The following is a 144,179-nucleotide window of genomic DNA, read 5'->3' on the forward strand; positions in this document are numbered from 1 at the left end:
GAATACATCAAGCCCAAAAAAAGCTACTACAACATTAATTGTGTCAAATATTGAAAGTAAAAGAACTCAATCAATTTTTGCACATATTTAGCTTCATACTTCATTGACAGAAGTGATAAGGACTTCATCTACCGAGAAATCAGCACTTCATTCTTCATTAGTTTTGGTTACACAAGGTATTTCTTCAATAAGTGTAGTATCTACTTTTTCAGCTAGTCCTACTATTTCTACATTTGTTTCCATTCCTAGAATGCAAATAATAAGTAATAGGATAGTTGAGAGCAAGCCTCAATTGAGTATTAATTTTTTGAGTAAAGGTAAAGAGAAAGAAGAGGAAATTAATCTTGATGAGGAGATTTTTATTTTGAATTAGGACATCTCAAATCTTAGCCCTAATCAAATACATATATTTGGAGAACTTTTTCAGAAGGAAGCTAAGCAACATAGGCTTAGAAAAGAAAGAAATAAGGAATTTCAAGTGCTTGAAGGTGTTAAGAAAATTTTAGCAAAGGCATTTAGCATAGAGGTTGACTTTTCTTAGCCAATTTAGGTTCAGTTATCAAAGGTAGTCTAGAAATTCAATGAAGATATGATTCGATAGGAGAAATTTTTGTAGAGAGTGTAGAAAAAATTTGAGAATAAAGTTTTGGAGCTAATTGCACAAAATATTATGATTCATTAAGTAGATCTATCTACTATTCTAAGCTCATTAGAGACCTCCTACAGTAATGTGACTTCATTATTTGGTAAACTCTATGGTACTTCAATTTTCACCAAGGAAATAAGAGATAAACTTTCAAAGATTGATGAGGACTTGTAGGAAAGTGCACAATAGTTATAACTTGGCTTGAGTTATAGCTCTACCCACTATACATAAAATAGATTTTTGACTAATATGCAGGCATAATTTATAAAAGAAGATGCTAGAATAAGGTCTACACTGGTAGATATACAGGGCATGATTCTCCCAAATATGGATGCATTGCAAAAACATATTGCACATGCTAAAACACTCATCCATGATAACAATTTATCAATTGCAGATCAAATGATAGAACTTTCAGTAGAAGTTTAAGTTACATTGCACACATGCAAGGTGTGCAACAAAATTGGGACAAGACAATGGCATTGATTCTAAAGGTAAATTTAGATTTCTTGTCACATTTTGGTGTTACTATATAGTAATTAACATACATCTTTGGCATTAATGTCAAAAAGAGGTAGAAGATGTAATGCAAAGAGGAGAAGATATATTATAAGATGTAGTATACATAGAAGGGGAGAAAATGTATATATTAGATGAGAAAATACATAAAGTATATTGTATATATGTGTATGGGGGAGCATTATCATATTATGCAGATACAAATACTCAAAGAAACATCTCTTACAAAAAGAAATTTTGAAAAATCTCAAAAATAGAGTACTCTACCAACTTGGAGACACAAGGTGATGAATAAAAGGTGTTCTTTTTTAATTCAATTTTGATTGATAAATATTTTTGTCACTAATGCCAAAGGGAGAGATTGTTGAAATTACAGTCATGTTTGTTATTAGTGAAACACACTTATTTAGACAGATAGTATCTATTGAACTTATTGTATAGTTAATAGCTTTAACCAAGCATTTCAAGATTTACTAAGTTCTATAGCCTCTACCAAATTCAAGGAATAGTATTTAGTTTCTACCAAGTTGGTGATCAGTAGTGTAAATTGAGCATCTCAATGTATCTCGAGTTTCTTAGTGCAAACTAAGTTGTATAGAGCTCACTAAGCTCACACTTAAAGTAATGTAAATCCAGTGTTGGCTAAGCCACTCAGTGTTAACCAAGTGATTCAATATATACTGAGCTTTTTGTGATAGCATTGATTGAGCTATGTAGTTCAAATCAAGTGATTTAGTTTATATGCTGAATTTCATATTATTCATTGAGTCACCAATGTAGACTAAGTTCAGACTACCTAGAATTTATTAGTATGGACTGAGCTTCTATGTCAACTAAATGCATGATAATGTCGAGCATTGATAGTGGATGTCAAGTATCAAAACCTCACTGAGATAGTCTTCAGAAGTTGAGTTCCTACACTTGGGCCAACTTTGTGTATTTTGTGTAAACTTGTATTGTAGTTGACTTTGTTGATATGTAAATTGGATTGTTATATATTTAATAAATTTTATCACATCCAATCAGAAGAAATAAATTGCATGAAAGAAGAAGAAAAGAGTAGAAGAGAAAAATACAAAGGCCACAACAGTATAAGGAGGGTATGTGTAGGATCATGGTCAACCAAACTATGCTCTTAAATGACAATAAAAAAATAGAAAATCAGGGTTATGTCAACTTGATGTGCAACTTTCTACTTACTATTAAGTTTATATCAAAAATTTGAGAGAAAATAATCTCTATAAAATTGAATCTAGTTTCTAACTACTAGCACTTATCTCAAAAAAATAAAATTGATTGGTCAAAATTTTGAATTTTAATGGAATATTACAAAAATTTTAGAACAAAAATAAGAAGTAAACATATGTCTAACCACCTTAATCAAAATCAAATGATAATATTTTTTAATAATATTCTAGATATAAGTAGTAGACTCATGCCTAGATGTGCAACATATTTGTGGGTATTTTTATTCTAAATAAATAATAATTAATTAATTTTTGACTTTAGTATTTTGGAATAAAAAACTCTCATGTCTGACCACCTTAACTAATTCAAAACTCTACAAAATACATTTTTCTATTTTTTTTCCTTATAGTAGAAGAAACATAGAATGTGATGCATCTTTTAGATTTAAAAAATGTTGTACCATTTGAAAGTTATAGTTATTTTTCAAGTAGTGTGTTAGCCAACACTTTATACATGAATCCATTAGAAAATAAGTAATAATTACTTACTAAACTCATAATTTGACAAACCTTGCATTTATGAAAAGATAAGAACATTCTTAAGAAATTCTTTTCATTTCATCAAATTTTGGTGAAAAAAAAGTTTTCAGCTACATGTTTTAAGTAAAAATCACATAAAAAAGGCCAAAAGCACATTTTTAGGATGTTTTTAAAGTTGACCATATAGGTTTGGTATCAAAAGATATAGTAGACCTTATAAAGATATTAATTGTTTTCATTTAGTATCAGGGTGGGTGGGAAAAAAGTTGGAATATATTTTGAAATGGTTTGAGATATTTGAGAACTACAACTTTTTCAATTTGCCACTTCTTGGCACACCATGATCCTACACATACCTAGGAGCAACAAAGATTTGTTTATAATAAAAAGGTGATCATTACACTCAAAGGAATCTCACTTAGAAAACCTAGTTATAGATCAAAGATCAACTACTATTTCATCCTAATATGTGAATTAGTTAAATCCTTTCACAAGATAGACTTAAAAATCTTTTGTAAACCTCTTTTACTAAGTGCATACTTCATTGTATGTTTGTAAATCCTTTTTCAAGGTTTACCTAGCAGTCCTTATTACTCCTAATAGGGTATATCATCAAAAGTGATCATTGTAAGCCTTAATAGGCCAACTTTATAGTACAGTACTAAAGCTTGTCAGTATCAACCCCACCCTAATCTTACTTTCTATTAGGTTTTTGGGTCACCATATTGTGTGTCAAAATGTTATGAATGTTTTGATGCTTTCAATTATTCATGCATGCAATTAGATTAGAATACACATAAAAGATTAAGTTTTATTGGTTACTGATTCACCCTCCCCTCTTAGTAACTTTGCATATCAAATATATTTCTAACACATCCCTGGAAGATGAACTAAAAGATGAAACAATCCTTATATTTCCTACCATCAATGGTGATGCAAGTAGAAGAAAACCCAAAAAGAATCTCCATAGGTTGGAGGAAAACTAGTCAAAATCCTAGAAGCTTTAAGTATACAAAGAATGAAAGGCCATTCCTTATGATCATAAGAATTGGAAAAAGCAATTTTAAGACATTGATGCAGGAGCATCCAGAGGTATAAGGGCAATCCTGTGTCACCCAAAAAAAAAAGTACCTAGAATTAGTGTCTGTTTCATGTCTTTACATTTTTGGATACCCATTTGGCTCAAATAAAGGTTCCAACTCTCATAGTTCAACTATCAGTGCATTTGAAAATCCCAAAAAAATAGGAGCATGCAATTTGGCCATCATTTTGGTGACCTAGAAGGTGTGACTTGGCCAGATGAATGTAATTGAGATTTAGAGCATTCCAGAAAAAGAATCAGGTCAAAAGGCCCCACGGTTTGAAAGTTATTGCAGTTTTTCAGGTTTTGGAGACCTCCTAAGAATGCTTCAAAGTTAGGTTTGGGGCATTAAATGACTTTGAAAAAGGTTGAAAAATGGGGGACAAGAAAAGCTTGTCCATAGGGCTACAGAGCGCTTCAAGAGCTTTCCGAAAATGTAAACGGTTCGTCAATCGGAGCTACGGTTCAAAAGTTATGCCTCCTGGAAGTTCGACTACCGTTTCTGGATTCTTCTAGAATTGCACCAACTTCTAACACAGCTTTTGGAACCTTCTATTTTGTTGGTGGATGCCTACTAGCACTTTCTAGAATGTACTCCTAGTCCTTAACCCTCTAGGGTCTATTTAAGGAGATTTTTGGCATTGTAAAAGGCAGTTCAGGGTGGAGTTTGAGAGGAGGTGCTATAAGGAGAAATATTCTCCAGATTTATGCTATTGTAAGCCCGTAGGGCATGTTTTGAAGTTTATTTTCTCTGCACTATTTGTACTAGCTTATTTTCTCAGTTAATATAATTCCCCTTTTCTATTGTGTCCATTTTGTTGTTGGGTTGTGTTCCCATCAAGTGGTATCAGAGCGGGTTTTCCTGAGTGTGTAGACAGAGCGCCGACTATGAGGCAGTTTGCACCAGGACTGTGTGGTTGTGGGTTCGAGTTAGAAGATGCCTCCATGAAGAGAGCATGGTGGAAGGGCCAGAGCTATTGATCCTAAGGAGGTTAGAGCCCTCCAGAGATAGGTACAAGCATTGCAAGAGGAGCTTCGTAGAGGAGCAAATATTGCTGCAGATGACAATAGTGATGATGACAATGAAGAGGAAGTAATGGAAGTTGACGGGGAAGTTCTGAATCCTGTAGAGGAAAGGCTTTTTAGGGCCATTACTAGGTTTGGGAAAAGACCTACAATTTAAGTGGGTATATTCTTGGGAAATTTGAAACCAGATGAGTTGATCGATTGGATCAATGAACTGGAAGAATACTTTGAGTATGAGGATATAAGGGACCCAGACAGGGTTAAGTTTGCAAAGGCCAAACTGAAGGCCATGCCAAAATCTGGTGGCAAGAGATTCAACTGGAAAGACTTAGAAGATTAAAGGAGAAGATCACAAGATGGGATCGCATGGTGGACAAATTGAAGAAGCAGTTCATTCCTGTGGACTACGAGCTTGATCTGTTTAAGAAGATGCATGGGTTAAAACAAGCTGGAAGATCAGTCCAAGAATATACAGAGGAGTTTTACCGACTCCTGATTAGAGCGAGGCATGCAAAAGAAAATAAGGAGAAGGTTGCTCGTTATATCAGTGGGTTACGACCTAGCATCCAGGAGGAATTAAGTCTGGTAAGAATGACCAGCGTTGAAGAAGCATACCAGTTTGCCCTACGAGTTGAAGAGAAGCTGAGTAAAAGGTTTGAAGGAAGACAAAGAGGGCATGGTCAAGGAGGAAGGGGAAGCGGTAGATCATCTGGAGGCCGCAATGAAACTCAAAAGAAAAATGAAGATGAGGGTACTAGCAGGAACCAGAGGAATGAGGGTTTCAACCGCTCCCATGATCAAGACTTTGGAAACCAAAGAGGAAGAGGTAGAGGATGTGGGAAAGGAAGAGGAGGCTTCCGTGGTACCTGTTTCCATTGCAATGAAGAAGGTCATCGTGCCTTTGAATGCCCTCAATGACAAGGAAGGACAGATAGGAGAGCTGAGGGCCAAGCTAGGGTTGCTCATGTGGATGAGGATGCACAATCATCACATTCAGAGGATGCAGAAAGAGGAGAGACCTTGGTAAATGAAAGAGTCCTACTAAGTGGTGAGAATGAACCAGGACAACAGAGGAGTTTGTTCCATACCAGATGCAAGTGTGAGGATAAATGTTGTGATGTGATCATTGATGGTGGTAGCACTGATAACTTGGTATCAGAAGAGATGGTCTCTAAGTTGAAGCTCAAGAGGGAGAAACATCCCCAGCCCTATCAGATTTCTTGTGTAAAAGATAATCATAAGGTCCTGGTAAGTGAACAATGTTTAGTAAAATTCAAAATTGGGAGTTACCATGATGAAGTTCTCTGTGATGTTATTTCGATGGATGTTTGGCATCTATTGTTGGGTAGACCATGGCAGTTTGATAGACATGCAATACATGATGGACATGCAAACACATACTCTCTGACAAAGGATAGAGTTCACCACAAATTGAAGCCCATGAAAAAGGAAGGTGAAAAGGTATGTAGCAATGCTAGGATTTGTCTTGTTGATGGAAGGAAGTTTTTAGATGGCATGAAACATCAGCGTATGTGCTATGCTTTGATTCCTAGGAAAGATAAAGAAGGTAGTAGTGAAATACCATTTGAAGTTTCAGATTTACTAGGGGAATTTGGAGATATTATCTCTGATAATGTTCCAGATGGATTGCCACCAGTAAGGCAAATCAGTCATCAGATAGATCTGATTCCAGGAGCTAGTTTTCCTAACAAGGCTGCTCACAGGATGACTCCTACTGAAATAGAGGAGCTAAATAGACAGGTTCAGGAGCTGTTAAGGAAGGGCTTGATTTGAGAGAGCCTAAGTCCATGTGCAGTACCTGCAGTACTTGCACCAAAGAATGATGGAGAGTGGAGGATGTGTATAGATTCTCGAGCTATAAATAGGATAACCATCAAGTACTGGTTTCCTTTACCAAGAATGGATGATCTTATGGACTGCTTGAGTGGAGCTCAGTACTTCACAAAGATAGATCTGAAGAGTGGCTATCATCAGATATGAATTTGAGAAGGAGATGAGTGGAAAACAGCCTTCAAGACCAAGGAGGGTCTTTATGAGTGGTTAGTCATGCCCTTTGGATTGACGAACGCCCCAAGCACCTTCATGTGGCTCATGAATGAGGTACTTAAGAAGTTCTTGGGAAAATTTGTTATTGTCTATTTGGATGATATTTTAATTTTCAGCAAGACTTTGGAAGAACATTTACTACATATTTGTAGTGTCCTTGAAAGGCTAAGGGAAGAGAAATTGTTAATTAATCTAAAGAAGTGTGTCTTTGCAAAAAGGGAGTTAGTCTATTTGGGATTTGTTATATCACCTGAAGGTCTCAAAATGGATCCAGAGAAGGTAAAAGCCATCTTGGAATGGCCTACTCCAAGGTCTGCTACTGAGGTAAGATCATTTCATGGTCTGGTTAGTTTTTACAGGAAGTTTACTAAGAATTTCAGTGGCATATGTGCACCCCTAACTGATACAATAAGAGGGGATAGAAAAGAGTTCAAATGGACTGCAGCAGCTACAAGAAGTTTTGAATTGCTGAAGAAGAAGGTGACTGAACAGCCTGTGTTGGCACTTCCAGATTTTAGAAAAGTATTACAGGTGGATTGTGATGCTAGTGGTAGCACTATTGGGGCTGTATTAAGCCAAGAAGGTAAGCCTATTGCATATTTTAGTGAAAAATTGAATGATGCAAAGAAGAAGTATTCTGTTTATGATCAAGAGTTCTATGCAATAGTTCAGGCCTTAAAGAAATGGAGGCATTATTTATTGCCAAAGGAATTTGTTTTTTATACTAATCATCAGGCATTACAGTACCTAAATAGCCAAGGTAAATTGAATCAGAGGCATATGAAGTGGGTAGAATTCTTGCAGAGTTATACATTTGTGTTAAAGCATAGAAGTGGAAAATCTAACAGGGTTGCAGATGCATTAAGTAGGAGACAGTTGTTACTTACAATAATGTAGGTTGAAGTAGTTGGGTTTGATGAACTCAAGAATTTGTACCCTGAGGATCCTGATTTTGCTGAAGCATGGAAAGCTTGTAAAGAACCTGTTGCTATAGATAGAACCAAGTGGTTAGACTATTTGATTCAGGATGGCATGTTGTTCAAAGGAAGTCAATTGTGCATTCCAAGGAGTTCCATGAGGGAAAATCTGATTAAGGAGAAACACAGTGGAGGGATGGCAGGACATTTTGGTCGGGATAAGACCATTGCCATTCTTAGAGAACATTATTTTTGGCCTCAAATTACACAAGATGTGAAGAAGTTTGTACAGAGTTGCCAGGTTTGTCAAGTTGCCAAGGGGTTTAGTCACAATACTGGCCTATATCAGCCATTGCCTATTCCATCAAGGCCATGGGAGGACATAAGTATGGATTTTGTTCTTGGATTGCCAAGGACACAAAGGGGTAATGACTCAGTATTCGTGGTGGTTGATAGGTTCTCCAAAATGGCACATTTCATTCCATGCCACAAAACTCATGATGCTATCCATATTGCAGACTTGTTTTTCAAAGAGGTGGTAAGACTACATGGTCTTCCAAGGAGTATAGTTTCTGACCGAGATACTAAATTTGTGGGGTATTTCTGGAGGACATTGTGGAAGAAGTTGAGAATAGACTTGAAATTTAGTTCCACGAATCACCCACAGACTGATGGCCAAACAGAAGTGGTAAATAGAAGTCTGGGCAATTTGCTGAGATGTTTAGTTGGAGATAAGCCCAAGGGATGGGATTTGATTCTACCACAAGCAGAGTTTGCTTATAATAACTCTGTAAATAGGAGTACTGGAAAATCACCATTTCAAATTGTATATGGAAATAGCTCAAGGACTGCACCAGAATTGAGGAAGATAGAACAAGGGGAGAGAACAAGTGCTGAAGCTGAGGAATTTGCTGAACACATCAAGTGTCTACATGAGGAGGTTCAAGCACACATTATCAAGATGAATCAAGAGTATAAAGCTAGGGCTGATGCAAGGAGAAGACATAAGGAGTTCCAAGTAGGGGATCTAGTCATGGTGCACTTACGAAAAGAAAGATTTCCAGTTGGTACTTACAACAAGCTGAAAATGAAGAAATTTGGCCCCTGCAAAATTTTGAAGAAACATAACTCAAGAAATGCATATGAGGTGGAGCTGCCAGATGGTATTCACATTTCTCCCATTTTCAACATTGCAAATTTAACAGAGTATCATGATGATGGTGCAAAAGAGGAGCTAGTTTTAGAGCCATGTCCAATTCCTGCTTCTAAGAAGGAGGAGATAGAAGACATTCTAGATCATCGTGTGGGTAGGAGTACCAGAAACAGGCAGTATGAAGAGTATTTGGTCAAATGGAAAGGATGGCCGATCGAGGACTCAACTTGGATTTCAGCAGCTGAGGTTTCCCATTTGGGATTTCCTCTACCATCCATAAAGTGACAGGGTCACTTTAAAATCTAGCCTGGGTGTTTGATGCAGGAGCATCCAGAGGTATAAGGGCAATCCTGTGTCACCCAAAAAAAAATGTACCTAGACTTAGTGTCTGTTTCATGTCTTTACATTTTTGGATACCCATTTGGCTCAAATAAAGGTTCCAACTCTCACAGTTCAACTATCAGTGCATTTGAAAATCCCAAAAAAATAGGAGCATGCAATTTGGCCATCATTTTGGTGACCTAGAAGGTGTGACTTGGCCAGATGAATGTAATTAAGATTTAGAGCATTCCAGAAAAAGAATCAGGTCAAAAGGCCCCACGGTTTGAAAGTTATTGCAGTTTTTGGGGTTTTGGAGACCTCTTAAGAATGCTTCAAAGTCAGGTTTGGGGCATTAAATGACCTCAAAAGGGGTCAAAAAATGGGGGACAAGAAAAGCTTGTCCATAGGGCTATAGAGCGCTTCGAGAGCTTTCTGAAAATGTAAACGGTTCGTCAATCGGAGCTACGGTTCAAAAGTTATGCCTCCCGAAAGTTCGGCTACCGTTTCTGGATTCTTCTAGAATTGCACTGACTTCTAACACAGCTTCCGGAACCTTCTATTTTGTCGGTGGATGCCTACTAGCACTTTCTAGAATGTACTCCTAGTCCTTAACTCTCCGGGGTCTATTTAAGGAGATTTCTAGCATTGTAAAAGGCAGTTCAGGGTGGAGTTTGAGAGGAGGTGCTATAAGGAGAAATATTCTCCAGATTTATGCTATTGTAAGCCCGTAGGGCATGTTTTGAAGTTTATTTTCTCTGCACTATTTGTACTAGCTTATTTTCTCAGTTAATATAATTCCCCTTTTCTATTGTGTTCATTCTGTTGTTGGGTTGTGTTCCCATCAGACATAGAACTTGCATCTCAGACCTACAAGTCCATTCTATACTTTCCTAGACAATAATGATGTTTTGTAGGATATAGAGATATTTTATTAAAATAGTTTGATCTAGATGAACAATAATTTCTAGGAAATGAAAATATTAAGTTCCAGGGCTTTGGCTATGATCTTGTAGGCAACATTTAGTAAGAAAATGGGTCTTTAATTATAGATATCTTCGGGATCACATGTTTTAGGTATGAAGTGGATATTTGGTTTATTGATAATGTTATCTAAATATTTAGAATGATAGGTTTTTAGGAAGACCTTTTATTTTTTATTGAAAGATAAAATAATATATAAAATATATAACTGATTTGATAGAAGTCATGTGTGAGAAGGATGATTTTGTTAATCTAGACCATTGTTTAATAGGTTCCATAGAAAAAATGTCTCTTTTAAAATTTTGTACAAGTTCTACATATAGTCTTTAATTAAGTCTTTTGCAAAAATTAAATTAGGTCATTCTTCTAACTTCTATCTCTATTTGAATTTGGTACAAACTGACATGTTTTCTATTCCTAAAATACCCCAACCTTTATCTACACATAACTTTAATTAACCCATATAAAACCCAAAAGTACAACTTTTACATTGTTCTACATTTCTAAATTCTTATCCAGTTAGATAGAATAATTCATTTTAAATAAAAAACTATAATCTAGCTTGTTATAGTTTGTATTCTTCTCCTCACCTCATCACCTTCAAAAAATATAATCTCTCTCTCTCTCTCTCTCTCTCTCTCTCTCTCTCTCTCTCTAAAACCTCTACCTTCAAGTGATAGAATTAGCAAATTAGTTGTACTATTATGATATCCCAAGAATCTAAAGAGGGCCATACAACCATTAATTATAAGTGTTCAATTTCACCAAAGACAAGAATTTAAGACCATAGTTGATGTGTATATACCTTCTTGTAGACCTATACATGCCACCTCAAAAGTGATACACAATTAAAAAATCTAAAGAAATTGTTTTAGCTATGGTGAGATACACAAAGCTATTAATATTAATTATAATGATGATCAAAATTTTTGGAGAGATTAAATTTGTGCCAACACAAAATTTTGGTTATCCCAAATAAATTTTTTGCAGCCAATCTGTCTACTGTGGATCCACTAATGATTTATGCAGAAAGGGTTATCAACAAGGCCTATGTAAAGCTAAATCTACATCAAATGAATACATTATCACAAAGGACTTCCTCGACCATATTTAATCTCAAAACACTTCCTCTTACATGTTTGAAACAAATTCTACACATGCGATGGCTTTATTGAGGTAGCACTAGCAATTTCCCTACCTTTGGCACCATTGAAAGTGTTGATTTCCATAATAGAGAGTTCTCCCCTTTACTCACCCACGTCACCTATGAGACTAGAAGTATGTAAAAAGATGGTTCGCTTTGGTTGTTACTAAATATAATATAAAAAAATCTTGGGTAATTATGAGAATATTTGTGTTCTTTTGTACATATGTGCCATATAGAATAATTTTAAAATGACCCATATTGTGAGGATTCCTATTCATATCCTTGCACAACTAGAAATAAATACTATCGATGAGGGCCTCTATAGCCTCACTTGTAATTAATTTTTTCTATGAATTAATCATTTTTTTATAACTTATTTTTTCTCTGAAATTCCAATGAATATTGAAGGTGTGGCAATGTTATTGCAAGAATTAAAACTAAAAATTTGTTAAAAATAATTAATTAATTATGTATTATCTTTGATGTTACACAAAATGTCATATCATTTTTAGTCAATGTACATCGAGCTCGATCAAGCAACAAAGACAATTTCCTGTGTCTACCGAGCATTCCAAAATTTTCCAAATTTCAGAAGATAATGTCTACCTAGTTCACTCGGGCATCAAAATAAAGTTTGTAGAAGTTGATGTTAATGGAGCTCACTTGATTAATGAAGGAAATTTTGGATGGAACCAGTGTTAACTGAGCTTACTTGGTTATGAAAGATACTTTTTGAATATGCAGTGTTAATCAAGTTCACTTGGTTAAGACATGAAAATCAGTTTTGAGTTAGTGTCTAATGAGTAGGGTCAAGTAATGAAGGATTATCTTGTTTTGGCATATTGAGTTCAATCGATGTAATTATTGGTTCCAGCTAATTGAGGAGATGAATATTAAGTATTCTAAGTTTTATTCAAGTTGACTATGTGTAAGATATAAATATAAGGTTGAGTTGAGGATTGAATGTGTGGAACAATAAAAAAAGACTAGAAGATGCTTAGAGGAAGCAGATTAGAAGGATAAGCATAATATCCTTGTTGAGTTACAAAGATACATTCGATCAGGAAGGATAAAGTATACAAGCCAGAATTGAGATATGTAATCAGCAATTTAGTTGCGTCAAAAATCACCTCATCTCATTGTTACTCTTTAACCATTGTAATAGTGATCTAAATCTCTTAATAGATTTGGATTAACAACTATTTGTATATCCTCTACGAAGGTGGAGTTGTTATTTGAAGTGTCTTAAATACCTCTAACAAGGCTACTCCTGATAGGGTGATAAAATTCTTTAATAGGGTTACACTTAATAGTGTGTTTGTAACCTTTAATAGTGGTGGCTCCTAACAAGACTCACTTGAGAAGAGTGAAAACCAATAACTAGTTGCAATTGTGGTTTTTCCCAAATTGGGTTTCCACGTTAAATCTTGGTGTCACTTGTGTTCATTCTATTTATTTTATGTATTTTAAACCAAGTTAAATAAGGATAATCACAAATAACATCTTAATATTTTCATCTTAATTAGTTATCGAGTTATTTCAGTATTTAACAAGTTACAACATTTTCTAGTGTAAATCAAGTGCATGTGTGTTTGTTAGGTTATTGAAGAATATAGTTTAATGGCAATTTTGGTTTGTATTGATATCTAAGGGATCTAGGATTTATTTTTGTGGTAACTGATTCACCCCTCCCCTCTTAGCTACTTCTCTTATATTTCCAACAATTGGTATTAGAGAATTTGGTGCTTGCAGAGAAGGTTTCAAGGACCTAAGCTAAAGGTGGGGATGTCTTATAGAAGAGAGATTTCCAAGTTGAAAAGAGACAACTTTGAAGTAGGGCAAGAACTTATGAAGTTGCATCTCGCAACCACCAGTCATTAAGGTTTGAAATACTTAAATACTTCTTAAAAATTTCCTAATGGTACAATGATTGTAGAAGATCATCTAAAAGCAAGTCTGGTAAAAAGAACATCTAAGTTTGAAACATTAAAAGAGGGTCATGATGAACTCCATAAGTACAATACTATTGTGAAAGGTAAATTGACATAGTGCAAATAGTTTTTTGAGAGCTTTATTCTGGCAGAGAAAATCTTGATGATTAAATGTCATTACACAGACCTAGTTATGATAAGACTAGTCTTGGTTATCTAATTAATATGTCTACAAAGAAACCTGAGACTAGATTAGATTTGAAAGAAAAAGAAAATTTTGATGATAAGATTGAATCAAGTCAAACTTCTAAGGAATCTAAAGAAGTTGAAATCTTGGATGAACCAAAGCAAGTAGAGAACCCTAACACAACTAGGTATGGATTTAGAGGTAAGTTTTTTTATGTAATGAAATAGGTCATATGAAAAGAGATTGTATTAATAAGTCATTTAATCATGTTAAGGAATTTTATTTTCATAATTGTCATGGTATGGTTCATAATGCAATTGATTGTAGGAAACCTAAGTATGATAATGATAGAAGAAATAGTAGAATGTCTAGAAATACTAACCCTATAGATAGAAGAAGATCTAATGAAAGGACATTGAGAGAAAGAAGATATAATGAAGATAGAAAATAGATTATGTGTTAGAAGTGTAACAAGTTAGGACAAATTTCTCATAATTTTCGTGCATGTAATGATCATCAGAATCCTAGAAGTAGAGCACCTGTATGTCATTTATGCAATAACTTTAGATACACACTGAAGTATTGTAGAATTGGCAAAAACTTTGGAGATAGAAGAAATAATGGAAGAAACTTCAAGAACAAAAGGAATAATGGAAATGATAAAAGGAACCATGAAAGGAACTCCAAAACTAACAGCGAATAACAAAAAAACATTGTGAGTGAACTTCGAGAAGAATTTAATGAAGCATTTGTGAAAGGAGTAGATATCTCAAAAGAAAAGTTATATGATGATGAGATAGGAAGATTGAAGTTAGTTGTTGAGTTTGATTCAACTAAGTTGAATTAAGCTTGTTCATAGCATTAGAATTTGAGAACCTTAGTTAGAAGCCAAAGTAGAGGTAGTGAAGTTAGGAAAAGGTGTATCTAGCTATGTTTAGATGGTACCTAAGCTCACTTGTGGTTTGGAGCTCATGTAAAAAAGTTATGAAGCAATTTAGAGTTACTGGTATTATAATAAAGGTTGATTCTATAATAAAAGATGAACAGTAAGTTTTTATAGAGAACTTTTGATGCAAAGTCTCAAGGATTTTTTTCATGGTGGAATGAGGCTATAGTAAAACTTGGGTGACATCTAAAGATTAGATAGATGATTCTGAATAGTTATTTAATTAAAAACTACAATTGACATCTTTTATTTATTTGTGAAGTATACAAATAATGCAAGTTTAAGTTGATGGATAAATGGAATACAAAATTGAATTTTACTTCATTCAAACATGTTCAAAGTGAAGATCATTCATAAGTGACTTGTTAGACCAATTTCAAAGAAAACTCTATTTTTGGAAAGAGGTATTTTATCATTTTTCTACTAATTTGTTTGATAAAGGATCATAATTGATAGAATCATGTATTTTTCAGTAGTACATAGTGTTGAGAATGAAGATAGAGCCAAGTTTAAGATTGTTTCCATAAAACCTAATAAAGGAAACCCTAACTCAACATTATCTATTACTCTGAAGAACATAGTTTATCTATAATTGTTTAAGTATCATTTCTACTGTGAGTTAGACACAGATAAATGGACTCAAATCATATTAATTAGAATACATGATGGTAAACTTTGGATGCAAGATAATTTTGTTTACATTTTTACCAACCTTATTCATGAGGTAATTGGTCTTAGAAAATAAGGTAGTTTACCTATAGTTGAGAAAATGGTCAAGAAGAAAGTTAAAAGTTACACTAAGGTAGCAAACAATGGTAAGGCTATAGTGATCATCACCATCAAGCAAGATGATGTGAGGTTTCTAAGTAGAATTATTGCTTATTCAATTTTTCCAAGTTCTAAGATTGATGATCTTTCAACAAGATTCATATATGCAGCATATAAGATATGTGTAGGGAAAGAGAAAGTAAATCTAAGTGAATTACTAAGAATGCAACTCCTAGAAAACCTTCAAAAGATTAAGAGAATAAAGAATGGTGTTTTTAGATTCCATTCGTTGATCAATCACCTATTATTTCATGTATTTAGAGATTTCTCTACTTGTCTGGCACAAATATCATGAGTAACTAAAGATGCACAATGGAGAAGATTAAAGAGGTATGTAGAAGACACCCTGCAAACAAGATATTGGATAGTGAAAATCTAATAATGAGGACATTTCAAAATGAGATGAAATAGAGATTTAGAATTGCACTAGAAATTATGGATAGATTCAAGGAAGATATTTGCAATTTAGTTGGCATAGATCACACTTATATTCATGCAGTAGAACCTCAGGAGACATTTCTAGATCTCTTAAGCTATGAATTTAATGATGATGTTGCAGTTGGTTACATTGATTTTTTATTGAATTTAGAGAGAGATAAAGAAGAGTACAAATTTGGTACATATGATGAGATCACATGGTATACTCATCCAACAAACTTGGAGAGAGATAGAAAAAAAGAGAGTCAAACAACTGGCCACCAGACCAGGAAAGAGATAGAAAGCATTGTTGACAATTGTGTCAAGTGATGAAGAGGATGAGGAATATGAAACTAAGTAAGAAGAAAAGGTGACTCCACCTAAGAAAGTAGTAGAAAAATATCACCAACCTTGGAAGTTGAAGATTGAGAAGATCCATACAATGATTGCAAATGAAGGTAATTTTTTTTAGATGAACAAATTCTATGATTTTTACAACAATTTTGAGAAAAATTAGATAGATATATCTACTATGAGATATATTGTATCAAATAATCTAAAATTGAAGGACCTTGAGAGAATTATAAACAAGAAATTCTATGAGAGACTCATTGAGAAGAAGGTTCCTGCAAGGAAAGAAGACCTTGAACTTTGGAAGTTTATGCTAAGAACCATTTACAAGACTGATGATGAAGATGAAATTAAGAGAATATTTAATAACCTCGATCCATACTTGAGGAATAAACTGAGGCCATTCCTTTTTATGATTAGAGAGAAGGATAAGTTAAAAAGTGAGAGTGTAGTAGCTATCAATAAAATGTTGATACAAGCAAATGAACTAGACACCCAAGATATTGAAGATAAGTTGAGGCAAATTGAGGAAGAAAAGAGGCTATTGGAAGAAGAAAAGAAGAAGATAGAGGAAGCCAAGCAAAAACTACTTGAGGAAGATAAGAAAAGAAAGGAAGATAAGGAAAAGGAAAAGAAAGAAGAAGAAGATTAAAGAAAAAGCACAAGAAGTAGAAAAGAAATAAAGATAGGACGAGACTAAACCATCTAGTTCATCACTCTTCTCTCTCTTGCTAGTTTGGCCATTGATGATGATGATTGAAAACAGATATGATCTCATCCTTATCCAAACTTATACAAAATAATAAAATAGTGAAAATTTTGTAAAAAATATTAATGGAAGTAACTGATAGATTGCACAGTACATTGGAAGTTCAATACATAGAACTAGATCCCAAATAGAGAGCACAAACAATGCTAAAATCATGTGATGTAGAATTAATAATTTGTTGAATGTTGCAAAGGTGATGGCTCAAATTTCCCATGATGCTAACTTGTTTAGCACCATCTACCAAAATATCAAGAATGAGTTATTTGATCTTGATACATGTATAAAAGAACTTCAGAAATGCCAGTAGGAAGGGAAAACTTTCTATGTTAAGTGCACATTATCATACAAATTGACTAAAGATATTGATAGTCAGATAGAGACAAAGATGAGTGAGCTAGAGGCTTTTTCTAGCCATATCTAGCATCCATCTTGTAAATTAGATGATTTTGAAGGTTGAGTTTCTAGTATTCATAGTGACATCAGGAAACTAGAACTTTGAAAAGAACATATTTTGAAGAGCACAACTAATTTTAAAGAATATATTGCTTTGAAGTTATCTTTTGTTGAGAAATAGCTAGACAAATGTGTCAAGGACAAGGAAACATATTCAAACTTTTTGTATTTAGATATTAATGTAGTTGAGATTGCATCATATGCTTTATGTGAAATTCTCACATTAGGTGAGTGTACCAAGGAAACATGGACCAAAAGTATGAATAGCATGAAGACTATTTTTAATGATTGTATGAAGATAATATTAGCATAAGGAAGGGCAATAGTTTTGACAATTTTTGGATAGAACCTTGACATCTTTGACCTTCATCATTGATGTCAAAGGAGGAGAGATACATGTGAAAATTGTATACATGTCAAACAGGGAGATTTTTGGGAGAGATACAATGGGGAGAAATACATGTGAAGATTTCAAAAGTGTAAAGTATATTTTAAGGGGGAGCATATATGTAAAGTTGAACAAGTTGTAATATATATAGTTTTTATATGTTTTTATGTTTGTTTTTGTCACTTAGCCAATTTTCCCTTTTTTTTGCCATCAATGGCAAAGGGGGAGATTGTTGACAATTAGCTAATAGTGATATGTAATTATTGGCATTTATGGAAACACATGATGTAAATGTTCATAGGAAATCTTAGAAATAAAGATACTTAACATTTAGTAATCAGAAAATTATCTAAGTATAGAATTTTATTTACAACATTGTATTTTTTTGTTTATAACATTTTACTAACATCATATTATGACAAATGAAGTTACAGGGAGATAGTATACATTTTTTGATGATGTGTATAACCTTGGATGATGTGTATAACCTTGAAAGTTTGTACAATATTTATGGAATAGAGGTAATCATGTTTTGATGAAGTGGGAAAAAGGAATTGAAGGAATGAATTATTTTGTTTACAAAATATTACTTGTCCAATTAGGGCTTGCTTGAAATAATGAAGACTAGATAGGTCACTAAGAGGGGAGGGGTGAATCAGTAACCTCAAAACTTTAAAAAAATTCAGCACTTAATAACATAATCCATTTATCATCAATAGATCTAATCTAATGTATGCATGAGAAATTAAAAGAACATAACACTTTGAACACAATATTAGGTAACCCAAAAACCTTCCAATAAGAAAGTAAAATTAGGGTGGGGATGATACCCACAAAACTTTAGTACTATAGTATAAATTTGACATGTTAAAGCTTATAATGACCACTTTTGATGATCTTCCCTCTTAGGAGCAATTAGGACTACTAGGTCCACCTTGTTAGAGGTTTTATAAACATACAATGAAGTATGCACTCAGTAAAGAGATTTAAAGAAAAGACTATTAAGTCTACCCTGTTAAAGGATTTGAAGTTGATTCACCTATTAGGATGAAATAGTAGATCTAACTTTACAACTAAATTTTTGATTAAGATCCTTGAAGTACTAATCACCTCTTTTTGATAGATGTAACTTGACTACTCCTAATTTGACCTTGCTATACACTTTTCTCTGCCACTGATTCATATTCACATTCTCATGCATCAAAACATTACTTTTGCTACATATTGATTGAATATGATACAATGCATTACATATCTATCAACCCAATTCTCATTATTACAAGGTTGGCCAAAACATAAGTTAACACCAATATTACTAAGTTGGCCCAAATGTAGAAAATCAAGTTTTCAAAGTTGACTTGGTGACTTTTTGATATGTGGCATCCACTGCATTACTCAACATCATCATGCACTCAGTAGAAGTATAGGTTCAGTCCATACTAATCACTTAATGTAGTTTCAAACTTGGTATACACTGGAGACTTGATAGATATAGTGTCACTCAATAGAAATTGAATTCCATGTTTACCATGCCTACACTCAGTAAATACTAATCATTTCATCACTTGGTTAACACTAGCTTCACATCACAAGAACTAATGACTCGGTAGACACTATGAAGCTTGGTAACCACTGATTGCTTGGCAAGAACTAATCTACTCAACTTGAACTGTTGGACTTCACACTACCTGAATTCACTTGGTAACCATTGAAATGCTTGGTATGAACTATGAAACTTGGTAACCATTGAATTGGTCAACAAATATTGAAGAATGATTGAAGAGCTCAATAACCATACAAAATTTGAATAATTTTTGTCTCTAATAACAAACATGACTTAATGCCAACAATCTCCCCCTTTGGCATTAGTGACAAAAACACTTATTACCCAAAACTTATGTATAGTGTCATGTTGATTTTGATTTTTTTATTTTTCAAAATTTGTCTTTGTAACTCTGTTGTATATACATTTTGCATATATCTTGCCCATACAATGTATATATCATAATAGGCATAATAACATATAGAGTGTATATACAAATATCTTTCCTCCTTAATCTCTAACTCTTTTTATATTATGCACATATCTCTCCCCCTTTTTGACAATAATGCCAAAGATTTATACACAATCTACTTATATAGAGACACCAAAATGTGAGAGAAACTTAGAATGTACCTTAAGAATAAGAGTTAAGGTCTTGTCCCATTTATCTTACAAAAGTTTGCAGGTTTGGAGTGCAACTTGGACTTCTGCAAATAGTTCAATCATATGATCTACAATAGAAAAATTATTTTCATGGATCAATGTTTTTGAATAAGAAATGTTCTTTTGCATTGTATCCATGATAGGAAGGATCATGTTCTAGATGTCTATAAGTGTAGATTAGATCCTTGCTTCCTCTCTTAATAACTCTGTTTGCATATCTGATAGGAATCTGATCTTCATATGGTCTACAAAGCTTGAACTAGAGTCAAGTTGCAACTTTTCTACACTAACCTTTGGATCCTCATCAATCTTATCCAATTTTCCCTTAATTTCCTTTCTAAACTCGAAAACATCACATAATTTAGCAAAAAGAGATGTTACATTTGTGTAGGAGGATTCAAGATTTAACAAAATTGAAGAGAGCTCTACCTGATTATAGCTATTTGCTAAGCAATGTGCTCAAGCATTTTATTGTTAAACTTCTTCTCTACTTTCTCCATTAACTTATCCTAGCCAGTGTAATCCTTATTGAATTTATTAACTACCTCTTCTACTTGCAACAAAATGTGTTGAGAAGAATCAACATCAACACCTATAGCCTCTGTTAAAATATTTTTAGCACTCTCTATAATTCTGAATTCTCTATCTCTTTCTTCTCTTAGTTGCTTCTTCTTGGCTTTTTGTTCAAGAAGCTGACTGACTAATCTCAACTCCTCTATAGTAGCTTTATCAAAATTCAACTTGGGAATTTTGATCTCCTTATCTAGATCTATGTCTTCCTCAATTTATTTTCCACTAATCAAAATTTTTAGTTGTGTCTTTGCTTCAACTTCTGACATTAATGCTTTAGATTTTGAAATAGAAACAATAGTGGAAATAGTAAGGTTTACAGTAAAAACTTGTATAGTGCCTACTGATGGAGTACTTATTGGAGCACTAAAAGAATCCAAAACTGATATTCTTGCAAAACTTCCCAAAATTGAAGTATTTATAGGTGGAATACCAATAGAAGTATGCACAATTGAAGAACTTACTAGAATATGTACGCTTGAAGTAGACAAAACTAAGGAATCCAAAACTGTAGAACTAGAAGCTGCACTTACTGCTGATGAACCAGACTTGGGCACTGAAGAAGTAGAAGGTTGCAACTTAGTAGATGAAGTGGTAGACACTTACATTAGAGATACTTGGAGCTAAGAGGGAGCGAAGAGTGATTGGAAAATTGATGCATCTATTGTAGTCACAATCAAATTCACTGAAGCTATCTCCATGCTTGATGATTTTGTAGTTTTTACTAGAGAGTGAGGAAGGAAGGCTATGAATTCCAAAACTATCCTAACTGGATCACTTTCTTCTTCTTCTTCTTGCTTAGCTTACTCTTCAGCTTCATCCTCTTTCTCTTCTTCATCATCCTTCATCAAATCTTGATAATCATTAGCATCAACATTGACACAAGGAATATTGTCTTCTTCATTATCTTCATCCTTGTCACTATCATCATCATCATCATTAATCTCAACTAGATCTTCACTGGGTTTGTGCAGATGATAGATATTCTTCCACATATTTATAGCATCCTTGACTACATGCTCTATGTCTTTTATCAAAATTAAACAAGTATGAAATCTAATAGTCATTTTGTCTTCATTTTTCTTCATTGCTTCCTTTACCTCAGCATTGGTAATGCTCAGTAATAACTTCATATATGTCCTTTATTGTTTGCATGGTTGATTCCCATATTGGCTTTAACCTTGTTAATAGCTCATCAAAAATTTAAGGTGCAATTTGATCAGGGGAATATTTCCATTTTCCCATCTTTTCCAATACCAACTCCTCAATTTGCATCTTTTCAGCATCTATTCTAGTATCATACTTTAATGCTTTGAAATTTGCAATACTAGTAGCTACTTCCAATTGCTTCAATATTTCCTAGAAGGTGGGAGAGGGCTTGCTAAACATAACTTCATTGTCTCCTTTCTTCTTGGATCTTCTAGTGAATATAGCTATGGAGGGCTTGGGTGGCTTGGTGATAATCACCTTGCCTTTCTTTCTTACAGGCTGTTCCTCCTTCTCAAATTCTTCTTCCTCAAATTCTTCTCCATCTTTTCCTTTTCCCTTGGTAATCATTAGAGGGGAATTTATTGTTTTTAGTTTTGATATCCTTCTCTTACCTTTGTTGATCGCCTGTGGAATTTTGATTTGAAGTTCAATTATGGTTTTGGCTTCATCATAGGTTCCAAAGATAGGTGCCTTTGGATCTACAAGATCATTTACTAGTGCTTCAATGATTTCCTTTCACTCATCAATATTAACCTCATAAGGAAGAGGTTTTACCCACACTATTCTAGGCCTTACTGCCTCGATGTATACTATGTCACTATCAACCATAAAATAGACATCATCCTTGTAATCTTCAACCAATTTTTGTGGAATCTAGAACTTGTTATTCATATTTTCTTTGAAAACTTCAAAATAATTGTCCATGATGTTGTCAAAATTTTGACCAATTTTAGCTATGAACTCATTTATCTGATACAAGATTGGTGTGTCTTTTCTCCATACCACTAATCCTTTAGAAGGGAAAAAATTTTGAACATAAAAGAAAAAACATGTCAACATAGAACCAAATTTTCATGGATTATTCTTTGAGGTTCTAATGCTTTCCATATTCTTGTTCAGCTATTTCAACATTAAATCTACTAGGTCATGTTCCAAATTCTTCTTAACAACCTTATAAGCTAGGTCAATTGCCTCACATGGCACACTATTAAGTTGACTTGAGCTATAAATCTTATGAGCTATAATATGAATGCCAAATTTGAGCTCTACATTAGATACATTGTTGATTTTGATTCCTATGCCATCCCACTTGGCTAGGGTTTTCTTTTGTAGCTCATCTCGATGTACGATTTTTGTGACTTTAGCCTTGGTAAGCATAGGGAGACTAGTAATGTGATGAATCATTTTCTTTGTAATCAAAATTGGTTTCTTTAACCACAATTTACTAGTATGGACTTGGATTAAGATATATCTAATCCATTTAATCTGAATGTTTCACGGTAGGTGAGGAATATGGGTTAAGCCTTTCTCCTCTAGGTGTTTATGCTTAGTCTTAAGAGTTCCATCCACACAAAGTTCACCTAGGGCACTATTGATTTTTAAGGTTCCTATTTCTTGAACTCCACATTTGAAATGATTTTGAAAATCATTGATAAGAAGTACCTTTGGTGGAGTCTATGATTGACCTCCATTTGGGTCAAGGGATTTTGCAATCGCAGGTACCAATTTAAAATTTGAAGCTTTCTACTCAACACCTCACATCAACATTTCCAATCTTTTCTTTGCCTTACTGTTGCTATTGTTAGATGCCATGATCACTTAGTAAAATAAGAAATTCTTTGGAAAATTTTGACTACAAATACTGCTCAAGATTGCTGGAATGCTCTACAAATCATTCTATTCTCAATATGCTAAATTAATGGTAGAAACAAAATTGAATTCCTGCCTTTTTGATTAAAATTTCCAATTAATGCTCAGTACAATGAGAGCCATAATGAGATAATGTGTGATAGATTGTCATCCACTATCTGCACAGATTTCTTGGTAGAAGCTTGTAACTCGACAACCAAACAAAACTTTGTTACTCCTAACTTCACTCGGTATAACTTTACTTTACTTGGTGATTACTGATGTTGAAATTTTGTGATCCCTTTGTATCTAGAATATTGATTTGGATCTTTTCTTCCTTTCAATTTGAACTTTTTAAGATTTGTCCTTGAAAATACAATTCTAGTTCTTTCTTAAGAACTTAATTGGAAATGATGGAGTCACCCTTTTCTTTAGTGACTTGACTACCATCACTTGATCAAATTTTCTCAGTAGATTTAGGAATCCACTATTGTCTCATTTGCTTTCTAATGTTATATATTTTTTCTTTCTTTTCATCTTCAACTTTACTTATATTCATGCAATTCTTATCTATATGATCAAGTTCAGTACATGTGTAACATCTTATGGTAGTATCCTTTCTTCTCAAGTGATGCCTTGTACAGTTTATGCCAATGTGTCCATATTCTCCATATTAGTGACATCTACACCAAGTATTGTAGTCCCAACCAAATATTTCCTTTAAAAATTGTTCAGTTGGATTGAATGATTTAGATCTACATTCAGATGCCTTGTGACCTTGTTTCTTGCATTTGTGACATTTTCCTTCAAATTTTGGTTTCTCCTTGCATTCATTAGCTTTATGACCATGCTGACTACAATTGTAGCATTTTCCATTGAATTTTTCCTTTATATTGCTCCAACATTTGTTTGATGTGTGACCTATCTTGCCACAGTGATTGCAAGTGGGTTTCTAATTCTTTTGAGCACCTTGTTTGGGGGATTCACCTTCATCTTTGTATCCAAGTCATGCTTTACCTTTTTGTCTATAGAGATTCTGCTCATTTAGTTGATTCAATTGATTCATTTCTACTTGGGATTTCATCATTCTCTCATGGCTTATTTTTTAGTGTTTAGGTTATTTTTCAATCTTTCACTAATTTTCTTTTCAGATCTTAGCTCATTTCTTGTTCTTTCATTGATTTGTCTTTCAAAATTTAGATAATTTCTTATTCTTTCATTTTCTATTCTCAAACTCATGTCTTCATTTGCATTGGAGATTTGATCAATAAGGTCTTCATGCTAATGGGATTGATTTTGAATTTCATTGTTCCTTCCATTCAAGTATTCTTTGGCCTTATTTCTCTGTTACAAAATTTCACATAATCTTATTGACTAAATTTCTTATTCTCTTTTCAATTTTCTTACTTCTTCTTGTAGAGATCCATTCTTTTCTAGGAGTTCTTTGATTGCATTGTTTTCTTCATCTAAGTTGCTTGAAGATAAAATGTTTTCAATGTACTGGTGATCATTCATCTGATTTGCAGTTCCTTTCGTCTTTTTAGGGATTGGGAAAGATTCTCTTTTTCTTTCTTGAGTTGAGAAATGGCCATTTCTAGATCTAGCTTTTCATTTTTAGATGCTTTCTCAAGTCCAAATATCTCCATTTTCCTTGATCTTTTCTCAAGCTATCAAACTTTATCTTGAGAACCAGAAAGCTCTAATACCAATTGTTGGAAACAATCAAGACTAGCTAGGTTTCTGAGAGGAAAGGGGTGAATCAGTAACCTCAAAACTTTGAACAAATTTAGCACTTAATAACATAATTGATTTATCATCAATAGATCTAATCTACTGTATGCATGAGAAATTGAAAGCACAAAACATTTTGAACACAATATTTGGTAACCCAAAAACCTTCCAATAAGAAAGTAAAATTGCGGCAGGGATGATACCCACAAAACTTTAGTACTATAGTATAAAATTTTCCTATTAAAGCTTATAATGATCACTTCTAATGATCTTCCCTATTAGGAGCAATTAGGACTACTAGGTCCACCTTATTAGAGGTTTTACAAACATACAATGAAGTATACACTCGGTAAAGAGATTTAAAGAAAAGATTGTTAAGTCTACCCTACTAAAGGATTTGAAGCTAATTCACCTGTTAGGATAAAATAGTAGATAACTTTATAGCTGAATTTCTAATTAAGATCCTTGAAGTACTGATCACCTCTTTGTGATAGATGTAACTTGATTGTTCCTGATTTGACTTTGCTATACACTTTTCTCTACTACTAATTTACATTCACATTCTCATGCATCAAAATATTACTTTTGCTACATCTTTCTTGGGTATGATACAATACATTACATATATATCAACCAAATTATCATAATTACAAGGTCAACCAAAACACAAGTTAACACCAATATTACTAAGTTGGCTCAAATGTAGAAACTTAGGTTTTGAAAGCTAACTTGGTGACTTTCTAATACATAGTGTCCACTGCATTACTCGGCATCATCATGCACTCAGTAGAAGTAGAGGCTCAGCCCATACTAATCACTCAACATAGTTTTGAACTTGGTATACACTGGAGGCTTGGTAGAAACTAAATTCCATGTTTTCCATGCCTACACTCAGTAAACACTAATCATCTGATCACTCAGTTAACACTAGCTTCACATCACTAGAACTGATGACTCGATAGACACTGCGAAGCTCGATAACCACTAACTTCTCAGCAAGAATTGATTTGTTCAGCCTGAATTGTTGAACTATGCACTACCTAAATTCACTTGGTAACCACTAAAATGCTTGGTATGAACTGTGAAACTTGGTAACCACTGAATTGCTTAGAAAATACTAAAGACTGGTTGAAGAACTCAATAACCATACAAAATATGAATAAGTGTTTTCACTAATAACAAACATGACTTAATGCCAATAGGGTCAACATATGAGATGTTTACTCTAACTTGGAAAATATAATTGTGGTCTTAGCTGATCCAGTAGTGGTTTATGTAAAGGCATGGTATTTATGCAAAGGATTTATTGCGATAAGAAGTGTTGTGTTGTAAGATTGTTAGAATTGTGAATTGCAAATTATTATGAGTGAACTTTTTTTAAAGTGATATATGTGAAGTTTTATATTAGCTATTTTGTGATCTGAGATTGAGCCAAAGATCAAAGATTAGTCAAGTAAGGAAAAACACAGTAAATTACTTGTTTGAGTAGTGAGCTCTTCTTGAAGTTGAAATTGCATGTTTGGGTAGTGGGTTCTTCTTGCATACATTATACCACAACTCCTAATAGGGTTGGAATATACTAACATGGATTCAAAGTCTCCTAATAGTGACTGCTCAAACTAAAATTTCTCATTAACTCCTAATGGGGTTCATCCTCTAACAAGGAACATATATATTAGTATATTATCTAGTGGGTATCATCCCCACTGATATTTTCTCTTGGCTAGGCTTTCCCTAGTTAACAAAATATGGTGTTATGAGTTATCTTTGTGAATTGTTACTATTATTTTTCAACATTAATTTATTTCTTTGTTATGCATGGTTTAAAGTAAGTAATAACATCTAGTTGGTGAATAAAGTTTGTAGATTATTGATTCACCCCCTTCTCTCAGTAATCCCTATTTCTAACAAAAATAACTTGTAGAGAATAGGCAAGAGACAAGAAGAACTAAGAAAACATCATGTAAGTTTGGCTCCCTATTAGTTTGTATATTTTCCTATGTAAAAATTTATTTTCCTATTGTTGGAAAGGTAACATGGGATAGAAACAAAACTGATGTAGATTAGTTGAATGACCTATCAAAGAGGTCAGGAGATAATTTTGAAGGTGTCATGGACAAATATTTTGAAGAATTCAAAACTAAAGGAGGGATCAATTGAGAAAGGGAAGAAAATATAGCTATCACTGCCAAGTGACACATCCTCAATATCTCAAGCTATGACTCATGTAGAAGAGGAAGATGATGAGTCAGTAGACCTTAATGAGGTAATTACATTACCTACATATGATTTGAATGATATTATATTAGAGAAAATGCATGAACTACAAATCTTGTTGAGTCAAAAAGGCCAAAAAGAACAACTAAAGAGACAACATAAGAGAAGATAGGTATCGCATATTGTCAAATTAAATTTTATAGATTCTTTTGACATTAAAGGTGGAAATCATTAGCATACAATTTTGGATCAACTAGTATATGTAATTTATAGAGTTCAGAGAGAGGATATAGAAACAAATTAGAAGTTATTAGAATAGTCTGAAAGGAGAATGGAGCATAAAGTACTTTAGAAAGTCTTGCATGAACTTGTAAAGACCCAAGCCAAGATTTTTATAGCCATTACCCAATTGGGAACAATTTTGAAAATAATACATTCTTTATACTTAAAATTGTGTGATACAAATTTCCTTACAATAGATACACAAAGATCATTAGAGTTATTACATGCAAGCATGATTAATATTCACTCATTGAGCAAGAATGCAAGTTCAAGTTGTTAGAAATATAAGAGGACTAACTAGGAGGGGAGTAGTGAATCAGTTACCAAAGAGATAAATTCTAGAAGCCTAATATGTCAATACAAATCAAAACCAAACTCTAGTGAAACTAAAATACTATCATAGCTTGGTTAGCACTAAATCACTTGACAAAAAATAAGAATTACTATTACTCAAAAATCAATAAAATAAATAATTCTTAATTTTTTAAAAGTGATTTACCTTAAATAACTTAGTTGTAGAACCATACAAAAAAAACCATGAACACATATGACACTAGGATTTAATGTGGAGATCCAATTTGGGAAAAACTACCAATTGCAACTAGTTATTGTTTTTCACTCTTCTAAATGGAGCCCTACTAGGAGCTAACCCTACTAAAGGTTAAAAAACACACTATTAGGTTTGACCTTGTTAAAGGATTTAAATCACCCTATTAGGAGTGCCATTTTTAGAGGTCTTTAGACACTTCAATCTTAAAAAGTCACCTTATTAGAGAATTTGGAAAATAGTTGTTAAGCTAACTTTGTTAAGAGATTTTATACACTACTAAATTATTAAATAGTAAAAATGATACAACTTGATTTCTATGCAATTGTATTGTTGATTTTAGATCTCTATTCTAGCATAAATACTTGATACTCCTAGATTGGTTAAAAATTTGCAACTTGGTCAACTCAAAATACTCTAGTATCCTTCCAATTCACTTCTTTGATTTATCTTTTCAACATCCTGCTTCACTTCTTTCAACCTCACAACTTGACCCTGTACTAATATCTTTTACCTTATTAGGTAAGCTTGAATAAACTTTCAAATATTCAATATTCATCCTTTAAGTAGGCTAGACTTAAAAAAATAAATTCATCAAACTAAATATGTTGACTCAAGAAAATCCTTTGTTATCCAACTAAGCTCAGTCAATTCTAACTTAGAAAATACTTTCTTCAAAATTCCTTTGTTATCTATGAGAACTTGGTTAACACTTCATCTTGAACTGAATTCCCTTTTTTAACCAAGTGAGCTTGATTAACATTGGTTCCTTGCCAACTTCTCTTTGGTTTTTGAGTAAACTTAGTAGACAATGTCTTCTTGCAAACTTCCTTTGGTGCTAGAGAGAATTTGGTAGACACTAACTCTAAAATGGATTATCTTTGGAACACTTGGTAGATACTACAATCTATCTTCATTTCCTGAGTGATCTTGGAAGACACTAACTAGTGAAGATTTGACATTTTGTGTAACATCAAAGACAATATGCAATTGAATAATTATTTTCAACAATCTCCCTCTTTGGTATGGATGACAACACAACATGTCATAATACAACAAAATTTTACAGAAAAATGAAAGTAAGGATAATATTCTCAATTTCATTCTTATTCTGATCCATGAGAACTCCCTCTATCAATGTGAACTTCCTCAATCATCAATCTCTGATTACAATGACTAAAATATGAGACTCTCCCTCTTTGATATCAACTCAAGTTTATTCCCACTCTTTGAAATCTCCAACATATATAAAAATATTTGTAATATATCACAACAATAATATATCACAACAAACTCTCCCTATCAGACATAAAATTTATCTGATCTATGTAAGAAAAATCTCCCTCTTTGACATCTCATGAGAAAGATAGCATTCAGTGAATGTCCATGTACCTGATATATTGATTCATATGCAATCTTCCCTTTATAATATTACATCAAATTGATTGATCTTCAACATGTTTGGTTGACACATCACTAAAATTTGATTAATGTGCTTCAGATAGAGGAATGACCCCTAGCTTACCTCTTAGATACAAAAATGCATCCTTAGGTAATGGCTTGGTGAATATGTATACAATCTATTCTTTTGTGCTAACATATTACAATCTTACTTTATTATCTTGCACCACTTCTCTCAAGAAATGATACTTTATTGCAATGTGTTTGGTTTTGCTATGCATTACAAGATTTTTTAAAATGTTAATTACATTAGTGTTATCATAGAAGACAACAAGTAGATCCTTGACTTCTTCCTTCATACCTATCAATAGTTGTTTGAACCAAACAAAATTTAAACAATTGACTACTACAACAACATATTTTGCTTCTTCTATTGACTAAGAGATATAGTTTTGACTCTTTGTTATCCAAGATACTAGTTTTTATCCAAGAAATAATGCTAAACTACTAGTTCTCTTTCTATCAGCAATTCAAAGTTGCCTCCTTTCTTATACACAAACCATAATCTTCAATACCCTTTAGATACCTCATAATTCCTTTTATTTCCATCATATAATTTACTTTTTGATTAGTAGAGAATCTTGCCACCATTCCAACTGCTAATGCTATTTAAGGTCTTGTATGCACCACATACTAAAGTTTTCCAATCATTGATTTTTATGTGGTATGGTCTACCTCCTTTGTGTCATCTTCTTTAGAAAGCTTATGTCCTCTAGACATAGATGATCCAACTAGTCTAGAATCCTACATTCCAGACTTCTTCAGCATCTTGTTGATGTACTTAGATTGAGTAATGTAGATACCATATTTCTTCTATTGAATTTGCAAGCCAAAAACGAATTTGATCTCTCTAAATATTGAAATTTCAAATTCCTTACTCATTTCATTAGAAAAAGATGTACAAAAACCATTATTTCTAGTAAATAATGTATCATTCACAAAGATTTTTGTGAACACAATCTTCTTATTATCATTGATGTATAGGCCCTTATTATCATTAGTTCTTTGAAAACCAATCTTAGTGAGATAATTGTGTAACCTTTGTAACTAGGCTCTGGGGGCTTGTTCAACACCATACAAAGCTTTGTGTAATCTACAAACCGTGGCCCTTTTGCTAGGTGAATAGAAAGAAATAATGATAGATGGTAAATATGTAGGAGTATGATAAAAGATGGCAAATATAGGACCTATCCTTAAACCAAATTCCCCAAAGGAAAGATTGAAAATGATTAATGACAAAGAAGTGATCAATACATAAATCAATCAAATGATGGAGAATATGAAGAAAAGAGGAAATCCTATAATTTATTATAGAAAGTATGTACTTGAAATGTTGAATGAATAAAGGATAAATACTAGTCTCAAAGTAGAGAACATATGGAAGATGATGATTTCTTATGTATTTATATAGTTTATAGAGATTCTACAACTTGATCTAGATTGTAAATATTGAGATAGAGAAAAACCAAATTTTTTAAAGCTTTTGGAGGGTAGATTGACCTTGACCTAGATTACAGGGCACAATCTTACCCTAAGGAATAGTATTACCCCAAAATGTTGACCTTGACCTACACTACTCTAATGAAAATTATGTTCCCTGATCTCAAAAGTTCACCGAAAAATGTATCCAATTATGCACTTAAATTCACTATCTTGTACCTGTACCTACAAGAAAAATAGGTTTTTTAGATGAGGGGTTTTCCTTTCTCAAACCTTGGTTTGGGATCAACCTTAATAATGGAAATGAAATAGAGAATGCTAGTAAGTAGTAAATGTAAGGAAACTCAGGTGCGAAAAAAACTTCCTACACTAATCTCTTAAGGAAAGTATGGTGCAAATACTTTTAAAATATTTTACACTTACAGATTCAATATCATATAAACAAAAAAATTGCAGCCAACCCTGCATACAGAAAATAGATAGAGAAAGAAACATATAACACAAAGATTTTCCAATGGGAAAAAACCTTTTAGTAAAACAACCCCACCCCTTCAAAACCTCCACAATGTATTATCTTCAACACAAGGTTACAATACACTTGCAATGCAAGTTTAACAGCAAGAATAGAAGACTCCAGTAGCACCTCAGTACCTACACACTCTCCTCTTCTTCTCTCTTGCATTTACAACATGCAATACTACTTTTATGAACATCTTAACACCCAACAAAATGCCCACAAAGGAGTTGGGCATTTTTCATGGCTCAACCACCAAGAACCATGCATAATGCCACATGTACATTCAATACCAAGAAAAGGGCATCCATACTTGAATAGGCAATGATAGCTTGTCATAGAATCTGCCAAAAATAGCAGTCACAAGAGAAGTGTAAGGGAATCCATCATACCAACCTATTTTTGGCATATTCTCTTACATACACCAACCACTCATTCTTGGGCACCCAAATAGGCCCCATGTCATAAGATGCTCTTACACCTATCATAGCTCATTCCTCAAATAGCTCTTACATGTCATAGGAATCCATCATAACCATTTGAGAAATGATCTCCTTCACACACTTCAAGATGCTAACACATGTAAGTGATCAACGTGCCAACTAGACATGTACACTCACATTTACATATTATTTACAAAAATAGATTTTACAAAACAAATAATAAGAATAGGAATTATCCAAGGTTGAGACACCTTATTCCTAATAGTAGAAGTAAATCTAACAATGAAGCTATGATATTCAATATATATGCAATTTTATTTGAAATGTAAACAAGTATGTTGATGTGAAAGCTTAACCATAACATTAGAAAATGTATATCTAAACCACCATTATTGTATTCTTGGAATCCACCTTGAGAGAAAAATAGATAGATCTAGAAGATGAATAAAGGATCTTGAAGGAAGATCACACCACCATGATAGTTAGATCTATGGTTTTGAACGATGAATCTTGAATGATTGAACCAAATCCTTTCAAAGGCTTGAATTCTTGAATCATTTCTCTTCAATAGAAAAATTGAATGGAGAAAATGACTTGGATTCTTAATGGAATTTTTTCTTGATTGTGGAAATAATGGATCATCCAATATCTTTGTGTTCATTCTCCTTCTAATAGCTTAGGTTAGAGAAAATGAGAGGAGTAGGCTTCCTTATATAGTGATCTAGGGAACAAACTTCTAGAGAGGCTAACATTGGAGAATTAAATCTCAATCAACCTTAATCACTAGAAATGGACCTAGATTAAATGCAATTTAAGAGTTTAACATTCTAAAACCCAAAAAGGTTGACCTAGAAGTGGGAAAATGAAACTTTTCAAGGCCCAATATCTTGAAACCTCTAGAAATTGAAATTTGGACCTAGGTTAAAGGTTGAGATCAACTTTTCCCTAGGTCATGGTCAAAGTTGTGCTTGACGTAGGTCAGGATTATGGTCAACATTGACCTAGAAAGTCAAAGCCTTTAGTTTCCCAAAGAAAGTTGTTAGAAAGAGGATGGAAACAGGGGGAAAAGAAGAAGAAGGAGAAAAAAAATAGATCCATGCAAAGACCTATTCAAGGAACTTGACATGACCCCAGACCAATTACTCGAAGGGTTAAACACTCTTATTGTGGAAGTGCTTCCATTTTAATACAATACACTAGGATCAAGGAAACCTTTTTCTTGCTCTATGTAGACATCCTTTTCTAGGATTCCATTCAAAAATGTTGATTTCATGTCCATATAATATACTTTGAATCCTTTGTGAGCTACATATGAAAGGATTATTCTAACACCTAGTCTAGCAATAGGAGCAACAATTTCTCCATAGTAAATACATTCCTCTTGAGCATAACTATTGCAAACTAGCCTTGTCTTGTTTCTTGAAACTTCTCCATTCTCATTCAACTTATTTCTAAATACCCATTTTTTGCCAATTACATTCTTATCCTTGGGTCTAGGAACAAGAGTTGAAGTCTTATGTGTTTCTATTTGATCAATTTCTTCATTCATTTCTTCAATCCAACTTTCATTCTCTAATGCATCTTATATAGATATAGGTTCAAAATCATTAAGAAAACATGTACCATTCAATTTATTCCTTGTCATTATACCAGCTAACTGATCTCCAATAATTTTCTTGGTTGTATGATGTCTTTTCTGACATATCTAGCTAGTTTAGGATCCTTCTTTCTGAAATTACTAGATTTACCATGATCTTCTGAATCATGCTCAAGTCCCCCTATCTGTAACTTGGGTTCATCAGACTGTGACTCAATTATCCCTTACTAAATCTTGGGTCCTTTTGATGATTTGGGTTACACTAGCTACAACTCAGGTTGAACTAGAGATTTTGGGGACTTGGGTGGTGAAGACTGTTGATTCCCTATTACATTAGATAATGTGTCAAGCTCATAGTAAATAAAGTTTTTGTAGTTTACAAGTTCCAAATTTCTTTTTTCTATTTTATGAGTAGATAGATTTAGACATTTGTCTATTTTTCTCTAATTGGAGTATCCCTAAAATATGCTTTCATCTTTTTTCACATAAAATTTAACTTTTTTAGACTCCTTCAGAATATAAAATTTACTTCTAAATACTTTGAAGTAACATACGTTAGGTTTATAGTCATACCATAGATAAAAAGGTGTTTCCTTGAAATATTTCTTCAATTGCACTTGGTTAAGGGTATGAATTGTAGTGTTGATTGGTTCCTTCTAGTATTTTATAGAAACATTCTTCTCTATCATCAGGGTCCTTGCACAATCCATGATTAATCTATTCCTTCTTTTAGCTATTTCACTTTGTTGAGTTGCACCAAGTTCAAGAACTTTTCTTTTGATTCTTCTCTCATTTTAAAATTCATTAAATTCATTACAAATAAATTCTCCTCCTCTATTAGATCTTGAACATTTTAGTTTCTTTCTTGTTTTCTTCTTAACTCTAGCCAAATACCACTTGAAATTTTGAAAAGATTATGATTTATCCTTTAAGTACATTACTATCATAATTCTAGAACAATAATTGACACATCAAATAAAGTACTTATCTCCACAGTAGCTTTCTATGCCAATAGGTCCACAAAGGTGTGTATGAACCAACTCCAACACTTATTTAGAATGATACTTTTTGCTTTTGATACTTGTCTTTTCCCATCTTACCAATTTGACAATTCTTGCACATGCTGATGTTAGGTTTCTTGAGGCTTGGAATGCCTTTAACCCCTTTTCTCTTGCTTATGTTTACTAGGTTGTCAAAATTCACATGACATAACCTCTTATGCCATAACCAACTTTCTTCTACTTGAAGAATGAAACATAAGTTTTCATTTAGATCTAAGTATAATAGATTACATTTAGTTTTCTTACTAGTCCTAACCATATTTCCTTTCCCATCAAGAAGATTGGCATTTTTGTTCATGAATTCTACCTTAAATCCAATGTTATTAAATTAAGCCACACTAAATAGATCATGATTTAGTCCTTCATCCCAATAAAAATTATCACATCTAAGATCATTGGTTAGTAAATTACAACCTTTACCTGTCACATAACATGTTTCAATATTGCCAAATCTAACACTTGCACCATCATAGTGTACCAAATTTTCAAATTTAAATTTATCAATAGTCATATGGTAAGAACAACCACTATCAATAATCCATGTATCATTCTTACTAATATGTGAGATAAGTGCCATCTTATCATTATCATCATCTAATTCATCCTTAAGAGCATTTAGACCATTTCATCATCATCTTCACTACCATTAGAATCTTTAGCAATGTAACATGATTTCTTTCCTTTGTCTTTGTAGTCCTCATAGCTTTTGAAGTCCTTCTTTCCCTTGCTTTTATCATGCTTCTTTTCTTCTTTGTCTTCTCTATTTGGAAAAATTGCAACAATATGACCAAATTCTTAGAAAACTAGATCAAAGTAATTTTTCCTTTGTACTTCTCTTTGCCCTTGGAAAATCTTCTTGCAAGTAATGCTTCAATGAATTCAAGATCATCATCAAAACCATCTTCATCTTCACTATTAGATTGGTTTTTAGATTTTGCATCTTTCTTCTTGAGTGATAGCTTGGATTGAAATTTAGACTCAAGGTTGCAAGAGTTAGGAACATAATTATCATATTTATCTAACTCAAATCTTGTCAACCTTCCCACTAGTGCATCCAATGATATATCCACTAGTACAAAAATAGCAATACGTGACTAAAAAAACCACTAAAATTTGTATATATGTGACTAAACTTAGTCACATGACTAATAGTAGTTAATATCCAATCATTTATAACACTACTGAATTTACTACTAAGCAATTTTAGTCATCTATTTGATCACTAATTTTGATCATTGATTTAGTGGTATATTTAGTAGTATATATAGTGGTATATTTAGTAATTGATTTCATAGTATATTTAATCATGTTGTTAGTCACATATTTAGTATTATATTTAGTAGCATATTTAATCTTATATTTAATATTTAGTCACATGTTTAGTGGTATATTTAGTAGCATATCTAGTAGTATATTTGATCAAATATTTAATAGTATATTTGGTCATAATAAGGCATGATGGAATCGAACCACCATCCATCTGCTTGTAAAGCAGGTGCTCTTCCATTGAGCTAGCACCCTTTAAATAATCATCACCCCATTCTTCAATCACATTGAAGATTTGTAGTCACAAGTTTGGTTTCTAGTTCCCATGCCTACATTGGTAATTTAGTTTTTATTTTTTATTGGTGACTTCCATGGTGTTCTTCTGAATGTGATTCTTCTATAATATTTGTGCTCCTTGCACATAGTTTCTGTGCTTTGAAAACATTGTATCAATATTTTAAAAAACCCACATAACTACAAAAGAAAATATCACAAATCGTGCTAACAACAATGATTACAGTACTATAAATTTTAGAGCTATTACTATGTTGAACAAAGTCAATAAGCACCTTAAAACGTATTAGTGGGATCTTATTTTGTTCATTGCCAGATATGGAACACTTTTTTAGAGGGGATATTTCCTTAATTCCCTTAATAGAATTACTTGGCATATCACCCTTATTTCCCATATCAACACTAAACGTTGATGAAGCAGGCAATAATTGGTTTTACATGGAGCTTTCTTTTGACAGATTGGCACCACCCACTGAGAATGTTGTTGCTGGGCACATGCACTGCAAATAATTATCAAAGTCATTTTCTAATCAGAGGGGAATTAAAAACTTAATTATATATTTTTTCAAATCCATAGTATCGAAGTCAATTTATCCACATTTTAAAGCTAGATAGACAATACTACCTATGTTGTCCCTTCATTGGGAGGATTTTGCATACTAAAGTTCTGCACAATGACAAACATTATGGGTTGTAGCAAAAATGATGGTGATCAGTCGGCAAAAATGAGCCATAGCCTCCATATTTTGTCCCTAATAGACAAAACCCTTTTAGCAATTCTGGTTAACTAAACAGACTAAAACTATACACAATGCAATAGTTCTAGGTAAGGATAAATTGATATGCTATAGCACTAAAATCTTTGAGATTATTTATCATAATATTTAATTTCATTACTTCCAGAAAAAGTAGTCAAAGAAAGGTAGGCATCATCTTTTGCCTAATTATTATGTTACTGTTACGAGGCATAAACCTTGTTATGCTTTTACAAAAACATGATCCTTATTATCCAATTCAGCTATCTATGGACCTTATATGACTAGTTCAAACTCAATTGAAAAATTGGATTTATAGTTTCCCATCTAAGATGATCTCAAGAACACCAGAATTTGACTTAGAATATTTAGAATAAAAAGAAATATGTATTGAAAATATATTCTTTATGTCAAAAGATAGATTTTAAGTCCAATTCTTAATAGGGAAATTATGAAATGCTAGAACACCAAAAAATCATTCAAGGCAGCAGCCAAATATCAAAATGCGTTCAAAACCATCAAATTCAGAGCCAATGTGGAAAGTTGTCCCTTATATAACAAAACAAAATTTAAGGAGGCTACTAAATGGCTTTAACACATATAGAACAAAAGAGAAGGGCGTGTGACAACTAAACAAGCACATTCTTTCTTATTCTTTGAATTAGAACACCATAAAGGAGTAAAAGAAGGTCAAATACATTTAAAAAGAATAATTCAATGATGGCTCCCCATTAAATGGGTGCTGAATTCATTTGTGTGTTCTTAAATTGATGAAATAAAAGTAACTTGTTGTCCCTCTCTGGCAAGGAACTAGTGGTTGCAAAAGACAAATTTAAAAAAATGAAAATGCATATTGCCATTTTAAACTAGAACTTAATTATTTAGAACATGTAATATAGGAGATTTGAAGTTAAACCACATTTTATTCTTTATAAATAATTCTAACATGCCATGAAATTTCCATATTATATAGGCCACTTGCATATAGCAAATGGTCAAATAAGATTATTAATGTAATGAAGAACTCTTATCGCTTCCTGCACATAACTATTATAAATTAAATCAATTGTTTTATACTACTTTCAAAATGATTTTCTCATTATCCCCAACTCAAATACAACAACAGTGCCGCAAAAAACCAAACAACCAAAGAAATTGTTAACTAATTATGATATTTTAATTCATGAATTTTCATACTAACCAAGATTTTCAGCAGAAACACCTCCCTCAAATTCCTTCCGAAAGTGACCCAAAACATCATGTATTTTATCATCTTGTCACAATAAATGAAAATACTTATTTCAACCTTTCTAAAAATGTTCATACTTCAAGATATAAGAACAAGAAAAATGACTACAAATGTGGCAGAATGAGGATTTTGCATACTTTCATTGGAGTAAATGTATGCTTAAAAAGACAACATGCAAAGATTGTTGCAACCTTAAACATATAGATTGAAATCACAACCACATGCAGGTTCGACATGTAGGAAAATCCAATCGGATACATAATCACCAAGCATCTTAAATAGGGTTAGGAAAGTGTACAAATATAACAACAAATTAGTGAATGCTAAAGAAGAAATATGTGTCTAAAGCTTGATAAAATTTAAAGTAGGTACCATGGCACAATAGTAACAACAAGGTGGAATTACCTATTCAAGAGCTCCAAAATCATCATTATGGGGCACAGTTCTTCTAGACTTAAGTGTTTCTAAAGCATCCAATTCAGTTTGTGTTGTGGCAAATGGTGCAGATGAGGCAATAGAATCTAGGAAAGATGGACATGAGCGGCAGTTGTTAGTAGTTGAGAACAAACCCGTGTGGTTTTTAGTGTCAAAATATAATTGTGCACCAAGTGAATCTTTATTCTGCAACTGCCTATTGTTGCTCCTATTAGAGGATGAGAATTTGCCCCCTTCTCCTGAGATTATAGTCTCTTCTTTCCTATATTTCCCGTTTCCAAAATGCCTCAGCTCATCTAGTTTTAACAAATTACTATTTATGTGATTAGAACCTGAATTTCAAAAATAATTATAAGCTTTTAGTGACCAATATTTATTAGTTATATGATCATGAACTTGAGGGTCGACTCTAAGAAGAATAGCTTATCTCAAGACACATCATACAAGTATCTAAAAATCAATGACTACATACAATTTTACCAGTATGTCTATCCAACTGATTTGTGCCAAGATCATCAGCCAAATGCAATAAACTTGGGTGTGCCATGCGTTGCATTTTCTCCCTATTGTGGACATTCTCCTCTACATTTGTGGACAAAATACTAGAAGAAACTTATTCACCTGGCATGCTTTCTTTGAACTCATGTTCCCTTCCACTCCTTTCACCCAATTGAATATGTTTAAAGTTTTCCTCTTGGGATCAAAAAAAAAATCATCCTTCATAGATTCTTGTTCCACTCTATTTGAATAGCTATTAGCTGACTGAAGAAAAACATTAGGCAACGCATCACTTAAAGTTTTAGCTTCTTGGTGTCTTGGTAATTCTAAAGAATTCTCCAAAGATGATTTCTCCAGATGTTCATATAGCCTCATGAATCAAACTAATTTGAAGAAAGACTATTCCATCCATCAACTTCATCATTATCTTTAAGGGATGGTCTACACAAGTTGCCATTGTAAGTTGGATTTGGTGCACTTCTCAAAGTTGTAATTCCAGTGTAAATGTCTTTTATTGCTAAAGACATTGCATTGACATGGTTGCCTACAAATACTTCAGGTACATGTCCTTCATTAGAAGGGACTACTGAATAAGGCACAACAAAAATTGTAGTTTGTGAGGATTGGAAAACATAATTTTTTGGATCTTTATTGGGATTCTTCTCAATAGAAGTTCCATTTAATTCTTCTGTGTTTGTAGGTACGTTTCCTGCAGATTGTTGCACTGTGTGACTGTTCTGAATTCTAGATGACTAGGAATCTTTAGTGGAAGCAACAGAAGCCTCTTTGGCTCTCTCTTTAGCTTTCTGCTTATGAAATTCTAGTAGCTGTAGAGAACAAAAATGTTCCCTTCCATTCCAACTGGCATTCTTTCTTTGAACTCATGTTCCCTTCCATTCCTTTCACCAATTGAATATGTTTAAAGTTTTTCTCTTGGGATTAAAAAAAATCATCCTTCATAGATGCTCGTTCCACTCTATTTGAATAGCTATTAGCTTACTGAAGAAAAACATTAGGCAACGCATCACTTAAAGTTTTAGCTTCTTGGTGTCTTGGCAATTCTGAAGAATTTTCCAAAGATGATTTCTCTAGATGTTCATATAGCCTCATGAATCAAACTCATTTAAAGAAAGACTATTTCATCCATCAACTTCATCATTATCTTTAAGGGATGGTCTCCACAAGTTGCCACTGTAAGTTGGATTTGGCACACTGCTCAAAGTTGTAATTCTAGTATGAATGTCTTCTACTACAGAGGACATTGATTTGACATGGTTGCCTAAAAATACTTCAAGTGCATGTCCTTCATTAGAGGGGACTACTGAATAAGGCACAACAAAAATTGTACTGTGTGAGGATTGGAAAACATAATTTTTTGGATCTTTATTGGGATTCTTCTCAAAAGAAGTTCCATTTAATTCTTCTATGTTTGTAGGCACATTTCCTACAGACTATTGCATTGTATGACTATTCTTAATTAGATAGATGACTGAGAATCTTTAGTGGAAGCAACGGAAGCCTTTTTGGCTCTCTCTTTAGCTTTCTGCTTACAAAATTCTAGTAGCTATGAAGAACAAAAAATAAATAAAAAATCTAAAGTGGTAGTAGTTGAATGCATGGAACCAAAGCAACATTAATTATTATCATTATACTAGCAAACATAATAACAAAAGTGAACGGAATACAAAAACTTCTTGCAATCTGACTTTAATAGCCTACACCTAAACACTGATGTATCATTGCTGATGAGTTTATCTTTGTAATGTACAGAAATAAATATCATGATTATATAGAAAGCTTTCCATTGCAGTTTTAAACTAATTCACATGTCTTAAATTGAGAATTAATCATAAAATTATAATTTATAATTTGATCCTTCAATCCTAACTCCTAAGCTTGATTAATAATAAGCTATTAGCTTCCCATAGAAGTTAGTTAGGTGGTGTCCATGTACTTAAATGTCATCACATTCTATCATTGTATATCATGTCTCCATTCAATAAAATAATTCCTGCATTTAAACCTAATAGTGGTGTTAGAAAACCAGCTCAAACGGGAGGAGGGTGACAGAAAGGAAACGTGGTAATTGGAGAGGTTTGATGCCTCGTCCAGCTCACATATGCATCAAAAGTAGTTAGCAATATTTTTTTGCATGCATCAATCATAAAGTTTTCTAATTTTCCATAAATTTCATGTGTCTTTTGAAAGATAGAACAACCTACTCTTATTTTCTTATTGGTTGGTTAATTAAAACCATAGATGATTAAAACATTTGGAAGAAGATGAATGGGTTTGGGTAAAAATGTTAAATTAGTAGTTTTAAGTTTTTAACTTTTTGTAGGTCAAGTCTAGGCAAGTTAATTCTAATTGGTTAGCATAACAATAAAAGGCACATATAATTAATGAATATTAATTATTATTGTTTCCTAAAGATATTTGTTTCTTATTTTTGCTGGTTTCCTAAGGCTTCGGTTGTGATATGCTGTGAGGCTTGTCAATAATGCTAATAATGACACACAGCCTTATTATCCAAATCAGGTCTCTATTTCTTGATTGATGCCCCTTCAAAAGATGCTTGTCCTCCTTAAATACCCTCCATCCTCAAGGGGCAAACAATCACAGCCTTTTCAAATAATTGCTACCTTTGGTAAAATAAAAACAATTCACAACCTTACGGTTGCTGCCCAAAAACTCTTAATTTAATTTAATTAAATTCTTCTATTTTAAGAATTGTTGCCATCTTTATTAATCCCGAACTAGTATCAAAATAACATTTTTTTAATTGCTTCATCACTATAGATTACATTCACTTCATAGTGTAACGTCCAAACTAGTCCAACCTGAATTCCCTTAAGTTTCTAAATAAAATAAATAATTATTGATTTTCTTCCTACTGCAGCCTGGACATGCTACATAATGATACAAAAATTAATAATGATACAAAAATTAGCTATTAATCAATGATTTTCTTCTTGGCTGTTTAGCTTTGTTTTGAAGCATTTCTTGTCAAAATTACTTCTTAAACAACGATTAGATGCAATAACCTTATAATTTTCACATAGTATTACAGTGGAAAATGTCATTCATGAAGAACAGAATGTCAAATTTCAGTTTCACCAACAAAAAAATGGTAAATGATCAGATTTGATAATCTTATACTTTTGAAACAGCATTAGAGTGACAAATGTCAATTATGAAGAATGAAATGTCATTTTTCACCAACAAAGAAATGGTAAAGACAAGATATTTGTTATGTCTAACAAATATTGTTCATAGTTAAAATTAGTTTCTATTGACTACTGATCATTGTGTAAAGACCATGTGAGAGAACAACTGGAATATATATGTTCAGACACATCACCTTATTTATCTTTAGTATTCTCTCTTGTTTATCTATCAAAGTTAGGCTAGCTAGAATAGATTAAAAGGTAGTGACAGAAATGCCTTTAAAATTCAAAACAAGTAGCTTTTGTTACTTTTTCTACATATTTTTATGTTTTTAAAATCCCATTTTCCTCCATTTAAAAAAAACACTTATATATTTGATTTTCCATTTTTTTCCCCAAAAGCTTTTGCTTCTATGGTACTTATCACTACTGAGTGTTTTGATACCCTTAATAATGGATTAGAGGCATATCCTAGTCCATTAAGTAAATTAACAATTAAGTGGTGTCCATGTAGTTAGAGGTAATAACATTTTCTCATTGTATTCTATCCAATAATGTACTTGCAACATTTGGACATGTCATATCCCATTTTTCAATAAATCTATTATAATTGCCTTCTTGATTAAGCATGATTAGTGGCATTTGAGGATTAGCGGCATTTGTGGTTGTCTGTACTGAGTCAAACTCATGATATTGAAATGTTATTGTGGGTTCTAGTATAAAGCCAAACTTATATAAAACTGGTTGCTTTGAAAGAGCCAATTATCTGTAGCAGCCATTTGTATAGAGCCATGGGAATTTGGCAAATAATATTGTTTGACTATGCAATTAATTTTGATCTAGTCTAGTAGTGCAAAAGAGATTTATTGAGGGATTTGTTCTATGGCTACGTTCATGTGGGCCGATTGCACATTCCAATCTCATATTCTCACCACTCCTTTATGGGCCTGATCCACCAGGAATTGAAGATGTATTTCAGCATTAATACATATTATGGGGTATTGAGGGCCACTCCTGTAGGTTGAGTACTGGCATTATTACTGCATGTTTTAGATCTTATGGATGTTGTATATATAATAGATAGTGAAAGTTGCACTGTCAGTAATTTCTAGCACCTAGACTAAATATTGAAAGATGATGTGTTCATTACCTGGAAGTGACTATGATCTAGTGGATTCATCTACAGGGGCATGTAACGAGACATTAATTAAGATTAGTGTTTAGATCTAGTTTAGATCTAATAGAGCTTCGTTTACTACTATATCATATAAATTAGAACCATGAATTAATAATAAAAATAATGATGCATATTTTATACTAGAGTAAAATGTATTTTTATTTGCACATGGAGATATTATGGAAGAAGACTAGAGATGATCAAAGTTGTGAAGGCCAAAATGAAATCAAAGATATTGGAACAAAATATATATCTAATTTTAAAAATTGTCATTTAAAGGTGCACTAAAAATGTTACTCTTTGTTTCTCCTAACATGCCATAGCCACCAATAATCTTCTTATTGTTTCAAAGATTTTTTTCTATACATAGGGTTTAATATTGATAAGGATAGTAAAATTAAACTATTCAAAAAAAATCACCTTCTATATGATCGCGATGATAATGTGTCACGAAAACCACAAGTTTTTGTGGCAGTGAAAGAACAATCTTTGTCAACTGTTATGCAAGAAATGAAAACAAGAAACAAATGAGAACCAATTTTAAAAAGTGAAAATTATCAATACAATCTTTTAAAGTATTTTTGGATGCTCTAATGTATTGAACATATATTCATAACCAACCAAGTCTTATCAACTTTAACATATTACTTCTAAAAAATCCTATGTCTTAAATTTTTCTCACAAGAAAAAACCCATGGGATGTATATAGAAAAATAAGAATAGTTTCTAGAGACTATGTTTAATGATGCAAAGTTGACCTATCAATTGTTAAACAATATGGAAAGTTCTAAACAAGTATAAAAACGTTAGTGGCAAAAGATATGTCAAAAAAATTATTAAACAAAAGAACAAGCAAAAGCAGTAAGCTAAAAATTCGTACAATGTCCCTTCTCTCTTATCAAGTATTGTCTTCTATTTTACAATAAGTCCCTTCTCTCTTGTCAAGTATTGTCTTCTATTTTACAATAAGCCTTGATTTATGAACCTGCACATGAGTTAGGAAATTTTGTACAATCATATATAAGATCATAAAAATAAATATAAGAGTATTTAGAGTGTCTCTCACAAATAAGGGTGATTCTTTGGAAAAACCCTTTTCCTATTGACTTTGACTGGCTCATCTGATTTTTTTGATTGATTAAGCCCTAAGTTCTCAATCTTTCCACTCGTACCATCTTCAAACAATGAACCAAGTTGAGTCTTCAAATCATAATTGTTAGGTGATCTTTTTACATATAGCCCACCTTGGCAACCAGGTCTAAAGGAACTTTGAACGCTTTTGATGTTTGCATTATTTTTACAATAAGAGAGGTCTACATCCTTAGATTGCTCAGAACCATTCAATGATCTTGTAAAACAAGAACTGGCCTTAACTGAGGCACTATCTGTGGGAGCACATTTTGAGAAAGAAATCTTGGAGGATGTATTGTCATCTGCATTGTAGTTGACATAGGAAAATATCTTAGCCACTGCTGCATCTAAAAAATGTTCAGATTTTCTCTCGCAAATTAAACCTTTCTCCAGCCGCCTATCTATGGATGCATTAAAATTTGGTGAACTGTCAGCTTCAGATGGGCATGTTGAACCAATAGATGCCCCAAATGAGTGTGATATGAGATTTTCATTACTTGCATGACTCCTTGGAAAGGATATGTCATCCCATAAAGCCTGCTCTTGTGTTGGTTTTGAAATAGAACCCAAAACATCCAAGAGTTCATCAGTGTCAGGAAGGGTAGTTGAATTTATAGAACTTCCCTATCCACTTGTTAAAGCTTTAGGATCATCAAAAGCATAAGAAATGCACCCAACTGTAGTAGGAAGCCCTTCTGCAATGGCAGCCTCTGAACTGTTGGAACTTTCTTTTGCTGAACAAAAGTTATCAATCATAACATCCTGGAAAAAAGACAATCCACCTTTTGTTGTCGTTTCTTTGTGCCAAAGCTGAGATTCCAATTCAAGGGTTGTAGGTATTAAAAAGTCATCCCCTAAAGAAGGTCTAAGATAATTGCTGACTGGAGTGTGTATAGCAATTTCACACTGCCCAGATGTCATGCCCCAAGAATCACAGTGAGGATGTTGAGCCAGAGTAGTCCCTGAAGAAAACACAGAATCCTTCAGTGTAGAGCAGCTGATATCTAACTCAACCAATGGAATGTTGTCCAATTCTTCAACCCCATTAGTATGTAGTAGAGGAACCAACAAAGCTTTAGAAGGTGCAGATTGCCTACAAAAATCTTGGAGTGCTGGAAAAAAAGATAGAATCTCTTTATGTTTCAAGCTACTTCTATGAGATGGACCTGTCTCAAACAAAGCTCTCTTATGCATACCTTCATCCCTGGAAGATTCACTCAAATTTTAGTAAATAATTGTATCAGAATTAGTCAAATTAACTGCATCAAATGTTGGATTCAAAAATGATGCTTCTTCAAAAGTAGATTGTGTACTATTCTGAATAATTGATTGGCCCATTCTCTACAAATTTATTGGAAGAAGGGGAGTCAATTGCCCTTGCATCCTCATTTCCTTTTCTGTTTGCAGCTCTATAAGTTCTGAACTATTATTCCCTTTTCCTAAAGCAACAAATAATGACTGGTGATTACGATCCTTAAATGAACTTTCTCAAAACAAACCCTGAAGAGGGTATATTACCTTAGCACCGAGCATAACCTTGGATTCTTTTAACAAAGTTTCCTACTCATGGGCAAGTGAAGGTGTGGGGCAACTTAATTGAATTTTATTTTTCTGTAACTGAGAGAATTTGCATAATGTTTTAGCTAAATTACTAGAACTGCATACAAAAGGCAATGCATGAACCTCTGCTTGGGATCCTTTAGATATACCCAAAAGAGAAAATTAAACACAACCTTGTTCAAATACTTTTGAACTTGAATCTTTTACTATCGTCTGATTAGATATCCCATCAAGCAATGATGTGTATTTCATTCCTGTAATGGGTTTTGTTTCACGTATCCCTTCACTAAATAATTCTCTAAAATGGTCATGAGTAAATGCTCTTGATACATTGTGTACGCTTCCAAATAATGTCTTTACATGTCTTACAAAATCCAAATCCTCCATAATCTGCGCACAAATACAAACCAAACTTACCCTGAATAAAATTCAGAACAATTCATTTGAATTTGGCTATGCATCTAACGTACATTACAATTTACATGTAAAGAAGATTTTCAACTCTCCCTCATTTCCAATGTCTAAAAATATTTACGTTCATCATTTTATATATCAATTAAAAACATTAAGATGACTATATTGCAATGTGTTTTTAATTCAGACTTGGCATAGCAATAATAAACTGCACAGCACTTCATTTGATGCAGTAAGTGAAAACTGCATGTTATGCATGCCTGGTGACCTTGACCATTTGTGTTGTGGGCTGAGCAACTAGAAAACCCTCATGGATAGATTAAAAGAAGTAAAAATGTGTATATGGTTCTAATTTCAGCACTTCATTCCTCAGTTACTTCTAGGTAAGAATCAACTCCTACTTGAGTGGAGCTTCTAAGTTATCTCTACCTTTATTGTCTACATCTTTTAAAATTTTGTAGACCACAATGTCTTATTTATCTTAGAATAACATATAATATTGTACGTAGGGGAATAGAAACATTCAACTAACTTCTAGGTAATGGTCATCTACTCACTGCTTACAAATCTATTTTCCGCATGCCTCAAATATAACTCTTAACTAAAAGAATTATCTAATGACCCCTCTTGCCCAAGGGAGGCTTCCATAAAGCTCCAATGAATAATTTTCAAGAATCTAGGAATTTAATATAAATGGGATCATTTATTCTATGATCTAGAAGACTAGGTTACCTATTGGCAATCTGATGAGACTCTGTCCTTAGCCATAGGTATATAGCACCAATAAACAAGAAATCATTCCTGAAATAACTTTTCAAGATTGAGGAGGGTTCTTAATTTAAGTTCGATAAGTTACAATGAATACCAAAATATTCACCATGCAGTTGTTTGAAATCTATACTTTCAATTACTGGCGCAATATGTCAATAGTTTTGATCAATAGAAATAAACTCTGGGTATCAAGTCAAGGAAAATTCAACACTCCAAAAGAACATTCTACAAAGAGATCAAAACAGACCACCCTTGGTAGCTGAGATGAAAGTCTCCAAGTAAAGCATTAGAAAGACTCCACGTATTTGTTCTCATGTTATCAAAGTATCTCACTGATCCCATTGAACAAATCATCAAATAAGCTTCACACAAGAGCTCAAAAAGGATACAAAATGGTACTTTCGAAAGACAAAAATCCAATCTCTAAATAAATGAAATGTGCCTTTCTTCAAGACCACGACATGGTCTCAAGCATAGTATACATATTTGCTGAGTACTTGATGAGTCAGCAATTTTGGCAAGTACTCACAAGTAAAAAATCATAAAAAAGTAAATCTAATTTAACTCACCACTCATGAAAAAATGAGTTTTAGCAATTCCACAAACCAAATGTGAATACTCAACAAATCTGACACATGGACTTTCCAGATGCAGCATCAATACATCAAGCAGATTTGAGGAGCAAATTTTGATCAATTTTAGGTTTTGATGTCCAATTTTTTACCCCTCTTTTCCCAACATTGCACAAATGTGGTATACTGTGTTTCATGGCAATTTTGTTCAGCATATGCATATGCATGATATCTGATATTTTAAACTAATTCATGTTCTTAGTCTGAAAATATGATATTTACATTTTTTATATTCTATACAAATGTACCTGTTGGTCTGATTTTTCACACTTGCAAAATTTTTTGAAAATTATGGTGAGAAATCATTTGAGTTTTTAGGATTGCCCTAGTCTATCCTTGTTTCATGTGTTATCACAGTCTATTGATTTCTCTAGATTGATCTCCTAAAATAGGCATGAAATTGTCCCAGGTCTGAAATTGGTGGCATCCCTTTTGAATTTCTCATGAGGAGTTGTAAAGTGTTTTAAGTTAGTCCTTTACGTTCTTATGATGTGAGGTTTCACCTAACATCGCAATGCCTTTTGGTTTTGGTTTCTGTGGCCACGCTTTATAATTCAGCGAAGAGGCATAAAGGATTTATCGCGCTTTGAAAAAGTTCTTGATATGGGCTTACGAGTAAACACCTTGAGTGAAGGAGCGGGGAAAGCCTACAGTGTGATCTACACATATACATTTCAATGGGTAGCGTAGAAGCGTAAAGCATGATCTAAAGGGCGCGTGAGGGTATTACGGTGTTACGAGTAAAGGTTTTTCCGTAAGCACGGAGGCAAGGTTTCATGGTGTTTACGTGTCTACGATTCTTGGGTTTGCGGACAACCGTAAAGCTTTGTTTTTAGCAGTAAAGGAATCATGTGGGACTTGTTGAAGTGTCAGAAGGGCGCAGTTGCAGAAAATCAGATGGAGACACGACATTTATGTCAGATGGGCCCATCCCTCGTGGCATATGACTTAAGCTTTTGATATTAAGCCCTTACGCTTGTAAGTTAAGTGTATGAACAAAGAGCTATTTTTTCTTTTTTCCGTGGTTACAGATCCAGTCTCAGCGTGTAAGCGTAAAGAGGTGAGAAGGAAGATTAGTAAAAGGGGTTTACACTCATATGATAAAAGGAAGACGTGAGACCACAATAGCAGTTGAGAGGGCTCTCCGGTGATACGAATAAAGCTAACTCGTAAGAGTGGAAGATAAGTTTTGGAGCCTTACATTGCCCCGAGAAATGAAGTAAGCAAAACAACGTAGAGGGAATTTCCAAGGTCTCCGCAGATACGTGCATGTAGGAGCGTAAAGGATACAAGGACGGCTTGACTGAGAGTTTTACGCTCACACGAGGAATGTTGAATCGTAAGAACGAAGATGTTAGTAAAGAGTTTTTCGATGTTTCGATGCAAAGGGTTACGTATAAGCATAAAAGGTAATAAGACAGAGTTAAGGATCTTTATGCTTATATGGAAGAAGCTTAAATCGTAAAGGCGAAAACACACAGTAAAAGGGCTTGAGATCCTACAGGGTAAAAGGTTTCGTAGGAACGTAAAAGGGATTTGCAAAACAGTGTAAGAGCATCATTACGTTCCTACAATTAGGGCATTTTGAAGCTTCTCCGAGTGAGTGTAGAGATCCATCGAGAGCATTTTCGGCATCACGAAGATTGAAGGTTTGACTCATCGTAAGAACGGAAGATAGTCATATAAGAAAGAACCTTTGATGTGTCACGAAAGATAAGCAAAAAAGGACAAAATTACTATAGCCAAGCAAAGTAAGGCCTTAAAAAGTACAATCAGAATCCAGTTTTGCAGCTGATATACCCTGATGGCGACCTGGGATCATAATTTTTAAAGCTCATCCATGCTAAATTTATTAAAAAGGTTGGTAGATATATAATTAAAACATCAAGGATTTAATTGAATTACCAGCCTCAAGAAGCTTGTTTATGTGCTGTTCTGAAGTTTTTAAAGCTATAGAGCTATATGTATCCTATGAAGTTGCAGAAGAATTCAAAGTATAGTAAAAAAGACATGGCTGACCAAGAAGTTGAAAAGGTACATGCAGAAGAATTCAAAGTCAAAGATGAGGGTGATGATGTGGTAGAAGTCACACCAGAAGGGAAAAGGAAAAAATCTGCTATCAAAACAGAAAAGAAGACAAGGGTTAGAAAATCGAACAAGCATGCAGAAGACCCTTATGCTTTTGTTCGAGATGCTGAATGCCCTAGAATTACTGGTTATGATCTTTTCATGTACTTTTATCATAATAGAATAGAGAATGTGCCAGTATGTAACCCATGGAATAGAAATATGGAAAAATTAATTTTTCCAAAAGTGTTCATTGATGTTGACCTATTGAAGGCCCTAATAAATTCATACAATCCAGTAACCAGGACCTTTCACAGGCATAATGGGAGTGTATTATGTACATTGGACATAACTTCTTTTATTGAGGCTTTTGGATTGATGGGACAAATGGATGTACCTATTGACATTGCAGACTTACAAGGAAAATTCGCTAGGAATAAAACCTACTTTGTAAACAATGTCATGCTGCCACACATTCCTTACAAAGATAAGAAGGCAGGTTTAATCCCAAAAAAGGTGGGAGATTTTTTACCTTTGAGTAGGTTCAAAAATTATTTCAAAAACACAGTGTATGGGCTGCACAAAGTATTGGGAAGTGATGGTGCAGAGGATTGTGTATATGGTTCTCTTTTTCTGATGGCATGTGACATACAGAATCCTTTTCATCATAAGGAGTATCATTATGTGGCCTTTATCATTGATAGTATGCACATGCAGATTTGTGATGCTAAGAAAGGAGAACTGAAAGACTTCAAGTTCCACCATTATTCATTATTGATGCACCTTATCCTGTATAGCAACATTGGGTACATCAGTGGAGACTTCATTGATCAAACTTTTGATGAATTTGGTGAGTTACCTATGCAACTCTGGACTCGTATTTGGCATAAAGATTTCTTCTATTCAAATGCCCTAGTTTTTTTCAATTTGTTTAACTCTGTTATTATGAGGCAGCTAGATCATACTTTCTTTAGGGCACCCAATGTTTTGAAGACTCTTCTTAGGCCCTCTTTCTTATATGAAAAAACAAAATTAGATCATAACTGGGGAAGCATATTTTTGTTTAAAGAATGTACTTTAATCAGAGTTTTTGCATGCCCACAGCCTCCTCATCTATTGCCTAAATATCTACCCCCTAGATTGGCCATTATTGAATTCTTTGGCAATTCTTATTGATGAATAAAGAAATGATCCCTTCTCTGCATAAGCTTACTTTTGTATGTAGAACTTTTAAGGTAGGAGACTTTGAAATAGGCAAGAATGCTTTTGAGGAATTGAGTGACTATTTAGGTTAGTATAAATTTGCTACTGGGCCCTATAGGATGTATGATCCTGACAATTATATTGCAAACGAGGTTAAGACCATTAGGGGTTTTGTTTTGCCTCCAAGTAAGCCTATCCCTGTAGAGGACCTAATTGCCAACATAGTAGCAATAGGGGAGGCAGATGAGTTATTGAGGAAGTATGAAGAAATAAGGAAAGTGGAAAATGCTTTGAAGAGGACGAACCCTGATTTTAAGGGTTTTTATACAGAAGTCCCATATCCTAATAATCTGAGGAAAATGATTGAGAATTTGGATCATATTATGTTACAAATGCCTCATGAGCCGGAGGGAGAAGAAGCCATTGTAAATAGAGAATCCCCTGAACCAGATACACAATTAGAAATTGATTTGGAAGAAGAGCAGCCATCAACTTCAGCCTGGGTGCCACAAGGAAATAAAAGACAAAAGATAATGCACATCCCTAAAAAGGTGGTAAGCAGAGCTATACAAGTCATGTTTGGAAGTAGTGAGTATTTTGCTGATATTAGGCAGAATTATTTTCATCAAAGGGCTATTGAAGCAGGAAAATCTTCTACTGACATGCAAATTGCAGCATCAAGGTTGGATGACAGGCTCATTCAATCTAAGAAATTCATGGAAGATGATGATTTTATTAAATCATCAGAATTTAAAAGTTTTCTCTATAAAATCAAACAAAATGAACTCACATTGAGTCTCATGCCAGGAGAAGATCCAGAGAAAAATAAAGAGTTAGTTGAAAAACTATTGGCTTATGACCCTGAAAGTGAAACAATGACTGCCGCAGAAGCTAGGGAATTAGTACATAGGAGTGGCACGATTCTAATACCACATTGGGACATTGAGAAAGCTTTTGTGTTGTACCATATGAGAAGACAAGATAAGGCCATCAGTTATGAAGCCACTAGCAGTGAAGGTTTTAAAAGAGGGTCAGGTTTTAATGTGGACACTAAAACCCTAGCAATATGGAGTGTGGCCCCTGACACCAAGAAGCCTAAGATGATGGATATAGAAGAAACTTCTCAGGGCAATATGATTATGTGGACATTAGAGACCACTACTAGAAAGGAAATCTCTAGTTTGGTAAAACATTTTTCTCTTATGAATGAGGAAAAGGTTGATGAAATTGAGGATAAGTTAGCTGCAATGTTTAATGAATGCCTTGATATCAGGAGAACATATGAAGAAGAGCTCGAAATGACCCATGTACAGAAACAAAGAATAGAGGAGTTGGAGGAAAAAATTAAGATTTTGGAAACAGAAATAAAATCCCTCAAAGAAAAGCTCAAGATAGCAGCAGAGGCAGAGCATGCACCAAGGCAAGAGGAAGAAAGAAGGCACGTAGTAGAAGCAGAGGCCCAAATAGAAGAAATGCTTATGGGAACAATAGTGTCAGTGCCTGTGATTAGTGTGGAAATAGAAGTTTCCCAGGTTGACAATAATACCAAGAAAAATGTTTTGATGAATGTATTAAATCATAGAATCAGCATTCTGAAAAGAATATCTCAAGATACTTATGATACATTCATCAGTCTACAATCTGCAGAACAGGTATGCATGGGTGCAATTAGATGGCTTGAGCCTATTTTTCAACAGTGGGGACCCTATATGCAATTTTTTGACAAGTTGATACCCTTGTTAGCCAAGAAGCCAGATCTCCCAGATAAAGTTATTACTGTGAAGGAAGGTATGGACAAAGTGAAAGAATTATTGCAAATCTTCACAGGGAAGCTGGTAGTAATTCAAAGTAAATTAAAAATGCCAACAAATGGTTTCTATTCTTTGATTCCTACTGTTATCCATTCTAATGATAAGGTAAAATATTTTGATGAGTGGTCTAATTCTTTTGATCACATTATAGACTTGCCACAAGTGGTTTCCATTCCTCAAGATGGTATTGATGAATGTCTTTTCAATGAACTAATTGATACCCTTTTCAAGATTGAAACTGAAGTGAGTAGGTTTATCATAGAAGGAAGGGTGATTACTAATGCCAGGTGGCAGAAAACAGTGGATGAATTAACAACAGTTAAGGAATGTGATTGGCCCACTAAAAGATAAATATTTGTCTGGGAAGAAATCACAAAAATCAAAGCACTACCAACTGGAAGCAATTAGAGAAAAGGAAAAAATTGAAGATTTTATGCTCCAGCTGTCATTTGCCTTCTATTTTATTTGTTTTGTTTTGTTTGTTCGATTTTCTTTTGAAAGGGAGCAATTTACCCAATTTTTGTAATAAGGACACATGTCACTTTCTTTAGTCTGAAGCTTGTTGCATCTCACACTATTTAAGTGAGATCCCAAGGATAAAGAATGGTCCGAATTCTATTTCTTCTAAGTATTGTGCTTAGTCCGGTTTTTGGTCCAAATTTTGAAAGCAAGTTTGTAATGTATTTTTCTGTCAAATTCTCTGAGAATACATGAATATAGAATGAGCTGTGTTTCTTTCTGAAGGCCATTCTGAGTCTATTGTAAAGGATATACTATTTTCAAAGGAAATGAATACAAACTATGAACTATCCTCATATTAGTTCTTTCTGAATTTTGTCTCCTTTTAAATACTTAGCTACCTTGATGTTGTATGAGTAAAAGCTTGTGCAATTGAATGCAATCTAGTTAGGTTGTATATCCATTTATCATTGCCGTTAATTCAATGGATTAAATAAAGGCTTTGATGAATGTGATAAGATTCCTTAAGTATTGAAAAGGATTTTTGAATGATAAGTTCTAATAAGAATTGCTGATAGAATTTTTTGTAAGGCAACAAATTAGATCTAAGAATTTGTTATAGACTCTGAACCCCAATGGATTAGGCACTGATCAAGTTATTTCAGCTGAAGGAGAAATATATAATAAATAGGTTATGCAAATGCATCATCAAATCAAATTTTACTTTTATTTCTTATAGATCCTCAAAGTTGGCCAGCACTTGTCTGTAAGGAATGTTTTAGCTTCAGTTAGTCATTGTTGTTAAAACCATCTGCAAATCTATAGAAGAATTCTTGGCCATATCAGTTTTATGGGATGTGTTTACCAAGTTAGTGAAAATTATGTATATGTTTGAGGATTTTGAAATGATAATCAAAATGAAACTAAGAATAATCCTCATACAGTTGTTCCAGTCTTGAACCATCCCTGGGTACACCCACCCTAGTTTTGTAGAGCCAAAAGAGTAGAAAACCATCTGTGGTTTTGTTGAAGTTGGGTCTAAATACCTTACATATGCAATTATTAATAAGAATAGGCTAGTCTTTAGATTGTGTATGTACTGTCATTCTGGTATTAAGCATTTTTTTTCGCTTAGTAGTTTTAGTATTTTTAAAACACCAACAAAATGGCGACTTTGCTGGGGAGTTGTCCAACACATCTGTGAAAAGTACTGCAATTTTCTTTGGTCCTGTTGTGTACGTGTGTGTCATATGATCTATGTTTTTCCCTTGGTTATAAGGGAATATTTTAGTGTCAAACCTTGAGAATTTAAATAAGATAGAGCCCAAGTACCATTGCTACACACTGACGTACCCAGCCTATCCAAGTGACTTATCTAACAAGCAAGAGTTGCAGTCTTACTACATCAGTGATTGGTCTGTCTGTGCCATATATTTTTGTTCCTACTTGTGTATTATTTTCCTTTGGTCAGCTAAAGTGTCATTATATATTTTCCTGAAATAGGGTGGCGACTCAGTCAAGGTTTTGAAGCTAGTGCTTATTGTAACAAAAGGTGAATATGGCCGACAAGAGAAAAAACACAAGAGCTTACATGAGAGCCAATCTCGATGTATCAATGTATACTGATTTACCCCAAGGTGGTAGGAAGAACCAAAATAAGAAAAAGACAGATCCAAATCCTACTTGGAAACCCAAAGGTAATGCATCTATCAATTCCCATTATCAACCAATAATAGGAAGAGAGTCTTCTTCGCTTAGCTCTGAATCCGAAACTACAAGACTCTTAGGAGGCATTTTCAGCACCCCATTACCAGATGAGAGAGTTTTTTAAGACAAGGACATATCTACTATGGGAATTGCTACATTAAGACTAGATCCTGTAGCAGATATAAATTATAGGCTAGGATTTAGGAGTTCATCTGACAATCCTTTTAATCCCAGAATAGCCCCATATGTAGAACCAAACCTTATAGATCTGGATGACCCTGCTGATTCCGAGGCAACTTCTGTAGACCCTAAAGAAGTGCACTCTGAAATAGAATTTTTGAAGAAATGGATTGCTGAGGAAGAAGCTAAATGCATTCGTCTTGAAAAAGAGAAGGAGCAAGCCACCTTAGATGCCATAATAGAAAGAGATGCTCTGCTAAGAATGATGGCTTCTTTGAAAGAGAAAAATAAAAAATTAGAAGAGAATACCACAACTCTCCATAAGGATTTTTTTGGAGTTGTTGATGATCTGAGAGCTAAAGTTCAAGAATGGGAGAAACACCTAGATCAAAGGCAAGAACCAGTTATTGCTCAAGTTCAAGCCTATAAACTTGTTCAATTTGATCCTGTAGAGCCCACTGCAAAAGCTCTAGATAAAGGGAAAGGAAAGGCTATAGGAATCCAAATAAATGAGCCTGAAGCTATACCAAGCAAACCTATACAACCCTCTATGTCGAAGTTAGATCTAGATCTTGAGAAGGGTCGAAAAGAGGGGGAAGACCTTGCAAAAGAACTTGAAAAGGTTGAGAATGAAGCTCAAGCTACAGAGACTAGAAAGAAAATCCAATTCATAAAGTCTAATTCTACATTGGCTTCATGGCCCAATTTGTCTATCCCACCTACAAATCCCACACCAGTTAGTGCTCCCACAATTTCATCTCAAGGAATACCCCAATCTGCTCCTACCTCATCTTCCACTATTGGCACCCAAGTCCCATTTGTCCCACCACAACCGTCCCAAGCTGCTCCCCTGAGTCAAGCTAATATAGCTAGTACCTCAAATGTTCTTGGTTTCTAGAAGAAACCTATATACCTGGAAAAGTATAGACAGATATCATTTTCTGGTATTACTGGTGCCCCCCATCTCATATCATTTGATTTAAGGGATAAAGTGGTTAAGTTTTCTAGAAATAATGTTGTTATTGGTGAAGAACATTTGAGGATTTTCATTGACATGTTGAATGATTATGAAGTTGAACATGAAGACATGGTAATGAAATTGTTTGTGCATTCACTAACAGAGGATGCAAGGGATCGGTTTAGGAGGTTGCCTGATGACAGTATTACCTCATGGAGTGAGTTGCAGAAGTTGTTGAAAGAGCAATATGGGGACAATACTAATGCAGGATTCATGTTGAACGAGTTCAACAATATCAAGAAGAATCCAAATGAGTCCACATTTGATTTCAATGTGAGATTCTGAAAGGGTATGTACAAACTTTTTCAATTCATGAGGTTAAATGAAGACGTCTCTCTCACAACCTATTTCAATGCTTTTGATAGCAAAATGGCTTATCAATTGAGGGATAAAGATCCTAAAACTTTAAGAGATGCCTATAAAGTTGCAGTAAGTATATAGAATAGTAGGAAGGCATCTGGAAAACTAGGTAGGAGGGATGATCCCAAGCTTTTTAATCCTAAGAACAATAATAAAAGGGAGGGTGACAAAACTCCTATAGGAAAAAAGCTCGAAGAACCTACTATAGGCCAAGTTTTAGAAATGCTCAAGAAGATTAATATCGCTAGTTTCAATAAGCCAAATGTTGCTGAAAGACCCCCTATGAATAACAAAAACTTCAATAGGCAGCCTAAGATGTAGAATTACCCTTATACCACTTAGTGGAAAGATGGTAAACCAGTTCCCAACCAGACCCAAAATGTGAAGGATAAGGGTACTCCAGACCCCCTGCAAAGGAACACTATAAATATGAATGATGATGTACCATGGTGCATTATATGCCAATCACCTCATTCTGTTGATTATTGTATTGTTGCTCAGTCATTTTCCCAAGCCCAAGGAGTGCAAGCTAAAGAAGAAACTGAAGAGAAAAGTCATGACGATATAAGCTGCAATATGGTGAGTATGTGTGATGATTTGATAGATTCTGATTTAGAAGAGCCTAAAAATAATGTTACTAGCCAGAGAATTTCTTACCAGCTACATCATTAGCAAGTACTCTCAGATGATGAAAGGTATGATATAGACAAGGTATGTAGTACATTTTCTAATGTAGGTCTCACAAGTTTAAGAATGCCCTCCAAGGAGGAAATTGACAGAATTACAACCGAAATGATTTCACAAGTCCATAGTAATTATAATTTGAGAAATAGATCAATAAATAATGATGCAAGAAGGCCATCTAGTGTATTCGTCAAAGACATCACTCATAAGATGAATGATCAAGACAAGAAAGTCAATGTAGATGTGCCTAAAATCAAGGAGAACAAGGGTAAGAAATGGGAACCAAAGAAGAAGGTTCAATTTCAGATAAGTGAAGCAACAAAATTAGTTGTACAACCAAAGAAGTTAGAACCAGATGTTATCAAGTAAAATGTGGTGCCTACTACTCAAAAGACTCTGATTCCGAGTACTATTGTAAAACCTATTGTGGTTGAACCTGTTGATATGATATCCATGTTATCTCAAATTACTGTAAAAGTGCCCTTGTCTGAACTTTTAAGAATTGAAGAGCATAAGAATAAGGCTTTTTCATGGTTGGGTGGAATAGAAAACAATAATATTATTGTAGATCAAACTATGTCCCAACAGACCCCATTAATGATAGAGGATAGTGGTATCATATCCCAGATTCCTCAAATGTTTCTAGATGATTCCTCAGTGGCATTCATAGAAGATATTGATCCTTTTTTCCTCAGTCTAATCATAAAAGGGAAGATCTTAAAAAATTGCATGATAGACTCAGGAGCTTCCAATACTATAATGCCTTTCAAAGTAATGGAAGCCTTAGGATTGAAGGTGGATACCAAGCAAGGCAGATGCAGAAGTCCCAGTCATAGGTACTATAAATGCCTTACCATTCAAATTGGCTACATATCCTGAAGTAGAATTGACCATGTATGTCCTTGTGGTAGATATACCTCCACACTACAGAATGTTACTCTCCAAAAAATGGAGTGCTGCCATGTGGGGAAGCCTACAATGTGATCTTACTTATGCCACTTTTCATATAGGGGACAAAGCTATCAGGGTAAATAGGGAACCAAGTGTTAACCACATTTTAGGTGAAGAAATTGACAAAGATACCACTTGTTTCCTAGATATTGGGATTAATGCTTTCAGGGCTGAATTAATTATTCAAGAAGTTGAAAACTTACCTGCTATCATCAAAAATGAAGTTGAATGTTGCATGAATTCACCAAAATTATGGACAATGTTCTTTGATGGGGCTAGTTCTAAAGAGGGTACAGGGGCAGGTGTAGTCTTTGTGTCCCCTAAAAATAACACTTTTAGGTATTCATTTACCTTGAAGTTTGCTTGCACTAATAATATTGTAGAATATGAAGCATTGCTGCTAGGACTCAAAGTTGCTATACATCATAAAATTAAGAAATTATGTGTCATAGGGAATTCTGAACTAATTATCTCTCAGATCAAAGGAACCTACTTATCCAAGAATAGGAGATTGAAACAATATAGAAATGCAGTCTGGGATCAGATAGAATTCTTTGATGCATTTGGGATCTCATGGAGAGATAGGACCCAAAATAAGATGGCTGATCTGTTGGAAAATGTAGCAATCAATCCAAAAGAAATATCATTTGTAGGAATCTCTCAGATTGAGGTGCAAAACAGACCTTCCATACCTGACAACATTGAAAATTGGCAGGTTTTTGAAGATGACAAGGATATTACAAATTTTTTGTTAAATGAAGACAAGTACCACGGTTAGGATATGGATTGTAGTGGACTGATTGAAACCATAAATGGGAAGGAAACCATTTTTCGTCAAGAAATAATGCAGTTGAAAACAAATAAGATGCCAAAGGGGTTAGTAGTCTTGGAAAATATTTTTGATAACCAAGACAGAGTAAAATCAGGAATAAATGACCCAAAACCCAAGAGTTAGAAGAAATAAACTTGGGTACTAATGAAATTCCTAAAAGGGTCTATATTGGCCAAAATCTGCCTGTTGAAATTAGAAAAACATTGATTGACCTACTTAGAAAATACAGACATGTTTTTGCTTGGTCATATGATGACCTTAAGGCTTACAGGGAGGATCTTTTCCAGCATGTCATACCATTGAAGGAAAATGTAAGACCTTTTAGGCAAAAACAAAGACCAATCAATCCTACCCTTGCCCCAAAAATGCAAGAAGAACTGACAAAACTGAGAGATGGTGGGATAATCAAACCAATCAAGCATTCCACCTGGGTTTCAAACTTGGTTCCTATCAGGAAGAAGAATGGAGATATTAGGCTTTGTGTTGATTTTAGAAATTTAAACATTGCATCTCTGAAAGACAATTATGGCTTACCTAATATGGAAGCCATGTTATAGAAAGTGACTAGCTCTGAATTGATGTCAATGATGGATGGTTTCTCTGGGTATAATCAAGTTCTAGTAAAAGAAAGTGAACAGTTCAAGACAACCTTCACAACCCCCTGGGGAACATATGTGTATGTGAGGATGCCTTTTGGCTTGATTAATGCAGGAGCTACTTTCCAAAGAGCCATGGATGTAGCATTTCATGAGTATATTGATAAATTTATGGTTGTGTAATAGGATGATCTTACAGCGTATTCTAATAAGGCTGAAGATCACTGCAAACATTTGGAATTTTTAGTTATAAAAGCCCTGGAATATGGAGTATCTTTAAACCCAAAGAAATGCACATTCGGGGTCACAAAAGGAAAATTATTAGGACACATAGTGTCTAAGGATGGGGTAAAAATAGATCCTGAAAGGGTAGTAGCTATTGACAAAGTTCCCAAACCAAAAAATGTGAAAGGAATTCAGTCCTTTTTTGGTCAAGTCAATTTTTTGAGGAGATTTGTTACCAATTTTGCTGAAATCAGTAGACCCATCTCAAAGATGTTGAAGAAAGGAGCCATTATAGATTGGAATGGTGAACCTTCACAAGCATTCCAGGATATAAAAACTACAATAAAGAATGCTCCAGTATTGAGGACCCTAGATTATGCAAAGCTCATGCATATTTTCTCTTTTGCATCATTCCATACTGTAGCTGTAGTCTTATTATAGAAAAATCAAGAAGGATATGAGCAGCCTATTGCCTTTTTCAGTAAATCACTACAGCCTGTTGAACTTAAGTATGAGATAAATGAAAAGAAAGCATATGCTTTGGAAAAGGCTATAAAAGCTTTCAGAAGTTACTTGGTAGGTGCTACTATTATCGCTTTTGTACCTAGTGCTGCAGTCAAGGATATATTCTCTCAACAGGAAGTTTTAGGTAGGAGGTGTAGGTGGATCAATAGAATCCAAAAATTTAACATTAATATACAAATAAAAAAATTAGTAAGAGGTCAAGGTTTGGCCAAACTCATGGCTGAAACTAATCTAGAGGCTAATCAGATAAATCTGGTAAATGATGATCTCAGAGCTGACTTATGTGACATGGACCAATGTGATTGGTACACCAATGTCATATATTACTTGAAACATATGGAAGCTCCTCCCCATCTACTTGACAATGAAAAGAGGAATACTAAATTGCAAGCCATCAGGTATATAATTGTCCAAAATAACCTATGGTGGAGAAATTTTGAGGGAGTTTTGTTGAAGTGTGTTGATAAAGAAAAGGCAAAAGAGGTTTTGAAGGAAATGCATGCTGGAGTATGTGGTGGACACTACATGGCCAAAACTAATACACATAAGATAATGAGAGCTACATTTTGGTGGCCTTCCCTTTTTAAAGATGCCCAGGTTATGGTTAGGAAATGTGACTCCTGTCAGAGGTTTGTTGGAAAATTGAAATTCTCAGGAAATACTCCATTAAAGCCAGTGGAGATTCAAGCACCTTTTCAACAATGGGGTCTGCATTTCATAGGAGAGATTTTCCCCAAGTCTAGCACTATCTATTCTTGGATTCTGGTTGCTACTTACTACTTTACAAAATGGGTAAAGACAAGAAATGCAACAAGTAAAGTGGTAGATAATTTCCTGTTGAATAATATTATTTCTAGATTTGGATGTCCACAGAGAATTATCACAGATAATGCTATGTGCTTTAGATCTAAGGAGTTCATCAAGTTTTGTGATAAATATGGAATGACAAGGTCATCATCTGCTCCATATCATTCACAAGGGAATGGACAAGCTGAGTCCACAAATAAGAGCCTGTTGAAGGTCATTAAGAGAACCTTGGATGATAATAAAAAGGCATGGGATTCCAAGTTACAGTTGGCAATATGGGCTGACAGAGTAACTGTAAAGAAAGAAATTGGTGTAGCTCCATTTGATTTAGTGTATGAGATTTAAGCCAGAATGCCTCAAAATAACTTGATGGGACTATACAATTACATCCAGATATATGATGAAGATACTACAAATGAAATGCAAGAAAGAATGGATGAATTGGTAGGATTGACTGAAACCAGAAGAGAAGCATCTTTAAGGAACCAAAAGTTGCAATTGCAACTCAAGACACTCTATGATAAAAGAACTGTAAGCAAAAAATTTGAAAATGGAGATTTAGTCTTAATGTGGAATGCCAGAATTGAAGATAAAGGAAAACATGGCAAATTTGATCCTATTTGGTTAGGTCCATATCTCATTGAAAATACTTTGGGTGAATATTCTTATATACTCAAAGATATATTTGACAATATTCTTGAATTGCCAGTTCATGGACAGTTCTTGAAGAGGTATTTTTCTTGAAAAATACTTATTTTCTTCCATGAACAATAGTTTTAGGGTTTCCTGTTGTTTTGTACTTTTTGTGCTTTCTGTAAATCATTGTAAATATCCTTGTGTAGTCCAGTTCCTTGTTTTTGTGTGTTGCTTTGTGCTCTCTAAAGAAGTTGTCATCTTACTAAATATGTGGTCTGCTCTCCTAGCGATTGTGAATTCTTGCATAGACTCAAGTAGTCTATCATCCCTAGACAAAGCCACTATTGGTTTGATATTTCACACTTGCAAAAAATTTTGAAAATTATGATGAGAAATCATTTGAGTTTTTAGGATTGCCCTAGTCTATCCTTGTTTCATGTGTTATCACAGTCTATTGATTTCTCTATATTGATCTCCTAAAACAGGCATGAAATTGTCCCAAGTCTGAAATTGGTGGCATCCCTTTTGAATTTCTCAGGAGGATTTGTAAAGTGTTTTAAGTTAGTTCTTTACATTCTTATGGTGTGAGGTTTCATGTAACATCGCAATGCCTTTTGCTTTTGGTATCTGTGGCCACGCTTTATAATTCAGTGAAGAGGCATAAAGGATTTATCATGCTTTGAAAAAGCTCTTGATATAGGCTTACAAGTAAACACCTTGAGTGAAGGAGCGGGGAAAGCCTGTAGTGTGATCTACGCATATATGTTTCAATGAGTAGTGTAGAAGCGTAAAGCATGATCTTAAGGGCATTAGAGGGTATTACGGTGTTATGAGTAAAGGTTTTTTTGTAAGCACGGAGGCAAGGTTTCATGGTGTTTATGTGTCTATGATTCTTGGGTTTGCGAACAACCGTAAAGCTTTGTTTTTAGTGGTAAAGGAATCATGTGGGACCTGTTGAAGTGTCAGAAGGGCCCAGTTGCATCAAATCAGATGGAGACACGACATTTATGTCAAATGGGCCCATCCCTCATGGCATATGACTTAAGCTTTTGATATTACGTCCTTACGCTTGTAAGTTAAGCGTATGAACAAAGAGCTATTTTTTCTTTTTTCCATGGTTATGGATCCAGTCTCAGCGCGTAAAGAGGTGAGAAGGAAGATCAGTAAAAGGGGTTTATGCTCATACGATAAAAGGAAGATGTGAGACCGCAATAGCAGTTGAGTGGGCTCTCCGGTGATACGAATAAAGCTAAGTCATAAGAGCGAAAGATAAGTTTTGAAGCCTTACGCTGCCCTGAGAAATGAAGTAAGCAGAACAACGTAGAGGGAATTTCCAAGGTCTCTGCAGATACGTGCATGTAGGAGCATAAAGGCTACAAGGATGGCTTGAGTGAGGGTTTTACGCTCACACGAGGAATGTTGAATCGTAAGAATGGAGATGTTAGTAAAGAGGTTTTCAATGTTCTAGTGTAAAGGGTTATGTATAAGCGTAAAAGGTAATAAGACAGAGTTAAGGATCTTTACGCTTATATGGAAGAAGCTTAAATCGTAAAGGCGGAAACACACAGTAAAAGGGCTTGAGATCCTATGGGGTAAAAGGTTCTGTAGGAACATAAAAGGGATTTGCAAAACAATGTAAGAGCATCATTACGTTCCTACGATTAGGGCATTTTGAAGCTTCTCTGTGTGAGCATAGAGATCCATCGAGAGCATTTTCGGCATCACGAAGATTGAAGGTTTGACTCAGTGTAAGAATGGAAGATAGTCATATAAGAAAGAACCTTTGATGTGTCACAACAGATAAGCAAAAAAGGACAAAACTACTGTAGCCAAGCAAAGTAAGGCCTTGAAAAGTACAATCAGAATCCAATTTTGAGGCTGATATACCCTGATGGTGACCTGCGATCATAAGTTTTAAAGCTCATGCATGCTAAATTTATTAAAAAGTTTGGAAGATATATAATTAAAACATCAAAGATTTAATTGAATTAGCAGCTTCAAGAAGCTTGTTTCTGTGTTGTTCTGAAGTTTTGAAACCTACAGAGCTCTATGTATCCTGTGAAGTTGCAGAAGAATTCAAAGTATAGTAAAAAAGACATGGCTGACCAAGAAGTTGAAGAGGTACACGCAGAAGAATTTTAAGTCAAAGACGAGGGTGATGATGTTGTAGAAGTCACACCAGAAGGAAAAAGGAAGAAATCTGCTGTCAAAACAAAAAAGAAGACAAGGGTCAGAAAATTGAACAAGGATGCACAAGACTGGCTAAAACTCCTTCTAGGGTCATCAAATCCAATTTCTACAAATGATCATATATTCAGAGACCCTTATGCTTTTGTTCGAGATGCTAAATGCCCTAGAATTACTGGTTATGATCTTTTCATGTACTTTTATTAGAATAGAATAGAGAATGTGCCAGTATGTAACCCATGGAATAGAAATATGGCAAAATTAATTTTTCCAAAAGTGTTCGTTGATGTTGACCTATTGAAGGCCCTAATAAATTCATACAATCCAGTAACCAATAGTTTTCACAGGCATAATGGGAGTGTATTATGTACATTGGACAAAACTTCTTTCATTGAGGCTTTTTGATTGATGAGATAAATGGATGTACCTATTGACATTGCAGACTTACAAGGAAAGTTTGCTAGGAATAAAACCTACTTTGTAAAAAATGTCATGCTGCCACACATTCCTTACAAAGTTAAGAAGGCAGGGTTAATCCCAAAAAAGGTGGGAGATTTTTTACCCTTGAGTAGGTTCAAAAATTATTTCAAAAACACAGTGTATGGGTTGCACAAAGTATTGGGAAGTGATGGTGTAGAGGATTGTGTATATGGTTATCTTTTTCTAATGGCATGCGACATACAAGATCCTTTTCATCATAAGGAGTATGATTATGTGGCCTTTATCATTGACAGTATGCACATGCAGATTTGTGATGCTAAGAAAGGAGAACTGAAATACTTCAAGTTCCACCATTATTCATTATTGATGCACCTTATCCTGTATAGAAACATTGGGTACATCAGTGGAGACTTCATTGATCAAACTTCTGATGAATTTGGTGAGTTACCTGTGCAACTCTGGACTCGTATTTGGCATAAATATTTCTTCTATTCAAACAAAGAAACAAAGAATAGAGGAGTTGGAGGAAAAAATTAAGATTCTAGAAATAGAAATAAAATCCCTCAAAGAAAAGCTCAAGATAGCAGCAGAGGCAGAGCATGCACCAAGGCAAGAGGAAGAACGAAGGCATGTAGTAGAAGCAGAGGCCCAAACAAAAGAAATGCTTATGGGAACAATAGTGTCAGTGCCTATGATTAGTGTGGAAATAGAAGTTTCCCAGGTTGACAATAATACCAAGAAAAATGTTTTGATGAATGTATTAAATCATAGAATCAGTATTCTGAAAAGAATATCTCAAGATACTTATAATACATTCATCAGTCTACAATCTGCAGAATAGGTATGCATGGGTGCAGTTAGATGGCTTGAGCCTATTTTTCAATAGTGGGGACCCTATATGTAATTTTTTGACAGGTTGATACCCTTGTTAGCCAAGAAGCCAGATCTCCCAGATAAAGTTATTACTATGAAGGAAGGTATGGACAAACTGAAAGAATTATTGCAAATCTTCACAGGGAAGCTGGTAGTAATTCAAAGTAAATTAAAAATGCCAACAAATGGTTTCTATACTTTGATTCCTTCTGTTATCCATTCTAATGATAAGTTAAAAGATTTTGATGAGTGGTCTAATTCTTTTGATCACATTATAGACTTGCCACAAGTGGTTTCCATTCCTCAAGATGGTAATGATGAATGTCTTTTCAATGAACTAATTGATACCCTTTTCAAGATTGAAACTGAAGTGAGTAGGTTTATCATAGAAGGAAGGGTGATTACTAATGCCAGGTGGCAGAAAATAGTGGATGAATTAACAACAGTTAAGGAATGTGATTGGCCCACTAAAAGAGAAATATTTGTCTGGAAAGAAATCACAGAAATCAAAGCGCTACCAACTGGGAGCAATTAGAGAAAAGGACAAAATTGAAGATTTTATGCTCCAGCTGTCATTTGCCTTCTATTTTATTTGTTTTGTTTTGTTTGTTCGGTTTTCTTTTGAAAGGGGGCAATTTACCCAATTTTTGTAATAAGGACACATGTCACTTTCTTTAGCCTGAAGCTTGTTGCATCTCACACTATTTAAGTGAGATCCCAAGGCTAAAGAATAGTCCGAATTATATTTCTTCTAAGTATTGTGCTTAGTCTGGTTTTTGGTCCAAATTTTGAAAGCAAGTTTGTAATGTATTTTTCTGTCAAATTCTCTGAGAATACATGAATATAGAATGAGCTGTGTTTCTTTATGAAGGCCATTCTGAGTCTATTGTAAAGGATATACTATTTTCAAAGGAAATGAATACAAACTATGAACTATCCTCATATTAGTTCTTTCTGAATTTTGTCTCCTTTTAAATACTTAGCTACCTTGATGTTGTATGAGTAAAAGCTTGTGCAATTGAATGCAATCTAGTTAGGTTGTATATCCATTTATCATTGCTATTAATTCAATGGATTAAATAAAGGCTTTGATGAATGTGATAAGATTCCTTAAGTATTGAAAAGGATTTTTGAATGATAAGTTCTGATAAGAATTGCTGATAGAATTTTTTGTAAGGCAACAAATTAGATCTAAGAATTTGTTATAGACTCTGAACCCCAATGGATTAGGCACTGATCAAGTTATTTCAGCTGAAGGAGAAATATATAATAAATAGGTTATTCAAATGCATCATCAAATCAAATTTTACTTTTATTTCTTGTAGATCCTCAAAGTTGGCCAGCACTTGTCTGTAAGGAATGTTTTACCTTCAATTAGTCATTGTTGTTAAAACCATCTGCAAATCTATAGAAGAATTCTTGGCCATATAAGTTTTATGGGATGTGTTTACCAAGTTAGTGAAAATTATGTATATGTTTGAGGATTTTGAAATGATAATCAAAATGAAACTAAGAATAATGCTCATACAATTGTTCTAGTCTTGAACCATCCTTGCGTACACCCACCCTAGTTTTGCAGAACCAAAAGAGTAGAAAACCATCTATGGTTTTGTTGAAGTTGGGTCTAAATACCTTACATATACAATTATTAATAAGAATAGGGTAGTCTTTAGATTGTGTATGTATTGTCATTCTGGTATTAAGCATTTTTTTTTGCTTAGTAGTTTTAGTATTTTTAAAACACCAAAAAAATGGCGACTTTGTTGGGGAGTTGTCCAACACATCTGTGGAAAGTACTGCAATTTTCTTTGGTCCTGTTGTGTACGTGTGTGTCATATGATCTATGTTTTTCCCATGGTTATAAGGGAATCTTTTAGTGTCAAACCTTGAGAATTTAAAGAAGATAGAGCCCAAGTACCATTGCTACACACTGACGTACCCAGCCTATCCAAGTGTCTTATCTAACAAGCAAGAGTTGCAGTCTTACTACATCAGTGATTGGTCTGTCTGTGCCATATATTTTTGTTCCTACTTTTGTATTATTTTCCTTTGGTCAGCTAAAGTGTCATTATATATTTTCCTGAAATAGGGTGGCGACTCAGTCAAGGTTTTGAAGCTAGTGCTTATTGTAACAAAAGGTGAATATGGCTGACAAGAGAAAACACACAAGAGCTTACATTAGAGCCAATCTCGATGTATCAATGTATACTGATTTACCCCAAGGTGGTAGGAAGAACCAAAATAAGAAAAAGACAGATCCAAATCCTACTTGGAAACCCAAAGGTAATGCATCTATCAATTCCCATTATCAACCAATAATAGGAAGAGAGTCTTTTTCGCTGAGCTCTGAATCCGAAACTACAAGACTCTTAGGAGGCATTTTCAGCACCCCATTACCAGATGAGAGAGTTTTTCAAGACAAGGACATATCTACTATGGGAATTGCTACATTAAGACTAGATCTTGTAGCAGATATAAATTATAGGCTAGGATTTAGGAGTTCATCTGACAATCCTTTTAATCCCAAAATAGCCCCATATGTAGAACCAAACCTTATAGATCTGGATGACCCTGCTGATTCCGAGGCAAATTCTGTAGACCCTAAAGAAGTGCACTCTGAAATAGAATTTTTGAAGAAATGGATTGCTGAGGAAGAAGCTAAACGCATTCATCTTGAAAAAGAGAAGGAGCAAGCCACCTTAGATGCCATAATAGAAAGAGATGCTCTGCTAAGAAGGATGGCTGCTTTGAAAGAGAAAAATAAAAAATTAGAAGAGAATACCACAACTCTCCATTAGGATGTTTTTGGAGATGTTGATAATCTTAGAACTAAAGTTCAAGAATAGGAGAAACACCTAGATCAAAGGCAAGAACCAGTTATTGCTCAAGTTCAAGCCTATAAACCTGTTCAATTTGATCCTGTAGAGTCCACTGCAAAAGCTCTAGATAAAGGGAAAGGCAAGGCTATAGGAATCCAAATAAATGAGCCTCAAGCTATACCAAGAAAACCTATACAACCCTCTATGTCGAAGTTAGATCTAGATCTTGAGAAGGGTCAAAAAGAGGGGGAAGACCTTGCAAAAGAACTTGAAAAGGTTGAGAATGAAGCTCAAGCTACAGAGACTAGAAGGAAAATCCAATTCATAAAGTCTAATTCTACATTGGCTTCATGGCCCAATTTTTCTATCCCACCTACAAATCCTGCACCAGTTAGTGCTCCCACAATTTCAACTCAAGGAATACCCCAATATGCTCCTACCTCATCTTCCACTATTGGCACCCAAGTCCCATTTGTCCCACCACAACCGTCCCAAGCTGCTCCCCTGAGTCAAGCCAATATAGCTAGTACCTCAAATGTTCTTGGTTTCTAGAAGAAACCTATATACCTGGAAAAGTATAGACAGATATCATTTGCTGGTATTACTGGTGCCTCCCATCCCATATCGTTTGATTTAAGGGATAAAGTGGTTATGTTTTCTAGAAATAATGTTGTTACTAGTGAAGAACATTTGAGGATTTTCATTGACATGTTGAATGATTATGAAGTTGAACATGAAGACATGGTAATGAAATTGTTTGTGCATTCACTAACAGAGGATGCAAGGGATCGGTTTAGGAGGTTGCCTGATGACAGTATTACCTCATGGAGTGAGTTGGAGAAGTTGTTGAAAGAGTAATATGGGGACAATACTAAAGCAGGATTCATGTGATGTGTACACTAAAATAGAAGTTTCCTAGGTTTACAATAATACTAAGAATTTTTTTTTGATGAATGTATTAAATCATAGAATCAACATTCTAAAAAGAATATCTCAGTATACTTATAATACATTCATCAGTCTACAATCTTTAGAACAGGTATGCATGGGTGCAGTTAGATGGCTTGAGCCTATTTTTCAACGTTGGGGACCCTATATGCAATTTTTTGACAGGTTGATACCCTTGTTAGCCAAGAAGCCAGATGTCCCAGATAAAGTTATTACTGTGAAGGAAGGTATGGACAAAGTGAAAGAATTATTGCAAATCTTCACAAGGAAGCTGGCAGTAATTCAAAGTAAATTAAAAATGCTAACAAATGGTTTCTATTCTTTGATTCCTTCTATTATCGAATCTAATGATAAGTTAAAAGATTTTGATGAGTGGTCTAATTCTTTTGATCACATTATAAACTTGCCACAAGTGGTGTCCATTCCCCAAGATGGTATTCATGAATGTCCTTTCAATGAACTAATTGATACCCTTTTCAAGATTGAAACTGAAGTGAGTAGGTTTATCATAGAAGGAAGGGTGATTACTAATGCCAGGTGGTAGAAAATAGTGGATGAATTAACAACAGTTAAGGAATGTGATTGGCCCACTAAAAGAGAAATATTTGTCTGGGAAGAAATCACAAAAATCAAAGCACCACTAATTGGGAGCAATTAGAGAAAAGGACAAAATTGAAGATTTTATGCTCCAGCTGTCATTTGCCTTCTATTTTATTTGTTTTGTTTTGTTTGTTTAGTTTTCTTTTGAAAGGGGGCAATTTACCCAATTTTTGTAATAAGGACACATGTCACTTTCTTTAGCCCGAAGCTTGTTGCATCTCACACTATTTAAGTGAGATCCCAAGGCTAAAGAATTGTCCAAATTCTATTTCTTCTATGTATTGTGCTTAGTCTAGTTTTTGGTCCAAATTTTGAGAGCAAGTTTGTAATGTATTTTTCTGTCAAATTCTCTGAGAATACATGAATATAGAATGAGCTGTGTTTCTTTCTGAAGGCCATTCTGAGTCTATTGCAAAGGATATACTATTTTCAAAGGAAATGAATACAAACTATGAACTATCCCCATATTAGTTCTTTTTGAATTTTGTCTCCTTTTAAATTCTTAGCTACCTTGATGTTGTATGAGTAAAAGCTTGTGCAATTGAATGCAATCTAGTTAGGTTGTATATCCATTTATCATTGCTGTTAATTCAATGGATTAAATAAAGGCTTTGATGAATGTGATAAGATTCCTTAAGTATTGAAAAGGATTTTTGAATGATAAGTTCTTATAAGAATTGCTGATAGAATTTGTTGTAAGGCAACAAATTAGATCTAAGAATTTGTTATAGACTTTGAACCCCAATGGATTAGGCACTGATCAAGTTATTTCAGCTGAAGGAGAAATATATTATAAATAGGTTATTCAAATGCATCATCAAATCAAATTTTACTTTTATTTATTGTAGATCCTCAAAGTTGGCCAGCACTTATCTGCAAGGAATGTTTTAGCTTCAGTTAGCCATTGTTAAAAACATCTGCAAATCTATAGAAGAATTCTTCACCATATCTGTTTTATGGGATGTGTTTAACAAGTTAGTGAAAATTATGTATATGTTTGAGGATTTTGAAATGAGAATCAAAATGAAACTAAGAATAATCCTCATACAGTTGTCCCAATCTTGAACCATCCCTAGATACACCCACCCTGGTTTTGCAGAGCCAAAAGAGTAGAAAATCATCTGTGGTTTTGTTGAAGTTGGGTCCAAATACCTTACATATGCAATTGTTAATAAGAATAGGCTAGTCTTTAGATTGTGTATGTACTGTCATTTTGGTATTAAGCATTTTTGTCGCTTAGTAGTTTTAGTATTTTTAAAACACCAACAGTACCCATCCCTGAAATAATGGTCATACCAGCACACCGTACCAAAGTACCTATACCCATAACTCATTTCAATAAATATGTTAGGGTGTCACTCTAGTAAGAATCAAGACTTATTATTATACATTACCATATTAGCTACAATTCAATCCAGTTCTATGAATTTCTTGTAAGCTAGCTGATTTAGTTTCCTATACCAACTTTTAAATCTAGTGTCGATCCATCAGTTGGGATATTAGTCAACTTACTAAGACTTGTTGCCTTGGTTTTGTGTTGTACCATCCATGGAAGCCATGTGCTGATCTAAAGTTTGTAATGGGTTGTGAAATCAAAGTATCATTCACAATTGAGAATCAAAACTCACTTAATTGCAAGACAACAATGCATTACAGACTACACAATGAGTTCATAATAGATTGTGAATTTGTACAGAATACAATAAAGCAAGGAGAATATATTTCTTAGAAGAAAAAATTATTTAACTCTAAGGGATGCAATTAGTCACAAGGCATAGGACACATGCAATTATTCTGAAGAAACCATTTTGACCCAAGGCTTCTTGATCACCAAGATTGATAGTTGCTTGATTCTTAAAGGAAAACTTGTAACATTATATTTACCCAATATTGTAAATGTATATACTCAAAAAAAAATTAAATATAAAATGATTGTTATGATTCTCTTTTACACCTACCTGAATTTACAAAATATGCCACAATAGAAAATAGTACTATGCACACAACATGTCTGTTTATAGCGGGAGTAACTGGAAAACATTTGCTACAACAGAAATTGCTCCTGTCCCCACAAGCATTAATCAACAAGGAATATCTGATTCCCTTTTATACAGGGAAAATTGGCTACGGGTTTAGCATTCTTAGGTGCAATACATGTTACATACATTACATGGGTAATCCAATATCGAAAGTCTAGATATGCCAAAAAGTAAAGAATGCAGGGGTGAATCCACAAAAAATTCAAATCACAAGTCCACATATCACATTGCTTTTGAGTGATAGATAAGATAGGTGAATATGTTATTTGCATATACTTTTTCATGAGTAGCCAAATACACCTATGTCCCTCCCCACAAAGGTATACCGTTGTATCCAATAAGATATCTCTATTTGTATCTCTAGTATGTACCCATGTCCATGAAACTTTGACTTTTTCCAAGATAAGATAAGATTTGACTTAGCAGTCAAATTTTTAAATATTACCATAAGGCTAGGACCAAAAAGTAGAAGAATTTTCTCCACAAAACTAAATTAAAAATTTCTTAGGTTCTAAGTAAAGATTTTTTTTTAACAAATAATCATTTTGTTACCACTTTGTATGCCATGTGCTTGTTAGAATTCTTTAGAATAACTTAGAGGGGGGGGGGGGGGGGGGGGGGTGAATCAGTTATTCAAGGTCCAAAATTCCCTATTAATACCTTTTTACTACTTTTAATGAATCCATACACCTTTCATCCATCCAATACTTAAATCAATCATATAAGCAAGTTACAGTAAATCAATATGCAATGATAAAACATCAAAAATCAACACATGACACAATGATTTACGTGGAAACCCAATTTGGAAAAAACCACTAGTAACATGCTACTTGATTTTCACTCTTCTAAAGTGATGCCCTGTTAAAATCCTGCCCTGTTAAAGGCTTACAACACACTGTTAAATGTGACCTTGTTAAAGGATTTCACAAAACTGTTTGGAATGGGCCTGGTTAAAGGTCTTTAAAACATTCACTTGGAATGTCACCCTGTTAAAGGATTTATCTTGTGGCTATTAAACCAACCTAAGTCCATTGGATTTAAACTTACTGTTACAATTGCTAGAAAGTAACGATAATGGTCTTTTGATCTAATATAACTTACAACATATTTTGTATATTTCAGATCACACTTTCAATTCAATCCTTATGTTTGGCTTCAATCACTTCAGCTTTGACTTCTTGTCTCCCTCTCAAGCTTCGTCTCCTTGAGTCTTCTTACTCATTTTTCCATTGCAATCATCCTTGAGGTCGTCTATCCAAATAGAGTTCCTGTGCTTTCTTCTCCTTAGCACATTTTACAACACTTCATGCTTTTATGCTTGACCACCTCTCTCTCTCCTCTTTTTTTATTAACTTATGTCTTCTTAAATAGAAGTCTAATTTTCCTTTGCCACTCAACTTTTCGTCTCTAATTTTAGGATTTCAAAATGGATTAGGTAGGATACAATGTATCTACCCCATATCTTGTTCTCTTCTAGAAACTTCACCAATTGTATCCTTAAAAGAAAAATGTTCTACATGGTGTTCTGTGCCACCAGCTCATCATTCTTATCTTCCTTTTAATTCACAACTTTTTAGATAACAACCTTGTCGGCTTAGATCTAGCGATTCTTCGATTTCTAAAATAATGCAACAACTCGATATTATTGAGTTACTAGTGCTCAACACCTCTGTGTTACTCGGCACCTATACCTGCTCGGCACTTGGTTCTACTCGGCACTTGGTTAAACTCTGTGTCACTCAACATCTTAACTTGCTTGGCATCTGAAGTTTACTCAGCATCTGAAGTTTACTCAGCATTAACTAGGAATTTTCTCATCTCTTACTAGCTTGCTCAACTCCTCTCTAATGATCTTAGTTTGAGCTTTACAAAAGACTTAGCTAAAACCTTAAATCTTTGATATGTTTCAGTGTGCCCATTCTTTGTATCTTATAGTATGTCATCAAATACACTTTTTCATCAATGGCTTAGCTAATCCTTATACTTCATTACAACATCATAACTTCAACCTTTCTCTAGGTGTTCTAGTTACATCTTATTGATTGCCTCCACCTTGACAATCAACTAATTGATAGTATTTGGATCACTAAAGAAATTGTCATTCCTAAAAGTAGCAAGTTTGACATCAATGAAAAAATAATGATTCAGGACATTCTTTACCAGTTCCATATATTATTTCAACAACTTTTCTTATGATCAACAATCTCCCTCTTTGGCATTGATGGTAAACCAAACTGATCAATTGATCAACTTAGTTACCACCAAGATTGTATGCATTGTCTTGCTGTATATTTTTACTACTGATCTCATATATCTCCCACTTTCATATATATATATATATATATATATATATATATATATCTCCTTCTTTTCTTTGTATTGATCAATTTTTTGCATATTTCTCCCTCTTTGACATAAATGCCAAAGATGTAGCATCTTTATCATGCAAAATATAAGCTTTGGCTTCTTGTTGATTTTCTCCCTTTGTCACCATGCTTGTGACTGATTTGGAGTTTCTGCTCCTGCTATTATCCTTTGCATCAACTTGTTAATATTTCAATGATTTATTCTTGTTGATGTAAGGCAGCTTCCATGTTTCCTTAAACTGCTTGAGTTAGGGGTATGAACCCCAACTTGCCTCTAAGATATTCATAGGAATCCTTGGGCAATGGTTTGGTAAAGATATCTGCAGTTTTTTCCTTTGTGTGAATGTATTCCAACTTCACTTGTTTGTCTTCTACCAATTCTTTGACATAATGATACTAATTGCAATATGCTTGGTTTTTGCATGCATCACTGGATTTTTGGATATATTTATAGCACTTGTATTATCATAATACAATATCACAGGCTTTGTTACTTCTTCTTTCATTCCATTCAATAGATGTGTGAGCCATACAATGTTTTTGCAATTGACTGCAGCTGCCACATATTCTGACTCTGCAGTGGACTGGGATGTACATGTTTGTTTCTTGCTAGTCCAAGTAACCAGCCTTTTGCCTAGGAATAATGCACCTCCACTTGTGCTTTTTCTGTCATCAATGTTTCCTCCCTAGTTTGCATCTGTATATGCATTGAGCTCAAATTTTCCATTCTTTTTGTAGTATAGACCAAAGTCACCAGTTCCTTTGAGACATCTCATTATTCTTTTTACTACTATGAGATGATTTTCTTTAGGATTAGCAGAGAACCTAGTCACTATTCCAACTGCTAATGCTATGTCTGGTCTACTATGTACAACATATTGTAGTTTTCCAATCATGGATATGTACATTGTTTGATTAACTTTAGCTCACTCATCCTTTTTGGATAGCTTGTTTCCCGTTTTCATTGGTGTGCTGAGTGGTTTGGATTCCTCCAATCCAAATGTTTTAATAATTTCTTTGATGTATTTTGATTTTGTAACAAATATTCCATGTTTGAGTTGATGTACTTGCAATCTGACAATAAATTTGATTTCTCTAAACATAGACATCTCAAATTCATGTTTCATTTTGTCAGCAAAGCCTTTGCAAAGTACTTCCTTTCCACCAAAAATTATGTCATCCACAAAAATTTTAGATACAATAATGTCTTTACCTTCTTCTACTTTGATGTACATGTTGCTATTATCATCAGTTCTTTCAAATCCAATTTGCACTAGATACTTGTGAAGTCTCTCATACCATGCTCTAGGTGCTTGTTTCAAACCATAGAGTGCTTTATGCAACTTACACACCATATCCCTATTATTTTCATCAAAAAATCCTTTTGGTTGTTCAATGTAGACTTCTTCTTCTAGTATACCATTTAAGAAAGTAGATTTTACATCCATCTAATAGACTTTAAAATCTTTGTAAGAAACATATGCAAGTAAAGTTCTTACTCCTTCCATTCTAGCAATAGGAGCGAATGTTTCTCCATAGTCTATTCCTTCTTCTTGAGCATAACCCTTACATACTATTCTAGCTTTTTTTCTGGTAATCTCACCATTCTCATCTAGTTTGTTTCTAAATACCCATTTGGTGCCAATCACATTCTTGTCAGTTGGTCTAGGAACCAAACTCCAGGTTTTGTTTTTTTTTTATTTGATCAATTTCTTCTTCCATAGCTTTATACCAGTCATCATCTTGTAAAGCACCATATACTGTCTTAGGTTCAAATTTTTTGATCAGACATGATTCATGTCTTAGTATGTTCCTTGTCATTGGTCTAGCATCTTTGTCACCAATTATTTTTTTAGCAGGGTGATGTCTTTTTACATATTTGGATAATCTTGGTTCTATCCTTGTTTCCATGTTTGATCTTTCAGATTCAGGATCACTAGATCATTGTGCACTTCGTTGTCAGGTTGTTCCTCATCATGTGTACTATTTTCAGAATCAGATTGTCCATTTCATTCATTCTGCAGCTCGACTTCTGAATGCAACTCAACATTCACTGGTTGAGACTCAGCTAAAACTGATACTTGTTGTTGATTTACAATTTGATTGACATCATCCTCATCAACAGTCATTCCTTCATAAGAATACACAAAGGTTCTATACTCTTCCATTTTCTTTGGTATTTTAGCTTGGACTTCTGTGTGCTCATCAAAATTTACATTTGCACTTTCCACAATTTTTTTAATGTTAATATTCAAACACTTATATGCCTTACTTCTAGTGGAGTAACCAAGAAATATGCCTTCATCACTTTTTGCATCAAATTTTCCATTTCTAACATCTTTAAGGATAAAGCATTTGCAACCAAACCCTTTGAAATGTTTTATATTGGGTGAGTGACCATACCATAATTCAAAGGGTTTTGTATTTGTACCTTTCTTGACTTGTACTCAATTCAGTGTATAAACAACTATAGTTATAGCTTCTCTCCAGTATTTTAGAGAAACATTCTTTTCCATCATTAATGTTCTGGCACAGTCAATCACAGATCTATTTCTTCTTTTAGCAATTCCATTCTATGGGTGAGTTCTAGGAGTTGACGTTTGTCTTTTGATTCCTTTTTCATTACAGAATATCTCGAATTCATTTGATGTAAATTCACCACCTCTATCTGATCTTAAGCATTTCAAGCTTTTTCCAGTTTCCTTTTCAACTCTAGCCACATACCACTTGAACATTTGAAAAGCATCAAATTTTTGTTTTAAGAACATAATGGTCATCATCCTGGAATAGTCATCAACAAATAGCATTATGTATTTATCCCCTCTATAGCTTTGTGTTTCCATTGGACCACATAAGTCAGTGTGAACTAACTCAAGTATCTCTTTAGATGTATAATTTTTTCTTTTGAAACTTGAATTTTTTATCTTTCCTAGCTGACATTGTTTGCACATGATATTATCAGGTTTCTTCAATTTTGGTAAACCTTTGACTTTCTTCATTTTACTGATGTTGACTAGATTGTCAAAGTTGACATGACATAATCTTCTATGCCATAACCATTCATCATCAAATTTTGCAAATAAATAAGAAACATCATTCATAACAAGATAAAACAAATTACTCTTTGTTTGATCTCATTTTTCTATCAGTTTACCATCAGTAACATAGATTTTTGTAGTTTTGTTTCCAAATTCCACTTTGCAACCTATATTGCCTAACTGTGAGACTCAATAAATTTTAATTTAATCCTTCAACATAGTATGCATTGTCACATGAAATTTTTTCTATGAGCTTAATGGAACCTTTATCTTTGATTTAACATGGAGCATCATTACCAAATCTAACACTATTTCCATCATACTGAGTAAAGTTAACAAACTTACTTTTGTCTCATGTCATGTGATGTGAGCATCCACTGTTTATGATCCATCTGTCATTCTTGTTTATACATGTTACCAGTGCTGTGGTCTCTTCTTCATCAGATTGGTCCTTCATGGCTACATAAACAACTTCATCATCATTGTCATCAAAATTTTCTTTAGCAATATAACACTTCTTACCTTTTTCTTTGTAATCTCTCTTGTCATCATCTCTTCTGTTCTTGTATATGGTGCCTTCTTTGGAATCCTTTTTCTATGGACACCTTGCAGCAATATGACCTACTTCATTGCAATTGAAACAAATGATAGGCATCTTACCTTTGAATTTTCCTTTGCCCCTGTGAAATCTTCTAGTGAGCAATGCTTCCAATTGTTCCACATCTTCCTCATCAGTGCTACTATCACTAGATACATACTTCATTTTTCTTCCTTTCTTTGATTTCACCTGTTCGGCATCTTTTAGTGATAACTTGGCCTTAAAAGCATATTCAACATTTTTAGGTTTGTAGTTGTCAAAGTTGGATAACTCAAATGTAGCGAGTCTACCTATTATACCTTCAAAGCTTAGATTATTTCCTGGTATACATCTTAGCTCTTGTATTGCTGATACTCTAATAGCATAGATAGGGAGCAAGGTTCTTAAGAACTTACTATTAACAATATCTTCATCCAGTTGACCACTCAAGCATCTTATTGCACTTATCACTTCCTTTATTCTTGCACCATATTGAGCAGCATTCTCATTTTCTTCCATTTTCATGTCATCAAACTTTCCTCTGAAACTTTCTCTTTTTTCTCTTTGTACATTCTAATCTCCTCCATAGATGTCTAATAGGTCTTTCCACATTTTGAATGTAGTGTCACATCCTTTGATATCATCAAATTTAGCATAGCTGAGTGTAGAGGCAATTTCCAGCATTGTCTAATTGTTTTCTTGCTTGTTTTTCATGTCTTCAATAGTAGGAGCACCTGTTGGATCTACATGTTCAGTGACAATTGAATTTTGGGCATGATCTTCTATGGATCCAAGATGTAGCTTCATCAAAATTTTCCATGCAACAAAGTTGTCTTTTTTGAGCTTGGGAACTTCTCCCTTTGTCATTTTGATCTTTTTTGCTTGTAGTCCTTTTAAACTGAATCAACAGTCAGCTCTGATACCAATTATTAGAATTCTTTAGAATAACTGAGAGGTGGGGGGGGGGGGGGGTGAATCAATTATTCAAGGTCCAAAATTCCCTATTAATACCTTTTTACTACTTTAAATGAATCCGTACACCTTTCATCCATCCAATACTTAAATCAATCATATAAGCAAGTTACAGCAAATCAATATGCAATGATAAAACATCAAAAATCAACACATGACACAATGATTTATGTGGAAACCCAATTTGGGAAAAACCACCAGTAACATGCTACTTGATTTTCACTCTTTTGAAGTGATGCCATGTTAAAAGCCGGCCCTATTAAAGGCTTACAACACACTGTTAAATGTGACCTTGTTAAAGGATTTCACCAAATTGTTAGGAATGGGCCTGGTTAAAGGTCTTTAGAACATTCACTTGGAATGTTACCCTGTTAAAGGATTTATCTTGTGGCTATTAAACCAACCTAAGTCCATAGGATTTAAACTTATTGTTACAATTGCTAGAAAGTAACGATAATGGTCTTTCGATCTGATATAACTTACAACATACTTTGTAGATTTCAGATCACACTTTCAATTCAATCCTTATGCTTGGCTTCAATCACTTCAGCTTTGACTTCTTGTCTCCCTCTCATGCTTCATCTCCTTGAGTCTTCTTACTCATTCTTCCAATGCAATCATCCTTGAAGTCATCTATCCAAAAAAGTTCCTATGCTTTCTTCTCCTTAGCACATTTTACAGCACTTCATGCTTTTATGCTTGACCACCTCTCTCTCTCCTCTTTTTTTATTAACTTATGTCTTCTTAAATAGAAGTCTGATTTGCCTTTGCCACTCAACTTTCCCTCTCTAATTTTAGGATTTCAAAATGGATTAGGTAGGATACAATGTATCTACCCCATATCTTGTTCTCTTCTAGAAACTTTGCCAGTTGTATCCTTAAAAGAAAAACATTCTACATGGTGTTTTGTGCCACCAACTCATCATTCTTATCTTCCTTTTAATTCACAAATTTCTAGATAACAACCTTGTCGGCTTAGATCTGGTGATTCTTCAATTTCCAAAATAATGTAGCAACTCGGCATTATTGAGTTATTGGTGCTCGGCACCTCTGTGTTACTCGGCACCTATACCTGCTCGGCACTTGGTTCTTCTCGACACTTGGTTCTGCTTGGCACTTGGTTAAACTCTGTTTCACTCGGCATCTTAACTTGCTCGGCATCTAAAGTTTACTCGGCATCTGAAGTTTACTTGTCATTAACTAGGAATTTTCTCGGCTCTTACTAGCTTCCTCAACTCCTTCTCTCTAATGATCTTAGTTGGAGCTTTACAAAAGAGTTAGTTAAAACCTTAAATCTTTGATATGTTTCAGTGTGCCCATTCTTTGTATCTTATAGTATGTCATCAAATACACTTTTTCATCAATGGCTTAGCTAATCCTTGTACTTCATTACAACATCATAACTTCAACCTTTCTCTAGGTATTCTAGTTACATCTTATTGATTACCTCCACCTTGATAATCAACTAATTGATAGTATTTGGATCACTAAAGAAATTGTTATTCCTGCAAGTAGCAAGTTTGACATCAATGAAAAAATAATGATTGAGGACATTCTTTACCAGTTCCATTTATTATTTCAACAACTTTTCTTATGATCAACAGTGCTACGAAATTTATGTCATATGAATATCATTTTTATCAAATGATATTTACTATTTATTACCCCTCTAGTTGTTCCTAATCATGCTCTTCCAAATCAAATATTTTCTTCTCACTTTAAATAATAGCTACCTTGACAAAATTGACAACCCTCAAAGTGAAACAATGCAAGCCTTCTAAAAGATGAGTTAGAGAAGAGCAATGACCAAGTTATGAAGAGTTAGAAAAGATAACTCCATAATCTATAAAGGATAAGCTTTACATTACTAAAGTTTTGCTAGTTACATTTTGCTTGCTAAAAAACATAGATAATTGCATAATTCTTGTATGCTGACTCTTGTTAAATATAACATGGTCAAATAAATTATTTTTCATTAAACAAATAGTTTATTATGGACAGTGCACAAGACAAGAAGGAAACTAATACTTCTATACATGTTAACAATTTAATCTTGATCAAGGTACATTTGGTTGTGGTGGCAAAAGTTGCAATTGTTGATGAAGGCTTTGAGCATATTTATCACGCAAACAAGCATATCATGGGAAGAGCATTATGTAGTGGATAAAAGAGGAAGCAAATTATGTAGGAGACAATACCAAGAGGAATAGTATAAGAGAAAATTGAGACCATACAACAATGCACCTACATAGCCACATGTACCACTCAATGTGCATGGCAGTCTTAAGGTTCAACTTCTGTTACACCAGGACTATATTTACCTGAGTGGGAATGGCTGGTCATTATATTGATTGTCAATAAGGGATAAACTAGACTAATAGCACTATCTTGTTTAAAACCTAGGTAATGACACAACATACTTGGTAACTAGTGGCCCTAAATAGGTAGGTTCTTGAGGATTTCGAGGCGAATATTAGTAAAATTATAGACCTTTAAATTTACAAAAAATAAAACATTATTAAAAAGGCATTATAATGACTTTCAATGTTAGATCTATGTAATATAGCACAAAATGTAATTCATCATGCAGTAGCACCACAAAATAACTATCCTTAAACACATCAAAACTTTGTAGTGCACTTATAGTGTGCCTTGAACCAAGTTGAACCACTCCATATGGCACTGTTGCTATAACTACAATTGTCTGCATGAGGATAGACATAATATTTAATAAACAATAGCCAATGGTACAGAGTTGTTTTGAAAATTTTAAAAAGGCATCAACAGACTCAAAACTTGAAACCATTTCTCACATAATAGTATATATTTCTTTACACATGTGCCTACCCAACCCCTAGCGTGAAAAAAAATTTTAAATGCAAAAATTATGAGAAATCCTCTCACCTTTATTCTAGTTATTTTTTGAGACATCAGCATACTGCAGTTAACATGAACAAGTTCAAATATAGAAAGATAAACTAATAAAATGTAAATCTCACCCCTGTCAAAGAGAAAACAAGTTTTGAAAATCATACTTTCGGTGAAATAGATAAAATTAGTAAGAAGTTTTACATACCACATGAGGATTTGTGTAAGGACCATTTGCATAGACAAAAAAGTTGTCCTTATTCATTGATCAACACAACAGAATAATTTCTCTAAGTTTTAACCATTAGTAAAATAGAAATGGTTATTAGTTTATTTGTTACTTCATAGTCACCTATGTTGACTATCCTGGTCCAAAGAAATGGAAAGCATATGTGCTTTGCATATTATTTGGTTAAATCTTGAGGATCCACTTAGTGACTTAAGAAAAGTCCTCCCACTAAGAAAGTTCTCTTGAAAGATCCACTAATGCCTTCCAAAAAAGGAAATGTTTCCAATGGTGGTGGAACAAGAATTGTTAAGAACAACCATAGGTAAATTGTTCAAAAATGTTTTTTAATTAACTAGGGAAGATTAGAAACCTTCACTATTTTAAAACTTGTGAATAAGATTTAAACATAAAACATGAAAACAGAGAGAAATTTATACAAATCATACTCCACATAGTATATATCAATCTTTGAGCCATAAAAAACACACTTTAAATGAATTTAAGAAAAAATAATGTAGAACAATCTATCATTGACTGTGAAACTTGAAAAACAAAATTGCACAACCTTTGATAAATGAATAGAGGAGGTTTACTGTACCATTGCCTGTGCATATACAACTTAATTAAATAAAATCACTATTTGTCAAACTTTCCTGCCTCAACATACAAAGATCTTTGCACCTTGACATAAAAAGATCTTTCACCACACCAATGCCTCAAAATAAACAAGGATTGTCTTTCAAATATATTATTTCCATGAATTCAACCTAGAACACATCATCTAACCATGCAATAACAATATAGCACAAACAATCTAGTTACCAAAAAATTGTGTGGTAAAGGGCATACCCTTCTCCAAATGGATGCATCTGATGTGACATGTTAGCCACAAGTTGTCCAATTTTATCTTCCATGGAAAACCATCTTGACCATGGTCTCCATGATTGAGTAGTGCTCCTCCAGTATCCCATCCATTGAGAGAAGAGTTGGTTGATGTGAACAAAGAAGTATTTGAGAAGTTTGATGATTTCATAGACACGTAGTGACCATCTTCCCATGTAAGAATCCTAAAAAAAAATGACAAGAAAACTAAGCTCTTGCTTACTTCTGTAGCCATGTTTACAAGTGATTTTTATATGTGCTGATATATTGACACCATTCTAGAATTTACAGTATCATTATGAATACATTCCCAATGCTTGATAACTAGACATGTTGACCTCTTGAAGCAATGAAAATGTAAGTCCCTACCACAGGATACAATATAAGTGAAATTAAAAAACATCTAGCTATCAAATTCTCAAAAAAGAGAGAACTTCATGAAGAACAAATCTGCTTTCTTTCACTCTGTTAAACTTTTATATGTTTTAAAGTTTAAACAACCCAATAGTAATACCCATTTACATCTGACTGGTAGTGTCATATGTTGAACCAACAGTGTACCTGAAAGAGAAGTCAATTTTGAGGTCTACAATGAGGCAACAATTTCACTTACAAGATTTCCTCTAGTTGATTCACATTAAAAGTACTTTTTTAGTTAACTAAAACATCTATGGTGCAAAAGCAAACAACTAATGCTTAACATATAACACTAATCCAGGAAAAGGTAAGAAATACTTGTCCTATTAAAAAGAATCATAAAGTGACAACGACTAAGTAGAGGACCCACATATATACACAAAGATGTGTGAACAAGTTTAGACAAAATTAATTGAGTATTCTCACTGAAACCTTGCATAAATAGGTTTACATATCATGCAATCATTAATCCAATCCCTATGAATGTTTATGTGCTAGGCTAGAGAAAATCATGGATACAAGGTGCTCCAGTCAATACACAAATTTTCTTAGAGATTATCAACAGACAAAATAGGGTCACATTTCAAGCTTATGTGTTTGAAAAGACCTTCATGATGGAGGAAATGGTTAATATGTTTGACTAGTCACAAATTCAAGCTCATAATATAAAAGTCTTACCTATTCCACTAACCAAGCAAACCTCTACAACTGGTAAGAAAAGTTCTATAATAGAAAAATTAACAAAGTCCATATAATTATAAAAGACTAAGCAAGATAAGTAGGAACACACATTTTACATGAGATGAGAAAGTCTCATCACATCAAATAAATGGACATGAACACTCAATTGAAGCATAGCATGTGAACATTTGAAAAGAAAACATTGATGTGAATGAGTGTGAGTACATGGTGCCCATGGCCACCACAGAGGGGTGTCTAGTGACCAACACCAATAGGAGTTGCAAGGCCATTCTTATGAGTGGTGGGGCTACATCCATTCTTCTTAGAGATGGCATGACCAGGGCCCCTGTTGTCAGGTTCCACACTGCCAAGAGAGCTGAACGCTCAAGTTCTTTATTGAGGATCCATTCAACCCTGATAAAATATCTGACATCTTCAATAGGTATATATGTTTCTTTTCAACATGTTCTTTTCATAATGCATGCAAACTTGATCATGTAGTTTTGTGGGTACCGGTTCAATGGGTAGTGAAGTAAGGGTAATTTTCATGATTCCTAAAATGATTTTGGGTTCACTTTTTTTCAACAAGACAAGAAAATTTGCTAGGCTACAAGATATAAAATGTGCAATTGCGAGCAAGAATTTGTACATGAGATTCTCATGCTTCACTAGAGATGCCATGAGAATGAATATGGTCTCCAAGGGTGTTCAAAATATCTTGGATTATCTTCAAACTGCCTTCCCTGACATGGATCTTCTTAGAATTTTTGGTAATTCAATTCCTCTGATTTTTCCTCACTTATTTTTTGAGGGTTTTACTTTTGCATTGATTAGTTCTTGAAAATGGGTGGACAAATTTTGCAAATGGCTATTTCTAGGAAATTTCTGTGCAGACAAAAAGCCCATGGTAGTGAATTGGATTGAAGCATACACAAGGTCTTTTAAACAAGTTTTCAATTAGAAATCACATAGGATACCATAAATGACAACCTACAATATATGCTTTAAATTCTTAAGACCAAGGTAAATAGTGTATCAATACACCTGAAGGATGAAAATCACAGTGTTTTGTGCAATATAAAGCCCAAAAAGGGTGAGATTATATTAAGAAAGAGTAATAAGATTATGGAAAATGACTTGGAGTTCATGCAAAATGTACAGAGAAGAAAAAAACATTTTCATGCTATTATAACAACATAGTTTCCTTTTCTCTCTAAAACAGAGATAAAGAAGCTTGAAGTACCTATAAATGCCAATGTCTGTGAGATTTTCTTCAGAATAGTTTATGGTGAAAATCTAGTTCCATGATTCTTCACACTTTATTCTTCTCTATTTTGGCTATTGAATTAAGGGGTTTTTACATCTCTAAGGTACAAGAATGGATACCTAGAAAGATGGCATGCTGCACTAATTCTTTGGATACCATAGTGGATACTAAAATGGTGGAAAGTGGCTCTCTAGTTTTGGCAAATAGTGGGAGGTAGGGATTGAACTTTTCTTTGGTTTGAAAGCAGGAAATGAAATGGATGGGTTGTGTCAGTCATCAAAAAGCTTATAGCCTAACAAACCCCAACTTATTTCCCACCATTCTTTGTTCCATTCTATTAAATTTTTAAAAAATTAATGACGGTACTGGGTAGAGTGGGTAAAATCATAGAATGGTAAGGATGCCCGATGCTTCAGAACCATAGGGCTTCCTCTACTAGCTAAAATTTTCAATTTAATAGAATAGAATTAATTTTAGTTTTAAGGTTTAGAAAGGTAAAATAACAATTTATTGTTTAAGACAAAAATATATATATATATATATATATATTAAAAGATGTCTTAAAATAACTTTATTTTTAGTAGGGAATGTTCTAATAGTTGTGTTAGTATTTTTTGTAAACATAGAAGTTCTAATCATAAGTCAAATTTCGTCATTTTGTTAGGTGCATCTTCATAGAAGAATGAAGAGCTTAAAGCTAATTTTTTTTAATCTTTGGGATATTCAAAAAAAATCTCTTGTATGGATCGTGGAGTGCAAAGTGGTCAAGAAGTGTCATTTCAATGCACTCCCATAATACTCATTATGTTCATGCACTATTAGTCACTCACTCAAAAAATACCTGGTGCTTAAATATCCCAATAATTTTTATGAAATGTCCAAATAGTGGTGCACTAATTGGTCAATCGCTAACCAAAAAAGCTCTTAAAAGTTAAAAAATGATCACCTATTAGTACATGTGTGATTAGGTATAGTTAATACATGTGTTTTCATTTTTAGGGCCTCCTTTAAGAATGGCAATTGAGAAATATCTATTGAAAAACTATCGTAATTATTGAACCCTCTATCAATTACTATATTGGATATCTTCCCTTAGGTAAATTTCATTTCTCTCTGTCATTAAATTTCTTTTGAAAGGATAATTAACAATTATAATAACAATTAAATAAAATTAAGAGAAAATTTTAAGAAAGTTATGATAAAAGAATAAAAAGTATAAAGATAAAATTATAAAATTCATCACAGAAAAAGGCAAAGATTAAATATTAAAGACTTTTATAAATTATATTTATATTTATTAATTTTTTTAACTTATAAGAATTATGCTTTATTCTCAATTAAAATTAAATAAAAAAGAATTAAGGTAAGGTTTCAACACCTAATGATGAGTGTTGAATAATTTACCTTTAGAAGAAACATGGTAGATGTGACATAAAATGAATATATGCTTATATAACCTTGAATTTTATTGAATATATATCTCATTTAGTATTGTGATTATATATTAGTCTATGGTTATATTTTATAATTATAAAAGAGTAAGAATAATGTATTTAATCATTTTTGCTTGGGTGACTGATTATTATTAGCTAACTATTTAGTCATTTATTTGATCACTTGTTTAGTCATTTTTTGTTTAGGTGATCAATTATTAGTAACTAGTTATTTAGTCATTTATTTGGTAGTCTATACAGTAATTTTTATTTGGTTGATATTGTGGTTTTACCCGATGATCAAATTAGTCACTTATTTAGTCACCTATAGTTGGAAATTACAAAAATATAGTAGAATGTGATCAATTTTAGTCATGTGACTAAAATTTCTAGTGGTGTGACTAAAAGTTTTAGTCGCATAGTCACATATTTGCCAAAATGTGCTAGTGATCATTCTTGGGATTGCATTTTCATCTCTTGAATTTCTGAAACTCTAATTTTATATATAGGAAGAGTTATAATGAGAACCTTTCTCATCATTGTCTCATCATCTATCTTTCCTCTCGAGCCTCTAATTTCACACACACTAGTTTTGATCCTTGTACTATATTTTAAAATATTCTCATCTTCTCTCATCCTCATTTGATAAAATTACCTCTGATACTTCTTTCCTTAGCTCTTCTCACATTGTTATCTCCTCCATAGATAGCTTTCAACTTGATCCACATCTCATAAGAAATACCACACTCTTTGACTTCTTCAAATTCAACATAATTGAGAGTTGAAGAAATATCAATCATCATAATTTTATGATTCTTCTTTTCTGTAGTTTCTTAAACAATCATAGTTCCAATAGGTTCCACATACTTGGAATCTAGGTACTTTAGGCTTGAGTCTCCAATGGTTGTCAAATACAATCTCATGAGTTTCTACCATGCCTTGAAGTTATCTCTATTAATCTTAGTAATCTCCATTATATATGATGTCATGATATTTAGCTTAGGTCCTTGAAACCTTCTCTACAAGAACCAAAAGCCCTGATACCAATTGCTAGAAATATAAGAGGAGTAACAGAGAGGAGACAGGTGAATCAGTTACCACAAGAATAAATCCCAAACCCCTTAGATGTCAATACAAATCAAAAGCAATCTTTTTTAAAACTAAAATATTGTTTTAACTTAGTTAGGACTTGTCACAATATGGTCATAGCCAATTTTCAATCTTTCTTGTACCTTTGCCAAAATTTGAAACTCAATCTCTAGCTTGGTAGCTAGGTCAATCAATCCTACAATATGTGCAAAATTTGTGTCTCTCTTCAAAATTTATTTAGCAACAGAAATAATCTTATGAATTCTATCAATGTACGGAAATAATTAAAGCTAAATTAGTGCTAACTTATTTCATTTTATTTTTCTTTAGCTATGATTTTAACTAACCTTTTTTTATTAAATGTAAGTTCATTGAATTAAAATGAACTTGTGTTCAAAATAATTATTTAATTGTATACTGTCTTTGATGTTACACAAAATGTCAAATCTTTATGATTCAATGTCTACCAATCTCACTCAGGCAATGAAGATAGTTTCAAGTATTTGTCGAGCATTCCAAAAATAATCAAGTTTACAGTCAGTGTCACCTAGGCATCAAAGAAAGTTTATAGGAAGATAATGTTTGCCAAGCTTTCTCAGGCATCAAAGATAAGTTGGCAAGGAACCAATGTTAATCAATCTCACTTAATTAACAAAGGGAATTCAATTTAAAATGTAGTGCTAACCAAGTTCTTGTGGTTAGCAAACGAAGCCTAAAGAAAGTATTTTGTGAGTTAGTATTGATCGAGATGAGTCGACTAACAAAGGACTTTTTTGAGTCAACATATTTAGTTTGATGAATTTATTTGTTAAGTCTAGCTGACATAAAGGATGAATATTGAATATATGAAAGTGTATTCAAGTTGACTTGACAAGGAAAATAATATAAGTATAGGCTTAAGTAGTGGGATTTAAAGAAGTGAATCATGGGATTGAAAAGATAAATCAAGGAAGAAAATTGGTGGGATATCAAAGTATCCTAAGTTGACCAAGTTGTAAAGTTTTATCCAATCAAGGAGGATTAAGTATTTAAGCCATAACATAGATCTAAAATAAAAAATCAGGTCGTATCATTATTACTCTCTAATAAGTGTAGTAGTGTATCAAATCTCTTAATAGAGTTAGCTTAAAAACTATTTTCCAAATCCTTTAACAAGGTGGCATTTCTAGATTGAAGTGCATAAAGACCTCTAACAAGGCCACTAATAATAGGGTGATTTAAATCCTCTAATAGGGTCACACCTAGTAGTGTGTTGCGTAACCTTTAATAAGGTTGGCTCCTAATAGGGTTCCCTTTAGAAGAGTGAAAACTAGTAACTAGTTGTAATTGGTGGTTTTTCCCAAATTGGGTTTCTACATTAAATCATGGTGTCATATGTGCTCATGTTATTTTTTTTTATGATTCTGCAACTAAGTTAATTAAGGTTAATCACTTTAAACATATCAAGATGTATTTAGTTAAGTGATTATCAAGTAACAAAAATTCTTAGTATTTGTTGACTAATTTAGTTAAGTGATTATCAAGTAACAAAAATTCTTAGTATTTGTTGACTAATTTAGTGCTTATGATTGAGCGTTAGGTATTGAATCAGTTAGTTTATAGTTGAGATAGGAAAAGTCTCTTAATAGAATAGTGTTAATAGGCCTATGTATCCTAAATGAGTCCTTACTTTATTGTAAGTTTCGATTCCTCTAAGAAGGCAAGACCTAATAGTATTTTAATTCTTTAACATGACAGACCTTTCACCTGGTAGATCATATCTTATGGTTAAAAATTATAACCTTAAAATGTTTACTTTATTGTTGCAACAATGAAGATTTGTAGGTTTCATACCCACCTCAATTTTACCTTCATCTTGAAATGTTTCTAGATATAATTTGTGTGGACTCTTAAATTCTATATTCAAAGGATAATGATTGAGGAAATGACAATAATTTAGATTTGGGACCCATTTCCCTTAGGATTAAGTGTAGAATTTCTTAAGTTTTCAATAGGAAAATAATTTTTATCTTTAAACATCTAGTTATTATTCTCTTCCCCCACTTTACATAGGCCTTCTTTCTATGAATCATCTTACTATGTGTAGTAAGAGGAAATGATGTGATATTTTTAGGATAGTGTCATTGATATATTGATGGAATAGAGGCCCTGTTTCCAAGATATCTCCCTAAATACTCTCCTCCTATGAATTATAATTTGAAAAGGTTCCATGATGTTTTGGCCATTGCTAGAAATGTTAGAGTGTGTTAATTTAGAAAAAATAAGTGCATTTTTTATGAATTCAATAAGATAACCTCAAGCCTTGAAAAATCAAAATCATTTACAAAGGAAACAACATGGAATCATTTGGGTTTATGGAAATAATATGATCGACTCTCTAAGTGTTGAAGCAATGAAGAAAACTATAGTTGTAATTCTATTCTAAGGAAAAAAAACTCAAAACCATTAATTATAAACTCTTCACTTGACTATATTTTAACTAGAAGGTCATTAAGCATATCACAAATAGCATTAGGTTAATGGTTATGAAAATAAATCCAAGATATGTATAGGTTATTAATGTAGAAGTAGAAGATATAAATATGCAGTGGTCTATGAATGAGGACAATGGAGCATGTGCTAAACACAAGGAAATGCAAAGATAGTTGGAGTCCACTTTGCCAGTGACATAAATAATCTCAAATAGAAGGTTGTGGTCACATCCTAGCTTGAGGGTGAATCCATCTTGAGGCTTTCAAAAGATTCTTGAAATATTTTTTCGTGTGTTCTTTATTTCTATAATATTTTTGATATTTTTCTACTAATAATTTTTTGCCATGTTTATCTTTTTTAATTATAGGTATCATATAGAACTATATTATCAATCCCTACTTACAAAATAAACATTTGATTATAAATATTTTTAAATTGTAACTATAAACAAGGATGCCTAAAATATAGCTTAGTAAAATAATTATAAACAATATCATCACTTGGTCAGTAGTTGCTAAATTATAAACTAAGTAATAAATTAAAGGTATTCTAGGGAACTATAAAAATACTTAATTTTTATATTTAATAAAAATTACAATATGAAATACAAAATAGAAAAATAAAATATAAAATAAATATATAAATTTAATTAAATATTAATCTTTTTTAATATGAAATTAAAAACATGTACGATAAAATATATGTTGTCATAATTAAGTATATGTTGCTACTAGTGACAGGCGAGCAAAATGGAATTAATCAACTCATTTTCATTGGGAACTCCTCAATCTAAGAAGGATTTCTTGGAGTGCATATTTAATGTTTTCATAAGTGAATGCGGAGGGAAAAATTTCTACAAAGCGAAATAGGGGCCAATTATTTTGGTTAAAACTATGGGTTAGTAGTTTAAATATTATATATCTATATCTCTAGTGAAAACTCCACTCTCATATATCAACATCTCTAGTGATAAATTTTCTCCCATGTAATAAAATCTTCACCATAAAGAATGATATCTTGAGACAAAACACAAAAATTCAAATCTCAAATCAATTTACTTTACTAACTTGTAGAAGTTTACTCATAATGTATGTAATTCATGAGAGACAAGAGAATAATTTTTATTCAATTACATAATTTTACAAGATGATTTTTTTTCAGAACCTTGGTTACGTCTCAATGGTAACATGAAATACTATATTAAAATAGATAAAATCACTCCAATAAAATATTGGATCACCCAAAACATAACTTAGCTAAATATATCATGTAGATTTAATTTAATATGAGGAATAAATTGAGTATATATGAGGCATTTATTTATTTTGTGTGAACAATACATATGGAGCACAATACTCATCATCTATTTTTTTATTTTAAATACTAAAGTTCATAATCATGTCAATATAATAAAGGAATCAATAAGTAATATTCCTTCTACTTTTCTAATTTAACCATCACTATAAACTTGCCACATCTATATTTATTCACATTAGATATGGCTAGTCACTTAAAGAAATCTAATAATATTTACCTAAAGACCAAAAAAAAAAAAGATATTATTCCATCAGCTCTATTTCTATATGAATAAAATCAATAACGATCATGTGTTAGTATTATAAATGTTGAAAAAATTAACATGTTCTAGAAAGAAAAGCACGTGACCAAAGAAATAGAGATAATTATTTTCATAAAACACAATCACTTAAGGTATTTTATTTTTAGAAACTTCAAAGGATCTATATGAATTCATTGATCCTAGTAAGAAAATGTCATGCCCAAACTATGAGGGGAAAAACACACAATCTCTTTTTTTTTTCTTTTTTTTTTAAATAATAATAAAATGCACTAAGGTTTAAGAGTTGAATTGCAACAACAGATTTACTACGTTCATCAAAAGTTTAACATCTTGAGAAGTGATCCATTTCTATAGTTAAATATTCATTATTAAAATTTGTAACAAATTTTGGTTAGGTTATTTCATTAAGGTTACAATGATGCTTGAAATAGTTTTGGATAACAATATATTACTCTAAATTTAAAGTAAGTAGAATTATTAACATCGCTAGTAACTCATATTTTAAAAAACATATTATTTACTTGCAACTAATACTTAAAACAATAATTAAACTACTACTAACACATACTAACTCCAATTAAATTTTTTTTTAAATTATTACTAACACTACTATATTAACAAAATCTAAATTAACTACATACTCAATACTAACAATTCATGACTAAGCTAAAACTAACTATACTTATTAGAACTATATACATTGAAAATTTAAGATTCATTCTAAAAATAACAATAACATTAATAATATAACTGACATTGAATAAATCAAAATCTAAACTACATTTCGGTAGTAAAACTACTAACTTAAACTAAAGCTACTAAATATTTTTTAAAATTTTGTGCAAACAATAATCACTAATGTGTTAAAATATTTAAAATTAATCTGCCTAACAAAATACTATCTATATTTTAAAACTTTAATTAAAAACCTTAAACTAACATATCATTATCTTACTAGCCAATACCACTAAGACTAACATTTAAATCTTTATTTAAATTACTAATAAAATTAAAGTTAACTAACCTAAACTTTTTACTAACTAATGTAAGCTAAATTGGAAATTAACAAATCCAACTTTAATTAACATAACACTAAAAACAATTAGTCTTATTTGCATGCACTAATATATATAGAAAGACATACTAATAAAACTTTACTTGAAAACAATTAACTTTTAAAAACTCCTTAACATACTAACCTAGGCGCTAAACCCTATACATTCTAACCCTACACCCCTATCTCACCCACCAATAAACTTACCTCGACCCTCTAATTAACATTAATCCTAAGCTTCTACCTTTTACTCCCCTCCTACCATGCATCACATCCTCCACAAAACTAAGTGCTTCCCCAACACTGCGCTCTGTCCAAGACTACCTGCCTGTCATGGCTTGTTCCCCCCTCCCTTCCTGCCATACGTGGGCAGTCCCAAGTTGGCACCCAAGGAAGAAGACCAAGCTTTTTTTTTTAAATAAACAATCTTTCCAATCAAATCCCATCCCAAACAATGATGTCTTGCGCCCAAGTTGGAGAGGGAAGAGGGTGGAAGTTTTAAACACCATCATTCACAATTAAATCAATCCAAGAATGACATAAAGCTACGGATTCCCATGAAGGGGGTATGGTGATGTCACCCTAGACATAATTATTGACTTTTCTATTTAAAAAAAAAAAACTCTTTCAAGCCTTTCACATGAGCTAGCGCCTAACAAGGGAGGAATTAAATGCATAAAGTTTTATGGGTAGAAAAATAGATATTAGTTCATGTTTTTATATAGATTTATTTATTTATTTAGATATTGAAAGAAAGTTTACAAATTTATTTATGTTATTCAACAGGGATATATAGGGGGAATCTTTTAAAGATTCTCTGTCAGAAAAGGAGAATTCAATTTGTTCTCCATACAAAAACCAGAGAGTTTTTGCTCTCTTGGAACAATTTTCTTTTTGTCTCTTTATTTTTCTAAGGGTAAATTTTGAAGTTGATTCATTAACCAAGAGGGGTTATATTTTTTTTTTTCAAAGTAAATCTATTAGGACTTGCTTCAACTAAAAATACCAAGAATTGAATAACTACTTAAAATAACATTGCAGGATTGATTTTTGGTTTATAATAATCACAAAACTGAACCTTCATTCATAACATAATCTTTCAGTTTTTCAACATATATGAAACTTGAAATTTTTACTTGATTAAACATCATCATTTCATCTTGTTTTTTAGGTGCATGCATATAACTGAAAATTATGATTAAATCTCATGAGAAACAAATATACTCAACCATTATTTTATTGGCTAACCTGATTCAAAGGCTCAACCGAGAAAGAAGCAAGAAGAAAACTCGGCATTGTTGCTATTACGAAAAAGTGATAAATACAAATTTCATAAGATTTCAGTCCCGAATTTTCAACAATCACATAATTTCCTTCATGTCCCTCATCAAGGGATCCATATCATTTGCTACAATACATTGCTAAGATCATGGAGAGAACAAAATCTGATCAAGTGTCAAACAAGCATGACCAAGAGACAAAATTAAACATGCATATTCATACTAGGTCTTCACAACAAGATTCACAATGAATCAAAACTAGAGAAATGTGGATTTTTCCAATAGGAGATGTCAGACACAACACCAAACCAGGTGCCCAATCGGGGCTATAACTCAAGAACTTTCGTTCTTCCATTCTTACATGCCAAAACTCATATGTAGTTTGTGCTAAGAGGTAGGGGCCCATAACACCCTACCCTCTCTCCCTCTTCTCATCCTAGGAAGAGAATCTACACTGTTGGAGTCCAACTAAAATGACCTTTCCCAAAATTGGCCACTTCTGCCCTCTCCAAGGATGAGTAATGCCAAAACACCCATACAAGAAAACTTTGAAATTCAAACAAGAACAAGAAAGAAAAGCATTCAAGAAACATGGTTTCAATCTTTCTCAAAACATACCCAACAAATATACGAGCATACCAATAACAACACAATACCATAAGCATGAAACAAGCATGAACAAACTGAAAAGAAGGAGATGAAGAACTCCTACCTTCACAAAGAGGTTATGGTAAATGATCAAATTGAGAAGAGCTTTCCCTTCCTTCCTTCAACCTTCCAAGAATCCTCTCTAAAAGTAGAGATTGGGTAACAACCAAAACTATTCCAAGAAAGGCCTCTAAATAGGATCCAAATTCAACCACCAAAAAGGGAAATAACTTCACCTTCTCACCTACAATCTAGATGTGAGGCCCCGCCTCGACCCATCCTAGCCTCGATGATACTATATATTATTTTTTTTTATGGCTCGATATGTCAGAGCATTATTTGTGGCACTGAACATTATTTTGCTAATTATGATGTATGATGCTTTATTTCAGATATTTGATTTCTGTAGTTTAATGTTTTATAACGTATATGCTGATAAAATGAATGAATGCAAACTAACACTTTGAATCTCCAATTTTAATGAGTAGAATGAGATGAATGAATAGATTATGGAAGAATGGATGTTTTAAATTTCATGAAATTGTTGATGCGTATTTTTATATTTATATATATACATGTGCTTCTCGAATTACTGACGTGTGCAATGAGTGTGCAGGAAATTTAGCCGAGAAATCCAATGGGAAGACAAAAGCTGAACCCCATGTTTATTTTGTGCTATATTCTTTTTTTACCTAGTCCATCTTTAAAGTGTATTTCTTTTGGTAGTTTGTTTCCCCTAGTTTTATTGTCCTTATTCAATCCTTAAGCCTTTAAACTTCAAAATTAATTACCCTAAGGGTAAGGGTTTGGGTTGGGAGTGTTTTCCACTCCCCAAGTCTCCTTGGTTGACCTTTATGGTCACTCAAACACTCCATCTTTGCTTGAATTCGAAATTGGTTGTCACTTCATAGGTTGGTGACCTTGACTCCACCAAGGGGTTACCCTAAGCCTAGTTAAGTAGATTCTTATTTAGAGGCACTTGGGAAGTAGTGAATGGGGGGTTTTTTTACCCAATCTCTAGTTTGGAGAGAGCAAGCTTGAAGATTGAAGGAAGGAGAAAGGAAAGAAGCTCTTCTCAAAAAAAAAAACTTCCATTGTTGCCATAACACTTGTGGAGGTAGGAATTTCTCTCTCATGGGCTTAGTTTTCCTTTTTGTTGATCATGTATGAATCTTGTTATAGTATTGTGAAGGTTCTTGTCCTTTTATGTTGTGTGTATTGGGAGGATATTGAAGGGAATTTTACCTTGTTTTGGATTTCATTTCTTGCTTTGTTGAGACCTTGTTCTTTGAGTTTTCATGGGGATTGTGATGGCATCACTCACCCTTGGATAGGGAAGAAGTGGCCATGTATGGGGGTAGGGCTTTAGTTGGACCTCATTGGTGAGAGTCTCCTTTCATGGTGAGAGGAAGGAAAAAGGGTAGGGTGTATGGGCCCCTACTTGTCATCACCTTCCTTATTGATGTTGTGAAATCATGTGTATGAAGAGAAAATGAGTATCCTTGTGATTGGAGCCCCGAAAGGGCCTTATATAGAATGGAAATTCTTAAAATTCAAGCCCCGAAAGGGCCATGTAATGGAATGGTGATTGACTTCTCCCATTGGGAAAATCCACCTCCCCCCTTGTTTTGATTCCATGTATAGATCTATTGTGCAAACCGGGTTTGGAGTGTATGTTTGATTTGATGTTGTTGTGATTATCCACCTTGTTTTAGTTTTGTCTTCCCCATTATCCTTTATTGTGATTTTGAAGTTTTTTGGAAGGTAGCACATGTTGGAAGTTTGTAGAGATTTATGTGAGTTGTAAAATGATGTAAAATGGATTGGAAACTTGGAAGTATTGGGCAATGACCTTGGGTTTTCTTACTGGTTCTTTCCCGAGTGGAGCCTTTGAACCAGGATGAATAATACAAAAAAAAAAAGAGATTATGAGAAATTCCTTGCATTGCTCCCATGTTCTTTGGAAAATTTGCGTAATGTAAGTTAAATGGTCTTCTCATTTTGTGAAACTTGTTATAGCCAATTCAACCACCTTTTTGTTCATGCATATTATTGTGATGGATTGTGAATGGTGAATGTTAATCTTGTATATGAAGGAATTATGTTAGGAAAGGCTGAGTTCCATTAGACATTAGAATGGTATGGAGAAAATATGTGCATATGAAATTATAGAGAATTTAAACACCCATTGTGATCTTCCTATTTTCCATTCCCATGGAGTAATTAGTTGCATTATGTTTAAAATTGGATTCATATGCAGTTGTTGCATTTGTATGTGAAAGAAAATAGAATTGTATTGATCCAACAACAAAGGAAGAGGAACTAAAGTTAGTTTAAAAAAAAAAAATGTTATAAGCATATCATTTGATTAATGTATGGTTGTGTTCATGATGTAATATGCAATGTATAGATTCACCAATCTATTGACACCCATGTCTCAAGATCAATGGAGAAATTTGATAAAAACTTAATCTTCAAAAAAAAAAAAAATAGAGGCCTGTAGGTGCTCAAACTTGCTGGAAAATGTATGGGCAAAAAAAAAAGGGAGACCCCTCTATTACAGTCAATAAATTATAGTAAATCACCCTCCTATTATAAGGCTTCAAAGGGTGGGCGACCTACCTTATTTAATGCAACCCATCAAAAAAAAAAATTAAAAAAAAAAAAACAAAAAAAAAATTTCGAATTCCGGGCAGAGCCTGCGGCTCGTACCCGGCGGCCAGTCCACGTACGCGTGGAAGACCCCACGCATACCCATGCGTGAGGACCACGCATTTAAATGCGTGGGATCCCCACGCATGTGTATGCGTGAGGCCCACGCATATATTGCGTGGGATCCCCCACGCATATATATGCGTGGGGCGGCGTTTCATTTTTTTTTTTTTTTTATTTTTTTTTTAAAATTTTTTTTATATAGTTTAGTTTAAATGAAATTTTCATTTATTTAGTTTAGTTTAAATTAAACTTTCATTTATTTAGTTTAGTTTAAATTAAATTTTCATTTATATAGTTTAGTTTAAATTAAATTTTCATTTATATAGTTTAGTTTTAAATTAAATTTTCGTTTATATAGATTAGTTAAAAATAGTTGTTAGTAGTTTTTATTTTTATTTTATTTAATTATTAGTTTAAATGATAATGTGTATTAATGAAGTTCATTAACAACTTAAAAATTTAGTAATTTTAGCTTAGCGAATTTAATAATTAATGAATATTATTAATTAAAGAATCGTTCTAAAATAGTTTTATCTGTTTATTTATTAATCGTTAATTTGTAACGTTAATTATTAAATTCTGTGAATGCAATATAGTTATTATTTAATGTAGTTAAGGATAACTTAATTAAGTTTAATTAGTCAATTAGCAGTTCCTAATGGGAAGTTTTATTTTCGGGATTAGTAAAATGTGGTTTCAATTCATAAGCCTTAAACATTAGAATTTTATAGTTTAAAATTGATCTATGTCTATTGGAGGGTCATGCAATCCAGATTAACTCATAAAATGAATGATAATTTTAGTTTTACTCCTTGTCGAAGTAGACGACAAATTCATATGTAAAATTTAAATAAAATTGTATTTAAGAAATTTACTAATGTTCTTAGAGTGTAAATCTTTTAAAGGGATTTATTAAATCTATCAATTAATTGGGTCTTCTAATTAAATAAGAAGGGTTGTTAACTGAATCAATTGATTGTTAAGAGTTCGTGTAACCGCCTTCTTGGCATCCATGTTTCATGTGAACTTACTGTATCAACTTAGTGCACTTAAGTTTAAATAAATACATTTAAAATATTAAAAAAAAAAAAAAAAAAAAAAAAAAATAAAAAATAAAAAATTTGGTGTGTTTTTTTGGCCATAATTTTTGGGCATGACATTTTGGTATCAGAGCCTAGTTTCAACACTAGGAACCTTAACCACTATGCTTCTAAAATTAATTAAAAACTTTCATTGTGTAGGATGCCTCCTGTTACACGGAACAACCGCCGAGGTAGAGGTCGTAGGGCGAGAGGTAGTGGAGTCAGACAGGAGGATGGACCACCACCTCCACCACCACCACCACCACCTCAGAACCCGAATCAGGACATTTTGGATGCCCTTCAGACACTGATTGGTGTAGTTCAGCAGAGACTACCCCCACCTGTAGCAGAGCCAGTTCAGCAGGTTCCCGAAAGGGAAGCACAGGATCCTGGTGGTAGAGAGAGGAGTAGGAGTCCCCCACCGAGGCAGGATGAGGGACAAGGTGAGCACGAGGGGGAATCCATTCATCAGAGAGTACCACCACCCGAGAGACCTCCTAGACACATAGGAGATGACATCAGAGAGCTGATACGTCTTGGACCCCCACTTTTTACCGGTTCCACAGAAGGGACAGTGGCAGAGGCTTGGTTGCAGAGCCTCCAGCGGTGTTTTGGATTACGTTCCTATGGGAGTAATCTGAAGGCACGTGTTGCAGTCCATCAGTTGAGAGGAGATGCCTCCAATTGGTGGCATCAGGAGGAGACGATCAGAGGGATGAGCATGGATACCCTCACGTGGGAGACCTTTTTGGAGAGATTCAGAGAGAGATTCCTGTCTGAGCATTTCAGGCAGAAGCAGATAGAGGAGTTTCATTCTCTTCATCAGAGAGGTCTCACTGTAGCTCAGTATGAGAGCAGGTTTCTCGAGCTCCTTCCATATGTCGAGTACATGAAGGACGAGAAACAGCGTGTGCATAGATTTATCATGGGCCTAAATTTCTCTCTTCAGGGTCCAGTGCGTATGGCTTTTCCTACTACTTTCAGACAGGTAGTTGAGATGGCCTTGGTTGTAGAGGATACTCGGAGTAGACAGGAGTCACGAGATCGATCTCAGAACCGAAACTCTACCCAGCAGAAACCCCCTTGGAAGGGGAATCAGAACTACTCAGCAGGGTCCTCTAAGGGCCAACAGTCTCAGCAACAGAAACCTCAGCAGCAGCAGCACCAGAAACCCTCACAGGGTTATCAGGGCTCCAAGCCCAAGCAGTGGTACTCACAGGGACCGAGGCAGGATCAGAAAGTACAGGCTCCACAGTCTCAGCCAGCGAAGTCTCAGCAGTCTTCTAGGGGTGGTTTCAGTGGGTCTAGCAGGTCAGGAGGGCCACAGCAGATTAGTTCACAGGGTGCACGGCCTCATGCACGGGGACCATGCTACACTTGTGGTGGCATGGGTCATATAGCTAGAGAGTGTCCACAGGGACAACCCTCCAGTGGTCAGGGAGGGGCTTTTTCAGAGCCGACAGTTGGTGATGTAGGCAGATCACACAGAGTATTCGCAGCAGTTGACAACCGCCAGGCCGAGCATCAGGCTACAGTCATTGAGGCTACAGGTATCATTCAGGGTAGCGTGGTTACAGTTTTATTTGATTCAGGAGCTACTGACTCCTTTATATCTCCTTTTGCTGTGGAGCGTTGCGGGCTGGTGGCAGTTAGACAAGATGTCGGTTGGGAGGTAGAGTTAGCCTCAGGAGCTAGAGTGTCAGTTAGTTCCATGGTGCATAGTTGCCCGATTCAGATGGGAGCCACATTCACGGTGTCTGATCTACGCATTACCCCACTAGGTTCTTATGATGTTGTTCTTGGCATAGATTGGCTTTATTCCCACAGCGCCAAGATGGATTGTCAACAGAAGACAGTGGAATGTGTGGATGATGATGGTATCGGTAGAGTGATTCTTGGGGTTAAGAGACCCATATCCCTTCGTATGATATCCGCTATGCAGCTTAGGCGGTGCATGCGGAAGGGGTGTCAGCTGTTTGCAATCACCATTAGTGATAGAGAGGAAGGCTCAGAAGGGGAACCATCCCTTGATGACTTTCCTATATTGCAGGAGTTTGCAGATGTTTTTCCTTCAGAGCTCCCTGGTAGACCCCCACCTAGGGCAGTAGACTTTCATATTGATCTTGTGCCAGGCGCGGAACCAGTATCAAGAGCACCATACAGGATGACTACACATGAGCTTAGTGAACTAAAGGTTCAGTTGGAGGAACTCCTAGAGAAGGGGCATATTCGACCTAGTGTGTCACCTTGGGGTGCACCAGTGATCTTCGTTAAGAAGAAGGATGGATCACTTAGGTTATGCATTGATTATCGGCAATTGAACAAAGTAACCATCAAGAACCGATATCCCCTTCCCAGAATTGATGACCTATTTGATCAGTTGCAGGGTGCTCGTGTATTTTCAAAAATTGATCTTAAGTCAGGGTACCACCAGTTGAGGATTGTGGGGAGTGATATTCCTAAGACCGCTTTCCGTACTAGGTATGGACACTATGAGTTCACAGTGGTGCCATTCGGTCTCACAAATGCTCCAGCTGTATTCATGAGCCTCATGAACGGAGTATTTCGTACCTTCTTGGATAAGTTCGTAGTTGTGTTCCTGGATGACATCCTGATATATTCCCATGATGAGGAAGAGCACGAGAAACACCTGAGGCAGGTGTTGCAGAAGCTGAGAGAGAATCAATTGTTTGGTAGCTTATCGAAGTGTGCATTCTTCCGATCAGAGATCCATTATTTGGGCCATATCATATCAGGCGAGGGTATCTCGGTAGACCCATCGAAGATTAGAGCCATCATGGATTGGCCTGCACCTGCTAGTGTCACTGAGGTGAGGAGCTTTATGGGATTAGCAGGCTATTATCGACGCTTCATTGCAGGATTTTCTAGATTGGCACACCCCATTACATCGCTGCAGAGGAAAGGAAAGAAGTTTGAATGGACAGAGAAGTGCGAGAGAGCTTTTCTAGAGCTCAAGAGAGCCCTCACGAGTGCACCTATTCTTGCAGTACCAGACCCATTGGCGGACTTTGTGGTGTGCACTGATGCATCTTTGGATGGCATTGGGGCAGTGCTTATGCAGGATGGTCGGCCTATTTCCTTCGAGTCTAGGAAGTTGAAGACTCATGAACTCAACTACCCTACTCATGACCTAGAGCTTGCAGCGGTGGTTCATGCATTAGTGAAGTGGCGACACTTCCTACTAGGTCATAGATTTGAACTTCATTCCGACCATCAGAGCTTGCAGTACCTATTCACGCAGCCAAACCTGAATGCTAGACAGAGAAGGTGGATGGAGTTCCTTTGCGAGTACAATTTTGATGTACATTACATCAAGGGAAAGGAGAATGTAGTTGCAGACGCCTTAAGTAGAAGGCGCCATGAGCTCTCATCTATGACTACGAGCACCGATTTGAGAGAGCAGATTTTACAGCACTTGCCAGCAGATGAGCTTTTTACAGAGGTTAGTCAGGTTGTGCATTCTCAGAGACCCTTGGAGGGGAAGTATTCAGAGTATTCCTTGGAGTCTGATGGACTCTTACGTCATAGAGGACGTGTGTATGTACCTTCCATCGGGGGTTTGCGCGAGCTCATCATACTTGAGGCTCACAGAGCACCTTATGCGGCACACCCTGGTGTTAAGAAGTTGCATGCAGATTTGAGGCAGTTGTACCATTGGCCAGGCATGAGAGCGCAGATTGCCGACATAGTGGCGAGATGCCTCGAGTGTCAGAGGGTGAAGGCAGAACATCGTCATCCCGGTGGGCTCCTTCAGCCTCATGAGATTCCAGAGTGGAAGTGGGATGTTATATCGATGGACTTTATTGTTGGTCTTCCTTTGTCTTCTCGTCGTCATGATGCCATTATGGTGACAGTTGACACATTGACCAAGGTTGCTCACTTCTCACCTGTGCGTACTACGTACACAGCCCGAGACATAGCTCAGGTGTTTTTGCGAGACACTGTCAGACTTCATGGCATTCCCCGTAAGATTATCTCTGATAGGGACTCACTATTCACCTCATCTTTTTGGAGAGAGTTGCAGTCAGCTTTGGGCACTAGGCTCAATTTCAGTACAGCGTACCACCCTCAGACTGATGGGCAGACTGAGCGTGTGAATCAAGTGTTGGAGGACATGTTGCGTATGTACGTGATGGATCATCAGGTCAAGTGGGAGGAATACCTCCACCTAGTTGAGTTTGCCTATAACAATGGGCACCATTCCTCCATAGGTATGCCGCCTTATGAGGCCCTGTATGGGAGACCTTGTAGGACGCCTTTGAGTTGGGACAGGATCGAGGATCGAGTTTCCATTGGACCTCAGTTAGTTAGAGATATGGAACAGCAGGTGATTTGGATTAGGCAGCGCCTGAAAGAGGCACAGGATCGACAGAAGAAGTATGCTGATGCAAATAGGATGGATCGAGAGTATCAGGTTGGGGATAGAGTTTTCTTGAGGGTGCGGCCACACAAGAGTCCGATTCGATTCGGAAAGGGCTCTAAGTTGGCACCCCGTTTCGTTGGGCCATTCGAGATCCTAGAGAGGATAGGACCAGTTGCCTACCGTCTAGCTTTGCCACCTAGCCTGTCACGCATCCACGATGTGTTTCACATTTCAGTACTTAGAAGATATATCTATGATGAGTCTCATATTATAGATTGGGATGCTTTGCAGGTGGAGTCGGACGGCCAGTTAGCGCTGGAGCCCATCCGTATTATTGCCCGACGGACCCTCGCACTTCGAGGTCGAGAGCTGGACCAGGTTAGGGTCCAGTGGGATTGCTACGATGAGATCACGGCCACATGGGAGGATACAACGCAGATGCGATCTCAGTACCCATACCTTTTTGATGAACTCCAGGAGGAAGTTCATGCCTAGTGGGGGAGGATGTGAGGCCCCGCCTCGACCCATCCTAGCCTCGATGATACTATATATTATTTTTTTTTATGGCTCGATATGTCAGAGCATTATTTGTGGCACTGAACATTATTTTGCTAATTATGATGTATGATGCTTTATTTCAGATATTTGATTTCTGTAGTTTAATGTTTTATAACGTATATGCTGATAAAATGAATGAATGCAAACTAACACTTTGAATCTCCAATTTTAATGAGTAGAATGAGATGAATGAATAGATTATGGAAGAATGGATGTTTTAAATTTCATGAAATTGTTGATGCGTATTTTTATATTTATATATATACATGTGCTTCTCGAATTACTGACGTGTGCAATGAGTGTGCAGGAAATTTAGCCGAGAAATCCAATGGGAAGACAAAAGCTGAACCCCATGTTTATTTTGTGCTATATTCTTTTTTTACCTAGTCCATCTTTAAAGTGTATTTCTTTTGGTAGTTTGTTTCCCCTAGTTTTATTGTCCTTATTCAATCCTTAAGCCTTTAAACTTCAAAATTAATTACCCTAAGGGTAAGGGTTTGGGTTGGGAGTGTTTTCCACTCCCCAAGTCTCCTTGGTTGACCTTTATGGTCACTCAAACACTCCATCTTTGCTTGAATTCGAAATTGGTTGTCACTTCATAGGTTGGTGACCTTGACTCCACCAAGGGGTTACCCTAAGCCTAGTTAAGTAGATTCTTATTTAGAGGCACTTGGGAAGTAGTGAATGGGGGGTTTTTTTACCCAATCTCTAGTTTGGAGAGAGCAAGCTTGAAGATTGAAGGAAGGAGAAAGGAAAGAAGCTCTTCTCAAAAAAAAAAACTTCCATTGTTGCCATAACACTTGTGGAGGTAGGAATTTCTCTCTCATGGGCTTAGTTTTCCTTTTTGTTGATCATGTATGAATCTTGTTATAGTATTGTGAAGGTTCTTGTCCTTTTATGTTGTGTGTATTGGGAGGATATTGAAGGGAATTTTACCTTGTTTTGGATTTCATTTCTTGCTTTGTTGAGACCTTGTTCTTTGAGTTTTCATGGGGATTGTGATGGCATCACTCACCCTTGGATAGGGAAGAAGTGGCCATGTATGGGGGTAGGGCTTTAGTTGGACCTCATTGGTGAGAGTCTCCTTTCATGGTGAGAGGAAGGAAAAAGGGTAGGGTGTATGGGCCCCTACTTGTCATCACCTTCCTTATTGATGTTGTGAAATCATGTGTATGAAGAGAAAATGAGTATCCTTGTGATTGGAGCCCCGAAAGGGCCTTATATAGAATGGAAATTCTTAAAATTCAAGCCCCGAAAGGGCCATGTAATGGAATGGTGATTGACTTCTCCCATTGGGAAAATCCACCTCCCCCCTTGTTTTGATTCCATGTATAGATCTATTGTGCAAACCGGGTTTGGAGTGTATGTTTGATTTGATGTTGTTGTGATTATCCACCTTGTTTTAGTTTTGTCTTCCCCATTATCCTTTATTGTGATTTTGAAGTTTTTTGGAAGGTAGCACATGTTGGAAGTTTGTAGAGATTTATGTGAGTTGTAAAATGATGTAAAATGGATTGGAAACTTGGAAGTATTGGGCAATGACCTTGGGTTTTCTTACTGGTTCTTTCCCGAGTGGAGCCTTTGAACCAGGATGAATAATACAAAAAAAAAAAGAGATTATGAGAAATTCCTTGCATTGCTCCCATGTTCTTTGGAAAATTTGCGTAATGTAAGTTAAATGGTCTTCTCATTTTGTGAAACTTGTTATAGCCAATTCAACCACCTTTTTGTTCATGCATATTATTGTGATGGATTGTGAATGGTGAATGTTAATCTTGTATATGAAGGAATTATGTTAGGAAAGGCTGAGTTCCATTAGACATTAGAATGGTATGGAGAAAATATGTGCATATGAAATTATAGAGAATTTAAACACCCATTGTGATCTTCCTATTTTCCATTCCCATGGAGTAATTAGTTGCATTATGTTTAAAATTGGATTCATATGCAGTTGTTGCATTTGTATGTGAAAGAAAATAGAATTGTATTGATCCAACAACAAAGGAAGAGGAACTAAAGTTAGTTTAAAAAAAAAAAATGTTATAAGCATATCATTTGATTAATGTATGGTTGTGTTCATGATGTAATATGCAATGTATAGATTCACCAATCTATTGACACCCATGTCTCAAGATCAATGGAGAAATTTGATAAAAACTTAATCTTCAAAAAAAAAAAAAATAGAGGCCTGTAGGTGCTCAAACTTGCTGGAAAATGTATGGGCAAAAAAAAAAGGGAGACCCCTCTATTACAGTCAATAAATTATAGTAAATCACCCTCCTATTATAAGGCTTCAAAGGGTGGGCGACCTACCTTATTTAATGCAACCCATCAAAAAAAAAAATTAAAAAAAAAAAAACAAAAAAAAAATTTCGAATTCCGGGCAGAGCCTGCGGCTCGTACCCGGCGGCCAGTCCACGTACGCGTGGAAGACCCCACGCATACCCATGCGTGAGGACCACGCATTTAAATGCGTGGGATCCCCACGCATGTGTATGCGTGAGGCCCACGCATATATTGCGTGGGATCCCCCACGCATATATATGCGTGGGGCGGCGTTTCATTTTTTTTTTTTTTTTTTTTTTTTTTTTAAAATTTTTTTTATATAGTTTAGTTTAAATGAAATTTTCATTTATTTAGTTTAGTTTAAATTAAACTTTCATTTATTTAGTTTAGTTTAAATTAAATTTTCATTTATATAGTTTAGTTTAAATTAAATTTTCATTTATATAGTTTAGTTTTAAATTAAATTTTCGTTTATATAGATTAGTTAAAAATAGTTGTTAGTAGTTTTTATTTTTATTTTATTTAATTATTAGTTTAAATGATAATGTGTATTAATGAAGTTCATTAACAACTTAAAAATTTAGTAATTTTAGCTTAGCGAATTTAATAATTAATGAATATTATTAATTAAAGAATCGTTCTAAAATAGTTTTATCTGTTTATTTATTAATCGTTAATTTGTAACGTTAATTATTAAATTCTGTGAATGCAATATAGTTATTATTTAATGTAGTTAAGGATAACTTAATTAAGTTTAATTAGTCAATTAGCAGTTCCTAATGGGAAGTTTTATTTTCGGGATTAGTAAAATGTGGTTTCAATTCATAAGCCTTAAACATTAGAATTTTATAGTTTAAAATTGATCTATGTCTATTGGAGGGTCATGCAATCCAGATTAACTCATAAAATGAATGATAATTTTAGTTTTACTCCTTGTCGAAGTAGACGACAAATTCATATGTAAAATTTAAATAAAATTGTATTTAAGAAATTTACTAATGTTCTTAGAGTGTAAATCTTTTAAAGGGATTTATTAAATCTATCAATTAATTGGGTCTTCTAATTAAATAAGAAGGGTTGTTAACTGAATCAATTGATTGTTAAGAGTTCGTGTAACCGCCTTCTTGGCATCCATGTTTCATGTGAACTTACTGTATCAACTTAGTGCACTTAAGTTTAAATAAATACATTTAAAATATAAAAAAAAAAAAAAAAAAAAAAAAAAAAAAAAAAAAAAAATTTGGTGTGTTTTTTTGGCCATAATTTTTGGGCATGACACTAGAAGTTTCCAACTCAACCAATCCTAAGGTTAACCACTAAGTGGAGTTGAGGTCATGCAACTCATGGTAACCACTTTCAATTTTCGCACAAAGGCAAAAATAGACTTTTTGAGTGACCTCAAAAGTCAATAAAAGGGGCTTAAGGGGTGGAAAATACCCCCAACCCATACCCATACCCCTTGGGTATAAATATTTCATGTTTTAAAGGTCTAGGAATTGATTTGGAACCAAACAAGAGCTAGGAAATAATTAGGACCAACTAACAACTCCAAAATGCAGATTAAGCACTAATCTGGATTAGGGTGACTAAACTCAATTAAGAAACAAATTATCAAAAAAAAATGACACTAACTTAATCTGACTTAGGTCCAAAGGTTACACAATTAACCCTAACTAGCTTGCTAGAATGCATACGAAATTTCACGAGTGTCAAGCGACACTAAAGAACACAGTTACGAAACATAACATTTACTGATCATGGAAAGATACACTTATGCATCTCACAATAAAATTAAGTTATGAACAACAAGTTTTCCACAAATGGCACATAGGGATCAGATCCATTCCTTACTAAAATATCTTGTACACTCATTGCACACAACAGTAGTCCCATAAAATCACATGCACATATGTATATACATATCAGGAAATTGCATAAATTAAAACATACATCTATAAATCAATCAGGATTTCTCTCATCCTACTAATAATTTTAATCATTAAAATCTCTTAATCAAAGTGTTAATCTTGCATTTACTTATTTCATCAACATACATATTCATAAAACATTAAATGACAAACTCAAATATCTAAAAGTAAACATCACACAACATAAAATAATATAATATGTTCAAAGCATCAGATAAAGTCCCGACATCTCAAGTCATGAGTATCATAATAATAATAATGTATCACTATGCTACGATGGGTTGGGGCGAGGCCTCACAGAAAAAATGAACAAATAAAGCATTTTTAAATCTTACTTTTTCAAATTATTTTAAAATGTACATATTCTATGAATACAAGAAAAAATAATTTTGAAAATATCAACAATAATAATGCTTCAATGAAAAATATTAAACTCTTACCATACCCATGACATATTACCTTGTTGTTTTGCAATTAGTTATGTGATTAGTTATGTAACCACTACACTACCTTGCAACGTTGTGTATGAAATACATAGCTTTTTGATAAATGAAATATTGAATATATTGTCACTCTCTTCATTTTCTGACATTTTTTATGATAGAAACTCCTGAAAGGGCTTTGATAGTCCATTTAGTATACATGGCAATACCTTTCTTTTCGGTGGAAATTAGGCCAAGGAATGAAGATTCCTTGGGTAAGAAATAATATTTCCAAAAGATACTCTGAAATCCATGATGCTCAATATTTGAGGCCCGAAGGAAATCTCTAAGAAGTTTCTAAAGTTTAGAGTAAAAGGCTAGTGTGGGAGTCTATAGATGGGTAGCATCCAAAATCTTGGAGAAAACTTTGAATTTACTAGCCAATGAAAGAAGCTTTGTAAACCAATAATCCAATGTTTTTGAAATATTCTAAGTCAAAAAATCCAAAAGGTCTAAGCCAAAGATTGAAAGGCATACTGAATAACCAAAAATAAAATCTTTCTCCTTGTTGAATCCATTTACACTGATATTGTGCATGGCACGATAGAGAAGGAAGAAAGGAGTGCTTGTAGCAGAGCATGGACTGTCCCTTTGAATAACATACCTAGTTCACAATTTCTATCAAAACTCCATAAGAAAGAAAATAGAAATTTTTTATTTTGAAGAATTTCCTTCCTCCAAAAAAGTGTAACATGACTAAAGGATATGGAATGAGCCAGTAGGTACCCAAATCCTTCAGTGCCAAAACATACAAATCTAGGTCTATAGAACATCATTGGTGGATGGACCAATAGAGGAAACAATCTTCATATTGCCTACAATTTATGGTGATGCAAGTACAAGACTCCCCAAAAAAGCATCTCCATAGATTGGAGAAAAATTGGTCTAAATCCTAAAGCTTTAAAAATGGCAAGAATGAATGACCATTCTATATAATAATAAGCTTTGTAAAAGTCAATTTTGAGAAAGAGAACTTTTTTCTCAAACCTATAGCCCCATTCCATACCTTCCTAAACAAAAATGATGTTGTCTAGGATATGGTTGGATTTGATTATACCATTCTATTCTAGATAAACAAAAATTGACAAGAGATGACAAATTTTAAGCGCTAAGGCTTTGACTATGATATTTTAGGAGACACTGAGCAAGGAAATGGGCCTCCAAATATGAAATATCTTCATGATCACAAGCTTTAAGTATGAATTTGACATTTCCTTTATTGATAATGTTACCTAAAGACCAAAAATTATAGGCTTATTGATAGAGCTTTTATTTTTCAATGAAAGATAATAAAAGGAATAAAATATGTACATCATTTAATAGAAGTTGTGGGTGAGAAGGATGAGTTTCTCAATCCAGAACATTGTATAATATGTCCAATAGAAAACATGTATCTTTTAGAATGTGTATCATATTTATGTATATTCTTTAATGAATTATTTCCTAAAATTTATTTTATGCTTACTTCTATCTCTATTCAAATGTTGTACAAACCAATATATTTTTCTATTCTTCAAATAATCCAAACTTTATTTGCACATAGCTTCAATTAACTCATATCGAAACCAAATGTCTAGAACTTACACAACATTATACACATCTAAATTCATATAGAGAAGTTAGGCCAAGGTATCTAGATTCGTTGGGTAATAAGCTAAATTACCAATAGACTTTGTTGAAATCCATGATACTTAGAATTTGAGGCCAGAGAAATTTTTAAAGAAGGTTCTTGATTTTAGAGTAAGAGGCTCAAGAGGGATCCTAGTAGGAAGAGTATTACACATGGGTAGCAACCAAAACCTTGGCGATAATTTTGAATTTACTAGCCAACAAAAGAGGCTTGGTAAACTAAGATTATAACTTCTTGTAAATTTTCTCAAGCATGGATTTCTAATGATCCACAACCAAAGCTTGAAAGAAAAATGGAATACCAAAAAAATGGAATATTTGTCCACATGATGTGTTAAATCTATTTTCACTAATATTGTGTAAGCCATGATAGAGAAAGAAGACCTAGAAACCAAAAAAAAAAGTATCCATAGATTGGAGAGAACTTGACACATTTTATTTTTCCTTAAGGTATGTGAGAAAAGAGTCCTCAATATAATGCCCATTGACAAGATGATTGGTATCCTTGGGAAGGGAAATGAAACATCACTAGATGAGATGGAATGGGTCAACAAGTACCCAACCCCATATTAGCCAAAATTTATAGAGTTAGTGTTAGAGGATGTCACTAGAAGATGGACTAAAAGAGGAAAAAATCCTTATATTTCCTACCATCAATGGTGATGAAAGTATAAGCATACCCAAAAAGAATCTCCTTAGATTGGAGAAAAACTGGTCAAAATCCTAGAAGCTTTAAGTATAGAAAGAATGGGAGGGCATTCTATATGATCATAAGAATTCGAAAAAATAATTTTTAGAAAGAGAGCTTGCAGCTCAGACCTACATGTCCATTCTATACTTTCCTAAACAATAATGATGTTTTCTAGGATACAGAGATATTTTATTAAAATAGTCTGATCTAGATGAATAATACTTTGTAGGGGATGACAAATTTTAAGTGCTAGGGCTTTGGCTATGATCTTGTAGGAGACATTTAGTAAGAAAATGGATCTTCAATTATAGATATCTTTAGGATCACACATTTTAGGTATGAAGTGGATATTTCATTTATCAATAATGTTACCTAAATATTTAGAATGATAGGTTTGTAGGTAGACCTTTTATTTTTAAATGAAAGATAAAAAAGATATAAAACATTTAACTGATTCTATATAAATCATGTGTTAGAAGGATGATTTTTTTAATCTAGACCATTTTTTAATAGGTCCCATAGGAAACTTATCTCTTTTAAATTTTTGTACAAGCTCTACATATAGTCTTTAATTAAGTCTTTTGTAAAAAGGAAATTATGCCATTCTCCTAACTTTTATCTCTATTTGAATTTGGTACAAAGTGACATGTATTTCTATTCCCTAAATACCCCAATCTTTATTTGTAAATAACTTTAAATAACCCATATAAAAACCAAAAGTACAACTTTTACATTGTTCTACACTTCTAAATTATTATCCAATTAGATAAAATGATTCATTTTAATAGAACCCTATAACCTAGCTTTTATAGTCTATATTCTTCTCCTCACGTCATCACTTTGAAATATATTCTCTCTCTCCCTAAGTGATAGAATTTGCACAATAGTTGTACTATTATGAGATCCCAAGAATCTAAAGAGGGCCACAACCATTAATTATAAGTGTTCAATTTTTCCAAAGACTAGAAGTTAAGACCATAGTTGATGTTTATATGCCTTCTTGTAGACCTATGAATGCCACCTCACAAGTGACACACAGTTGAAAAATCTAAAGAAGAATATTTTTAGTCATGGTGAGATACACAAAGCTATTAGTGTTAATTAAAACAACAATGGGATTCTTTGGAGAGGTTAAATTCTTGCCAGTACAAAATTTTGGTTGCCCCAAAGAAATTTGTTGCAGCCAATATGGCTAAGGTGAAACCACTAATGATTTATGTAGAAAGGGTTATCAGCAAGGCACATTTAAAGCTAAATCTGCATCAAATGAATAAATTATCACAAAGGACTTCTTCAACCATATTTAATCTCAAAACACTTCCTCTTACATGTTGGAAACAAATTCTACACATATGATGGCCTTATTGAGGTAGTGTTAGTAATTTCCCTACTTTTGGCACCATTGAAAGTGTTGATGTTCGTAATAGAGATTTTGTCACTTTCTTCACCGACATCACCTATGAGATTGGAAGTATATAAAAAGATGGTTCACTTTGATTGTTAATAAATATAATAAAATATTTTGATTAGGGAATTATGAGAATATTTATGTTTTTTGTAGATCTGTGCCATTTAGAAGAAGTTTAAAATGATTCATATTCTGAGGATTCCTATTAATATCCTTATACAAGTAGAAATAATTACTATGGATAAGGGCCTCTATAGCTTTTCTAGTAATAATTTTTTCTATTGATTAATCATTTTTTTATTACTTATTTTTTCTCTGAGATTCCCATGAATATTGAAGGTGTGGCAATGTTATTGCAAGAATTAAAACTATAGAGCTGTTAAAATAATTGATTAATTGTATATTGTCTTTAATGTTACACAAAAGGTCATTAATTTCTAGTTAGTGTATTTCGAGCTCACTTGCAAAATGAAAATATTTTCCTATGTCTATCGAGTATTCTAGAGTTTGCAAAGTTTAAAAGATAGTGTCTACTGATTTCACTCATGTGTCAAAATAAAGTTTGCAGAAGTTAAGTGTTAACTGAGCTCACTTGGTTAAGAAAGGAAATTTTGGATGGAACCAGTGTTAATCATACTTAATTGGTTACCAAAGGAACTCTATGAATATGCAATGTTAACTATGTTCAATTGGTTAACATAGGAAAAAAATTTCTGAGTTAGTGTCTACCAAGCAAGGTTAGGTAATGAAATATTTTCTTGTTTTGGGATATTGAGTTCAATTGATGTAATTGTTAGTTCTAGTTGAATAAGGAGATGAATATTAAGTTTCTAAGTTGTATTCAAGCTGCATTAAAAATTTCTAAGATATAATTATAAAGTCAAGTTGAGGATTATATGTGTGGAACAATAGAATATTTGAAGATGCTTAAAGGAAGTGGATTAGAAGAATATCCATGTTGAGATGCAAAGATACATTCAATTAGGAATGATAAAGTACACAATCCAGAATTGAGATCTCTAATAAAAAAATTTAGTTGTATCAAAAATTAGGTCATCTCATTGTTACTCTCTAATTATTGTAATAGTGATCTAAATCTCTTAATAGAGTTGGCTTAACAGTTATTTGTAAATCATCTAGCAAGGTGAAATTTCTATTTGAAGTGTCTTAAATACCTCTAACAAGGCCACTCCTAACAAGATGATAAAATTCTCTAATAGGGTCACACAGAAGAGAGATTCCCATGTTAAATAGAGCCAACTTTGCAGTAGGGCATGTGTTGGAAATAATCTAGACTTGCTAAGTTATTGAGAGGGGAGGAGTGAATCAGTAACTTCAAATTTTTTCATTAATTCAACATTTAGTAATATAAATCATTTACCATTGATTCATCTACTATACTGCATGCATAAGAAACTAAAATATAAACATGCATAACACATGGAACATAGAATTTTGGTGACCCAAAAACCTTCCAAATAGAAAGTAAAACTGGGGTGGGGATGATACCCACAAAAATTCACTACTGCAATATAAATTTGGTTAGTTAAGGCTTACATTGACCACTTCTAGTGATCTGCCCTGTTAGGAGCATATAGGATTGCTAGGTCCACCTTGTTAGAGGATTTATAAATATACAATGAAGTATGCACTCTGTTAGGAGATTTATACAAAGATTGTTAAGTCTACCTTGTTAAAGGATTTAGAACTGATTCACCTGTTAGGATGAAATAGGGGATCTTACTTACAACTTGATTTTCTAATTAGATCCTTGATGTATTGATCACCTCATGTGATAAATAAAGCTTTTTTGCTCCTATGTTGACCTTGCTAAATTCCTTACTTTGTTGTTGATACACATTCGCATGCATACCTTACAATACTTCATACATTCATTACAATGATACATCTTGGTATGATACAATACATCACACACACACACACACACACACACACACACACACACACACACACACACACACACACACACACACACACACACACACACACACACACACACACACACACACACACACAGATATATCATTCCAATTCTTACACTTACAAGGTCGGCTAAAACACAAGTAAACAAAATATTGCTAAGTCGGCCCAATAGTAGATAACTCAAGTTCTATAAACTAATGTGGTGATCTTCTAATACTCGACGTCCATTGCATTACTCGACATCATCATGCACTCAATAGAAGTAGGGGCTCATTCCATAATAATCACACAACGTAACTTCAAAATTTGTGACCATTGGAGACTCAGTAGATATAGTTTCACTTAATAGATACTAAATATTGTGTTTATCTTGTTGCACTTGATAAATGTTACTCTTCCATCACCCGGTTTACACTAGCTTCTCATCAAACAAATTGATACCTTAGTGAACACTATGAAGCTCAGTAACAACTAAATTGCTTAGTGATAACTACTAGACTTCACATTGTCTATATTCACTCAGTAACCTCTGAAATGCTCAGTGTAAATTACAAAACCTAGTTAATACTGGAATGTTCAGTAAGTACTAGAAACTAAATGATGAGCTTAGTAACCACATAGAATTGAATAAGTGTTGTCACTAATGGAAAATATAACTTAATGCCAACAATCTCCCCCTTTGGCATTAGTGACAAAAACACTTAATAAGAAAAAACTTATGTACATATATTGACATATTGGTTTTTTTTCAATTTTTCAAAATTTATCTTTGTAATGTTGATGTATATACATTTGCATATATCTCCCTAAGACATGATGTATATACACAGACACTTACACATAGTCTTTCCATCATTTATTCTATACATATATATCTCTCTCCACAAAATATGAAATACATAAATTCTCTTACTACTCTATCTCCCCTTTACTCTATAATATCTCCCCATTTTTGAATATAATGCCAAAGGGCCATGCAAGCTATTTACATAGAGGCACCAAAATGAGAGAGAAATTTGGAGTGTACCTTGAGAATAAGAGCAAGTGTCTTATCCCAATTACCTTGCAAAATTTTGCATGTATGGAGAGCTATCTAAACTTCTGAAAGTTGGATGATGTGATCTACAATAAAGAAGTTGTTATCTTGGACCAATGATTTTGAATGTGCAATGTATTTTTGCATTGTGTCCATGATTGGCAAGATCATATTTTGTATATCTATTAGTATGGATCTTATCCTTGCCTCTTCTCTCAAAAGTTCTGCCTGCATATCTAAAAGATACTCACCTTGATGTGATGTGTTGAGCTTGAGCTAGGGTCAAGCTGTAACCTTTGAGTGCAAGCTTGCATATCCTCATTAATTTTATTCAATTTCTCCTTAATTTCCTTAGTAAAGCTAGTAACATCACATAACTTTTCAAAAAGTGATGTTACATTATTAAAAGAATTCTCAATGTTTGAAAAAATTGTATACAATTCTACCTATTTCATTGCAATGTGCTCAAGCACCTTATTGTTAAACGTCTTTTCTACCTTCTTAATTAACTTCTCTTTCCCAGTAGAATCTTCATTAAACTTCTACACTACCTCCTCTAACTATAGCAAAATGTGTTGAGAGGAATCCACATCAACACCTATAGCCTCTGTAATGATGTTCTTTGCACTCTCTATAATCCTATATTCCCTATCTCTTTCTTCTCTCAATTGTTTCTACATTGCTTTCTTCTCCAAGAGTTGAATGACTAGTCTCATTTCATCAACTGTAGCAATCTCAAAATCTAACTTGGGAATCTCTATCTCATTATCCAAGTCAACATATTCTTCAATTTCCTTGCCAGTAATTAGAAGTTTTAGAGGTTTCTTGGGTTCTACTTATGGCATTATTGACTTGAACTTAGGAATAGAGATAATAGTTGAGAAAGTAGGGGTTTTAGTGAGAATTGGAATAGGACCAATTGAAGAGATGTTAACCAGAATGCTAACTGAATCTAAAATTGAAATTCTTCCCAAAATTGATGTAACACCTAGAGGAATACTTATTGAAGCATTTACAATTAAAAAACTTATAGGAACAAAAATTGGTGCTATTAATGCTAAAGTAGACAAAATTGTGGAACTAGATGTGGCATTTACTATACATGCAGATGATGTTGTTGATGAAGTAGCTAACTCGATAGCTGAAGAAGATGTCTGTAGCTTAGTAGATGAATTATTAGACACTTCCATTGATGATACTTAGAGCTAGGAGGTTGAAAGGGGTGATTGAGTTGCTGATGTAGCTATTGTGCTCACAATCATACTTGTTGAAGCTATCTCCATAGAAGATATGGAATATTTTGGTGGAGAGTGAGGAAGGGATACTATAACCTCTACAAAAATCCTCATTGGATCTTCTTCTTCCTACTTGTCTTCCTCCTTAGCTTCTTCATCCTTTTCTTCTTCTTCATCCTTTGCTAGATCTTGTATTTCCTCAATGGTGACTATGACTGAAGGTGTGTTGTCTTCTTTGTCATCCTCATCCTTGTCACTTTCATCATATTTCATCTCCACTGGATCCATAACTAGCTTGTGTAGATGGTAAACATCTTTCCAAACATTAGTGGCATTATTAACAACTAATTCTAAATTCTTCATTAAAATAAGACATGCGTTGAACTTAAGGATCATCCTATTTTCATGTTCCTTCAATGCCTTTTACACTTCTGCCTCTATTAGACTAGGAACCAACTATTTTAGAGTTTGATTGAATATATCTTTAATAGTTTGGATGGTGTTGTCCCATCTGACTATGATCTTATCAAGTAATACTATAAGCACTTGTTGAGCGAATTGTTTAGGAGAGAACTTCCAAGTTCCTAACTTCTCCATTGTCAAATCCTCTATCTCCTTTTTCTTTGCAAGAGTCCTTGTCTCATACTTTAATGATTTGAAGTTGTTTATACCTGCTCCAACCCTTAATTTTTTCAACCTCTCTTCATATGTGGGTGGAAGTCAGTAAAACTCAACTTCATTGTCATCTTTTGCACCTTTCTTCTTGGATCTCCTGGTGAATATAACAGTAGAGGGTTTAAGAGGCTTGGTGATGATTACCTTGCCTTTCTTTTAGACTAGTTGCTCTTATTTTTTTGATTCATCCTCTATATCATTAGACTCTTCCTCATCTTCTCCCTTACCCTCAATAATCATAATAAGCCCTTTTGTAGTCTTCAACTTTGCCACCCTTTTCTTACCACTACTAAGAGCCTGATGAATTTTGATGCTCAACTCTATTCTTCTCTTAGCCTCATCATATGTTCCAAAGATAGGAAGCTTTGGATCAACTAGCTCATTAACTAAGGCTTCAATCATGTCCCTAGTTTCATCAATATTAACCTCATATGGAAGAGGTTTCACCCATGCCACTCTAGGTCTAACTGTCTAGATATACACTTTATCATAGTCAACCATGAAACAAACATCATCTTTATAGTCTTCAACAAGTTTGGGGGGAATCTAAAACATGTTGTTCATCTTCTTCTTAAACACTTCAAAATAGTTATCCATTACTCTTTCAAAGTTTTCACCCATTTCTGCTATGAATTCATTGATTTGATACAGAATTGGGGTGTCTTTTCTCCACACAAAAGAACCTTTATATGGGAAAAATTCTTGCACATAGAAGAAAAGACATGTCAGAAATGAACCAAATTTTTAGGGGTTGTTTTTGGAAGTCCTGATGTTGTCCATGTTTTTGTTCAATTTCTTTAACAACAACTCTAATAGATCAAATTCTAGGTTTTTCTTTACAACCTTGTAAGCCAAATCTATAGCCTCACATGGCACACTATTTAACTACCTAGAGTTGTAAATCTTATGCATAATAATGTGAATGCCAAACCTAAGCTCCACATCAATAAAATTTTTAATCTTCAAATGTCTATCATCCCACTCAGCTAGGTTTTTCTTCTAGAGTTCTTCCCAACCTAGGGTTTTTGTGGTTTCGACTTTATTAAGAATAGGAAGACCCATGATCTTATGAATCATATTTTTGGTGATCAAAATGGATTGCTCTAACCATAGTTGCCCATTGTGAACTCGGCTCATTATATACCTAATCCACTTAACTTGGAAATTCCTTGTCAAGTGCATGATCTGAGTTAACCCTTTGGTCTCTAGGTGTTTGTGCTATGGTTTTAAAGACCCATCGATACACATTTCCACTAGGGCACTATCCATCTCAAGAGTTCCTAATTCTTGCACAGTACATTTGAAATGAGTGAAAATGTTGTTAATTAGGAGTACCTTGGGAGGAATTGGAGACTGACCTCCTTGTGGTTTGAGTGATTCTACAATAGTTGGAACAAGCTTGAAGTTTGGTGCCTTCCATTCCATACCTTCAACCAACATCTTGAAACCCTTCTTGGCTTTGCTTCTATTGCCACTTTTTGATGCCATGGCTGCTTGGTAAATGATAAATTTCTACAAAGATCTTGCTACGAATTTTCTCAAAAACACTTAGAAGCTTTGCAAATCACTCTACTCTATGTATGCTAAAGTTGCAGTGAAGAATGAAGTCAAATTCTACCATTTTTGTTGAAAATTTTCCATTAATGCTCGATGTCATAATAACATAGTGCATGAAAGACTATCATCCACTGACTAAGCTGGGTCAAGGTTTTAAACTTGATGAACAAAACTTCATTACTCCCAACCTTGCTCAGTAGAGTCTAATCTAACTCGATAAAAGCTAAATTCCTATGATCCCTTTGTATCTAAAATATTGATTGGATCTTTTTCTTCCTTTCATTGGAACTATTTATGATATGCCTTTGTGAGTATAGTTCTAGTTCTTTCTTAAGAACTTAATTTGAGATGATGGAGTCACTCACTTCTTGAGTGATTTCACTACCATTATTTGAACCTTTTTCCTCGGTAGATTTAGGAATCCACTATTGCCTCATCTATTTCCTGATGTTTTATGCTCTTGATTTCTTTTTATCCTCAACTTTTCCTATATTCCTACAGTTTTTAGCTATATGACCAAGTTCAGTGCATGTATAACATCTTATGGTAGTACGCTTCTTTCTTAAGTGATGTCTTGCACAATTTATGCCAATGTGTCCATATTCTCCACAATAATGACATATGCACCAAGTATTGTAGTCTCAACCAACTATTGCCTTTACAAATTGTTCAGCTAGATTAAATGGTTTTGATTTGCAATTGGATGCCTTGTGACCTTGCTTCTTGCATTTGTGACATTTACCTTCAAATTTTGGTTTCTCCTTGCATTCAATAGCCTTCTAACCATGCTGATTGCAATAGTAGCACTTTCCATTGCTCCAACATTTTTTTGATGTGTGACCTATTTTTCCATAGTAATTGCAAGTAGGTTTTTTATTTCTTTTAGCACATTGCTTAGAAGATTCACCTTCTTCCTCATATCCAAGTCCTACTTTACCTTTTTTCCTATGAAGATTTTTCTCATTTTTTTTGATTCAATTGATTCATGTCTGCTTGGGATTTCATCATTCTCTCATTGACTTGTTTTCCAGTGTTTAGGTCATTCTTCAATCTTTCATTGATTTATCTTTCAAAATTTAGATCATTACTTATTCTTTCATTTTCTACTTTGAGAATCCTAATTTCTTCATTTGCATTGGTGAATTGATCAATAAGGTCTTCATACTAAAGGGATTGATTTTGGTTTTCATTATTTCTTTCCTCCAAGTCTTCTTTTGCCTTATTTCACTATTCCAAAATCTCATATAATCTTATTGATTGAATTTCCTGTTCTCTTTTAAGTTTCCTTACCTCTTCTTGCAATGATCCATTCTTTTCTAGGAGTTCTTTGATTGCATTGTTTACTTCATCTGAATTGTTTGAAGGGAAAAAGTCTTCAATATTTTCTTCAACATATTTAAGGTCATTCATCCAATTTGCAAGTTCCTTCCTTCTTTTTAGGGATTGAGAAAGATGTTACTTTGCTTCTTTAAGTTGAACTATGGCCATCTCTAGATCTAGCTTTTCATTTTCAATTGCTTTGTCAAGTCTGAATATCTCCATTTGTCTTTTGATCTTTGCTCAAGCTGTTAAACTTTATCTTGAGAACCACAATGCTCTAACACCAATTATTGGAAATAATATAGACTTTCTAAGTTACTGAGAGGGGAGGGATGAATTACTAACTTCAAATTGTTTTATTAATTCAACACTTAACAATATAAATCATTCACCATTGATTCATCTACTATATTGCATGCATAAGAAATTGAAAGATAAACATTCATAACACATGGAACATAGAATTTTGGTGACCCAAAAACCTTCCAAATAGAAAGTAAAACTGGGGTGGGGATGATACCCACAAAACTTTACTACTACAGCATAAAGTTGGCTGATTAAGGCTTACATTGACCACTTCTAGTGATATACCCTATTAGGAGCATATAGGATTGCTAGGTCCACCTTGTTAGAGGATTTACAAACATACAATGAAGTATGCACTTTGTTAGGATATTTATACAAAAATTGTTAAGTCTACCTTGTTAAAGGATTTAGAACTGATTCACTTGTTAGGATGAAATAGGGGATCTTACTAACAACTTGATTTTTTGATTAGATCCTTGATGTACTGATTAGTTCATGTGATAGATAAAGCTTTTTTTCTCCTATGTTGACCTTGCTAAATTCCTTACTCTAGTGCTGATATACATTTGCATGCATACCTTACAATACTTCATACATTCATTACAATGAGGCATCTTGGTATGATACAATACATCACACATATATATATATATATATATATATATATATATATATATATATATATATATATATCATTCCAATTCTTACAATTACAAGGTCGACTACAACACAAGTAAATAAAACATTAGTGAGTCAACTTAATAATATATAACTCAAGTTCAATAAGCTGACTTGGTGGCCTTTTGATACTCAACATCCACTACATTACTCGGCATCATCATGCACTTAGTAGAAGTAGAGGCTCATTCCATGCTAGTCATGCAACATAGCTTCAAACTCAGTGACCGTTGGAGACTCAATAGATATAGTGTCACTCGGTAGATACTAAATACTTTGTTTACCTTGCTAAACTTGGTAAATGTTACTCTTTAGTCACTCGATTTACAAAGCTTGGTAATAATTGAATTGCTCGGTGATAACTGTTGGACTTCACATTGTCTGTATTCACTTAGTAACCTCTAAAATGATCAGTGTAAATTGCAAAACCTAGTTAACATTGGAATGCTTGGTAAGTATTGGAAACTAAATGATGAGCTTAGTAACCACACAGAATTGAATAAGTGTTGTGACTAATGGAAAATATGACTTAATGCCAATAGCAGGAACTTATGAAGTTGCATATGGCAACCATTACTAATTTAGGTTTGAAATAATTAAACACCTAATACAAAAATCCTAATGGTACAACGTTTGTAGAAAAAATTACTAAAAATAAAAATCATAATATCATGATGATTGACATAGCATTAACTCTTAACTATGTTGAATTTGATGAAGTCAAAGGACGTGCTACCACTCATGAAATATGGACCAAACTGAATGATATATATGGAGGTGATGATAATGTAAAAAGAACCAAGGTAGAAATCTTGAGAGAATAGTTTGATCAGATGAAAATGAGAGAGGATGAAAAGATTGCAAAATATGTTGAGAGAATCAATGCCAGTGCCAGTGCTATCAAAGCCTCTAGAGGAACAATTAAAGATTTAATAGTGGTAAGCAAGGTACTCAGAACTCATGTTCCTATCTTTGAAATTATAGTATCTACTATTCAAGAGATGCGATGTGATCCAAATAACAAGATAACTTTGGATGCTCTAGTTGGAGGTTTGACAATATTTGAACTAGATAACTATGATAATTATATTTTTAGATCTGGTGATCCTAAGTTTGCATTTCAAGCCAAGGTATCACTCAAGAAGAAAGATAAAAATTCTAAAATCAAATAATCTAAAAGTGAAGAGAAAGACAATTATGATAGTGATCTTGAAGCCATTGAAGCATTACTTGCAAGAATGCATCCCAAAAGAAAATTGAAAGTATAAATGTAAAATTCCTTTAATTTGTTTCTCTTGTGAAGAACTTTGACACATTGCTACAAGATGTCCAAACTGAGAGGAGAAAGATGAAAAGAATCACAAAATGTACAAAGGAAAGAAGGATTTCGAGAATTTCAAGGACTACAAGGAAAAAGGTAAGAAATCTCATTTTATAGCTAAAGATTCAGAGAGTAGTGAAGATGATGAAATGGTATATATTGTTGTAAAATATGAGTTTGATGATGAAGGAGATAAATTGGCACTTATCTCTCATGTTAGCAAGAATGATACATGGATTATTGATATTAGCTTCTCACATCATATGGATGGTGATAAAAAAAAGTTTGAGTACATGAAAAATTATGATAGTGGCAGTGGGAGATTTGGAAACAATGAACCTTGTTGCATAAAGGGAAAAGGTTGTATCTCACTAACTGATGAAATTAGATGAGATAAGTCCTATTGGGTTGAAGGAATAAAGCATAATATATTGACTGTGGCATAGTTGAATAACATTGGATTCAAGGTAGAATTCATGAATGGGAAGGCCAAATTGGTAGATCAAAAAGGAAATCTAGTTTGATCTAGCAAACAAACAAAAGGTAATCTATGCTAACTAGGTCCTAGTAAAAGTTTATGTTTTATTGCTCAAGTTGAAGAAAGATGGTTATGGCATAAAATGTTATGTCATGTAAAATTTGATAATCTAATAGATAAGTAAAAATGAAAGAGTAAGAGGTATTCCTAGTCTAAGGAAATCAGATATGGGTCTATGCAAAAATAGTCAAATTGGAAAGATGGAAAATACTAGTTTCAAAAGAAAGAACTATCATTGAGAAAAAGCCTTGGAGTTGGTTCATATAGACCTTTATGGACCTATTGGAATAGAGAGTTGTAGTGGAGATATGTACGTTATTCATTTTGTTGATGATTATTCTAGAATGATGACTATAATGTATCTAAAAGAAAAGTTTGAAGCATTTCAAAATTTTAAGTGGTATCTAGCAAGAGTAGAGAAAGAAATTATAAAGAAGCTAAAATCTTTGAGATCAGAAAGAGGTGGTGAATTCATTTTGGATGAGTTTTATAAATTCTCATTGAAAAAGGAATAAGAAAAAAGTATTAACCCCTAGTACACCATAGCATAATGGTATAGCTGAAAGAATGAACAGATCCATCGTGGATTGCGCAAGAACCTGGATGATGGAAAAGAATGTTGCAATCAAATACTAGAAGGAAGAAATCAAAATTGCAATGTAGACCTTGAATAGAGTACACTTTAAGAAAGACTTAAGTCAAACTCATGATGAACTATGGTATGGTGACGAACCTAATGTGAGTTACTTGAAAGTATTTGGTAGAAAATTTTATATCTTAAAGTAATCTAGGAAAGGTAAATTTGATGTCAAAGGTGATGAAGGTACATTCCTAGGATACTCCTAAAGAATTAAATCATACAAATGTTATAATTTATCTACTCATAAAATCATAGAAAGTGCACATGTGAGAATTGATTAGTTTGCAAAAAAGAGTGAAGAAGAAAGCAACAAAGAAAATGATGATTACCAAAGGTTTCTTTTCTATGAACTTAATATATTTTTAATTAAATTATAAGTCAGGAGGCCTCATCTCCCAAGTCCCAAAATCTCCAAAAGCTACTGAGATGTAACCAGTGCAACCTGAGTCATAGTCTAAAGGACTCAAGTTACAGTTAGAAGTGTAGACACCTAAATCTGATTACATCACTTTGATAATCCTATTTAGCTATCTCTAAAGGCATCATTAATTAAATTCCTATTTAATTAATCCTTTGCCATCCCCTAGTGGATTAATTTTATTAATCATCTATAATCCTAATTGATAAATCAAATAACCTATTATTTATCAATTAAATCCTATTCTCCTATGTAATTCCAAATCCCAAATTTATTAAAATCACTTTAGTAAATAAAACCCTCAAATTTAAATAGCCCCTAAACTATCATAAAATCCTCCATTTAGCCTAATCCACCCCATCCACCCATACTAACTAAGCTTAGCCACTAACTCACCCACCCTCATGAATGCCATCCACTTGCACATCTCTAACATCCTTAATCTAATCCTAACCCAAGCCTAATCCACCCCCAAACCTTTTCACATTCCCTAAGTGAGCTTAAGACTTTCCTAAGCCAAACCAAAGTTTCCTCTCTCAAAATATCCCAACCATAAAACTTTATGCAAACCACAAAGCCTTCAATGCTCTTACACCTCCCTTAATGACTCTTACAAGGCATTTATGGAGCCCTTATCTCTTGAGCCTCCTTTTTTGACAATCCACCTTGCCTTCCCTTTATCCAATCACCCTTTGACAAGTGTCACCTCCCCATTGGTGCTAAACAAGCACAATCCATGTGCTCCCTTTTGAGTGCATCCTAGCCCTCCCTCACCATTTCATCATCTTGGCATCTTCGCCCTCTATTCCTCCAACTCCTGGCCTATAAATTTAACCCTCTCCCTTCACTAAAATAATTCATCCTCCATGCAAAGTTATAATGTTATTTTGAGAGCTCATAAACTATCAAAATACCATTATAATGGAAAAATCACTCCATGACTCCATTGTTGCAACCTTATCTCACTCACCCCATCCATCCATTTAAAGCTTGAGCTATACTTGCGAGCACACATACCTTAAATCGGGGACAAATCTATTGCATCATTGTGTTATACCATTTGGAGCTTACCATTCTTGGTTTTCCTCCATTTGTGATGATAAAAAATCGGTCCTATCATAAGTGTTTTCCATATTTGGTTTTGTTAATGCTTTCCTTAATAGATAGTATTCAATATTACACTACTAAACTAGGTGATACATTTTGGCATACCTGGTGGGACCCCACATTTGGGTCTATCTAATCATGTTTTTGGGTTTTTTGTGTTAACTAACCAAATTAACCTTGTTTGCTTATGTATTTTTGTGATAGGTTTACTGATCTTATTGCAGGTACACAGGTCATCCTTTGGAAATCATGCTTCCAGCCATCTAAACATTTTTCATTTTTGAGCACCTAAAAATCATCTTGTTTTGTGATCTCGCGACCCCAAGAATGCGATCTTGCGATCGTGAAAACGTGGCCATTGGCAGACGAGAATGCAAACCCGCGACTGTGAGTTCGTTGTTCATCCCCAACTAGTTTCTACCACGTTTCCAAAAAAAAGAAAATTGCATCCCCACCAAACATTTCTTTGCGGGAATGCGAATCCGCTGACCTATATCTCTATGGGAACACTCTCCCAAGAACCTGCAGGATCACTATTTCGTGGGATCACTCTACAACTTTTTAACCCACAACCTCAATTTTTATTGTCACCAATTTTCTGTCCTGCATCCCCATTGACTATTTTCACATTCTTGCGACCGCAAGATCACTACATTAACCCGCGAGATCGCTGCATTAATCTACAGGATCGCCTTGCCTTTTAGACCAAAACTCAGCTTCAACTTTGTCGTGTTCCTGCTAACAGTTCTTGCATTCCCGTGCTTGTGGGAACATTTTCTTAACCCATGGGTTCACTATGAGATTTGTTTTCCTCAAAATTTTGATAGTTTTTCATTGCAGTTTTTATGTTAACGTGTTTTCTATAGATATTATCATCATATCTTTGAGCTCATAATCATAACCATAATCATATTTCAAAAAAAAAAAAAAAAAGAGTATAAATCAAAAATTGACTTTTAGTGGTTCCATAGGATATGGACCATTCTAAGCATTTTTACGCATATCAAAAAGAACAAAAAAAGTTCAAAATATTTTTCCCATAGTTAAGCTTCAATTTTGGGTGACTAATCAAATGGATTTTTTTTTGTCGCATTGCAGGTTGGAGCAACAAACTTAATCATGTTTTTTAAGTTTTTCTTGGAATGAACTTGCATGTTTAAACACATCTTTCATTGAATGAATGTCACTCAAATCACTCTCGAATGCCATGGACTAAAATCAAGCTTTTATTGGAATGCATGCTTAAAACAAAAAAACACAATCTCGAATGTAAAGGATCAATTAATCATTGCTATACCTCACACTTTAACTTTGGGGTTTAAAAAGAATTCACTCAATCTTGAATGCCTAACAATTAATGAACATTGCATGATTTTGACACATTTCAATGATGCTCACATTTCTTATGTTGATGATCTCTCGATTTCCATTATGTTGATGATGCTGTCAAGTTGGAATTGAAGATCTATATCTTAATCACTTGTGTTTTCAATAGATCAGATAATCTAAGAATCAGTTGGTGAAAGAACTTTTCTTTTTAGCCCAAGGTCATCTGAATCTTCTCTCCCCTTGTCGCCTTTGCAGGCCATCTTGGGTGCATAAGACTAGGATCCAAAACCTTGTTTTAGTTTTAGGGGGCCTGCTTGGGGATTTCATCACCCTTTGGGATGACCTCAACTCTTGCATTCTAATGGAGTATAAAGATTGGGAGGTGAATCCAAAGACACCTTTCTTGGGATAGAGATTTCTGTCACTCGGGCTAAGCCTCAAGGAACTTTATACCCTTGAGAAGTGAAAGAGGAGAAGTGGGTTACCACTCCTCTCGGCTATGTGACATTGTTTTAGTTTCATCTATGGATTTGGGCCTCACATACCTTGCATTTATCAAGGACTCCCTAGCTAAACCAAATTTCATCCTTGTAGAAAGCTTCCTAGGATGGTTGTGTGTTTGACGTGCTTGCTCCAAGATTTTTTTTTCTTGTTTGTTCATAGCTTTTGAATGAATGTTTGCCAAACTTTGGTCAAAATTCTAGAAAAGCAGAAATCTCCCAGCTCAAGGCATACTTAGCGTAGTCACTGCCTCATTAGGAAATCATCCAAGCTCCCTTGCCACAACTGAATCTATCTAGGTCTTTGCTTTAGAACGATCCCAAATCCAAAGTCCATCCAAATCATCCCCCCAGCCAACTAGAAACCCAATCCAAAATCACCCAAGCCTTTAAGGAGTTACTGTCACTCTGCTAGAATTTTCTATCCAATCAATCCTACCAATCAACCAATCTCACCAAGGTTATCCCTCTGATAGAGCATTGTCTAGGGTAATCCAACTTTGTCACTTGTATCCCTCATCACCTTGAGCTAAAGGTTGGGATCCACAAGTGGTCAATCTCGTGTCATGCCCATAGGATTATTAGTCTATCCTCAAGTTGACACAACCACCACCAAATCCAGCACATAGGAAAGAAAAACCCTCACTTTTGGTAGCATGCCCTTGAAGTCTTCCATCCTTAGAAAAACCTAAAATCTCCAGCCAATCCTCCTTAGGTCTTTCATGTAGCTTTGACTCTCCCTAGGAAATATTTCATCAGCCAATCCAAAATCTACGCTTAATCCAAATCCAACCGTGAGCTTCCATGTTCATCCATATGCAAGACCCCATCCCCATCCAACTCATCATCAAAACATGAAATCCCAACCCTATCATGATGAGTTTGGTCGCATTGTCCTTTCTCCCACTCCATCCTATTCTAATGATGATGATGATCTTGTCGACTATGATAGATATATTGAAAGCCTTAGAGATATTACTCCCAACATCCCTCAAAATCCAAACATTCCTCCAAACTACTCCATCCCTCCTCCAAACATACCTGCTAGTATTCCTTACCATGCCTTTGACAAGGGAAATCCATTATTATCCTCATCCTTACCACTTTCCTATATTATGCCCACATATTCCTTTTATACATCAGTCATACCTCCGTCTTCCTCTACCTTCATCTCCCAGCCTCCAACATTCTAGAACAATTCTAGTAGCTACATCCCTAGTCCAAATCCACCATCCCAATCTCTTCCAAATCCTCCAACCAATCCTAGTTCTACAATGTATCACCCCAATCCCCTTACTTGTCCTTGTCCAACACACTCATCTCCAAGGAATTTTCCAAGGAAGCCCAAAGCAACTCCATCGCCCACCCCTACGACTCCTCTTACATCGTCCTATCGCTACCATCCCTATCGCATCCACCCCACTTATCAAACCCCTTCCATCTCCTACCTCCCATCCATCAAATCCCTCCAAATCCCATCCACATCTCCTCCTTCTAGAATTATCCAAATCCCATATGATGAATCTAACAAGTCCCTCCCCCATCAAATCATCCCCATTGAAGAAACTCCTACCCATCCATCTACCTCACTTAATGAGACCATCCATACTTCTCCTATCATACCATCCACTCCCATCCATTCATGCCAAAATCTTGTCCAAAAGCATGTTAAAATATCCCATGACATAAAAGAAGAACCTTTCATCCCACTTATTCCCCTACATGATCCACTTTTACCATCCCCTCCATATTTGGATCCTACCATCTTACCTACTCCATCTCAAGATCCCTTTCCCTCAGCCCACCCAAATCAAAATCCTATCCTTCCATCTGCTCTGCTTCATGATCATACATCTCCCATAATCCATGATGATAGATCCATCAAAGAAGAACCTAATATCATATATGAAGCTTCAACTCCTTTAGCTAGTAATGGACTCACGTCTTGTGTTCTAAATAATGAACATCATATTAAAAAAAGAAATAAAAGTGTATCTCTAGATGTTGGTATCCCCTCTATCCCTGCATGGTCGCAAGTCCTTCCATCTTCCCCCCAAAGTTCCCATCCATCTTTTTCTACATTTATTTTGGGCTCTTATCCTACTCCTTATCTCCAACCCTCCATTTTGGGTCCCTATATACCTAATATGAATCCTTTATCCCCTCCATCTATTTTGGGACCTACACCTTCTGAGTTTCCATCTATTTTAGGCCCATATCCTTCATTCACTCCATCCATTTTGGGAAATTATATCCATCCATATCCCATGTTCAAATCTATCCTTCAATCCCCTCAAATTCACTAGCAAGATCATAAAAGGCACTCACCCTTGAATCCCTTCCAACCTTTAAACCCTATCACTCCATCCATTATCCCTCCATCTCATCCATGCCGTTGTTCCCATACCATGGCTAATGAAAGCATATTGGATGCCAAAATCAAAAAGCATAAATCCAAAAATCAAAGTCTCAACATGTCCCTTCTAAAATACATGTTCAAGAAGAGAAACATTAGATCCAAATCAAAGAAAAAGTCAAGAGGCCACAAAGACCCAAGCTGAAAAAGTCAAAAATCTGTGGATACCCAAGATGCCCATAAAAGAAATGCATCTCAAAGAAAAATCTCAATTGGCATCCATTCATGCTACTCAAAAAGCCTTATCCATTCATCCCTTATCCAAATCCCCATATATGCATCCTTCATCCCCCCAACCCACTCTTAGCCCATATGCTTCTTATCCTAAATTTCTCATCCTCCATCTTCCAACTCTACTTTTAGTCCTTATCTTTCTCTTCCTCCATTTTCTCCTCAACCTCATTGACCACCATATTTCCCTCTACTTTATCACCTCTTAAGGTGTGTGCCAATGATGATCTTTCCCTTTCCCTCATCCATTTACCCTCCTATCTTATGTCTTTCGATCCATTATCTGCCAAGCTCCCACCCACCATTCCACTTGTTCAATCCAATCCTTTTCCATCCATCCTACCAACATCTATGAGTAAAAATGCATGAAAAAAGTCAAAAACAAAAAAATTAAAATAAAAAATAAGAAAATACAAAAACAAAAAAAAATCATCCATTGGTGAAAACTTGGCAATTCAAGCACCATGGATAAGTACCATGATGAAAACTTGGCAAATGAGCATCATGTGTAATCCTTCCATCCAAATGCTCTGCACACTTGGGGGCACGTTCCATCACCCATCATCCCCATCTCATCCCACCATACCAATCACATCCTATCCCTTTCACCTGCCATCCTCCTTTGGATCTTGAAAGAAATAAAGCCCACCACTAGATACATGCTTTTGGTCATCCCTTTGACATCCATTTTCCATCAAAGTTTGTATCCACCTATCTCTAATCCACCCATCCTCCTTATCCTCTACCTCATTAACCTTTCACATCCTAGCTTCCATCTATCTCCCTCATCCTCTTGTTGACCAATATTCAATCCTACCACATCCCTCATAACAAATCCTCTTGAATAGCATATTATAACCGGGGGCACTCTATTCCTTGGAGACCATGTCGTGTCCATTTTTCCATCCTTATCTTTTTGCATTCCTCTACCCAAAATTCCTCTATCCATTGTTCCATTTTTCATCTATCCTTGCATCTCCCAGTATTACCTCCATCTTTCCATCACCTGGTACATCCCTTGTCATTGGTATCTAGCCCTCAGTTATCCCTCATCTTGAGCCTCCATTTGCTATCCTCTCATCCTAAGCTTTTTATCTGCTATCTCCTCATCCTGAGCTTTTTACTCTTGCTATCTTAAGAATTTTCATAAACCATCTTCTCCTTTTGAGCTTTTCATCCCCTCTATCTCCTTATCCCATGCTTTTCCTCTACTTCCCCATCTCAAGCTTTTTATCAACTTTCTCCTCATCCCAATCCTTTTATCCACTATCTCTTCATCTTTATCTTTCCTATCGCTATCCTATCATGGTGCGCTTTTTCCTGGTAATCCCTTGTACATCCTTTGATCTATCAGTTGTATATTCCTTGCACCTTAGTCCTTCACTTGGTCCCATTGTAAATATCTCATCTCTTCGTGTCAGTTCATGCTTGATCGTAACTTGCAGTTCTCTTGGTTAAGTGCTTTAGCAATTCCTTGTATGAGATCCCTTGTCATCAAAATGTTGTCCTAAATAGTTCTGCTTGCCATCAAAATGTTGTCCTAAATAGTTCTTCTTGTCATCAAAATGTTTTCCTAAATAGTTCTACAGGATGCATCCTTCCTCTCATCGTATCTTGGTCTGTCAGTATCCAGTCCTACCGATTCTTTGACAAACGGTTAACTTTTTTTTATGGATTTACATTTTCTTTAGATTTATTTTCTTTTCAAAATTTCAAGTTTGGTTCTTAGCGTATCTCTTCCAAGTGATTTGGGTTGTTCCCTCCTTATGGTCACCACAATCTTTTATATCATGGCGTGCTATGAATGGGGCAATTCGAGTGCAAGGTCTTGATCAGGTCTTTCATCTTTTCTTTTTTCTTCTGCTTGTGGGTTACCCAGTATCGTTCCCACTTTGATTCTCCAAGGATTCATGTGTGATGTTGGGGCAACCCTTGCATGTTTGTTTCATGTCAGTTCTATGGAACATTGGTGACATGGCTTTGATGTTCTTGGTAACCTTGGCAATTAACCAACAGTCCTATAGCAAATATAGTGCTCAACTAAATGGTGGTACTTCTCTTTGAAGTATCCCCCTGCTCAACAAGCTTCAATAGAATCCCTTCATCTCCATTATTCTCCATCCATATCCAGCATCCATCTCTCCCACCCCTGCTTATGCATTATTTATCTCTCAGAATCAATCCTCACTCTTAGCTTTAGGGATCCACAATCATAGTCTTAGGGATCCACCAAGCCTCATCTTTCAAGATCCACAATCCTTGTCCTAGGGATCTTTGAAACCCATCTTCCATCAATCCAAATCTTTAAAATCCTATTGCCTCAACTTTCTCTTCCCATCCTCCATCCCCTCCTCCTAGTTTCCTTTTATAGTGCTCCACTCCTTCATCCTCCCTTCAATCCTAGTTTGTCTTAAGCTTGCTTCCTTTTGTGCATCTGGCCTCCCTTTATCATTCTCCCTTAGTGAGAGTTTGAGATAATTCAACCCCTTCTCTTATATGAGACTGGGGCAACCTTGTTGTTAAAACATCTTCCTCGTGTCATCTTCATTTGAACTTCTTTGAAATAGTGTTGTCTCAACACCATGTCTAAGAGGGGCAAAATGTAGACACCTAAATCTGATTACACCGCTTCGGTAATCCTATTTAGCTATCTCTAAAGGCATCATTAATCAAATTCCTATTTAATTAATCCTTTTCCATCCCCTAGCTGATTAATTTAATTAATCAGCTAGTTTAGTAGTGCAATATTGAATACTAACTATTAAGGAAAGCATTAACAAAACCAAACATGGAAAACACTTATGATAGGACTAATTTGTTATCACCACAAATGGAGGCAAACCAAGAATGGTATAACACAATGATGCAATAAATTTGTCCCCAATTTAAGGTAAGTGTTCTCACAAATATAGCTCAAGCTTCAAATGGATGAATGGGGTGAGTGAGATAAGGTTGCAACAATGGAGTCATGGAGTGATTTTTACATTATAATGGTATTTTGGTAGTTTATGAGCTCTCAAAATAGCATTATAACTTTGCATGGAGGATGGATTTTTTTTTGAAGCGAGGAGGTTCAATTTATAGACAAGAGGCTTGAGGGATGGAGGGCTAGGATGCAAGTATGGTAAGATGGTGAGGGAGGGTCAGGATGCACTCAAAGGGGAGCACATGGATTGTGCTTGTTTAGCACCAATCAGAGAGTGACACATGTCATAGGGTCATTGGGTGGAGTAAAGGGAAAGGATGAGTCAAAAAAGGAGGCTCAAGGCCTTAAATGGCCCTCATAATGGCTTGTAAGAGCTTTTAAGGGCATGTAAGAGCATTAAAGGCTTTGTGGTTGGGATAAAGTTTTATGGTTGGGATATTTTGAGGGAGGAGACTTTGGTTTGGCTTAGGAAAGTCTTAAGCTCACTTAGGGAATGTGACAAGGTTAGGGGGGGGATTAGGCTTGGGTTGGGATTAGATTAAGGATGTTAGAGATGTGCAAGTGGATGGCATTCATGAGGGTGGGTGAGTTAGTGGCTAAGCTAGGTTAGTATGGGTGGATGGGGTGGATTAGGCTAAATGGAAGTTTTTAGGATAGTTTAGGGGCTATTAGATTTGAGGGTTTTATTTATTAAAGTGATTTTAATAAATTTGAGATTTGGAATTAGATAGGAGAATAGGATTTAATTGATAAATAATAGGTTATTTAATTTATCAATTAGGACTATAGATGATTAATTAAATTAATTAGCTGGGGGATGGCAAAGGATTAATTAAATAGGAATTTAATTAATGATGCCTTTAGAGATAGCTAAATAGGATTACCGAAGTGGTGTAATCAGATTTAGGTGTCTACAAGAAGCTACCTAGCTCTTGCAAGAATAAACTAAGTTTGATGGACCCGAGGCATAGATAATGGGACTTGACCTTGATATAAAAGATCACAAAGAGGTTAGTGGAAAAAATTCTAAATCCAAAGTACCTATGTTAACAAGATATATCAGAAGGTACCATGCACTTGATCAGATCATTGGAGACAAATCAGATGGAACAATGACAAGAAACAAATTAAAAGGTACATGTTTCCTTACTGAATTTGAACCTAGATCAATGAAAGATTCTTTGGATAATGAAAGTTGTATTGAAGCTATGAATGAATAAATAGAACAAATAGAGAGGAACGATACTTGGAATCTTGTTCCTAGACCCAAGGATAAAAATTTAATTGGCACAAATTGGGTTTTCTAAAATAAGTTGAATGAAGATGGAGAATTTTCTAGAAACAAAGAAATGTTGGTTTGTAAAGGTTATTTTCAAGAAGAATATATTGATTATGGTGAAACTTTTTCTCTTCTTGCAAGATTAGAAGGATTTAACAATTTAATAGCATGTGCAACACATAAAGGATTTAAATTTTATAAAATGGTTGTAAAATCTACATTCTTTAATTGAATTATTTAAGAGGAAGTTTACATAGAATAACCTGAAGGTTTTCTTGATCCTAGAAAAAAAGGATATGATTTGTAAATTACACAAAGCATTGTATGGTCTCAAGAAAGCTCCTAGGGCTTGGTATGAAAGACTTCATAACTACCTAATAAAGATATGTTTTCAAAGAAGAAATGGTAACAATAGCTTGTACATGAAAGAAGGACTAGATAAGAAAATTGTGTTGGTTGAAATCTTTGTAGATGACACTTTATTCATAAGAAATGATGATTTATGCAAGCCATTTTTAGAAGAGATGAGTAAAGAATTTGAGATGTCCATGTGTTTGGAGAGATAAAATTCTTTGTTGAATTACAGATCTAGTAGAAGAAAGATGGTATCTACATTACTCAATCCAAATATATCAAGGAGATAATAAAGAAGTTTGGAATAGAAAATTCAAGACCAGTTGGAACACCCATTTCTACTAGACATAAGCTTTCCAAAAATAATGATTCTAAAGAGGTAGATCAGAGCACATATAGATCAATGATTGGAAAATTTCAATATGTAGTGCACACAAGACATGATATTGCTGTAGTAGTTGGTATGGTGGCAAGATTCACTAAAAATCCTAAATAAAATCACATGATGGAAATCAAGAGAATCATGAAGTATTTAAAAGGTACTAAAGACAATGGATTATGGTACAAAAAAGGAGGCAATTTGGATTTGAAAGAATTCATAGATGTTGATTATGAAGGAAATTTTGATAATAGAAAAAGAAACAGTGGTGGAACATTCTTTCTTGGTAAAAGACTAGTGTCTTGGAAAAGCAAGAAGTAGAATTGTATTTCTCATTCCACAGTAGAGGTAGAATATATGGTAGCAACAATTTATTGTTCCAATGTTGTTTGGTTCAAGAAATTGTTGGCAAGCATGAAAATAGAAATCAAGGATCTAGTTATTATATTATGTGATAACACTAGTGTAATTAGATATCAAAGAATCATGTGATGCATACCAAAACCAAGCACATTACCATAAAATATCATTTTTTGAGAGAACTAGTACAAGATAAAGAGGAAATATTGGAATATTTGAATACTAAAGAACAAATTTTAGACATATTAACTAAGCCATTACCTAAGGATGCATTTTTGTATATAAGAGGTAAGTTAGGGGTCATTCCCCTTTCTAAAGCTCAATAAATGAAGTTTAGTGATGCATCAACCAAATCATGTGGAAGATTAGTCAGTTGATGTAGTATTAAAAAGGGCACATTGCATATGAATCAGTACATAAGGTACATTGATATTCATTGAATATTATCTTTATCATGAAATTTCAAAAAGGGATAAGTTTGATGTCATATCTCATAACAATTTTATAAAGAGGGAGAGTATACATTTCTAGAGATGTCAAAGAAGAAGAACTTAGTCTAATATCAAAGAAGGGAAGTTTTCTATTAGAAGAAGGTATTGAATAAAAAAAATTAATGACAAATGGAGAAGCTAAAGGTAGGGGGAGTTTGCATTGATACAAGGAGTTCTTATGGATGAGAATTAGAATGAAACTAAGGATATGTTCCTTACTTTATTCTTGCTCTAAAATTTCATTGTATTATAACATGTTGTCTTGCCATAAATGCCAAAAAGGGAGATTGCTGAAAATAATTGATTAATTATGTATTGTCTTTGATGTTACACAAAATTTCATATCATTTCTAGTTAGTGAATGCCAATCTCACTCAAGAAATGAAGATAGTTTCTTGTGATTGCCGAGCATTCCAAATCTTGCCAAGTTCATAAGACAATGTATACCAAGTTCACTTGGGTGTCAAAAGAAAGTTTGTAGAAGGTGAGTGTCAACCGAGCTCACTTGGCTAATGAAGGAAATGTTTGATGGAACCAATGTTAACCGAGCTCACTTGGTTACCAAAGGAACTTTGTGAATATGCAGTGTTAATTGAGTTCACTTGGTTAACATAGGAAAATCATTTCTAAGTTAGTTTCTATTGAATAGGATCAACTAACGAAGGATTTCCTTGTTTTGGCATATTGAGTTTAATTGATTTAGTTGTTAGTTATAGCCGACTAAGGAGATGAATATTAAGTATTCTAAGTTGTATTTAAGATGACTTGACACAGTGTAAGATATAAATATAAGTTCAATTTGAGGATTGAATGTGTGGAACAATAACAAAAGATTTGAAGATACTCAGAGGAAGTGGATTAGAAGGATAAGCATAATATCCTTGTTGAGCTGCAAAGATACATTTGATCAACAAGGATAAAGTATACAAGCTAGAATTGATATTTTTAATAAAAAATTTAGTTGCATCAGAAATTATGTCATCTCATTGTTACTCTCTAACCATTATAATAGTGATCTAAATCTCTTAGCAGAGTTGGCTTAAAAGCTATTTGTAAATCCTCTAACAAGGTGGCATTTCTATTTGAAGTGTCTTAAAGACTTCTAAAAAGGCCACTCCTAAAAGGTTCATTAAATCCTCTAATAAGGTAACACCTAATAGTGTGTTTTGTAACCTTTAACAGGATTGGCTTCTAAAAGGGGTCACTTTAGAAGAGTGAAAACTAATAACTAGTTCTAATTGGTGATTTTTCCCAAATTGGGTTTCTACATTAAATCTTGGTGTCACTTGTGGTCATGCTATTTTTTTTATCTATTTGCAACTAATTTAAATAAGGATAATCAAAGGTAATATCTTAATATTTTCATGATAAGTAGTTGTCAAGTTATTTTAGAGTTTACTATGTTACATAATTTGCTAGTGTAAACTGAGTGCATGTGTGTTTTTTGAGTTACTGAAAAAAATATTTTAATCAATGTTTTAATTTGTATTGACATCTAAAGGATCTAGGGTTTTTTCTTGGTAATTGATTCACCCCTCCCCTCTCAGTTACTCCTCTTGTATTTCCAGTAGGAGTGATGGGTGATTATTTTGGAGTACCTCTTTTGAATAATCCATTTATGGTTTTCGAGAAGTTAGACATTGAGGTGAACAATTATGTGTAGTTTTGGATGAATCATAGTGGTTTTCATTATATCATGACTTCCACCAGTGAAAAATATGGTATAAAACATTGTTGATAGACAAGGATCAACTTCATCTATACAAGGAATTATATAAAGGGATACATGTTGACCCTAGTCTTGATATATCTTATTAGTTCTTATTAGGCTTGCAATAAATAAATATTGACTGTTAGAACAAAAAATTGAACCATGAAACTCTGTTGTTTACCAATTTATTTTATGATATTTAATATCATAGTTTCTTTTAAGTATTTTAAGGATTCTATGATATCTTATAGGTTTCTTGTATGGATGCTCCTTATTTCTTCCTTTTAACATTTTTTATTATATTTTACATCTTATAGTCATCTTATAACAGACCATGCTCCTTGTTTCTTTGTAGTTTGCATTGCAAATTCTATGCCATCTTATAGGAGAGTTGTTATAACTTTAGATGGAGCTAATATTTCATTTATTTATCCTTATGTAACATAATATTATAAGTGGTTGACACACATTTTGTTTAAGGCTTTTTGTGACTCATGTTTGTGTTCATATATTCCTTTTCTTTTTTTAGTATGTTTGGTATGTGTTCTACTTAACAATTCAAATAATTCTTAAAAGTTAACAAAGGAATTTGGACTACACATAAAGTAGGTGGAGTTATTTTTTTATTAGATTAGATAATATTAATGCATATGTGTTTGTGTATATTATATATCTAGATTAAATTAATCAATGCAATTTATTTTATGTTTAATTAACACTCATTTTACAAAATGAAAATTTTAAATATAAAGTAAAATGAAATAAAAAAATATTTTATGTTTAGGTTAGTAGGTAATTTAAGGATTATATTTTTTCCTTTATTAAAAAAATGTATTATTTATTTTTATTAAGGATTATACACTTATTGTTATTTATCAGTAGGCATATAGTAAGGTGTTTTGTATATAGTGTTCAAAATGAATTTGAAATTAACTTTGACCTATGTGAATTGTTTTTAGTTTTTCATATTATAATATAGTATGAAAAGTGTTGATTGTGAGACTATTTAGGTTTCTTGAAAATAAGGTTTTTTCTAATACTGAGCATTTTTTACCAATTATTATATTTGTAATAATTTTTTAAAGATTTTTATATTACCAACCATATAAATTTATATTTAGTGTAATAGAATGTATCTTGATTTTTTTAATAAAAAAAGTCCACTAGTACTACATGTCATGCACATATAAAATCTATAACTACAAAGCTTATAAATCATCATATATGTTGCATACACAAATCTTCTAGGTACAGAGTTCAATCTTGATGTGGAGAGGGAAAGAATAAACTAGGGCCAATGGCACACCAAGCTACCCAGACCACCCTGTAAGACTTAACACAGTAGAAACACAATAAGAGAACAAAAACCACAGAGAGGAGAAGCAAAGATACTTTATTGATTCTTCAAATAATTAGCATACATGCCTAGCTATAAGGCCTTTTGGGTTATGGCCAAATATATCTACAACAATCTTTTCAAACTTTGTGCAATACTTCTGAATTCCTCTTCACTAACCTAAACTCTAATCATAAATATTCTATATATACTTGTCAAAATAGCTTATAGATCATTCTAGAAGATAGAAATCCATAAGTTAGCTCTCAACCAATATTAACTACCTATACCAAAATTAAATACAAGCAAAGTCAGCCCGAATTGGAACCTGTCACAAACAACTTGGTCAATGAAGTCTTCACAAAATAATGGCACTTGGCATCTATAGAAATCACTCGACACCAACTACGAAATCAACATCCTCTAACATTCAGCATCCAAAGGAAATGACTCAGCATCCAAAGAAACTTGGTAACCAAATAAATCACTCGGCATCCAAAGGAAATGACTCAGCATCCAAAGAAACTCAACAACCAAAGAAATCACTCAGCAACCAAAGAAATCACTTGGCAACCAAAGGAGCTTGGAAATCCTAATAGAATGAACAAAAGGTGCAAGATTACAATGAAACCCAAGATGCTCCTGCATCAGACAACTAGGGTTGGAAGAAATGATTCTCTTAAATCGTCAAAGGGTCACAACCTCCAACTCAGATTGAGAAATCCACGTAACATCTTCAATTGGCCTATTCTTCCACTTCACCAAAAAGTCATAGTAATATTTTCCTCTTGTGCTCTTACCAATTCTTTGATTCAACTTATGTTCAACCTCTTCAATTTTCTTCTTAGGATAATCATTAGGTATAGTAATTTAATCATTTGACTCATGGTACTTATACAAATCAACAACATTGAATATGGGAGATATATCCATGTCATCAGGTAACTCAACTTCATAAGCATTACCACTGTCAAACTTCTTCAAGATTTTACAAGGTCCAAACTTCTTCATCTTTAGCTTATTATATGTGACAGTAAAAAATATTCCTTTCTTCAAAGGAACCATCACCTCATCACCAACTTGAAAATCATGATGTTTTCTAGACTTATCAGCATTCTCTTTGTAATTCTGATTACTTTTCTCAAACGTCAACTTCACTTCCTTATGCAAAGACTTCATAAAATCAAAAAATTCTTCTTCTATAGAACTTGTCTTTTCTTTACCAGTAACATCTCTCAAATTTGATATTCCTCTAGGTTTCATTCTAGTAACAGTCTCAAAAGGTGTATTCCCTATACTCCTTTTGACAGAATTATTGTCTGCAAATTTGGCTTGAGCCAATACCATCTCCCAATTACTTGGCTTGTCTCCAACTAAAAATCTTAGTAAATTACCCAGGATTCTATTCACAACCTCTGTTTATCCATCTATCTATGGATGGAATGTAGAACTAGACTTCAATTCAGTACCCATCTTCTTCTACAAAGTCTTCCAAAAGTAACCAACAAACCTACTATCTCTGTCAGATATAATACTTCGTGGTAACCCAGGCAATCTCACAATCTCTTTAAAGAAAAGTTTAGCAAAATGCTCAGCATCAGATGTCTTCTTCCATGGTATGAAATGAGCCATCTTAGAAAATCTATCCGACAACAAAAATAGAATCATATCCCTTTACTGTCTTAGGCAATCCAAGAACAAAATCCATACTAATGTCACTCCAAGGTTTCTTAGGAACAATAATAGGTGTATATAAACTAGTATTTTGACTTTCTCCTTTTGCAAATTGACAAACTCCACAACTCTTCACAAATTTTTGAATATCCTTATACATATGTGGCCAATAATACTTCTCTTTTAGCAAACTCAATGTCATATCAATTCCAAAATGTCCACCCAATCCACCACTATGTTATTTCTTAATCAGATTCAACCTCGTAGAACTTTTAGGAATACACAATTGAATACCTTTGAACAAAATACCTTCTTAAATGAAATACTCATCACACTTACTTATGTGATCTGTTAGATTTAGTGCTCTACACTCTCTCCATGCCTTAGAGAGATTAGGATTGGCATCATACAACTCTTTCATTTCATCAAAACCAAGAACTTCAACCTTCATTTTAGTTAGCAAAGAATGTCTTATACTCAATGCATCAACAACTCTATTAGTAACTCCACTCTTATGTTTGATCACAAACATGAAATTCTACAAGTACATAACCCACTTCATATGTCTTTGATTCAATTTATGTTGACTCCCCAAGTATTGTAAAGCTCTATGATCAATATACAACACAAAATCCTTAGGAATCAAATAATGTCTCCACCTTTTCAAGGCTTGAACAATAGCATACAGTTCTTGATCATATATAGAATACTTCCTTTTATCATCATTCAACTTTTCACTAAAGAAAGAAATAGGCTTACCTTCTTGATTTAATAGAGCTCCTATTGCATTACCACTTGCATCACATTCAACTTGAAATATTTGATTGAAATTAGGAAAAACCAATACAAATAATTCAACATCCTTTTGTTTCAAAGTTTCAAAACTTTTATTAGTTCCATGGGTCCACTTAAATTCCTTTTTATCTCCTCTTATTGTCTCAATCATAGCATTGCAAAAAACTGTAAAATTCCTTATGAACTTTCTATAGAAACTAGCCAAACCATGAAATTATCTTACCTTACCCACATTTTTAGGTGTAGACCATTCCAAAATTTCTTTTTCCTTCTCAATCATACACATAATACTTCCTTTTAGCATCATTCAACCTCTCACTAGAGAAATGACTAGGTTTACCTTTTTGACTTAATATAGCTCCTATTGCACTACACTTACATTACATTCAACTTGAAATACCTTATTGAAATTAGGAAAATCCAATACAAGTAACTTAGCAACCTTTTGTTTCAAAGTCTCAAAACTCTTATCAACTCCATGTGTCCACTTGAATTCCTTTCTAGCTCCTCTCATTGTCTCAATCATAGTATTACAAAAAACTCTAAAATTCTCTATAAACTTTCTGTAGAAACTAGCCAAACCATGAAATGATCTTTCCTCAACCACATTCTCAAGTGTAGGCTATTCCAAAATTTCTTTAACCTTCTCAGGATCCATTCTCAAACCAACAGTTGAAATAAAAAATCCCAAATACATAATCTCTTCTTGCATAAAAGAACACCTTTTCAGATTAATCATCAACTTCTCCTCTTCCAATCTATGTAATACTTGTCTAAAATGCTCAAGATATTCTTCCCTAGTCTTACTAAATATTTGAATAGCATCCAAATAAACAATCACAAACTTACCCAAAAATCTTTTCAGAACTTCATTCATCAACCTCATGAAAGTACTAGGTGCATTAGTCAAACCAAAAAGAATTACCAACTATTCATACAAACCATCTTTTGTCTTAAAAGAAGTCTTTCATTCATCAACTTCTCTGATTCTAATTTGATGATAGCCACTCTTCAAATCAATCTTGGTAAAATACTTTGCTCCACTCAAACAATCCATTATGTCATCCATCCTTGGCATAGGAAACCTATATTTCACTATGATCTTGTTAATAGCTCTGAAATCAGTAGACATTATCCATTCTCCATTATTTTGAGGTGCTAATATAGTAGGTACAACACATGGACTAAAGCTTTCTTTGATCAATCCCTTCTCAAATAATTCATGCACTTGCCTATTAAGTTCCTCATTCTCTGTAGGTGTCAATCTATATGGTTCTTTGTTTGGAAAACTAGCTCTAGGAATTAGATCCATATAATGACTTATACTTCTTATTGGAGGTAAACCATCAAGAATATCCTTTGCAAAAATATCTTTGTACTCATTCAATAATTCTACAATTTCTTAAGGTACTCAACTACCACTATCTGTTGTCATTCAATCATTACCAACTTTTGCAACTCGGTCATTACTACCAACACTTAGTCCTCTAGGAATTATAGAAAAAAAAACTTGATTCTTCTTTATTTCCTTTTCAAATCACTTTATATTAACTATACAAACTTTTATTGTAGTACAACTAACTTGATCTAGACTTTCAATCAAAGGATACAATATTTGTTTCTTCCCATTCACCCAAAGAGTATATTGATTAAATCTTCCATCATGTATAGCATATCTATCATATTGCCAAGGTCTACCCAACAAAATATGACAACAATCTATGTGCAAAATATCACACAAGAGTTCATCAAAGTAATGTCCAATTTTGAACTTCACAAGGCATTACTCACTTACCAATATTTTATGCTCATCTTTGATACATGAAACATGACAAGGCTTGGGATGCTTTAGTCTTTGCAACTACAACTATGTAACTAGCTCTACTAATGTCAAATTTGTTATACTTCCACTATCAATAATTACACTGCAATATTTCCTAGCCATCTTGCATCTTGTCTTGAAAAGACTTCTCCTTAAAATAGGTTCCTCATCACTTCTCTTATTACACAAGGTTCTTCTCACCATCAGATTTTCTCCAGCTTCAGGTTCACTTTGTGAACTCTTAATGTCCTCTTGAATCATATCATTTCTCTTACCTTGCCTACTTTCAAAGGATCTACATTCAAAAGATCTATGTCCCTCTTTACGACATTTGAAAAAATTACCATGAAAACCACCTCTAGAATAGGAATTACCTCTTCCTCAGTAAGAACTACCACCTTTCCACTTGCTATTATCTTTGTCATCATTCTTCCATCCAAATTTGTCCTTATCTTACACAAAATTGTTAGATCTACTACCTTCTCCATAGGATCTACCTCTGCCTCTCTAGAATCTACCACCTCTACCTCTTTGTCTTTATTCATGCTTCTTAGTCAAGATCCCCTTAGCTTTTAATGCATATTGATTTTCTTCTTCCACACTTTCCAATTTTACAAAACTTATTTTATCTTCAATCCCAAATCTCAATCCATTCAGATACCTTTCAATATTGTCAACATCATCATCCACATGTCTAGATCTGATGTCTAACCTATAGAAATCCTCAGTATACTCTTTCATACTCATGTCTCTTTGCCTCAAATTTTGCATCTTTCTCAACAAGCTAACTTGCTAATCAGTAGGAAGGAATTTGTTCTTCACCTTGTTCACCATCTTCACCCAAGTTCTGATCTTCTTCTTTCCTCTTCTTTGTCTATCAGTTTGCAAATGCTCTCACCATAGTGAGGCATGCCCTTTCAACCTATAAACTACAATTTTGACTTTCCTATTATTAGGAGTGTTTTCATGCTCAAAAAACTAATCCATATCTAAGATCCAATCCAACACAGCATTAGTATCCAATTTTTCCTCATAAGGGACAACTTTCACAGTAAGTTTTGAATTTTTCCTAGACAAAACTCTCAACAACCTTGCTTCATCTTGATTTTCTTCAAGTTCAGGATTAGGGTTTGGTGCTACTACTTTATCATCACTTACATAATCAAGATGTGTTCCTCTCCTCTATGTTTTCTCTGCAGCATCCAATCTAGCTGCAATTTGTCTTAATGTAACCAATATTGCATTATCAACATTTCCTCTACCTCAAACCATCTTTGCAAATTAGGTTCCTATAAGATCATAACACTCTGCAAGTTATAGGTCAAATTTGTAGATCTACCACCTTATAAAAAAATTTGAATTAGGGTTCTACATGATCCAATCACCATAAGGATGAACCACAAGCTCTGATACCACCTAACACAGAGAGTGAAAGGATAAACTAAGGCCAATGGCACATCTAGCTACCCAAACCACCCTACAAGAGTTAACACAGTGGAAACACAAAAAGAGAACAATGACCACAAAGAGGAGAAGAAAAGATACTTTATTGATTCTTCAAATAATCATCATACATGCCCAAATGTAAGGCCTTTTGGGCTATGACCAAATATATCTACAATAATATTTTTAAACTTCACATAATAATTCTGAATTCCTCTTCATTACCCTAAACTCTAAGCCTAGAAATTCTATATTTACTTG

This window comes from Cupressus sempervirens, chromosome 1 (assembly GCF_028749045.1).
Source record: "Cupressus sempervirens isolate cs-2001-9-10 chromosome 1, ASM2874904v1, whole genome shotgun sequence".
Taxonomy (NCBI): domain Eukaryota; kingdom Viridiplantae; phylum Streptophyta; class Pinopsida; order Cupressales; family Cupressaceae; genus Cupressus; species Cupressus sempervirens.